At 32.5% G+C, this 113,184-nt stretch overlaps 4 protein-coding genes across 5 annotated transcripts; all 4 read right to left on the bottom strand.

The window, feature by feature from the left end:
- Window positions 1-846: 846 nt before the first annotated feature.
- LOC139524564 (protein starmaker-like) lies at window positions 847-24,455 on the bottom strand. Of its 2 annotated transcripts, XM_071319417.1 has the most exons (5): window positions 24,316-24,455; window positions 23,445-23,597; window positions 22,428-22,868; window positions 6,536-6,589; window positions 847-3,924 (listed from the first exon to the last, which is right to left on the bottom strand). In XM_071319417.1, the coding sequence occupies exons 1-5, from the start codon at window positions 24,371-24,373 to the stop codon at window positions 1,454-1,456; spliced, it is 3,177 nt and encodes a 1,058-aa protein (XP_071175518.1). In that variant the 5' UTR covers window positions 24,374-24,455; the 3' UTR covers window positions 847-1,453. The 2 variants fall into 2 exon arrangements, with proteins under 2 accessions (XP_071175518.1, XP_071175519.1); XM_071319418.1 differs by lacking the exons at window positions 22,428-22,868; window positions 23,445-23,597; window positions 24,316-24,455 and adding an exon at window positions 15,271-15,346.
- A 22,465-nt stretch (window positions 24,456-46,920) lies between these two features.
- On the bottom strand, window positions 46,921-58,327 carry LOC139524565 (uncharacterized PE-PGRS family protein PE_PGRS46-like). The gene is made up of 2 exons (XM_071319419.1): window positions 56,407-58,327; window positions 46,921-50,300 (listed from the first exon to the last, which is right to left on the bottom strand). Exons 1-2 carry the CDS (start codon window positions 56,462-56,464, stop codon window positions 47,386-47,388), a joined length of 2,973 nt encoding a protein of 990 aa, XP_071175520.1. The 5' UTR covers window positions 56,465-58,327; the 3' UTR covers window positions 46,921-47,385.
- Window positions 58,328-58,484: 157 nt separating this feature from the next.
- On the bottom strand, window positions 58,485-60,558 carry LOC139524566 (homeobox protein 2-like). The gene is made up of 2 exons (XM_071319420.1): window positions 60,402-60,558; window positions 58,485-60,028 (listed from the first exon to the last, which is right to left on the bottom strand). Exons 1-2 carry the CDS (start codon window positions 60,457-60,459, stop codon window positions 58,533-58,535), a joined length of 1,554 nt encoding a protein of 517 aa, XP_071175521.1. The 5' UTR covers window positions 60,460-60,558; the 3' UTR covers window positions 58,485-58,532.
- An 11,930-nt stretch (window positions 60,559-72,488) lies between these two features.
- Window positions 72,489-89,701, bottom strand: LOC139524567 (23 kDa integral membrane protein-like). Its single transcript, XM_071319422.1, has 8 exons — window positions 89,577-89,701; window positions 88,614-88,687; window positions 86,091-86,363; window positions 81,663-81,737; window positions 80,276-80,380; window positions 77,232-77,417; window positions 76,278-76,361; window positions 72,489-73,827 (listed from the first exon to the last, which is right to left on the bottom strand). Exons 2-8 carry the CDS (start codon window positions 88,668-88,670, stop codon window positions 73,699-73,701), a joined length of 909 nt encoding a protein of 302 aa, XP_071175523.1. The 5' UTR covers window positions 88,671-88,687; window positions 89,577-89,701; the 3' UTR covers window positions 72,489-73,698.
- Window positions 89,702-113,184: the final 23,483 nt, after the last annotated feature.

Consider the following 113,184-nt stretch of genomic DNA (forward strand, 5'->3'; position numbering starts at 1 on the left):
GGTATCACTAGTCCAGTAGTCAGCACTTCTGTGCTGACATGAATTATCATTGATATGGTCATATTTATAAATTAACTGTTTAAAAAACTTTTAAATTTTTGAAGTACTAAGGAATTCTACTCAAGGAATACATTACTTAAGTTGTATTTGGCAAAAGTTTTAGGAAGAGAATCTTATTCCTCAATGCTCTTTAACTTCGTACTTTCTTTGGCTTTTTCAACTTTTTTGGATTCAAGCGTCACTGATGAGTCTTGTGTAGACGAAACGCGCGTCAGACGTAAATACAAAATTTATTCCTGGTATCTTTGATGAGTTTATTTTTGTTTATAAAATGATGCTAAGGGTTTTCAATCCAATATATATTGTTTTCCCTTAGCCGTAATTGACAAAAGTTTCGAAAATTTCTACCATTTTATTTTTGAGTCTGCCCTACAACTGTTTGATTTGAGCGACATTTATGATTGTTATGTAGACAAAACGTGTGTCTTTCGTACCAAGCTTTGTATCTTTGAAGAGTTGTCGGCGGCTGTTTTTTTTATTAACGTTTGAACATCAATGCCGAAAATCCTTTTACTTAAATCCAACTAAGACCACTTCCAATATATGATATAATAATATCATTTACATGTAGCATCGTTTTGATATTAACGGTGTAATTTCATTTCTTACTATTTTTTTTCATCGTTTATAGGACTTCATATTTCTGGATTTGAATCAGGAATACCAAATATACCGACACGTCGAATCAAGACAAATGGAAGAATTTCAATTGAGCAAATTAGCAATAATAAGAGGAATAGGAATAGTTAGGTGCTAGTATATTCGAAGAAAACAAAAAACTGTTCAAAAATAAATGATTTATTCTACTTCAGTAAAATGATGTAAAGTAAGATGATCAAGCAAAACTAAATATGAATTGTTAACATTTAGCTTCTATATTAAAAGCATTGCATTTCACACATGCTATCATATAATACATTGAATACCAGTGTGTATTCAATAACATCAAGTACGTCATACGAAGAACAATTTACTTATAAGTTGGTCCCATTGGCACGCATACCACATCTTCTTATTACTACTTAATGGTTATGTTTTACATAATATTTTTTTTTCTACAAACAAACACATTTATATTGTAAGTTTCAATTTCATTGAATATACTTCGAATTGTATAAAATATGTTTCAAACCATTGTTCTTACAGATTAAATATTGCATAACTTACATTAGGTAGCACTACAAGTCAATCTTGATGAAGTGTTAATTAACATACTTGTTTGCATATTATTAAATACTTAATAAATGTTTATATGGATGAGACATCATTGCAACGTTTTAAATGATACAATTGATAATCATACAGCTTAAAGTAAAATATAAGGCAAAGATAACAAAAGGTGAATTCCATACATTAAAAAGTATGCAATATTATCCAATACAATGATATCTTTTTATTTTGTTGTGTCTAAGAGAAACAATTCATTTCTACTAGATTTCCTACTGGATTTCCTTCTTGATTTTTTTAATGGTCGAACATATTCCGATTCGTTTTCGCTGGATTCATAATCGTCAAATAGATCGTTTGTTTTCCTATTTGGTCTATTTAAAAGTACACGACCTGACAATTTAAAATGAAGTCTTCTTTTGCTATCTGAACGAGTAGGTTCATCGGGAACTCGATTACTCCTTCTGACTGTTTGAAATCTAAGTCTCATATTACCGTTGTCTGAATCATCATCATATTGTTTTACAAACGATTGCTTTCTCCGAATCTCATTTCTACCAACAGGTGCACCAGTGACTGCCGGTTCCAGCTGTGTCTTGGCTTTACTTTCATACTCATCTGGATCATCATAGTATTCCCAATCATCGTTTTCCCAGGAAGAATCACTCTCCCAGCTAAAATCATTGTCACCACGTCTTAACCTATTAGTGTTAAAATCTTTTCTTTCATTATCGGTTTTAACATTAGGCGAAGAATTATCAGTTAATCTCGGTTTGATGACTCTAACATTATTTGATGTACGACGAGGTTCACTGCTATCTTCCCAGCTGTCGCTATACCAGCTGTCATCATTGTCAGACCTACGATCATATATAACATTAGATTTTGGTTTTGATTGAACTATCGCCGGTTTGTTAAATCTTTTCTGACCACTTTCTGAATCTTCCCAGTATCCGCTATCAGAATCGTCCCAGCTGTCACTATCGTCATACATAACCCCCCATTCCTGAAATTTTGATTGTTTTATCTGAGCATTATCTTTATAACTAGTTACCCCATCAGAAAAATCAGACTCTGTACTATCGCTAGGATGTTCCTTTCTGCTCCTTCTAACTGGTTTCCGCAAACCAGTCGGTTGTTCATCGTTAGTTTGTTTCTCGTCTATCAATTTAGTTTTAACTGGTTTACTCAACTTGTCTGCGCTATCACTGTCACTGTCCTCGAAGGAATCCCAAAACGAATCATCGCTGCTTGATTCATAATTTACTCTTTTCTTCATTCTTATATTTCTTTTTTCTCCTTCTTCTTTCAAAACCTGGTTTTTGCGTGTGTCATAATTATCGGTATTTGTGTCTTCCTTGGAATATATTTCACTATCCCAATCGCTGCTATCACTTTCATCTGACCGTTTAAGTTTGTTTTCTCTCGTTAAAGTAAAATACGGCCTAAAGGGTTGAACTGCGTTCACTATCCTTTGTCTATCTCCTGACAGAACATTTCTTTCCGATGAATCACTATCCCAGCTGTTGACCTCCCAACTGTCGCTTTCCCATCTGTCGCTATCCCATATGTCGCTATCCCATCTGTCGCTATCCCACCAGTCATCACCTTCATCCCTTGCAAATGTTCTTCTACCGTCATGACGTTTTTTGAAACTTTTTTTCGATTCCCTAGAATCAACTTCCCTTCCTCCTTCTTCTTCTACTTCTCTTTCTCCCCCTCTATGTTGTCTAGGTCTTCTAGTTTTACCTACCTTTGTTTCGTCTTGAGGTGTGGTTGTTACGTCCACTCCATCAATTGGAGTAACACGTGTTTCCTCTTGTTCCTGTTCACCGGTTACAGGCATAAACGTAGTTTTCACATCTGTTGGAACTGCTGGGGTAGTTGGAGGTGTTGTTGGTATTGTTTCTCCTTCACCTCCATCTCCTCCCTCTCTAAACTCAGTAGAAAAAGTAGAAGGTTCCGTACTAGTTTCGTCAGTACCCTGTTGCTCATCATTTGGATTTAAATTTCCCTGTGGACTTGTTTGAATAGTTTCTGTGCTTGTAGCGAACTGATCAATACCATTTTCTGATCCAGTTTGTTCATTTTCATTTTGTGAACCAGTTTGGCCATTTCCATTCTGTGGTCCAAATTGATCATTTCCGACTTGTGCACCGTTTTGGCCATTTCCACTGTTGTCAGATTGCATACTGTTTTTACCGTCTTGACCATTTCCACTGTTAACGTTGTCAAATTGCATACCGTTTTGACCGTCTTGACCATTTCCACTGTTGACGTTGTCAAATTGCATACCGTTTTGACCGTCTTGACCATTTCCACGGTTAACGTTGTCAAATTGCATACCGTTTTGACCGTCTTGACCATTTCCACTGTTAACGTTGTCAAATTGCATACCGTTTTGACCGTCTTGACCATTTCCACCATTAACGTTGTCAAATTGCATACCGTTTTGGCCATTTCCGCTGTTCACGTTTTCAAATTGCATACCATTTTGATCTTGATTTTGGGCAGGCGTTGTTACAGCCATTTGGCCATTTTCACCATCATTTATGTTTTGGCCCTGATTCTGCGCTTTGAGACCGATTAAAGAAACTCGTCCATCACTTCCCCCTATCATTTGTTCCCTAAGTTGACTTCCCATATCTGTGTTACCATTTGCCTGACCATTTCTGTTGGATAATCGTCGACCATTGTCTAAAATAATAGTGATTAATGCTATTACATTATATGAATTTTGCTTTTTTTAAAAGTTTTTATAGTGAATATATATATACTCTTATTTTAGACATTTTACCTATATTACCTATTTATGTCAGATTGTTTACTCTCAGATTGCTGCCAATACAAGTGACATATTTAGCTAGCTAAAAAACCAGGTTTAATACAATAAATTAGTTGTATTTGGAAATGCTAGAATTTTATTCAATAATAATTAAATTCAGTTATTGTAATTATATAACTTGGTATGCCTATTATTGATTTAAATTGACGGTGTGTTCGATTCATTTTATACTGGTCACTTTAATATGCTAATTAGTTTAGCCCGCGAAATGTTAGTCCGTGCTATTTACCTCGTGTGGTCTGGTCATTTGGATTCAAACCTTACACGGAGCTTGACCAAAGCTATAGAATTTACCCGCCCTCCCTTTTCCCCATTATGAATATTTTCTGCTGCTTTTCATTTATCGTTTCAGTTTTGGAAGAATGATTATAGAACCACTGCAGCGTCATGGCATATATAATAGACTGAGTTTGGACCTTTTTTGTATTGTGAATGGACAGGCGTAATTTACTTTAAGCTGCTATGGACTACCCAGTGGCTCCTGATATAACTTTGTTACTGCTGGATCGCCCTTCAGTAATTCAATCGTCATCAAATTTTGATTGACAAGTTGATTGTGTTTCTTTCTTGCAATAAATGCCATGACAAATTTACAGCCAAATAAAACATAATTTCTTTAGTGATTTTGATTGATAGTTTATTTGTTGGATTCATTAATTACATCATGAGGTCAAACAATGATAATACAGATTTAAACAATACAAGTACACTTACATTTTATCTAGGCCCCCCTTTCAATCTATGTGTGTATATATATTTATATACAATAACTCTAGCAAGTCAGGATTATGATAAATGCTTTCCATTTTATTGTATTTTCTTTCGTTTGATTTTGCCATATTATGAGGATCTTTCCGTTTTGATTTTCCTTAGAGTTCCTGGTTTATTTTTGTTATTCTACTTTTTAAGTCCTTTTAGTACATGAAGCATCTCACGTTTTATCTTGGTTTTCAATTATTTTGTTCTAAGCATTCCAAAGAAAATGTAAAACAACGTTTTGAAAGAATCAAATCATAAGTTGGTATTTTCATGCACTAAAAATCTTTAAAAACAACTATTAAAAATCAAGTGATTTTAAATAAGCTGTTTATTTTGCAGCGTATCGCTTCCTTTATATTATACGATCTCTGACAATACATTTCTGACTTCTTGCAATAAAAAAAACTAAAATGTCCATCATTGCTCATTATTTATCCAAATGTCTAAGAAAGAATAACTGAGTTAATGAATTCATCATGATTTTATTTATAAGGAAATTCATACACAACTCTAAACCTTATTAATATATATAAGTTTCTTATTGTCAAGCGTCTGTCATTTGCATATAGTTACTTAAACTGTTAATGACACTTGAATTAATTTCGTGATTAAAAGGTGTATCTCCTGCTGTATGTTTTGGTTGTTGAAATAAACACGAGACCTGTTGAGCGTCTTTATCGAAATTCTGCCAAAAAATGGAAATCAATACAAAAATAATATGATACAAATTTAGCAAACCCATATAAAACATTTCGATTTCCGATTGTTCAGTTAAAAGATTTATAGAACACAAGAACTGAATTGCATGTATGTCTACAAATACCTGTGAAGGGTAGATTGTCGCCCATAATTAAATGATTCAGTATTTAACTATCTAATCAATTGGTACCGTAATAGAAATTTTTTTTTTCAGAATAGCGTCATAATGACAGATATATGTTTTGTAACTTTGTAATGGAAAAACAGCAATAAAGCGCTGACTTTTTGTCTTTTGTTTTTGGTGTGTCATTGTGACATGGATTGATACCGCATATCATTTCTTTTCTATTTCATTATCATACGTTTAAATTCTGTCTCAACACATAAGCGATATGCTTTTGCAGTTTTAGATCTTTAGATACCAGTATTGACGAATGATCGACAATTTTACCGATTGTATAATGCTGTGGACTCAATATAATTGTAAAATACCAATTTTCGTGGATTTCGTGGGTACAAGAAAATTACGAAATTAATTGTTGAACGAATTACAAATTTGCTGTATGTTTATATGCAGACTTTTAAAAAACCAAGAAATCAAATTTCCACAAAAATGCAATTTTCCTAAATCCTCGAAAATTGAGAATAAATGATTCCACAGTATTTCCGAATGAGACATTGTGTCTGAAAGTGGATTTGAATGACAGTTGATACATACATAGAAAGAGAAGCTTACTATGATGACTGATGACTTTTCAATTAATCATAAGTTTTACATGTATATATTTATATATGTACAACCAAGTCTTGAATGAAAACACAGTTCAAATCTATGATTGCGTTGGATAAAACCGCAATTATTAAACGTGCTTATGCAAAACGAATTTCTTGGAAGAAGGGTCTAAATACAGCACAAGCAACATTTTCCAAAAGACCAAAAAAAGTAAAAAAAGTATATTTTAACAAAACGCATTTGACTAGCATTTATGTATGTATATATATTACCTTTCCTACTGATAAGGACATCCCCTTGTTCTACTCTGGACTTAATATCTATAACTGAAAGAAAAAATGCATCGAATTTATTCCCATGTGATATGATAAGAAGACAAATTTCAAGCATTGATAATATAAAAAAAACATTTGCATTAAGTTGATTTTCTATTTAATATATTGATATTTATATTAAAGTATTTCATGAAACAGTGTACTGAGTTATAGTGCATGATCAAATTATATGTGGTGCATGGAATACTTATGTATGTCATAGTTGGAAATTTGACACCATCCAAGGACCGTACATCAACAATGATTTTTTTATTTGGACAAAACATAACTAGTTATATCGTTATTAGAGCAACACGCATACATTGACAGGTCTGTGTTTTCCGCAAGCACTTATTTATTTTATATTCTTTGACGGTACACGGAAGTAAGTAAATAGAATGCATCGCAAAATTTCCCCAACTTTCTTATTTATAGTTTTAGTCCTTCCCCTTGACGATTACAAACGATGTTCAGAAACAGGCATACAAGATACTGTATGTTAATGGCCAAACATATAGAGACCATAAGGTAATGTATGTAAATTCTCCGCGTAAATTCAAAGTACATCACAGTTTGCTTTTTTTTTTAAATTCATATATACGCGACAGAAACTACAATTATTTATTGAGCGTAAAAACCAAATAATCACATGACGAGGTAAAATCTTAACATAAACATCACAATTTACTTTTAATATTTATAAACAACAGCGCAGTTCTATAGATAAAATAATAACGAATTCATCTCAAGGTTCTCTAGGGTAAAATCAGTGAACTCTCCAATGATCTGTTATAAAATATTCGATTGCACTTTACTAGTAACTGCTATTAAGCTGACTTTATCATTTTGCTTCATACAATTTACTTATAACGCTGTTGTATCTTAAGTTTAGGGAGTAAAATTAATAAAATATTCATAAGAGCTGCAGTTTATGCAAATAACAAATGAATATTGTATAACATGAATATTTAGTTGCACAAATGCCGTACAGCATTATGAAAATAAATGCTCGTCGATGTTAAGTCAATAAACCAAAAATTTATTTTACAAAGGCATTTTTAGAAACGTATTAAACCGCTGACTTTGACACTGATGAAAATGATTTAATCAGTTTTCTATCCAATGTAAAATTTGTCACATCCGAATTATTTTCGTGGTCATGATAATTGAAAAAAGAGAATATTTCACTTGGATGATAATATCCTGTGCTTAAATATCATGTCAAATGCCAAGTATGATAGATTCGGAAAATGTAATATATTGAGTGATCTATCGCTGTATTTTCTTTACAATCATTTCATTTTAACTAACAAAAAGAACTCGTTTCTTTGAAATGTAATAATAAAACACCTCCTTGGTATACAACATAAATATCTAAGATGTATAAGACAATTTAATTTATATTTGTTTTACAAATTTAAATAAGTATATCATCTTTAAGAAAACTTCTATATTTTTTATAACCCTTTAAAATAGAATTAATCGTAAACAGATGTGGTATGATTGACAACAAGACAACTATCCATAAGAGACAGATAATTTAACAACTATAGGTCATTGTACGGACTGATCAATTACTGAAATGTATTTCATGCATGTAAGAAAAAAATGTCGATCTTTTGAATTTTTTTTGGTGTACAGTGTACAATAGACGAAACATAATTAACGATTTACATTTAAGAGTGCAAAATGGGCCAATATTATTTCCTTGATAAAAAAGGTTATATAACAATTGGAATTTAAACGATATTTGAATATATTCAAATTCAGGTATTTCACATCCAATTTTTTATGGAAATATTCTTTATAAAGCACAAAGGTGTCAGTATTCACCTCAGAAACTTACAAAACCTTTGAATAGACTTATTAAGAAGGGATATAATTACGATACTGTTGTCAAGTCATTAAAGATTGCATATTTTGGCGTTAATATTGAGTCACTGATAAGGTCTTTGCATCGAAACACATTTATTCTAAAAACAGTTGTTGGCATGACACGGGTTATGTTCTTCTCATATATGTTATGATGGTATGATACTAAACCCCTAACGGGAAGGATTGTGCCTGATGTTCATATGATGAAATCATAATCTTTCAGTCAGTTTAATTGAAGTCTGGAGCTGTCATGTCAGTTAACTGCTAGTAGTCTGTTGTTATTTATGTATTATTGTCATTTTGTTTATTTTCTTTGGTTACATCTTCTGACATCAGACTCGGACTTCTCTTGAACTGAATTTTAATGTGCGTATTGTTATGCGTTTACTTTTCTACATTGGTTAGAGGTATAGGGGGAGGGTTGAGATCTCACAAACATGTTTAACCCCGCCGCATTTTTGCGCCTGTCCCAAGTCAGGAGCCCTTGGCCTTTGTTAGTCTTGTGTTATTTTAATTTTAGTTTCTTGTGTACAATTTGGAAATTAGTATGGCGTTCATTATCACTGGACTAGTATATATTTGTTTAGGGGCCAGCTGAAGGACGCCCCGGGTGCGGGAATTTCTCGCTACATTGAAGACCTGTTGGTGACCTTCTGTTGTTTTTTATTTGGTCGAGTTGTTGTCTCTTTGACACATTCCCCATTTCCATTCTCAATTTTAAATGTTATCCGTTCCTATTAATTTGATTTAAATAGTTTTAATAAAAAATCTGATTAACAATAAATTTCGATAACACACTGAATAGCCGTATGATTGGTCAGCTGTCTTGAAAATAAGTAATCTCTTGATACCTAAAAAACACACAAACTATCTCTATTATAATGATTATAGAAATTGACCTTTCTAAAAAGCTATTGAGAACTTCGCAGTAGCACAATTCAGGAAAGGGAATTCGGTACAGGTGTTCGACTGTTTTAAAAGCCTACTTGAAAGCAATTATTGATTTTGTTTTGAAAATCACTACTCATACAGATCATATGAAAATGATCACACATTTATGTATTACAGAGCTATTTAATATACAATTGACATCTTAATTAGATGTAAACAACACGAATCATTACACTATCTATGTAAAAGTATAATTACATAGTGTTTAAATAAACTTAACAGAAGTATGATATGACCCATTGACATACATATTTCAGTCCATTTTATTACAGTGAAAGTACAATTTATTCATATAAAGTTTTCTTTAACATAATAGCGGCACGTATAAGTATGCCTTTATATTAGAAAAGACCCATCACCTAGTATGTATTCATTGACATTCTATAGCAATTTAATTTAGCATTCTTTTAGGACCCCCCCCCCCCTGGTAAAAAGGTAAAATAGATTGGCATAGGGTTGAAAAATCGAATCTTGATTTAGGCATCAGTAAATTACCCATGTTCAAATATAGTTCATCGAATGAGAGTACATACCTAAGTTAAAAACAAAAACTGGTGAAATAACATGAACTCACTAAGGAGCGAACACAGTGCGTTAACAGGGTATGTGCTTCCTGAATTATAAAGACCTCAATGCGAATCCACATTCAGTCAAAATTTAACAATCAGAAATAGGACGCAATCAGTACAAGAACATACTATACAACTGTTCTGGTATCTTAAGATTCAAAATTATGAACACATGTCGCCGTAATGAGTTTGGAAAAATATAAACCGTATCAGCTAACCAGTTCACGATGCTAACTATAACATATATGATGAGTCAATTTTAGTCATTCGTCCTCATAACTGTGAATTAGTTTTCGTATATGGAAAATACCTCGACTCTTGCAATGTCATACATTACAACATCTTTGTCATTTGGTCGAGATCTGTCTCATTGGTAATCAAACCATATCTGTTTTATGTTTTATCGACTTCTGAGGTCCGATAAGTGTACAAAATCGAGTGTGTAACGTATCCATTGGCATACGTGAACGCCATATGACAGGCCATAGCGTATGAAACTGCTTAGAAATGAGAATCTGACAATTGAAAAGTTGAAAAATTGTGGTATCAAGCCGCCTATCTGTGTCAATATCGAGGAAAATATCAGGCATATTTTACATCTTGATAATATTGTTAGTATTTCTAATCGTAAGTCTCTAGGATTCACTCAATATACTGCAAAGAAGACAAGTTTACATATCCCATAAAAATGTCTAGTTTTTGAGGTTGAAGTTCCTCATGCATCGTAAATGACACATACATTTCATAACTTGTGCGGTTTGTGTAAAGTTATTATAATGAAGCTGACTTTTAAGACAAAATACATTCATCCTAAAAGAGGGACGAAAGATACAAGAGGGACAGTCAAACTCATAAATCGAAAATAAACTAACAACGCCATGGCTAAAAATGAAAAAAAAACCAGACAAACAATAGTACACATGACACAACATAAAAAACTTAAGAATAAACAACACGAACCCCACCAAAAACCAGGGGTGATCTCAGGTGCTCCGGAAAGCTACTTTTTACAAGGTAACACATATTTCAGATTTTGAACACTATCATAGTTTTGTTTTCAATCAGTAGCTCATCTGTAAATATCATATTTTCGTCAAATTATTATATTGCATGACATTAAAATGAAGTCATATTAAACATTTATATTAAAGTAGATGGGGTGGCTAAATTATAATCCATAGAATCTTTTAATAATTTGCCAAAATGTAGTTCATATCCTGCTTGTTTAAAAACATTAATAAAAAGAATGGGTCACCGGAATTATTTTCACACTACAGGTTGTGCAAAATTGTCAAGATTTTGTATAGATTATGCATGGAAAACCCAATTTTCCGCCATAAAATTCAAACCGCACCATAGAATTTTGAGATAAAATATGAGAAGATAGCTCCAATATTATGCTTTCAGATAGGAAAAAGAAAAAATGGGGTCACCGGACTCGTTTTCTTGCTACATGTAAAAATGGGTAAATTCCTAACACATTCTATTGTAAAAGTAACACTATCTGAATTATCTGCCCTTGCATTTGAGTTGCCTCCCCTTATTTTACAAAGTTGGAAAAAAATGAATCAAACAAAAGAAATCTTTTTTTTGTAAAATACAATCATAAATATGATCAAACATGGCATTTTCTATATTATCATGACCTTGTTTTCTTGTATTTCAAAATCCAAGATGGAGGAAGACACCCTATCTACCTTAAATAAAATCCGTTTGTCCAAATGTTCAAGCGTTTAAAGGTTCACAACGACCAGTTATCGTATAGATTTTAATGTTTAAGGTTAAATCTATTTTTCTGAATTCAAGGATAAGTATTGCAGTCTCACATCTAACGCAAACTGGTGGAAAGGAAGTTTTTCTACTTCTTTGGTACTCTTTCTATTATATTCATTGTTATATAATTATGTGATAGTCATTAACTCTCATATGGTGTATGCAGTTAATTGAAAATATTTTCAATATGATACTATCTAATGCTTATCTATATGATAGCTTAAATCAATTTGCAACAGTCGTTCCAAAGAATACAAGTCATGTTCATTGTCAAAAATGTTTTTACAACAAAGTTTCGGTTGTATTGAAGGAGTTCACCTATTTCTTAAATGAAATATTGTTTCATCGAAAATGAGTTTTAACTTTTAACTTTTAATGTTTTGTTCTTATGCATAAATGCTTAATAGACTAGCTATTTCAATTGAAAAATAGAGTCAAAAGTAGTATACTCCTGTTCAATAGTCATAAAATCGATTAAGTGCAAAACAAATCCGGGTCACAGACATTAACCGAAGAAAAAATATTAACTATAAGAAGAAACAGATGTAACAACATTAACATTGTTAATTTGTGTGAAATTCTGACGATTTTAGACATTCATTTGCCTTTTAAAAATAATGCCGATGGCAATTGGATGTATGAAAAGACTTCATGGAAGTTATAACGAGTGATATGTCTGATTTTTTCTAGATAGGCAACATAAAAAGAGACAGTTTGACCTAAATTATCATATTGTGTAGCATATTTTCCCCCTTATTGCTGTGCAGGTTTCCTGATGTGTTTTAGATTTTATTTTTACGACACATTGTTTGGATTGGCAAAGGGTTGGTTTGTGCGCGCGTAAAACATGTTTAATCTATCACAATATGTGAATGTACCAAATCAGGTTACCTAGACTTTGAGTTTATCTTTACTCTTTGTCACTGTTTGTAGGTCTGGCTATTTTAGACGTCAGGTGTTGGTTACTGATGTTGTCTATAGTGCTTTAAAATAATTTTAGCGAATTCATTTCCCCATGAAAACATCGTATAATAACTCAAGAAGAAATGATAACAAGTAAAGATAATTGAAAGCAGCAGTCTTCAAATTGTAAGCCAGTTTGATTCTCCTTTGTGAGAAAATGTTGGAATTATTGTAAGGTGATAAAACAATCGACACTTGAGGGACAAAGGATAGAAAGAGGTGCGATGGATAGAAATCGACCTTATGCAAGTTCACGTGTAAATGTACATGTATAAGACTGTGATTGATTTTCAAACATGCAATAACGATATAAGAAATCATCTTTTTTCTCTTTCGTAAGGTTTTTATATCTACTTAATTTTTAAACAGATACAGACTGTGCCAAGAGATTTTTTCAACCCAAAATACAGATTTTTTTATATTTTCAGATCTATTGCTATCCGACGTAGCTCATGTGTTATGTGTTAAGTACTACTGAGTAAAATTACAATTAAAGTTTATGTACACGTCTTCAAACATGAGAATTTGGTTAAAGATAAAAAATAAAAATAAAAAATGGTTTCTGACATAAGAATATACATGAATTTACATTTCTGTCTTAAAAAACCTCAGCCAACCCCTTTATTGGTATACTCAACAGAAGTGATCGTTCGTTGACACATTGGCACCTTGTCGTTTGTGATATATTTTTCAAATTGTTGTAAGAATACTAGAAATATACATCCTGCAATTCATGTTTGTCTTTGGATTTTAAAACGATTTAATGCAAAAATCCAAAAAAGAAAAATCCAATACTTCCAATAAACAACCTAACGTTTGAATAAAAAAGATATGAAATAAATCTCTTAAATTTGTTCAATGCTGTTCAACTATGCAGTTATTTGTAATAAACTGTCGTTAAATATAAGTCCCTTATATAAATCAGTTCAATAACAAAAAGACAAATATAAAGACAAAAGTGAAATAGTGTTAAGAAATTTTTAAGTAGTATCAAACCTCTAGATCGCACTAAAACACATTAGGTACCATGGTTTCTCATTAAAAAAAAAGTGTAAAAGATAAAACTTCAATCCTAAATTTCTCTTGAGTACCAGTATGGAATTGAATTTTTTACATATTTAATTCATTTGGATATGAATTTTACATACATTTGGATATCCAAATAAGCACAACATATACATGTCTTCACATCATGTAGACGTTATAAATCATAAGTAAACAACGGTGTTTTTTTAATTATAAAATTATAGTTGATAAATGTATGCTTCTTATAGGGACATAAAAAACATGTGTTCAGTATGGTATGCATGTATACTATCATTAGTTCGTTATATACGATGGCACACATAATGAACATCCTCATTTTTAAGAATAAGGAATAATTTAACAATTTATAGGCTATTTGTTCCTACAGAATTTATCTGCAGAAACTGTAAATTGTTTGTTTTAAAAGTTACCGTGTAAACAGAACGGTTGTAAGTACCCTGATAGCTTGATAATAATACAATAATATTGCGGTCTTTTTGTCACTTTCTTAAGTGACTTTCTAAAAGTGCGCTATCATGTTTGTACGATGTACTTTTTAAATCCATGTATCCTTTTTGATTACTTCTGTAAATGGTTTCTAAGTATTTTTAGGGGGGGGGGGGAGTGGAGGGGGGGGGGGGTAATGTAAATTTAGTGTGATAGGGGTGATTTTTTTAATTTGATTAGCTGTCTACTTTCGTACTTTTATGATTTATGAAACAATATGGCCGATGCTAATGCTATTGCACCTCATACGAATTTAATATTTCTTATGTAATCTTTGCTTAGTTTGCACGTAGCTCTGCAAAGCATAATAAGTATAAGAGACATTTTACCTTTAACTTTATTTAGAATTTTAATCCAATAACAAGTTTATAAACGAAAATGTCACGATTGCTTTGATCTTCATAACGGTAATTATTTAAGCAGTCCAATCGGAACAACATACAAGCCGACATTCAAACATAACAAAATTTTGGTTTAATTGTTTTTAACAATTTAGTTTATTCTCTTACAATTACTCGTTTCTTGAAAATCGCAAACCACAGTTTAATTCAGAAAGGTTGTAATTTCAAAAACGATTCCACAAATTGCTAAGTGCATATGTTATCAGATACCGCTATTACATTTAGTTATGGACTAAATCCAATATTTAGTTACCCTCTACATATAATAATGTACGTGTTATCAACCTTTTTAATTCTGGAGAGATAACTTAAACAGAAAGATATATGGCGGGATTGGCAGGGTCGATTTCAAATAGTTTATGTTTTCCCAATGCTTAACATCTAACACCGAAGATAAAAAGAAATTGCTTGAGAAACGTTTCCAGAGGTGATAGAAAATAATCATTTCTGAAGATAATAATCATAAGAAATACAAAAATGATTTGAATTCTTATATTCTAATAAGTGATTGTATGTTAAATATGATTTATGTTTTCTATAATTTTGATGATTGTTTAAATCACAATTATAAAATAGAACTTTTCATTCATGCCTATTCATTAGCATATAAAACATAATCAGTACTCACTTGAAGCAGAAACGCAGAAGCATGAGAATAATAAGTGAAGGAAAAACGCATGCGTTCCCATGTTTGAGGAAGTTCATTATGTTACCGTAATGTTGTTTATATAACTTTCCACATTGAAGGATTCATGTCTATATTTACATCTAAACGTATACAGTTTGAATATCACGTTGTATCATGACGACAAATAGACAAGAAAAATCATCTTTGCTTACAATGAAGGCATTAATAAGATTCAAATTAAAAATAGTTACTAAGGGATGCATGAAATAATTTAAGAAACACAGAAAACGTAATTAGAAAGATATAAAACAAATACATCGATAAGTGTCGGTTGATGGCAAAGTTTGAATCGATCATCCAAACAGGATTTTTTATATAACTGCTTTGGACTATTTTAAATTGTAGTAAGAAGTATTTACACCAACACTATTATAAACACTGAATGAATGAATCACAATCAGTAAATAACTTGAAAACCCAATCACTCACACTACTTCAAGCTATGTCATGTTTCTTTTGTCAGAAAAATGTTTATGTTTTTTTATGTTGCACTGTTGTTCAAGAATATGGAGCCCGTAATCATTTTGAACCCTGCCAAAATTCTCTTTGTGCCATTCCCTTATTTTGTAAATAAATAAGATCTTTATAATTTTGCTTTGAATGTTTAACATTTGTCATGTCGGTCCCTTTTTTTAACTGGGTTAGCGGTATCGTGGAGTGAGGTATCGGATAGCTGGAAAATTATTACATTGGCAATCATACCAAATCTAAATATTTAACGTAACACATCAATTTAGCAAAAAGGACAAATAAGCACTATGTATATTCTGTGTACGGTCCCCTTTGAATTTATATTTTTACAACATTTTAAAGTATTTAAACTCGAACAATTGTATCTTCAAGCATTCAACAAGGTCTAGTTATAAAGTCTGTACACCAAGACTGTCGCCGTTATTTTTGCTTGACATAATAAGGCTGCGAAAAATGTTTAGTCGTCGAAACTGGGATATGAAAGGCTTCTGTAAAGTCAAGTACTCTTCGACGCATACACTGTCATTTGCTTTAACTTTTGTTTATTATTGTTGTGCCTTGTACCGACTAAATGACCCAATGTCTTACTATTACGGTAAATTATTTTGTGGTGTTAACCTACAATACCAGGCTACATAGAAGGTTGAAAAAGGGGGAGCGAAAGATAGCAGAGACAGTCAAACTCGTAGATCGAAAATAAACTGACAATGCCATGGCTAAAAAAGAAAAGACAAACAGACCAATAAAAGTATAAAAGAGCTATTGAAAATGAAAAACTCAGCAACACGAACCCCACCAAAACTGGGGGTGATATCAGATTCCGGCAGTGTAAGTAGTTCCTGCTACACATGTGGCACCTGTCGTGCTGTTCATGTGATTCCAAACCCGGTAAATAGTCTAATTCGGTAGGTCACAATCGTGAAAAGGGAACGGGATTGTAGTTACGACATAAGGAACATATCCGGTATCAACTGTGAAAAGGATATCTCATAACGGCCAACAAACTTGTGATGGCGTCCGCACAATTTACGAAGAGGTGATTTTAATTTTACCAAGATAAATGAGTGAATACAAATAATATGTTTAGCTTCATTGCTAAATACGTTGAACTTAATAATGGGAATACTTATATTTTAAGTTGTCTTTCTTTTCACAATACGTTGTATTCAATATCTTTAAAACAGTAATAACGTTTTGTATACACATTTTTTACATTTCAAAAGCTTGTAATTATTTGGCATAATTGTTTTTAATTCGGACGTTCTCAGCTCGAATTACAAGCAAGCCTGCTCATTCGAGCTGTATGCATGCTGCTGAAGTCATTATGAAAATTACCATTGACGTTTGTATTAAAAAATATAAATTGCCTAATAAAGTAAGTTGTTGATGAGAATATGATCAGAGATTCATGTCTTGCTATTTGAAATTCTACAAAATCATGAAGATCACATTTTCTTGAAAACTATTTCCATATGAAGGCTGTTTTTGATCATGACGAATGTTGTGACCATTGCAGAGAAGGCCGGCTGTCATCAGCACTACCAACAATATGTCTGTTATGTTGTGTGAACTTTATCCCCAATTGATAGCCATACTTTTTTTATTATCAAATATTGTATTCTATTTATTATGATATATTCCGTTTGTCTTGTATAAATTTATAAAACTATTCTCGACTTTTACTTAATTCATTACCATTCTATTGTCAATTTCCGATCCTACTCAACAAAAGATCTGAACTGTACTCTAATATTCATGTATCCTACTCGACAAGTTATTTACTACTGTTGCCTTTATTTATTTATATTACATTAATCTTGATTTTATGACTCACTGTAATTGTTCTTGTCAGTGTAAAACAAATATGATTAAGAGTTGTATTAATTTTAATGATGTTGACTACAAAAAAAATACGAGGTTTAAACCACCATTTTGTACATAAGGAAATGCTTGTACCATGTCAAGAATAATGAGTTGTTTTCCATTCTTTTTAAATGTGTTTGATCTTTAGATTTTACCGTTTGTTAACTTAAAGGGACTTTCCGTTTTGAATTTACCTTTAAATTAGGTACTTTGTTACTAGTATTTTACTTTGCCATTTGCTTTGTCATTTAATAAAAATTTAAACTAAATATTGCACATTAGATGTTAAACCTTTCTGCAAAGGTATGGAGTGCTTCACAGTATCAAAATTGCGCCAGTTTTTGTGTTTTGAGGGGGAACCAATTGTTTTTAAGAACATCAAATATTGATTCATCTAAAAGTCCCTTCTAATAAACACATTGCATATGAAAATCATTACCAATTGATATGTTTCTCAGCTATCTGACAACCATTGCTTTACTAAAAAGATCGGCAGATATACTTATTAAAGAAGATGTTGTTTTAGATAAACTCATCATATACCAGGATCAAAATTTTATATTTACGCCAGGCGCGCGTTTCGTCTTAAAAAGACTCATCAGTGACGCTCGAATAAAATAATGTTTAAAAGGCCAAATAAAGTACAAAGTTAAGACCCATTGATGCATTTATTTCTAAATTAACTACATTTTCTGTTTAATTTCAGCCCTTTGATATATTTGATGATTTAAAAAAGTTATCCTATACTTGTATAGTGCGGATTCATTTAATTTCGTGGGTACCAATTGTCTTGGTTTGAGGAAACATTGTACTTTGGGAATATTGAGTATTTGATTTCGTGGTTTTTCCAAAGTTTGCTTTCAAAACAATAGAAATTTTGTGCTTTGTTAAAAATGTAAAGGAGTAGGTTCAGTAAGACCCCTTTTTGGCCCCACAATTAAGCAGTTTTGCAAAATTGTGAAAATGTAATCTTTTAGCTATTTTTTGGAAAGTAGAATGCTTCTGCTACACAAATATGTGCTGTTTTTGACAATACAATGCACATACATCCTGTACTATCATCATAAAGTCATGCTAAATTACTGAAATCTTCACAATTATAGCATTTTAGTTAAATTTTAGACGGTTTTCGTCTTAAATGAAAGTGGCCGCATTCGTGTTCATTCATAATATTGAAATGCAAGTTGTATTTGATGATAATACATAACATATATAAAGGTTGAGGATGAACACGGATGCGGCCACTTTCATTTTTGACGAAAACCATCTGAAAAGTGACGTTTTTTGGCATATTTGATAGGTTTTTCATATTTAAGCTTCAATCGGAGCGTTTTTAATGACTGAATCAGTTAAAATCTTCAGCATAAACTAATCGAATCAATTAAAATAGACACTTAAGTGTTTAAAAAGTGTCCTAAATATCTCGTTAGATAAAACTGAAATTTGGGCCAAAATCGGCCCTTACCGGACCTTCTTTTTTGGAGTTCATATGATACCACGAAATCCCCACAAATTGGGTCCCACGAACATTAATGAATCCACAGTATACCTGCATATAGAACGATTCCTCCTCTTCCCCAAAAGCGTATCATCCAACAATGTGTATCCACCTAGATCTGGAAGCATTATAATTGTAAATAGCGTACATCGAATGTCCATATTGTTAATAACATTAACGGTACCAATTTTTCTGCACCAGATGCGCATTTCGACAAATAATGTCTCTTCAGTGATGCTCGTGGCCAAAATATGTAAAATCCAAAGCTTATATAAAAGATGTAGAGCTATAATCCAAAAGTTCCAAAAAAAGTATAGCCAAATCCGTGAAAGGAATCAGAGCTTAAACTTCCCTATATATTTTGTTTTCTTTTCCGTAAGTCCTTTTTAATTCTATAATCTATTTCAGAAAATAGAACCTTAGTGATCAACCAGAACTTACTTCTGTTGCGTAACATTTTTAAGATAGATTATAGAATTGTGAGCTTCTTATATATAGGAGATTTTTTTTTTATTATCGGTGATTTATGTGATCAACGATCAACAGAATCGACTTTATTGAGGGCGTTATAGGTTTAGTAGATTAATTTGATTGAGATTATTTGATTGGAACTTCGAAAGTTATTGTATATCTTTAAAAGCATCGTGGATAAATAGATACGTAAATAATAAACTTGCAATTAAAAGGCCTATACCGTTTTAAAGAGAGGTAAAAAAAAGTAAAAGGACATTTAATCTCATAAGTTGAAAATAAATTTACAGCGCCATAACAAACAAAAAGTAAAAGAACAAACAACAGCCAACTGCACACAAAAAACACACAAAAAAATAAATACCGAACAACATAAAGCCATTAAAACTGGAGTTGATTTCAGGTGTGCTGAACGGGTTAGCAGATCATGCCGCAAATGGCACCATCGTGTTTCTGATATACGAATAATCCAAGTCAAAGTCTAATTCGGTAGGCCACCTTCAGGAGTGGGCATGATTGCGGTTACGATAATTGTAATACATCCGTTGTCATATTTTATCAAATTACTACTTTTTATCATTTAAAGGAGTAGGTCCGGTAAGGGCCGATCTTGGCCTCAAATTTCAGGTTCATCTAACGAAAGTTTTTGGACACTTTTTAAACACTTAAGTGTCTATTTCAATTGATTCAAATAGTTTATGTGAAATATTTTAACTGATGTAGTCATTTAAAACGCTCGGATTCAAGCTTAAATATAAAAAAAATTATCAAATGTGCAAAAAAAACGTCACTTTTCAGATGGTTTTTGTCAATAATGAAAGTGGCCGCATCCGTGTTCATCATCAACCTTTATATATGTTTTGTATTATCATCAAATACAACTTACATTACAATATTATGAACGAACATGAATGCGGCCACTTTCATTTTAGACGGACACCGTCTAAAATTAACCAAAATGCTAAAATTTTGAAGATTTCAGTAATTTAGCATGATTTAATGATGCTAGAGCGCGACATTTGTGCTTTGTATAGTCAAAAACAGCTCATATTTATGTAGCAGAAGCATTTTACATTCCAAAATAAAGCTTAAGGATTACATTTTCACAATTTTCTAAAACTGTTATATTTTGGGGCCAAAAAGGGGTCTTACTGAACCTACTCCTTTATTATAGATACACGGATTAAACTTTTTTTAACTCAAGACGTGCGTTTCGTTAAAAAAAACCAAGCAGTTAACAAAATCAACATGAAAGACTGAACAAAAGAAAAACCACCTAAATCTAAGAGTGATACTTGATTTCTGGATGGTTAAATAAGGCGAACTAATTGTTCCATCTTTTCGTTGATTTAAGTAAGCAAAATAAAACATTAGTACTGAAAGTTTAAATCTGACAGGTTTTACAAAGGATAACTAATTAACTACATTTATAGAAAATAACCTATATGAACTTGTCAGTATTTGATGTTATCATACTGTTTTATTCTAATCATCACTGTACTAGTTGTATTAAATTCATATATTAGGCAACATTAGTAAACCGATTTTCAAGTGTTATTAATAGAAGAAGAATATACAAAGGAAACAAAAACTAAAGGTACAAATTTATCTCCATAAGAAGTATAACCGAACTTGTCGACAGAGTATAAGTCTCCTGCTATGGTATAACCTGCATAAATACGATAGTTGGGGGATTGTATGATTTATATCAATTGTTTGGTGAGTCTTTTGTTCTTTTTGTTTTTATTCTTGTATCTACGATGATTCTAAGTAAAGCATGTTAAGTACTGCATTCTATTTTTATACCAACAAAGGCTATGAATTTTCAATCCACGACACAAAATCAGTGCATGCACAGCTAACACCACAAAATAGCAATGAAACAGTGAGGCCTTCTAAACGGAACAAAACAACTCTCACCGTAAGTTTAAGACGTCACCTGTTTCTTTTGATTATTATATTTATAAAATCATTCAGATTTATCAAATATCTAATTTTTATTTATATTTGAGTGATAGCTGTCATGTTGGTGATTACTTTACATCTTGAAAACATATTACAATTCCATATCAAAATTGCAAATGAATGATTTTAAGACACCTGTCATACAAATCGACGTTGACCTTTGACACAACACGTTATGTTAACAAGTTGATCAATAGTTCATACATTGTCTGTCTTAAAAGTGACACAAGCTTTTACAAAAAGTAAACATAGTTAGTTATGACGGTAAATGGACATTCAGGGCAAAATGTTTCCTCGTTGTAAAAAGTGTTTAATATAATGCTAGTAACGATAACTTGTAAAATATTCACCAATATTTCATTATTTTTATATATAAATAAGTTTCGTTTTTTACCCTTGTGAAATATGCACCAGGACATTGTGGTAACTACCACAGTACAAGATTGACCGCAATTATTTACCAACAACAAGATGTACTTGGGACTAGTGTTTAACAATTATATCCCCGTCAATGATGTTGACTAAGTGACATTTCAAATATTTAAGTTTTAACCAAAATGAAATGAGACCATAATAGGAACTAAAAACTGATCACATGATATAGAATTACCAGATGAGACTGGCTGTTGAAAAAAACATGCAACATATTGTGTTACGGACAGCCGAAAATATGAACATACAGGCGAACGAATGTTAACAGGAGAATAACTGTAGTTATTGCAAAGGTTTTAAAAGTATGAATGAATACGGAATTTCTATCCATTGATCCAAATGCATAGATATATATATATATATATTCATTTAATTTACGAGTTTAAAGACCCCTTACCTGGTTGTTTAATCTTAATTTGAAGTCCATTATCCGTTCCACCATTTGAAACTGACTGTTCGTTGACAGAACTGCCATCAAAAGTAGACTGGCTAACGATATCATTAATATTAGCCGCCTGATGGCCGTTGACAATACCATTTTTAAGAGCAGACTGAATTACGTTACTTTCACCATTTGCGACATTATTAGAACCCAACTGGTCATCTACTACAGGCTGTTCAATGTCACTTCTCCCTTTATTATTAGTTTTCCTTTTGATAAAGTCGTCATTTGAAACGATTTGAACATCCATGTTTCTGTCATTTGGGATGGGTTGTTCGTTCCTATTTCCCCCATTTAACCTTCGTTGATTATAGGTACCTATACTTCCATCTCCTGAGAGGGCAACTTTTGTGACATCTGTTTTTCCAGCTGCAGAAAGAGAAGGTCTTAGCCCGTCTAGAAAATAAAAAAGAATAAAACCAATCAATGAAAGCAATTGGCACAGGAAAATGAAACATTCCACCGAAATATTCAGCGAATATTGGCTTTTTCCCCTTTCACTGATTTTTTAATTCAATTTTAATGTTACAATTCATTAATCACAAAGTTATAACGCGATGTTGGTTTTTAAAATTTTATTTTTCCTAAATTTGATAGTTGCATGAACATAGTTTTACTTGTTTTACTTTTCATTTTGAACCTTGTTATGAATTTTCTCTTCTAATGATAATATTCATTTAAGTGATCAATTGTTTCTCTTTGAATTGAAAAATTGTATCAATTATCCACTCTGCATAGCATGATGTTTTATCTGATGTTATCTAATCAGACTACAATCAGTAATTGCTACCGTTTGAAAAAAGGGCTAATCGAATCTCATATATTTAAATATGTATACAAAACACAATGATAAATAGGAAGGTAATGAAGAGAATAATACGCCAAAAAAGTAATGATAATAATACATAAAAGATTTGCATCGATCTTGATATGAATATGCAACAACCGTCATTATAGTTGAATATAACATACCTGGTGTTAATCTTCTCCTGACTTTGTATCTATCTCCATCATGGTGAATTCTAATGTTGGCCCTATTGCTGACAATGTATACATCGCTCTGTATACCTCGTCTGGTGTTAGGATCAACTATGAAGTCCCTAGCATTTCGATCAACTACGAATCCTTTTAATTAAAAATTTAGCTGATTTGTATTTAAATGTGTATGTTATAAATTCCGTGATTAACTAACACTCATACAGTAAAACTTATCTTTAAGACACCCTGTTCCGAAATTACTAATATATCAAAGTACATTGTTCGTGAAAGATGTAGCTATAAGCTTAATGTTATAGCTTTAGATTAGTAACTAAGTTAAAACAAAAAAAAATAATGATATGAACTTCGAAAACGATACAAAATAGAAGCGAAAGATACAAAAGGGACGTTCATAAAAAATCCTACTTCAAATATGAACAGACAACATTTTTCTATAACTGTGGATTCATTTATTTTCGTAGTTTTCACTTTTCGTGGGTTAAGGGACAGATATAATTCCGTTAATATTTGATTTCGAAGTTTAATTAAGGCTGCATTAATACCTATGGAAAATGTGTATACCTTGTGACGAGAATATTCGTTGGTTGTTTAACTTTATAACCAAATTTAGAAATATTGGTATCAAAAGAATAAAATGAATCCACATTATTGATTAAGCAATGCTGTTAAGATTTGACAAATAACACAGAAATACTATTGAAATAGACAAAACAAAAATCAAAACTATAAAAATACTAAAAAAATAATAAAAAGATAATAATTCTTATAGTTCGTTTGAAATGGACATAGTTTGTCTACAAATAAAATAACCATTAAAAAAATATAAAAGTAAAAAAATACATACGAGTCCATGTCGGATTAAACAAAAAGCACAGGAGAAGGAAATCACTCCAACCTGTCATCGTGGCCTTCTCTGTTCTAACTTTTAACTGGTATTATACAATACAATACTTACTAAGGGGCCACATACATCAATTGTTTTCATTGAAATGATTATATTAATTTATTCTGACAATTGTTTGTTTGTTTTTGTTCGGAACATGAATCCATTATTAGGAAATTAGAGTTTTTTGTTTAATAAGCTATCTATATATTCTTTTTACAAGACTTTAAGTGACAAGGTACATTATTTACATCATTATCAGTTTAAACAAAAAATAGATTCACTGTGTTATTAATATAGCCTTTGAAGAATCAAAGTGTTTGTCATCTGTGTATAAGAAGGAAGCCGACAGCATTAAGGATTGCGTAATACCTTTCGTGCCGGATGCAGAACGGTCTAATTGTGCAACGTGCACTCTTATGTCTATTTAAAGTCTAATTTATCATTAGTGAAATAACATCTGCCACACCACAGGTTGTTTAAATATCTCATTTATAACATAACGATTGTGCATGATAAGACTTTAAGGACAGATTAATATTCAAAAGGGGGGCAAAGATACTAAAGGGACAGTCAAACTCATGATAGAAAATTAACTAACAAAGCCATGGCTAAAAAAAAAGACTAACAGACAATTAAAGTACACACGACATAACATACAAAACTAACAACTAAGCAACACAAATCCTTAAAAAAGGGGGCGATCTGAGGTGATCCTGAAAAAGGGAGAAGGTTTGGTACCATTAAATCGTTTAATCCCGCTGCAAATGTTTGCACCTGTCCTAAGCCAGGAATCTGATATACAGTAGTTGTCGTCCGTTTATGTAATTTATAAGCGTTTCTCGTTTCTCGTTTTTTTATATAGATTAGACCGTTGGTTTTCCCGTTTGAAAGGTTTTACACTAGTAATTTTGGAGCCCTTTACAGCTTGTGCCAAGGCTCCGTGTTGAAGGCCGTACATTGACCTCTAATGGTTTACTTTTTTAAAATTTTTATTTGGATGGAGAGTTGTCTAATTGGCACTCACACCACAACTTCCTATATCTATTGATAGTTATACATTTGTTGTACTATTTCTACCACTCTACCACCTAGGCCTCAGTGTTTCACAGATGACCCCGGATATGTTTCAATTGTTGTCTTCTTTTTCCCAAATATGACCTACTGATTAAAACTTATCACCAAGTTTGTACTTGCATGAACAAACAATAGGTGCCATATGTAGAGCAAGATTTTCTTACTCTTCTGGACCATCTGAGATCATAGTCGATTCTTGACGAAATTCATGTTTTTTGGTTTTCCGCATTTTCTTTATGAAATAGTCTGTTTGTTCTCGCCTATAAGTTATGAATATTTATTTGATATCTTTCACCTCTATTTTATGTTATTACTATCACTGGGTCGATATCTCTGCTAGTGGACTGATAGTCCCCTAGGGTATCACAAGCCCAGAAGCCAGTACTATGGTTTTGACATGAAAATACTAATTATGTGTTATTGAAATTTTCTATAACAAAAGTTTTGGAAATTATTTAGAATTAAGGAATATATCTTCCTCATGACAAGCTCTGATTTCTTCAAACACATTAAACGAATTTCGTATTTTCCTGACTTGGTGCAGGCATATTTTGTTGAAGAAAAGGGTGGATTAAACCTATTTAGCAAGATATGATCAAAACGAAATTTTGCTACAAACTATACTTTATAAATATGGAAATGTGTGTAATTGTTTTGTTTTGTAATGATACTGTTCATTTCCAAAAACTTTAAACGTGGAATATCTATTTTAGGTGAAATATGTCAATTTTGACATGTATATGACGTCAAAAGTTACCATTTCCTACAAAATTTCAGATTTAAGTACATAGTTCATTTTTACATATTTTATATTAATTTTTATAAGTTTTTAATACTTATTATAAATGTGAGAGGCTTGCACTAGTTTATATCTTTATTTCTCTATATGTTATAAGTTTTTAATTCTTATTATAAATGTGAGAGGCTTGCACTAGTTTATATTTCTATTTCTCCATATTTTATAAGTTTTTTATTCTTTTTATAAATGTGAGAGGCTTGCACTAGTTTATATTTTTATCTCTCCATTTCATGGGCAAAATCGTTTTCTTATGCCGTAAACATTAAACTATTATATAAAAGTATTCTCATTCCGTTCTTCTCTAAGTGATACCCATCCTTCTCCAATATCTGGAAGTATCGCTATGCATAAGCAACATACTTCAGACATGCAGGACTTACATACTGCAACATCTAAGCACATCTGACTAGATATGATTGAATTAGTTTCGATTATAGTTTTGAAGACCTATTTTTAAAACCACATTACTAAGTAAGAGCAGTTTGATTATTTTAGTATTTCAAACACGAAAAAAAAACCAATTGTATATTTCGCAAACTTCGCTAAACTAATAGAGTACAGAAAAATAGTTCCGAAAATGAAACGATCCCTGCACGGAGTTAGTCATAAACCTTGAAGCTGTTGTCGCACTCAGTCGAAAAGGGAAAAATGATACAAGAGAATTTATCAATATAAATCCTGTGTAAAATATTCGGTTTCCAAACTTTGATTTAGAATGTATGTGATGAATAGCACGTACAATGCACATTTAAATTGATATTATATTTATTAATAGTATTGCTTTTTATGTAACATGTTTTTAATGTCATATAACATGTAAACCATGTAAAATCAACGGTCGGAAATAATAAGTCAATACCTTTTCAACTCGTTTTTATGAGTTGTTCTTCTTATGTTATTTTTTACCATTGACACTGTTGCGTAGAGAGTTAAGCGCCTGTAATAATGTTTACCCCCTCTACATTATGTATGAGTCTGTCTCAGTTTTTCAGTGTTTGTCGTTTGATACTGTATATCATATTTGTTTTTCGTTTGTTGTTTTGGACTTAATAGATATAGTTATATATATGTTGTTTGAGTGCAAATAAGACAGATCTCTATCCGAGTCACAATTTTTGAAAGTTAACCATTTTAGGTCAAGGTACGGTCTTCAACACGTAGCCTTGGCTCACACCGAACAGCAAGCGGCAAAGGGCTAAAAAAATACTAGTGTAAAAGCATTCAAACGGGAAAAACAACGGTCTTATCTATATTAAAAAAAGAAACGAGAAACACTGATGAACCACATCAACAAACGAAAACTAATGCACATCAGAATGACTTAAGACAGGTGCAAACAATTGCAGCGGGGTTTAACGTTTTCCCAAACCGCCTCCTTATATCTGGAACAATAGTGTAACAACATGAACGGTACCAATTTTCCTGCACCAGATGCACATTTCGAAAATACATGTCTCTTCAGTGATGCTCGTGGCCAAAACATTTGAAATCAAAAGCTTATATAAAAGATGAAGAGCTATAATCCAAAAAGTCCAAAAAGTATAGCCAAATCCGTGAAAGGGATCAGAGCTTTGTATGAAGAAGATACATTCCTTAATTTATAATAATTTCTAACAATTTGTAACAGCAAATTTTAATAACACAAAAAATCAGTATTTTCATACCAATACCGAAGTACTGGCTACTGGGCTCGTGATACCCTCGGGGACTAACAGTCCACCAGCAGAGGCATCGACCCAGTAGTAGTAGTAACATGAAAGGTACCAATTTTACTGCACCAGATGCGCATTTCGACAATACATGTCTCTAAAGTGATGCTCGTGGCCAAAATAATTGAAATCCAAAGCTTATATAAAAGATGAAGAGCTATAATCTAAAAGGTCAAAAAAGTATAGCCAGTGTAGGTTCACCTGCAAGTTACCTGTCCAGTAAACTTTTGTAAATTCTTTTGTCACATCAAACAAATAAAATAGCTATTGTCCCTGTGTAGTTTATTTACTGGGACCCTTAAATTTCTTCCAAGAGAAATCTATCACCTATCCCAATACTAAATAAGGACTCACAAAACTGTACGTGGTGTTGTAATTATTCAATTTTAATATCAATAATACATTTTTAATGTGATAATATATCATGAGTATAAATGTTCCAGACCGTACGAGTATTTGGACCGTACGCGTACGGTCTGAACCGTATGAGTACTTTTTAAAAATACTTAGGTTGGACCGTACGCATACGGTCTGACTAATACTAATAAGTTGATCAAGTTTATTAGATACAAATGCATATTACAGATCAACATAACTTTACCCTCAAACTAATATAAAAAAGTTAAGTTTTAATTAATATAAAAACTTTATATTCTTACTATTTTACAAAAATCACGCTAATCAACTGTTAATCTCTTGTATTGCATGTTGATCAGTGATACATTAATTCAAATATGATCACTGAAATTGAAGATATCTGAATTAAACACAATATGGGAGGACAGTTGTGTTAGAATGTTTAGCAACTTTACAAAAAATACAAATGCAAAGTAACATACATGAACTACAAACAAGTACATTTTTAAATACGCTACTTGTTGTAGCAAGTGTCACGTTGGGCGAGTGTACCAAAATAGGATTCAGATATACAAGTAAACAAATGTTTATTTCAATTATTCGTTTTTTCCGTTTGTCCAATTGTAATAATAACAATTTGTAAAACTGAAAATAAAGATTGTGATAAATTGTTTAGAAATAACCCATATATGATCCAATCACATGTATAGTCAGCTCGTACTGAACCATACGCGTATACTCATACGGTCCGACCGTACGCGTATGGTCGTACCATGCGAGTATACGTATACGGTCCGGACCGTACGCGTCAGTACAAATACTCATATGGTCTGGAACATAAACACTGATTCATAAATAAAAAGTTGATTTCTGATCAAATATTCATTTGTTTTTTTTGTGTATTACAAACCAAAACTTGAATATTATTTAAATTAAGGTCTTCATAAATGTATTCCACAATTGAACAACAACAAAAACATGCAAATTCATTTGAAAAATGTGTCAGAAATAAACTTTTTATTATTTATCAGATATTATATTGAAGAGATTAGAAATATTGAAATAATATTGAATAAATACAATATTGCCTGCAGTTTATGTAAGTTTATAGAAGTATTTCAATAAAAAAGAAGACAATTTTTTGGTCAGGTAAATTAATCAATGAGAGATAGATTTCTCTTAGAAGAAATTTAAAAATTCCAGTGAATACAGTACACAGAGAACAACAGCTATTGTATTTGTTCAATGGGACAAATGAACTGCCCAAAGTTTAAAATGACAGGTAAATTGCAGGTGAGTCTGTGGAAAAGTATGGTTGGGTTCGCAATAATTATAAGTAATATATTTATTTTTAGAATAATTCAGAACGATTTGACAAACGCGCCCTCTGTCTACATAAGATACATTATGGACGCTCGAAAAAACAAATTAAAAGTCCAAATAAAAAACGAAGTTGGCGAAAATTAAGGACAAAAACTGTATGCATGTCTTATTTGGTAACTTGCTGAGAAATGAGTCGTCATATTGGTAGAGTCTTAATCTACACAACTAAGGTAATAAAGTTTAAGGCAATTTATATCCCTATCTGGAGTTATTTTCTTTTAGAACGATAGGTATTCATTTTAAAGAATCAACCGGATAATAGGTTCCTATGAAATTAGCTTCAATGCGTTAATAATGACTTATGTAAGGTCATTGTTTAACTTGATTTACATTCTTAATATGATTCACTTACACATTTAATTTCTTATATCGGTATCATATGTTGTTGCCACTTATATTCATTTCTATTTTGCATCAATTGATAGTTTTAATGTAGAAACAACCCCTTTTTCCATTTAATAGACCAAAATGTCTACTATTGTCGTTTCCGCTAATACGAACTTTCGGGCCGGTTTGTGAATTAAATAATTTTAAACATCTTACGACACTTTTAAACTATCTAGAGTTAAATTTAGCGTGTAAAGAGTTTATTTTATAACCGGAGAGCATGACTCTATATACAAAATCACTTTGTCTCCTCCGGGACCCAAACCCGGGACCTCTTTTTTGTAAAGGCAGGGCTTTAACCGTCTGACCTTATGAAGTTCTTCTTTAGCTAAACCGCTTACGGCTGAATACATATTTACTATACAAGGGAAACAATCCCGCCACACTTTCTCACCGCATAGACATTATTCTATAATGATGATATCTCTAATTTCACTAGCTAGGTAATTCTTCTATCTGGGTTTTTATTCTTATGCACCAAATGAATCCGGAGAGAAAGATTCTTAAAACAAATTTACGTTGTCATCTCCGTCAATGAACCATGGACATTTGTGTTACAATATATCGCTCCAACCGACTGAGCTAAAAAAAACTATGCCATAAGCTCAACCGCTTATGACTGACTAAGTATTACTATTCAAGGCAAACAACCCAGTCACATATTCACATTTTAATGGAAACCCCAATTTGACCTATGGATATTCGCTTTTTTAGCTTAAGATACACATATCACAATTTAAAGCTCTCGCTTCGTGCTAGTTCTTAACTTTTTACATCTGCATGTACCTTTTACTCTAACACATGTTGAAATACGAATTCATTTTTTATGAAAACAACTTACATGTATTTGTAAGAAGCAATACCAGCATAATCAATTGATAGTTTGGCCATATTTATAAATAAACACTATTTTTCACACGTTTCAGGTTCTAAGTGCAAACAGTGCAGGTAAAATCAGTCCCAATTTAATTAATATGAAAAAAAAGATTGACAATTTGGATAAATGACCTATGAATGATCGATAGAAATATGTAACAATAAATTATCATCCCATGACATATTGTTAAATAAATAATCAAATTTGACAGACATTTTCCTAGCAATCTAATTAAAAACCGACATCTTCATTTAACAAATTTTGGCTGTATGAATCATAATTGACATGTAGTACATACCATTTTTTTCTTTCCCATAACTGACGAGTTAAAATTATAATAACAAATGTTCTTTTTGTTTTTATCTTATTCCTAAATGTAAATACAAGAAACCAGAACTAACTAAAAGCTGAGTTTTTATATGAGTAGACAAAAGCAATTGACGATCTTCTCTTTTGCAAGAGGGGTTTTCATCCTGCATACAAAATGCCAAAAAAAAAAAAAACCACGAACTAACTGAGATAGCAATTAAAACCACTCTAATCATAAGTATATATATTCTCGGGACACTATACCGTCCTCCTTAAGTACAAATTGCCTTTACAATATAGATATGAAAGATTGAGTCCAATTTTTTATTGTTATAGTCCTTTTTGGGGTATTAATCATTGAACCAGATGATTATGGTCGAGAACAATTCTTTCAAATGGCAAATGTATATACTCCTTTATCATGCCCTTGTATCAGAGGTACATTTACCTTATGTTTACAATTATAACATCGAAAAATATCTTCATTTAAGTTTTAGTTCTTGACTTTGACTAAAAGCTTCAACTAAAACAACAATAGTTTACCATCGTTCAAATATCAAAAATCGCATAAAATAATAAATCTATGTAGTGAACAAAAATGATTGTATCACATGGTTGATGATGCTAAGCTGGGTGAGCCGATAAAGTGAACATTCCCTATTCCCATTCTGCATGTTTTCATGTAGAACATGTACCATCAGTTTGTGGGCCCCACTCAGTAAAAAAGTTCATTCATAAAACCGTTTACAATCTTGGATTAAAGAAATGGAACTTGGCACTTTTAAAATTGAAATGACAAAGTTTGTTAGAGATTCTAGTCTGAAGTTGTCAATCTGTGTCAATTTCGAGAAAAAGGTCGAGATATAAATCAAAATTTATGGTTGAGTAGCATCCTAAGGCTAATGTTCACAGCGGGGATATACGAGTTTCAAGCACTCAATGAAATATGGGTCATTAATTGATTTTTCGTGAAGTTTTATAGTTCCAAAATTAAAAAGAAAGTGTATAGAAAATGTATATATATCATTTTATCATATATTTAGTACAGATAAATTATGTGTTTAATACGGTCAACGAAAAGCTACATCTTTTACTTCAGCATCACAAGAGATTAAACAACTGTATGAATTCCAGAAGATGGCGTCGAGTGGAAATTTATCCCTAGCCGAGCCCCGTCGTTCGGGGGATGATAGGAAATACTTATCGCATGAACTAAAACGAATTTAAAGAAAATACTTAGATGTGCATGACTAACATGGAGACACTGCAAACGTTCATTGCCGAAATTAAAAAGATTTAAAATGATCGACCATTGACTGATGTATCTACAGACATTGATGAAAGTGAACCCTTAACACCAGCCTACCTACTATATATGGTCGTCGTATTACATCTGTACCATATCCGAGAATTAATATAGATAATATTGATGAATCTTACGTTATGAACACGTCTGATGCTTCAAAACGTGTACAAATACTTTCGTTTATAATTTCATAATTTTGGAACCGTTGGAAGTCCGAATATTTAACAGCACTTAGAGAGTTTCCCAAAAAGAGTGGAGACAACAAAATCAACATCCGGGTCAGAGATATTGTACAAGTCAATGACGACAAACCTCGAAGAAATCGTTGGAAAATAGCAATTGTTGAAGAAATAGGAAATGATGGTTTAATTTGATCTGCAACTATCAGAACTTACAGTGGCTGTACGACTCGCCCGATCGTCAAACTTTATCCGCTAGAGATCAACGAACAGGTACAACCAATAAGAGCAGATGAGACGAATGAAGTTGATACCAGAAGAACAGTGTCTATGCGAAAGGCAGCTATGCGTGCAAAGCAGAACATTAAAAATTCTTAGATATTAATTTTAAAATCGTTATAGAGACTGCTAATTCTTAATAACAATGGGTTATGCAAGCATAAGTCGTGTTCAGTTAAATCAGGGAACAGAATATCAACATATATGAGATAATGAAATTATTGTCGAGAAGACCGCAGGACCATCTCGGAAGTCATATTGTATCCAAGTTCGACGTTACCCGATACATCGTATTCAACTCTTTTCGCCGGTGCGAAATCACATAGTTAACACAACGCAAGTACTAGAAATGCAAATCAGCATTTAACAGCTAAGCCGTGCATTTTCTGCAAAGATATTTATTCGCCTGCCAACTGCCAGAAAATACGCGATTTCGATGAACGTCTCACTATTGTTAAACGTAATAATTCTGTTTCAACTGCTTTGGAACACATCACATAAAGGAATGCAAATCGAAAAAAGCTCATAAATGCGGTAAACGACACCACACTAGTTTATGTAATGAAGCAGAACACACCGCGAACCTCGACCAGAGAAGTGTAAACCGTTTCACTGACATGAATGATTCTAATCATAGTTGTACGAACGAAAGTACGACATCTACATCAACTGTAGTAAACCTTGTAAAGGATACCAAGATACAAGAAGACTCATCAATATTACACTCGTCAGCACAATCTCACTCAAAAGTATTGTTGAATAATGCCGTGGCCCCAGTTTGGTCAAATATCCATTGCACTGATACAAATATTTTGTTAGATGAAGGCGCTCAAAGGTCTTTTGTAACGGAGAGTCTTGCGCGTGCATAACACCTGCAGAAAGAAGGAACCGAAAATATTCAAGTTTCGTCATTCGGAGAAACCAACATTAATACTAGGCGACTTGATAAATCCTCAGTTTATGTTGAAACTGAATTCCAATACATGTTTTAATCGTTCCTATGATAGCTACACCGTTACAGACCCACATTCGTCACAATGACAGGAACAGTAACTATTTACAAGGAAATTATACTATTAATTGGAGCCAATTTTTAGTGGGAAATAGTTGAAGATACAGTTTTACGTGGAAATAAACCCACCGCTGTCAAATCAAAATTAGGGTTCTTACTTTCTAGACTGTTACAATCAGAAACACCACAGTTATCAACAGCGTCAAGTATTTTCAATGTACTTATTTCACATAAAACAAAGTAGCACGACTTAGAAGCGTTTAGGAAGCTTGAAGCTTGAAGCTTGAGAAATGGAATCTCAAGAAGTACACGAAAAAGAAAATTATAAAGAGTTTTATGAGAACAAAGATTATGCAAAGTTACCATGGAAACACGACAACGATTAAAGAGAACATTATAAACTTATGTATGGACGTTCGAAGTAAATGATTTTGTTTTGTGAACTACGTTAGTTCTACTGTGAAAGAACTGTGAACCAATTTGTTTTCATTTGAGAGACTTTAATTGTAATTGAATGTAACTTATATATTGTATTTCAATTTTCTTTTCTACGTAAAGTATTTTTTGAGGCCCCGAGAATGTCGAGAAGACCGCGGGACCGGCAACGTCTTGGAAGTAACATTGTATCCAAGGTCGATGTTACCCGGCGACGTCATCGTATATTTGTTAGTAATTAGTATAAACGTTAAACTGCAAAGCTGTTAATTGTTTATTTATTTAGAGTTACTTGATCAGAAATCGTCCCACCCCCAATTATGATGTTGAGGAATGTCAGAATAAATTACTTTAATATAGTAATGTTAAAGTGTTGGTCTCCTGTAAATTGTACTTTTTTTATATTTCAGAAATGTTGTGGCTATTTGAAATGTATTAAAATGTAGAGGACTGAACAGGAAACAATTGCAGATGAATATTTGCATCAGTGAAGGTGTAACTTGCTGAACACATAAATCAGTGAATTTAAAGACATGTAGGTGTATGGTAGAATAGAACATATTTGTTCAAAACAAGTTTGACTGATTTGATGAATTCATGACAAATTAATAATAAATAATAGAATTCATTTTAATATATGGGCTTTAAACTATAATGTTTAAAAATGATTTCCACTAGTACATGTACTGTATATGCATATTATTTGGTTCTCAATCAATGTCTATATATTATTTATAAAATAATTAACATATACCAATTTACATTTGATTAATCTTTATTTCAATTGTTTCCCTTGGACTAATAATTTGAATATGTTATTGTCATCAAACATGCTATCCCCATGTATACCTTATAAACATAAGACATGTTGATGTCAAATGATGATAAATGTATCTATTCAGTTAAACCATTTCTTAGAATTAAATGATATATACAATGTATTAAACGACCTCACCAATAATGTTGAATTTGACATAACCTTAGTTATTGTAATAACTAATTTAAATGATTTCAATAACTGAATATGTGTTAATTAAAGTTTGGTTTCAATCCAAAATAACTCAGTTTTTAAAGCAAGTTATTTAACGAAAAAAATATACAGAAACTTAATGTTTATACCTATGTTTACATTTGGACTTACAATTAAGTTGACGATAAACAAGGTTTATCTCAAAATACATTATAAGATTAAACAGATATATAGATAAAGAACGAAATGATTTTGAGATTGAAAAATAATGCATTGACCACACAAAATACAACATATTTTGTTTATATTAAATTAAATATACACAATAAATATATCTATAAGCACTTTTCTTAGCCTGACTATCAAACAGTTTCTATAAAAATCATGATTGTAGAAAATGGTACTTTTAACAAATAGTTCTATATTAAGTCCACCATATCGATTATAAGATGATATCTACATCATTCACGAAGGAGGAAATTTTAGAAAATCACAATTTCATACATGTTTTCATTAATATAAACATGAACCAAAATATATTGAAAGAGAGTTGCTGATTACAAAGAAGATGGTGAACCAAATGTCTAAATTGTTAAAATTTAAACAATCAATTCCAAAATCGTACGGATACCATCATTATTTTGTTTACCGTTATGAAATATCTGTTTCATAGATTCTACTGGTATGATCTTTACATCTTTATCCAAATTCTGTCCTCTTTTCCTTGAAGTGAACTCATTGAATTAAACTTTAAACCGAATTTTTCTTACATAAGCAACACAACGAATGCCAATTATGGCTCAGGATCTACCTACCCTTCCTGAATATATGAATTAAATCCTAAGTTAATTGCGGTTTGTGTTTAGTATTTAGTGATCTATGTTGTGTTTCGTAGACTGCATTTTTTGTCTTTTGCCATAGTGATGTCAGTTTGTCTTTTCTGTGTCTTAATATTACTTTGGTGCCTTCCACGTTTCTTTAACATGTTGTATCCTTTTTAATGGAACAAAACTAAAGATACAATTTGCAACTAAACTATGATTAAAAAATATTCATTTGCCGCACAAGTTCGTCGGTTTGTCATTTATCCGGTTGATTAACTCTAAGCGAATGGTATCCGTCGCCATGGATAAACTCAAATATAATAAAACACACGACGTACAATTTTTGCTGTTGGGGCTTCTACATTTTTTAGTTTATTCAGCATAGCTGTCTTTTACAAGCATATTAAAACCTCATTCAACATGTCGATACTACATGGAAAATTTATAAATTTTAATGTTTATTTGCCTTTGGTATTCAAAACATCATATGTTAATCTTGGTGAGTATGTTACTGATAAGCTTTCATTACGAAAATGACCGATTTGACCGATTAATGGATACGTGTGTTTACAAATTGATTACTCACTTATACCAGAGATATGAATATGATAAATATTGATTCGTTCAAAACTGAAAAATTGCTATAACTCTTCATCCTGCATGATCACTATTAAAAATAAATCAATTAACTTTTTACATATCATGTTTATTGTTCTTTGTCAGCATTTTCATACATTGTTTTAAAATTGACTCATGAACGAAACTTTATTTATGATAAAATAATAAATGTAAATTTACAGAATTCAAATTCATTTCATTAGCTATTACGTGTTAAACATATTAGAAACATTGTGTTTATTATAGATTTTGCTTGTAAATGAATATGCATTTGATGCACATTAAACATGATGGATGTATAACTATAAAATATAAAACTATTATATTTAGTTTGGTTAGCAGTAAAACCAGGTTCAACCCATATCTTTTCTTAAAATGTTCATAAAAAGTCAGGAATATGGCAGTTGTTATTTAATAGTTTGTTTTTATTTACATTGCATTGGCGTTTGTCTTTGTTGCACTTCAGTGTTTCTGTTATTTCGTGGTTTCTCTCTCATAATTTTGTTTTTTTTCTGGGTTTTAGTTTGATACTGGGATGTGCTTTATTTCCTCGATTGATTTAAGATTTTTGATCAGTATACCTGAGGTATACTACTTTTGCCTTTATTTAATATTATTTCTTTCAATGTTGATTTATAAAAAAAACACAGTTTATGTTTTTTTGGTTTTATTAATTTTTTTCGAAATCAATTGGGGTGCACCAGAAGGATGTGCAGATTTCATTTGCTAACTCCGAAACTTGACCGAATTAGAAGTTTTAAAAATAAAACACGATTTTCATGACAAAACATACATTTACATTTATGGTAAAAAATATAAATATTTATGTTATGTAGAAATATAAAGTGGTTAACCAAAAGACACTGAATATTTATATATCATACTAATTCATAATTTCTTAATTTCAGTTGGACTGTTTTTCAACATATGTTCTTGAGACAAAATATTAAATGATTTTACAAAACAGTGTTACATACCACATCTTCTAATAGCCTCTATAACAAATGCAAGTATCATCCATGGTCCAATATTTTGAAAAAAATAGAAATTGTCAACATTATACCAGACTAACAACAAAAATCTCCCCTACCCTTAAACTTCTAAAGTTATGGAAATTGAACTGAATGTTGTTTAGGTCATACGATGCCTCATATACTTCTATTTTGAAAAAATAAAATTTCCCAAGTGTTTTAAGTAGCATAGAAAAATATTTCCGTAAATTATGTAAATAAACTCATCGTAGATACTAGGATTGCAATTTTATATTTACACTAGACGCACGTTTCGTCTACAAAAGATTCATCAGTGACTCTCGAATCAAAAAATGTTAAAAAGGCCAAATTAAGTACGAAGTTGAAGAGCAAAAATTCCTAAATGTTTGGCCAAATACAGCTAAGGTAATCTATTCCTAAGAAAGAAAAGCCTTAGTATTTAAAAAATTCAAAGTTTAAACCGTACAACCTGTGTATATTATTTTATTTGGTGGCATTTTTTATTAGGTTATGTTTGTCTTTTTGATATTGTTTTCCATCTAACCACCTTAGTTGATTAATTTTGTATTTACATTGTGTCATCGATCACATTTGTTCGTTCAGTGTATGTTCAGTTGGTTTTATTAATATAAGACGGACGAAAAATACCAGAGGGACATTCAAACTCGTAGATCTAAAATAATAGTATGTCTGTTGATTGAGCTAAGCCATTTCAATTGATAAAGTAAAGTGTGTGTTTCTAAGCTGCGATTTTACACTATTGTTTTAGGGTTGAGTGAAGGTTGGCGCTTATTGTCTATCAGCATGTAAAATCGTGTTTATTATAAATATAATGCTTTTATCATAATGTCATCGATTGTTTAAGGAGGTAGACCTAGGTTAGGAGAAATAACTCTTAAAATCTTCATTACGTTTGTGTCAGCCATTTTCATAAATATGTTCTAAGCTTCTTAGATACATAGTTCATTTCCAATCTGTTTCAGGTAAATGCTTCAAATTCATTGACGAAACCTAACTTTTACAAAAGCATAACTGATTTAAAGAGTTTTCTCCCTGAACCAAGGTCTACCCCTTAACCGCATGTACTTGGTTGTTTTGTTTGAATTGTCCTCAATACTCTTCAACTTAGTTTTGATTTCTAACTAGTTTGATCTGAGCGTCACAGTAGTCTTATGTGGACAAAATGCGCGTCTTGTGTATTTTATAATAAAACTTGTACCTTTGATAACTATGTATATGCTGTACTCACCACAATAACCGAAATCAATAACTGTTCTGTAAAAAATTGACATACCTAAAATATATTGATTTTTGTCATTTTATGACATTGTTTTTTTCCGTTTGGAACCACCCAACGTCGATTTTGTTTAAAAATAATGTAATAAAACAAAAACACGTTAATGTGCAATGATAAAATTGAGATGGTTTCAACAGATAATGTATGTATGAACACTATCTTTTCTTTTGTTTCTCTTATGATTATGTTCTAGATTTTACTTTCAATCCTTTTTTTATAACAAAAAGTTTAGTTATTGAGATTGTCGCGAGAACATAATGTCTGTACAATTTTTACCTGTACATTGTCAATGTCGTATTGTCAGTGACATCGCATTGAACGAAATTACGTTAGTTGTATATTAAATGCAATGGCCGAACAGTTGTTTATCAGTTAAACGATTTATCAATGGACAAGAAAAAATATTTCGAAAATGTAATAATTTACACTTTTAGCGGCCCCAGTATGTTTAAATTGTCGCGGTAACATAACATCCGTACTATTGTACTTGTCCATTTTCGACGTTGCCTATTTTTGAAGTTGTATTGTCAGTGATCTGGATTTGGATGGAAATACGTTAGTTGTAGTTTAAATGTAATGACTGAACAGTTGTCGTAATGGACATTTCATTAACTATCATCTACATGTATGTTAGTAATACCTATAAGTCACACAGAGTGATATCTGCCTATATGGTTTGGTTATCGCATTTTACTAAAATCTTGGACTGTTCGTAGACGCAGAGATTTGCTAGGTAGTTTATGAAACAAAGAAAACTCATTGATTGAACAACTGCTCTAACGCGAATTTGTGAATCCGTTCTTACGCATTCATATCATGTGTGCTTTTTATGTTTTCTGCTTTAGCGTGATGTATTAAAATGTGTTTTCAATTCTTTAGCATAGTGTATATTGTTTTTGTTCTTTAGTCTTATTCACGAATACTTTTGCATATTGCTTTACTTTGAACTCTTCAAAAATTGAAATGACAGGTATATGTCATTTATTTATGGACATGTTTGTTTAAAAATGGTTATGATGTATCTATATCTGGCTTGTTGTGTCTAATGTGTATTAATGCATATGTCGGTTTTAAAAGCTTTCACAACCTTACATCAGTATGTTATATATATAACATTGTATTGTCAGTGTTAATGAATTGGTACTGGTAGCAAGGAAAGTTATACTATCCTAATTACGAAGATGAAAATGTTTGATTTATTTGGGAATATTTTTCTAAGAACTTAAGTTAATGAATATTGAAAAATTACAAAATATGATAAAAAAAGAAAAACAAATTCTTTATATTGTGTACTTGCCGATCCGGATAGAATGGATGAAATACATTCGAAAATACAACGAAGTACCAAGTTGTACCATTTTAAGTGTAAGTCTTAACGGTAATTTGCTTCTGGACAAATTGGCATTTCAGTTGCGCCCATAACAATCTATCATTTGCGCCACAAACCCCGACTCAATCGTGCCAAGTTATTAATGATATTTACCTCAATGATATAAGTAAAAGATTTCTTTTGAAAAGAGACTTTTAGTATCAATGTTTCAACATAGTTTTGAAGCATTATTTTACATATTCATCAATAAACAAAATGAAAACAGTACAGATAGCACTGATTTTGTTTTATCGATGCTTAAATTGTACGTTTTGCTGAGCAAATATTGACCGACTGTATCTTTCATTGTTTAATAATAATAATGCTGTCCACATCTGTTGTGATTCTCGCTTGGTAAGTCTTTATGTCAACCTATACAATTTGCCTTAATTTTTTTCAAAATATAATATATAGGTATCCCAAATGTGAGGTCTCAAAAAACTAAAGGAATATGTTCTTCTCTGTTGTAACCGAATACATTGTGTTAATGGTGGAATTTTGGGTCTTCAATGCTCTTCAACGTTGTATTTGTTTGGCTTTATAACCTTTTTGATCTGAGCGTTACTGATGAGTCTTATGTAAACGAAACGTGCGTCTGGCGTACTGAATTATAATCCTGGTACCTTGGATAACTACTGTTATCTCAAAAATGCAAAAACTATACAATTTTTAGCCTTAGAGTGACTCAGTTGTGTTTTAACAATAAGAAAGATAATAAAATTGAAATTGGAAAAGAAAATAAATCAAAGAGACAACAACCATACCAAACAGAAGACAATAACTAAAGGCCACTTTAATCACTTATATACCACATGGAGGGAAAATCTGTCCCATATATTGAACGAGATGATTCGTATTCAGTTTGCATTATTTAATAAAACGTTTCCGTCATGACCCTACAGAACAGTAACTATTAATCATCACGCCAATGTACATGTATTTCATTACGATTATAACATGTCCGTGTATCTGTGTTTATTCAATTATTGATTATGATATTACTTACTTGATTAGGACATACAGTGCAAATAACTCATAGGACCAAAGTAGAATTATTTTTAAACGAAGGTTTAAGCTACCACTGTATTAAAAAGAGAGATTACACTTATGGTGTCCTGTAATTTTACTCTAAAAGAAGGACGAAAGATACTGTTATCAAATTCGTAGATCGAAAATATAGCTGACAACGCCATGACAAAAAAAAGAGACAAACAGACAAATAATAGTACACAAAACGCAATATAGAAAACTAAAGACTAAGCAGCACGAACCCCTACCAAAAACTGTATGTGTAATCAGTGCTCAGGAAGGGTAGACAGACCTTGCTCCACATGTAGTGCCCGTCTTGTTGCTCATGTTATTACAAACCCAGTAAAAGTCTCATCCAGTTGGTCACATTCGTGGTAAAAAGAGAAATTAATTGTAGATACGACACAAGTAACATATCCGATATCATTTGTGAAACGTTTTTCTATAAAGGTCAACTAACTCGTGCTGGCGTCTGTAAAATTTAAGGAGAGATGCCTTCAACTTCACCATTTGGAACTTTTGGTTTAATAGCTTCCTTGTGAGCAGAAACCCTTTATCAAGGCAATAATGATTGGATATACAATATTGTATCAATTAGGAGATATATACTTCGTATGAAATACACATAACGGTTTTACATGATTTTTGTTACCTAACGAATAGATAAATAAATATTTTATTCCTTAATAATAGTGCCTTAAAAAATTAGACAGCAGTAGTTTATCGTCGAAATGCGCATCTGGTGCAAGACAACTGGTACCGTTAATTTTATTACGACCACTGGGTCGATGCCTCTGCTGGTGGACTATTAGTCTCCGAGGGTATCACCAGCCAAGTAGCCAGTACTTTGGTATTGGCATGAAAATACGGATGTTTTGTGTTATTAAAATTTGCTGTTACAAAATGATAGAAATTATTTTAAAATTAAGGAATGTATCTCCCTCATGCAAAACTCTGATTCCTTCTACGGATTTGGTTATACTTTTTGGACCTTTTGGACTTTAGCTCTTCATCATTTGTATAAACTTTGGATTTCAAATATTTTGGCTACAAGCATCACTGAAGAGACATGTATTGTCGAAATGCGCATCTGGTGCAAGAAAAGTGGTACTGTAAAATCTCATAAATCTATTTAGACGATACAAATCCATGAAAACATTACATTGATGAATCTTAAAAATCACAAAAAGTTCAAAAGCAGAAAAACAGTAATGAATTACGGTAACTAATTCCTTTTTCAACAACATAACATTTATTTCTTGATTCAGTTTCTTAATGAATCAACCATTAATCAACAATAAAACCGAACTTTCGATATAAGTTTAAAAAGGAGAAGTCCCTAAAACATGTAAATCCAAACACTCGCCTATAACAACCATTTTGTCGGTAGTACATTGACTTTCCTAATTTCAGATCAATATTCAGCACTTGAATTGTGCACAGTACATTTAAGCCTACATACTAAATATACATGAAATACATCTTGTTGAAAAATTGCATTTTATTTTTGGTGAGGGATAACTTGGTTTTTCGTGTTATCTTTTTGTATTTTATGAACAAACCATCATACAACTCTCATTCAGTTTCTGTAGGTTTGCTCATACGTATTTTGAACTTCAATTATTTACTGAAAGAATAAAACTAGCGTGTTTACAAGATGATGATTGGAATTGCTCTTAAGGTCTTCCAAATTTTTGCACACCAGATCGAGTACGTCAGAGGCTCATTTTGTCAATATAAGAATTCCTAATGACGCATTACGTTATACAGATAACGGCACAAAATACGTAAAACGTCCTATTTCATGTTGCAATAATGTAGTACAAATACAGATTCATGATGTCACAGAATTTACATCATTTAAGTTGTCCAATAGCAGCATATTAAAAATTTTCTTGTCGTAGTTTTTAGACGTTATTATGTAAAACCAATTGTGTAATAATTGTCTCGTTATGATTTATTGTATGTTACACTACACTATGTGTCACCATTTGAATTTATGAATAAGTAATGATAATTCTAAATCTAAAATACATACTTTTCAAACTGTATATTTGTGATATATATACATATCATCATTAATTGACATAGTGTCTCGATTTTATAAATACATACTTTCTACCAACTGTAATTAAGACTTGAAGTCCAACAAACCTCTTTTGTTAATCAAGTTATGTAAAGTACTTGATAAATGACTTAGAAATTACCACTGCACTTAACAAACAATATCATATGTTTAACCACACCGAAAACCACAAACGGGATTTCTTCACTTTACTTAATTACTATAACAAACAAATTGTCATCACAGGTTTAGAACCCACATTTCAAATAATTGAATTATATGATATAATGGAATTTGATGCGACTTTCATATAAGTGGGAGGTTTAGCGCTATAAACCAGGTTCAATCCACCATTTTTAACATTTGAAAATGCCTATACCAAGTCAGGAATATGAGAGTTGTTGTGTTTTATCATTTGATTTTGCCATTTAAGTAGGGACTTTCCGTTTTGGATTTTCCTCGGATTTCAGTATTTTTATGATTTTACTTTTTACCAGTACTGCAACTGATCTCGACAAAGATGTATTCTACCTGACTTTAATGAAACGGAATAACTCACGGCTTGAAATCGTCAGACCTGTAACGTTTTAGCATTTGGAACAACTGATTGAATAATTTTGGTCTGGTAGTACAACTATTTGAGATCTCACAAACATGTTTAACCCCGCCGCATTTTTGCGCCTGTCCCAAGTCAGGAGCCTCTGGCCTTTGTTAGTCTTGTATTATTTTAATTTTAGTTTCTTGTGTACAATTTGGAAATTAGTATGGCGTTCATTATCACTGTACTAGTATATATTTGTTTAGGGGCCAGCTGAGGGACGCCTCCGGGTGCGGGAATTTCTCGCTATATTGAAGACCTGTTGGTGACCCTCTGCTGTTGTTTTTTATTTGGTCGGGTTGTTGTCTCTTTGACACATTCCCCATTTCCATTCTCAATTTTATTTCGTCTTTTTTTTTTTGTATTTTAGTACGTTTACGAAAGACCTAAAACCATGGATTTTGAAAGTCTGTTTCGAATTTAAAGACAGAATAATTTTGTACATTTTTAGACTATCTTAGTTAATATTTTCGAAGTAACAATTGAAAAAAAAGAAGTTCAAGTCAGATGTTCGTCTTTTTAACAGAAGAAACTAACTAAAATGACTACTATGATACCACACATTAACAAAGACTTACTCGAAGTTATTACCATGCCAGCTCCAGATTTTAATACCTGATCGAAAAATTATGTCTTAACTGTATAGAAATAACACACAAACCGTTATTGGTTTAGTATCATCTAATCATAAATTATACGAAAAGAATTTACCCTGTAGCATCCAAACAAATGGTTTTCGAATGAATGTGTTTTCATTTACAAAACAAACCCCTGATGAGTTCCTCAGCATCAATTCCAGAAAATGACATCTTATACTGGCCTGACAATAACGTCGTAACTATATCTCTTGTGAATAAGTTTTTGTAAAGGTTTGGTTAGCTTTTGAGTTGAATGAGATAACGTAAACAACCGAACTTTAAGAACTTGATATAACTAAAGAGAATCCAAATGTTTACCTAGATATAATAAAAAAAACATTTTAATTCACGAAACGAAAAACACAGAATTGCAAAAACTTGTCGAGACCAGAAAGCAAGTTATCAGGGTTAAATAAGTATAGATTTTTTAATTCCAAAACAAGCATCTCATTATGCATAATTGGATACACAGATATTTCATTTATTTTAATGATATTATCGACGACAATTGAAAAATTGTCCACGAAAAAATATTTAAAAAAATCTGCGAAACATCAGAAACTTCGAGAATAGTAGTCCTGAACGCAATACCAACCTCATGGCTAAAAGATTTAACTAAAGAATCCATCAATTTAAAGGTAAATTTTAACAGATTATTTGAATAAAAACAAGGAACCTATCTAAAAAAACGTTTAAACCCGCTGCATTTGTTTTCACATGTCCTAATCCAGGAACCTGATGTTAAATAGTTGTCGTTTGTTCATAAGTGTTTCTAGTTGTTCCTCGTATTTTGTATAGATTGTTTTGTAAACTCGATCGCTTGAAGTCACGTAAAGTTGCTTGATACCGTTTCAGAGCCATCTTTGATTTGATTTAATTTACTACCGCATGGATATCAGTAAAGATTGTTTACTAAAGTATATAACATCTTCATTTCATTGTATCTTCAGCATGGCCGTGTATTCGGAGGTTGGTTTAGAAAATTCAAACATGGATACCTTACCTTGTTCCATTTTTAATATCTGAAATGTTGTCAATATCGCAAGTACATATCATGATAATATTGAATATAGTGAAAAAAAGGTCTTTCAGATTGACGTTCACCGATATTTACACTAGAAAGTTTTTTCAATGGCACTCATACCATATATTTTAATATCTATAAATCCCTGCAAAAAATATTTGGTTAGTTTTCTCAATTGAATTTTTCATATGTTACATGTCTGGACCTTTCCGATCACAAGGTATGGGTTTTCCACATTGTTGAAGGCCGAACGATTGTCTATAATTCCTCACATCAACTTCAATTAAACTTTGGTGAATGGTTGTCTCATTGACAATAATACCACATCTACTTTTTTCTATATAGCAGAAGGTTTGACAGCAAACATTTTAACCCCGTCAAACGGTTTTTTGTATGCTGTCCAAAACCAGGAGTCTGTAAATCAGTGGTAAAAATGTAGTTGTTGCTGTAATCCATATCTTTTGTTTATGTTGTCTTACATTAAGCCATCAAGTTTCTTTTTTTTTTAACTGTTTTACATTTTATTATTTTATCACCTTTTATAGCTGACAATTCTGTACGCATTTTACCCATTGTTTAACGACGTACGATGAGCTAAATTTGTTTACTTCTTCGTCATTTGGCCTGTGCTACATGAATGTTTCATTTGCAATCATACCTCATCGTTTAATTATCAAATCAACTGTTTACAAAACTTTGAATCGTTTGAAAACTATGAATGGTCTACCCCTTTAAGAGATTATCTTAACTTGACTTGACATAACCTTGTCTGGTGTACGTATTATGAGCCTAGTAGCATGGGTGAGTGTTTTTACAATATTCACTAACCTTAATTTTGCTGTTTAACTTTAACTGATAAGCGGACAATGTAACTCCTATAATTACATGGCAATATTTATAACATACACAGTATTGTGTGTTCACCCTCTGAACAAGTTGGAATGGTGGAATCATGTCGCTTTGATTGTGTGCTTGAAAATAACGTAATATTAAATTTTTCACTAAATTTTTATTTTGTTTTTGACCTGACAGAATACATAGGCCTTCATTACTAGATGTTTTTTTTTTATTTCAATATCATAGCTCCTCGCAGGTGACGTAAAGCCAAGCCGATTTGTTTGATCACTACCTATTAAACCTCAATTACAATTTCTGAAAATAAAACAACTCAAGATGCAATTGAATAACACATTAGAAAATTTTATACAAAATTTGTATTGTTTGATCTCTTATATAACATGGTATTTAAAAAATGTATTTAACCTTATATGAAAATCGAACGTATCAATTCTTGTGTCTAATTCGTCTCTTATTTTGTTAAGTCAGATTAACAAAATAAGTTTTCATATATCTTTCCCAAATGGACGGTCGATGGAATTGTAATTTTATAATTGTCTAGTTGCCGTCTCGTCCTAAGAATCTAAGTCAATTTATGGATTTTTCATCTTTGTCTTCGTCATCGTTGTCTAAATCTAAAGCTCTAGACAATGACTGCCTTTTAAGCAGTACGACTTCTTAATTTTGGAGTATTCAACCGTCTAACGATGCTTGATGGTCTTCCCTTATCCTCCCACCAGTCATCCATATCTGAATCATCATCTTCCCATCCTTCGGAAAGAACCGTTTTCGGTATTACTACTTTTCCATTCCCCGGAACTTTGGTTGGATTTGCAGTTTTCGGATTAAAATTTCGTTCGGAACTATCACTTTCCCATAAATCATTGTCATCGTTGTACCAATCGTCGCCGTTATCATCATTTCTGTCGTCTCTGTCATCGCTGTACCAATCGTCGCTGTACCATTCACTATCGGAGCCACCAACATGAGCCCTCTTCTTTACTTCCGACTTGATATTATTGTTGTTTTTATTATTTCCATTCTTCTTTATTAGTTTGTCGTCCCATTCCTCGCTAGTACTACTATACCAATCACTGTCAGAATCACTAAAATGAGCCCTCGATTTTTCTTCAGCCCTGATATTATTACTGTTTTTATTATTTCCATTTGTGTTATCCTTTTGGGATTCCCATTCTTCACTGCTATACCAATCACTGTCGGAATCACTAAAATGAGCCCTTGACTTTTTTCCCGCCTTGATATTATTATTATTATTATTATTGTGATTATTATTATTATTATTATTTCCATTTGTTTTAATCCTTTTGTCTTCCCATTCTTCACTGCTATACCAATCACTGTCGGAATCACTGAAATGACCCCTCGGCCTTAATACTGCCTTATTAATGTTATTCTGTTTATTACTTCCTTTCTTGTATCTTTTTTTACCGTCCCATTCTTCACTAGTAGTACTATACAAATCATCTGATATGTCACTGGAATCATCACTATACCATTCCGAGTCACTGCCTAGAGCATTGTTTTGAACTCCAACAGGACTTTTAGGTGCTGTAGTTATCATCGCTGATTTTCTTATTGTCAACCTGCCGTCCGAGTCACTATCCCAACGATCACTATACCAATCACTATTAGAATCATATCTAAATCTTGATGCCACTTTGTTCCTGTTATTTCTAGCTGGATGATATCTGTCACTATCACTATCCCAACCATTGTCACTTCCCCAGCTACCAGAGCTCCGACCGCCACGTACTGTGTTTGACCTCCATGCACCATCAGAGCTATCTGAACTGAACTCCCAACTGTCAGACTCACGAACCCATCTTCTACCAGATCTCGATCTCCATTTCATATGTGCCTTACCACCTCTGTTTCGTTTTACTGGATGATCTCCTTCAGTTGGTTGCGGTGGTTCAATACCTCCATTTATCATCATACCATCTCCGTTTATCATATCATCTCCATTTGACACACCACCTCCATTTGTCATACCACCTCTATTTGGCATACGACCTCCATTGGTCATACCAACTCCCTTTGACATAACACCTCCATTTGTCATACCACCTCTATTTGGCATACGACCTCCATTGGTCATACCAATTCCCTTTGACATAACACCTCCATTTGTCATACCACCTGCGTTTGTCAAACCCCCTCCATTTGTCATACCACCCCCGTTTGTCATACCATCTCCATTTGTCATACCACCTTCACCACCTCCATTTGTCATACCACCTCCACCACCTCCATTTGTCAAACCACCTCCACCATCTCCATTTGTCATACCATCTCCATTTGTCATACCACCTCCACCACCTCCATTTTGAAAACCACCTCCATTTGTCATACCACCTCCATTTATCATACCACCTCCATTTGTCATACCTACTCCACTTGTCATACCACCTCCATTTGTCCTACCACCTCCATTTGTCATACCATCTCCATTTGGAAAACCACCTCCATTTGTCATACCACCTCCATTCGTCTTACCATCTCCCTTTGACATAACACCTCCATTTGTCATACCTACTCCATTTGTCATATCATCTCCATTTGTCTTACCATCTCCATTTGGCATACCACCTCCATTTGTCATACCACCTCCATTCGTCATACCACCTCCTTTTGGCATACCACCGCCATTTGGCATACCACCTCTATTTGTCATACCACCTCCATTCGTCATACCACCTCCATTTGACATAACACCTCCATTTGTCATACCACCTCCATTCGTCATACCACCTCCATTTGTCATACCACCTCCATTCGTCATACCACTTCCATTTGACATACCACCTCCATTTGTCATACTATCTTCATTTGGCAAACCACCTCCATTTGTCATACCACCTCCATTTGTCATACCACCTCCATTCGTCATACCACCTCCATTTGTCATACCACCTCCATTTGTCATGCCATCTCCATTTATCATACCACCTCCACCACCTCCATTTGGAAAACCACGTATATTTGTCATACCCCTTCCATTTGTCATACCACCTCCATTTATCATACCACCTCCACCCCCTCCATTTGGCATACCAGCTCCATTTGTCATATCCCCTCCATTAATCAAACCACCTCCATTTGGCATACCACCTTCATTTGTCATACCACCTCCATTTGTCATTCCACCTCCATTCGTCATAACACCTCCAAATGACATACCACCTCCATTGATCATACCACCTTCATTTGTCATACCCCCTCCATTTGTCATACCACCTCCATTTGGCATACCACCTCCATTGATCATACCACCTCCATTTGTCATACCACCTCCACCACCACCATTTGGCATACCACTTCCATTTGTCATACCACCTCCACCACCACCATTTGGCATACCACCTCCATTAATCATACCACCTCCATTTGGCATACCACCTCCATTTGTCATGCCATCTCGATTTGATATACCACCTCCATTTGTCATACCACCTCCGTTTTGCATACCACCTCCTCCTTTAAATTCACCATTCCCATTACGTTCCCCATTTTCATTGCCGTTTCTACTGTTTGATCCATTATCCCCGGTGCCTCCTGTAGATAGAGGTACATTTAGATTAAAAGTACAAAATAAGTTTGAAAATAGTAAAATAAACACTTATGTTTATATTTCAAGCCAAAGACAATACTAGTAGATTGGTTGATTGATGACTAATAAATGGCCATAACAAAAACATGCATATAAGAAAGGAATTTCAAGCATTTATGTGATCTGTTTTAGAATGGAAATTTCTTAGCCTTTTGTAGCTTGCTATGTTGTATAGGTTTTGCTCATTGTCAATGGCCGTGCGGTTACAGATAGGACTTTCCAGAAACACACTTCCGGAAGCCCGAAACTTATTTAAATACTAGTATATATTTAAATATAGATTATTGTCTTTGTTTTGAAGTATACTGAAGTGCAGAGTACCCACGTGAAGTAAAACAAAGCAATGTGTACATTTAGTTTACAATCATTTTCAGCTTTATAATCGTGTTTGCTAACGAGTATATTAGAAGACAAAATACCATTACTATTTTTTTGTCTTTATATACACCTAAAAGTATTTTTAAAATCAATATTAGATTAATATAAAGATCCATTTTGTTACATTTTTTTATCAATTTATTTGGCAATCGCCAATGGCAGTCAGAAGGGTTTAAGAACATCAGCTGTTTGACCTGTTAGTTAAATGGGTTTTGTTAAGATATACTTTTTCACTTTTTTGGTCTTTTGGAAAATGTTGTTTGTGCTATTTTTATATCCCTCTACTACAACATTTGTTTTTTACACACTCACGTTTAAAAATTGCGGTTTTTATCCAACACACTCATAGGTTTGAGCGTTGTTTTCAATTCTGACTTGTTTATAAATTTTCGTTTGGGCTTGTTTTATATTCTCCCTCCAGTTTATATAATCCGTTCATCCTATTTCAACTCTTTAAGATTCAAGAGTATATCCTAACTTGAGGTAAATTATGTGGCCGTCCAAAAACCATTACTATCCCTAACATCAACGAAGAGACATTAATTGTCGAAATCCGTATATGGTGTACTAATTTGTGTACCTAATGTGTGTGGTATAACATCTTTGCCACAAGTTTATTGTTTTCTGTTTGGTATTAAATAAATATAAAGATCCATTTTATTACATATTATATAAAGTTCGTCTAAACAACTGCCCAACAATGTTAGATTTGTAAATTTGAGGAAGCAATTTTTTTTATCTTCCCTGTCCAGGATTCGAACGCATGCTACTCAGGCGGAAACCCAGTTGAAATAGAACAAAAGAATCAAAGCTCTTTGTTAGAAAAAGCGATAAATTCTTACTGTAATGTTTATTAAAGTAACAAAATCTTAAAAAAAACTATTAGAAACAAATAAAAAAGACAGTTTTAGGCTAAATAACAAAGTATTTTATCATAAAACATCATTTGCACAAGTTTTCCAGTTATCTTTTACATAATTAAGCAGAACAATGGATATCAAGTAGAAAACATTAGTGTTTATTCAGTTGGTTCTAAAAAAAAGAATGCATAACCTCCGATTAAAACAACTTACCACGGACGGAGAACATAGCAATCTATTTCTTCCTTAATTTTTGCTTCTAACCTTCCATCATGTGACTCAAGAAAAAATTCGAAAAACCGGTTAACAATTGCATCAAAAAGAGAAAATAGAGTGCACCTTTTCATGTTAGGGCGTGTTTGAGTTGAATATTTTGTCTTGAAAATGTATTAAGCAAGAGTATTTGATACATCATCTCGCTTCAGATTCTATAATTTTTATACATCCAGGCTACAGGTTGCTGTATAACATCAAAAATTCACAGTACTAAAAGATTAGATATATTTGTCAAGTGAAATACATTCCTATTGAATCACAAAAACAGAGAAGGTGTGTTCGACTAGCAGTTTTCTTACTAAAAGTGCTTGACGACAGACTTTTAAGTTGGATCTTAAAAATGCATATCTGCGAGAAAAAAAAATGATTTTATGGGTGTGATAACTAGGGCTTATAGTCTTCAATCTTTCCTTGTCAGATTTAATCTAGCGTCGTAATACAGTACATATATAAGGCATAAAGATCGAATTGTAACAGATCAGCTGAATTGTCTATTGTAAAGGATCCTAAAAATCAAAGTAAGACGCAGTCACAGAAATAATTATATTATAAGTACGTCTGAACCAGTGACGACTCTACAACAGATTTAATCCATCGTATCACCAGCAGTGATGGTGCTACAAGGCTGAAAATACATTATGTATATATAATTCGTCTATGGAACAGCCCAACAATGTTAGATCTGTAAATTTGAGGTATCAAATGTTTTTTTCTTCCCTGGCCGGGAGTCACACTCATGCTACTGAGGTATATTGGCATCAAATCGTCTTGCACTATGTCCGACGCGCTAGACCACCCGACCACCAAGGCTTTATAATAACTAAGCTTTCGGTGGGTTGGTGTTACCTTTACTCGTCAGTTTTTATTTAGCATTGTTGCATAGTACATGATATAAAAGGCATGATGACGGAATTGTAGCATATCAGCTTAATTATCTGTTGCAAAGAATCCTACAAATGAATGTAAGATGCAGTTACAAAACTAATTATATTTAAAGTACGTCCGAACCAATGACGACTATGCAACATATTTTATTCATCGGATCATCAGCAGTGATGGTGATATAAGGCTGAACATTCATTATGTATATATAATTCGTCTAAATAACTGCACAATACTGTTAGATCTGTAAATTTGAGGTAGGAACTTTTTTGGTTCTTCCATGGCCGGGATTCGAACTCATGCTAATTGGATATCGTGGCACGAAATCGCCTTGCACTTTGCCTGACGCGCTAGATCACTCAACCACCTAGGCTCTAGACAACAAAGCATTCGGTGGCTAAAAATTAGCAACAATCAACATTCAATCTAATTAGGCGTGGATCAGTTTGATAATAAACTGATGCAGTTACTAAATTAGATTATATAAAATTGAGAATGGAAATGGGGAATGTGCCAATGAGACAACAACCCGACCATAGAAAAAAACAACAGCAGAAGGTCACCAACAGGTCTTCAATGTAGCGAGAAATTCCCGCACCCGGAGGCGTCCTTCAGCTGTCCCCTAAACAAATATATACTAGTCCAGTGATAATGAACGCCATACTAATTTCCAAATTGTACACAAGAAACTAAAATTAAAATAATACAAGACTAACAAAGGCCAGATGCTCCTGACTTGGGACAGGCGCAAAAATGCGGCGGGGTTAAACATGTTTGTGAGATCTCAACCCTCCCCCTATACCTCTAACCAATGTAGAAAAGTAAACGCATAACAATACGCACATTAAAATTCAGTTCAAGAGAAGTCCGAGTCTGATGTCAGAAGATGTAACCAAAGAAAATAAACAAAATGACAATAATACATAAATAACAACAGACTACTAGCAGTTAACTGACATGCCAGCTCCAGACTTCAATTAAACTGACTGAAAGATTATGATTTCATCATATGAACATCAGGCACAATCCTTCCCGTTAGGGGTTTAGTATCATACCATCATAACATATATGAGAAGAACATACATGCCTAAGAATGTAACCTTAACACACGAATGAGTGTTAGGAATAGTTGTCATATTCTATATATATTCACGCAGTATATCGCTAAAGAAATTAGCTTCCTAAGGCATTTGCAGCCATCAAGGTGAAAATCGGATAACGGACCACCAATAGACAGAGAAAAAGTAGGATTTCTGATTATTTATTTGTTATTTTTATGAAATTGAAGAATACATATAGACATAACTGTTTTCGATTGTGAGATGTAAGATTTTCTTCAACCGATCTAGATTAACGGAGAAATAAGTAAACAAGCTCGTCAAAATGATAAATTGAGTGAACCTTGCCTCGATTTTTTTTTAACTTTTATCTTTGAATTGTGCACATTGTACGGTATTTAAGGTACAGAAAGAAACATATTAAAACGGAGAGTGCAACACTAGTCACTTTGAGCAATATCAATGTTTGTATATGTGCATGGAACGAAATATGATATAAAGCAACAAAGATCAACCACTAACTTACATGCTTTTGGATTCGGGACTTGCATATTTAAAGAATAGTGGGTTTAAATGCATTGGCGCTAACCCCTCACCTCCCACCTTTCACAGTGGTGTAACGGCATGTAACATAAGAACACTCAAACTACAAAAATCAGTTGTAAAGGGCCTAACTTGTTCGATTACAGAGTCTGGATAGTAAATGTTCCATTTGTGCTTAAAATTATATCTTTGTTATGATTATACCTCTTACTATAATACATAATGAGGCCGTTAGTATTCTCAATTGAATTGTTTTATAATTTTTAATGTCGGAGCTTTTTATGGCCGACTATACGCTATGGGTAGTTCTTGCTTGAGGCCGTACAGTTGCCTTTGATATGTACATCAACTTTATTTGAACTTTGTTGGATAGTTATCCCATTGGCAATCATACCACATCTCATTATTTTTTAAAATGAAAGGAAAGAAATGTTGGATTTCGATGATTGTTTTAGTATTATTGTTTTTTTTTTTGGGGGGGGGTCTAAAACTCAACTTGCATATACTATTATGATTCCCAAAAAATGTATAAACTTAGTAATCAAATACCCATACATCCTATTTGGCGTTTTTGTTTCTGATTTCTCTTTTCTTATAAAAGTTTAAGATGATATACACTATACATGTAGTTATATTATATCATTATTGGCGGACGCCCAATTTTTAGCAATAAAAACTAAAATTATTATGTCATGTTTTCCACGGTTTTATAAATGGGATTATTTTTTAGCTTAAAATTATTTAAAATGTGTTTTCATTGACACACATGACCAATACGTCCGGCTCTTGAAACTGACCTTGTATATCGACAATCATTAACTTGACCAACGTCAATAAATTGTAAAACAAATGTCAATGTACGATAATCATTACACAATGGAGAGAAAAAAAAACCATTTTCTTTTATAAAATTATAACAAATTGTAAGAAAATCCTTGTTGGATTTGTTGATGGCCAGAGCAATTTACTAATTAAGACTTATACAAAGTATAATAGTTACAAGGAGGGGTTTAACTAGATTTTTAACGCATGATTATTTGAATCACTGCGCCGTATAAAAATGCATGCATAAATATTTGTCTTATTCTCTTTATTATGAATATTTGTGTTTAGAAATGTTTGTTTTCAGACGACAGTAGGAAAGATTACACACTCAATTAGAGTATTTATTAAAATAACCATTCTGTTGTCCAAAAATATCTCATATCAAATATCTGTCTTTCAAATATTAAGGCCACACAAATATACACTATCCAAATTTGAACACTTTAATTTACATAATTCATATAACTCAAATTGCGCAACAAGCTTCATTTCTTTGTATTTCGCCGTAAGATATTTGTTTTTATACAAATCAAAATTAAAGTTTTTCCGGAATCAAATAAATAATAAGTTGTCATCTGAATGACGAATTTTTAATTTACTTCTAATGATTATGCAATAATTTTCTATGACAAAAGCGGGTCCTGATTTGTGACACTTTAGGACGAAACTGGGTCGTACAAATTTACAAAACCGGGTCCTTCACATTTGACATGACCCATTTCTTTCGTTCCATGCACATTAATACAAATATTGATGTACTTAACGTGACTAATCTTGCAATCACTGTGTTTATATCTTTCATTCCGTACATTACTTTCCGTACAATGTCCACAATTTAATGAGAAATTTAACAAATTCGTAGCAAGGTTTACTCAATCCATCATTTTGACGTTCCTGTTTACTTATTTCGCCGTTGATCATAATTGTTTGTACAAAAACTTACATTTCAACGAAAATAGTTATATGCGTATAAATAGTCTTCAATATCATTAAAATAACAAAATAATATCCAGAAATTCCTTCTTTTTTCTGTCTACTGGTAGTTCGTCACCATACCAGATATTAGATACTTTTGAGTCCAAACATTCTTTGCCGTGATAGTTTAGACACAGTGAAATTCTCCTATCGCGTCTCCACATTTTTTTTATATTTACTTTAGATATGTTTTGTGTGTGTAAAAACTATACATGTACATATAATACATACTACAACAATATTTGTATACATACCTGCATCAATATAAGCTATAAATAAAATAAGAATCCATATCACAGCCAACTTTCCCATTTTGAAAGATTTGCGTTACACTATAAGCTTCGTAACGTCTTTGTATAATAGTTATCTGACACTAATTGTCATTTTGTAATTTATTAGAGATATGTGTATACTTAATTAAACTCAAAATATATCATATGCGTGTACAAAATTAATTACTATTTTTTTCCATTAAAATCTGTACATTTACCTAGTAATTATAACTTCTTAACTTAGCTGTATTTGTCAAAACTTTTAGAATTTTTGGTCTTCTATGCTCTTAAACATCGTACTTTATTTTGCCTTTTTAACTTTTTTGAATTCAAGCGTCACTGATGAGTCTTTAGTAGACGAAACGCGCGTCTGGCGTAAATACAAAATTTAATCATGGTACCTATGATGAGTTTGTTTATTCCGAAAGTGTGAAAATCTTTATCAAATGATGATGCAATACAAATAGACTTCTAAAAACTGATCTACCAGATTCATTTTAAATATTTTGTGAAAGCCTCCACAAAAGAAGCATCAATTTCAACTTGAATATGAAATATGTTATAGCTTTCAGATAACAAATAGCTAATGTTATTTTAAAGGATGTTGTCATGTTTTGGAATATTTATCCGATTTTCAGCATCCTCTGGTTTTATCCATTTGAATTCCTTAAAACATTTTGCCAATTGAAACACATTTTTCTTTTTATAAATCATTTATATGTAAAATTAAAAGCTATCAGTAAAAGTCCTATAAAATCTTTGTTATTTTTTGATAGTTTTTGAGAACCTAAACTTGTCAATGATAAAGATATAAAAATCAAGAGAGAACATATTCCATCCAAAATTTCAATGGTTTATATCTCGAAAACAAGCACATTGACTTATATTTTATTTTTGCTATTTAGGTTCCTTTATGAATCCCCTATCAATCTATACTAGTACTTTGAAAAGCTTGTTACTTTGAACAATTTATTCAGTTCTATAAAGCAACTACATTATAATCTTTACATCCTTACCCTTTGGTTGTTAGTGTAAAATTTTCTTATTGTTAATTCTACCACATATTTTAATATTACTGAAAGAATTTATCATTCTAATATTGAAAATGATCATATTAGAATAGAGAATGAGATCTTGATGTAGGATGAGAAATATTACCACTTATCAAATATGAATACTGTACAGCTTCTAAATATCAATTCTTCACTATGCATTGTTAGGTTAAAGAAAATTTAAACAGAATTGGAGATCAACTGCTTACTGTATACACATCCAAGATTGACTTGAGTATAGAAATATGGTTACCAGGAACTCTCAAGTCCGATCGAAAAAACACTGATTGTAATATTTTTTTGAAACAAAGTCACATCCGAACAGCAGACAGACTCAAAGGTGTCATGTAGTTTCTCACGAAAAAGAACTTTTCGATTAGGTCTTCTGTTCTATTTAGCAACGCAAAATGTCTGACGTTAAAGCTAATGCATTCCGTTACATAAATGTCTTTCTGGACCTTAACTGCGGGCAGAATCGAGTAATTCATTTTATTTCCTACTAATCAAACATAGTGTCGATAATTTTTTGTCTTACATTGGACTCTCTTACAAAACTGATTGCAATATGAAAATATAAATTATATTTAAATCTTAAAATAAAACTATTTTAATGATGTTACAATAAGGACCAAAAAACTGTTATATAAGTTTTGAGATGTTCCTGAGACTCAAACGCTAAACTAAATGAATATTTATAGTAATGAAGGTACGGTGTAATTTTATACATCCTTGATAACCATCGATAAAACTTCAGTCACACTTTCTTGAAGGGAAACAATTTAAGATGCAAGCAATTATCAAATAAAAACCTTTATACAATGATTTTATCGATTGATGTATATATCATGGTAATATAAAAATATATATATATATAGTCTCATATAAAATTCGCAGGTATTATCATTTTTTTTTTAACGTTTTGTAAAATCACCAAGATAGAAATAATTTCAAATCATCTTTTTCTAATTCTCATTTTTGTTTAGTCAGGAAAATAAACGAGGCAGCAAATATCATTACAACCAGGATGGTCGATGGGATTTTAATCTAAACATTTGGCTAGTCGTCGTCTCGTCCTAAAAACTTAAGTCCAGGTATTGGTTTTTCATCTGTGTCATCGTCGTCTAAACCTAAAGCTCTAGACAACTGTCGTCTTTTAGCAGTACGACTTCTTAATTTTGGAGTATTCAACCGTCTTACGATGTTTGATGCTCTTCCTTTATCTTCCCACCATTCATCCATATCTGAATCATCATCTTCCCATCCCTCGGAAAGAACTGTTTTCGGTATTACTACTTTTCCTTTTCCCAGAACTTTGGTGGGATTTGCAGTTTTCCGTTTAAAATTTCGTTCTGAACTATCACTTTCCCATAAATCATTGTCATCGCTGTACCAATCGTCGCCGTTATCATCATTCCTGTCGTCTTTGTCATCACTGTACCAATCGTCGCTGTACCAGTCACTGTCGGAGCCACCAAAATGAGCCCTCTTCCTTACTTCCGCCTTGATATTATTATTTTTATTATTTCCATTTTTCTTAATTTGTTTGTCGTCCCATTCCTCACTAGTACTGCTATACCAATCACTGTCGTCGGAATCACTAAAATAAGCCCTCACCTTTTTTCCCGCCTTGATATTATTATTAATTTTGTTATTTCCTACTTTGTTTATCCTTTTGTCGTTCCATTCTTCACTGCTATACCACTCACTGTCGGAATCACTAAACTGACCCCTCGGTCTTCCTACTGCCTTATTAATGAGTTTCTGTTTATTATTACCAATCTTGTTCATTATTTTACCGTCCAATTCTTCAGTACTATACCAATCATCTGATTTGTCACTGGAATCATCACTATACCATCCCGAGTCACTGTCTAGAACATTGTTTTGAACTCCAAATCGACGTTTAGGTGCTACAGTTTTTATCGCTGATTTCCTTATTGTGAATCTATCGTCCGAATCACTATCCCATCGTTCACTATACCAATCATCGCTATCAGAATCGTCTCCAAATCTTGGTGCCAATCTGTTCTTCATGTTATTTATAGCTGGTTGAATTTCATAACTATCACTATCCCAACTGTTGTCACTTCCCCAGCTACTAGAACTCTGTCCACCGTGTACTGTTTTTGACCTCCATGCACCATCAGAACTCTCCGAACTGAAATCCCAACTGTCAGGATCACGAACCCATCTTTTAAGCGATCTTAATCTCAATTTCCTATTTGGCTTACCACCTCTAATTGGTGGCGTTGTGTTACTACCTGTACTCGGTGGCGTTGGGTTACCACCTGTTATTGGTGGCGTTGGGTTACCAATTTCAGTTGGTGGTGATGTCACAGCAGGTTCATTTGGTTGCATTGAAGGTGTTGTATTATCATCTCCATTTGGTGTCATTGGAGTTGATGTATCATCACCTCTTCGCAACACAACAACACCATTATTTCCATTACTTCCGCCATTTCCATTATTTCCATTATTTCCATTATTTCCATTATTTCCGCCATTTCCATCACCGTTTCTACCGTTTGGTGCATCATCTACAGGGAGTCCTCCTGTAAATAAAACTTATTTTATTACTTTGTGGCGTATATTATATATTTATCTAATAATTTGAATTAAAACTTCGACAATTTGACAGTTTTTTGTCTTTTTCATTTATATACTTCGAATACCTTGGTACATGTGAACCGAAAAATATATTATTTATCCCTGTTTCACTGGTTAACGGACTATCACTGATGTCATTCTTCTTTGTAAATTCACAAAATCATCGTATCGCGTATTCATATTTTTTATATCTACAAAAATGTTGTTTTTCTTTATTCACATTTAATGCCTTTTTTTTATATACATAATGAATGTTTTTTATGTATGAAAAATCTATAAGTAAATGTTAAAAATATATATCACTATGTGTTCACATACCTGCATTAATATAAACTATAAATAAAGTAAATATCCATATCACAGCCAACTTTCTCATTTTGAAAGATTTGCTGTTCACTCTATTAGTCTTTGAAACGTCCTCATGTAAATGTTACCTGACACTAAATGTCCTTTTATAACTCATTAGAGATATGTGTATACTTAATTATACAAAAAATATATCATATGCATGTACAATATTAATTACTATTTATTACATTAATATCTGTACGTTTACCTACTAGTGATAACTTATTCAGAAAGTGTGAAAATCGTGATCAAATGATGTAATACAAATAAATTTCTCAAAACTCATCTCACAGATTTTTTTTAATATTTTTTGAAAGCGTCCACTGAAGGTGCATCCATTTCACACCGAATATGGAAAATATATTACTTTTTTATGATCGAATGCCATTAACGTGTCTGGCTTTTTAAATAGTTTCTGTGCCAATAACTAATTAACTTAAGCGAACCTAAAGATGTTTATCACCAACCCAGTAGTCAGCACTTCTGTGTTGACATGAATCATCATTGATATGGTCATAATTATAAACTATCTGTAATAGAAACTCAGGAATTCATTACCTTAGCTGTATTTGGCAAACTTTTTAGGAATGTTTGGTCCTCAATGCTTTTCAACTTCGTACTTTGTTTGGATTTTTAACTTTTTTAGACGAAATGCGCGTCTGGCGCAAACACAAAACTTAAATTCTGGTATCTATAATGAGTTATATATTAACTCTGCAGGTAATACAATTTATTCAGTTCTATTACATATAGAATAACCATACATTGTCTCGAAATATCAATGTTATTTGTACAAGGCTTAGAAACAAGTAGAAAGCGAGGCTGTGCCGAGCATTTCTACCTGTTTCGATCCGAGTACAAATAACATTGATATTTCGAGACAATGTATGGTTATTCTTTATATACTGCAACTCTTATAACTGTTCTAAATGAAGTATTTAGGGAAAAAACCATCATTTCTCAATTTTGAGCGGAAGACGTAAAATTTCCGCGAACCTGTATGTTTTATTGACGTCTAAATAAAACTCTACAGAAACACATTGTCAACGTCATAAACAAGGTGATATACGGTCAGTGACTGTATATCACATATGAATATACGGTCATTGCAATTTGACTGCTCAAATAGCACAGCTGCAGTATATAACATTATAATCATCACATCCTTGCATTTTTGTCTTAGGTGTATAGTTTTCTAATTGGCATTGATACCATACGATATTATTTTAATGTTAATGAATGAATTTATCATTCTGATATTGAAACATTATCAGATTCAAATAGAAGATGAGATTTTGATATAATACTAGTATAAGAAGTATTAGCAGTGAATAAAGATAAACACCAGACTTCGTTTGAATATGAAGTCTCCACAGTGCATTTTAAGATAAAATGAAAGTTAAACAAAGATGGAGAACAACCATATACTTTACACGCCCTAAATGTAGACTTGAACGGAACTATGGTCACCCGGACCTCTCCAGTTCGATCGAAAAACACTGATTGTTGAATAGTTTTAAAGTTAAAAATTTCTAAAATATATTTTTTTATCTGATTTTTGGGTTTATAAGACTGTAACACAATTATTGGTGAAGAAAAAAAAATATGGTGGTGCACTCCTGGTTTTGCTACGACCCTTTGAAAATGCCCAATTTTGATGATTTTCCAATTTTTCATCGATTTTTACCTATTTTTTGGCTATTATCGTGAAAAAAATCACAGTTCCATAATTAAACTTTTTCTTATACTTTCTATAACGATGAAGTGGACCAATCTGAAAAAATTTTACGTAAAAAAACTATAATTAGATGTTGATATAAGAAAGTGTTATCATGTGTTGACGCTTTTTTGTGTAAAATTCACCATGCTGTCAATTTTGTCAATTTGTGATTTTTCTCAGTTTTAAGAACAAAATGCATGTTATTTCAACTTTTTTGTTATAAATGATTAAAAAAATACATATCTAAGTAATTAAAAAAGACCAAAATGATATTGGATACACATGATTCTTGTTAAATCACTTTTTGTATCCCTCGCGCATTTTCCCAAAATTTTAGCTAAAAATACTGACTTGATTGGTCGTAAAATTTGAAAACTGGATTATTCAAAATCTATTCATTGCAAATACACAATTTTTTTACAGAGTAATATTTGATTATAAAATTTTTAAAATTCATTCAGATTTTCCACTTGTATCACATGTTTTGGAAATAATTCAAGAACGAGATTTCAACGAGACTGAAACGTCGGAAGAATACATCCTTAAATGTGCCATCCAAACGCATGTGTTATAAAGATGCCATGTTCTTTGGCAAGTAATTCAAAATATGCATATTTGCTGCTTATCAAAAAATGTTATGTAACGTTAAATGTTGATAATCGTTGTCCTATAATGAACTTCTTTTTACAAAATCAGTTTGCAATGTTAAAATATAACTGATTTTCAAATCTGGCAATAAAACTACCTCTTTGTTGCATTGAGAACTTCAAGATACTGTCATAAAAGTTTTGAGATGTTCCCTGAGGCTCAAACGCTTAGCCTTAAGATTATTAATTGTAATGAAGGTACACTGTCATTTCTACATCCTTGTCAATAAATAATATGTTCACCTGCTGTCTGTTTTAATGTTTGTAATGTTTTACAGTGAACTATTTACTTTATAAAAAAGAAAAAACAAACTTTCGAGACTTAAAAACGTGTGGTTTTAAAAAAGTAGTAAAAAAAACTACGGTGAAAAGTATGTTTAAATTTAACCAGAACAATAATTCTGTCGTTACATATCTTATTGATTTGATTATTTAGAGCAGTTTGTGTTGAATGAGGTAAATTGAAAGTGTTGAGAATTAGTTGGAGAATAAGGTTGGTCACGTCCTCCGCATGATGAGTTAACAAAAGGAAAAGGATGTAAAAATTGAATAAGTGAACTAAGGAAGGGAGGGATTCGACAGGGCGAACCATTTTTCATTGACGTATTTCGCCCTTTTATTGATTATTAAATTTTATTCCTATAAATGTGAAAACAAATACCACAAGCGTTTTAATCTATGACATGAAATTACATGCTGATGAAGATTTATTTCCCCGAGGGTATCACCAGCCCAGTATTCAGCACTTCTGTGTTGACTTGAGTTATCTTTGATATGTTAATATTTATAAATCAACTGTTTTCAAAATTTTTTAATTTTTGAAATTCAAAGGCTTTTCTACCTCAGGAATTGATTACCTTAGCTGTATTTGGCAAAACTTTTAGGAATTTTTGGTCCTCAATGCTCTTCAACTTCGTACTTTATTTGACCTTTTAACATTTTTTGATTCGGGCGTCACTGATGAGTCTTTTGTAGACGAAACTAGCGTCTGGCGTATATATAAAATTTTAATTCGGGTATCTATGATCAGTTTATTTACAACCGCTAGGTCGATGCCACTGCTGGTGGAGATTTATTTCCCCGAGGGCTTCACCAGCCTAGTAGTAGCACTTCTGTGTTGACTTGAGTTATCATTGATATGTTCATATTTATAAATTAACTGTTAACAAAATTTTGAAATTTTGAAATACTAAGGCTCTTTCTACCTCAGGAATATATATATATAGAGATTAACTTAGCTATATTTGGCAAGACTTTTAGAAATGTTTTGTATTCAATGCTTTTCAACTTCGTACTTTATTTGGCCTTATAACATTTTTTGATTTGAGCTTCACTGATGAATCTTTTGTAGACGAAACGCTCGTCTGGCATATATATGAAATTTTAATCCTGGTATCTATGATCAGGTTATTAATAGTCATTGTACTTTTGTACGTTCATATCTTTCTATTTCTATTTTAATTTTTTGTTTTCATATCGGGTCATGTGACCATCAGCTGTCTTAGACTTCCCGATGTAGTTTTGTATTGCGTCTAGTCAAACATATGTTTCTACATATATAGGTGCATTTGCTGCCAAATTCACTCATACATGTCTAAGATGAAACAGGATGTCGATATCGACGATATCGACAATGTCGACACGATATCGACTCAATATCGACAAATGAATTTACCGTGACAAAACACACTGTCGATATCGACAATTTCGGTACGATATCGACGAATGAAGATAGCATGAAAATATATATTGTCGATATCGTCGATATCGACAATAACAACACGATATCGAATCGATATAGAAAATTTCTGAATTAAAAAATGTATGAACAAACAAGACGTCGATATCGTCGAAATCGACAACAGCGATACGATATCGATTAGATATTGACTCAGAAAATTTTAAACCTTTCCCCGATGATATATGGTATATGGATATACATTAAAGGAGAAAAAAACATAATCTTCAAAAGAAGTGTTGACAACCCAGGACTATATAAGAAGAAGGGCAAACAGAGGACAAAAGACAAACCCGGTAACAAATACGACATTCAAGGACAAACAACAACATTTGACATTGAAACTAAAAACAATTGAAAAACGCAGACCCCGAAATGTATGGATGAATGTCAAGTTAAGATATTTAACATGATCTTTTAAATGCATTGCCAACATTGACAAAAATCGTATGTAAACTGGATTTAAAAAGAAAATATACGGATTAACTTCAACCGGAGGGGAAAAAAATATAAACGCACATAGTCCTACTTTAGAATGATACAATCAATAATCAAATTACCTTCATTTGTTGTCAAATTTAAGTTTACCAATTTCAAAGCAATGAATGAAGACTGGTGTAAAATATATTCCGTTGGCATTCCTTGATCTGTTTGACTGTTTTGCCATTGGAAATCTCTTTCTCTTTCAACTTCTATTATCTTCTCCCTCAGTCTTGCCATTTCTGTCTGATTAGTATACATGGTGCTACTAGGTGGGTAGATATGTGTGTCGCTGCGTGGTACCATTCTTGGTGGATTAACAGTCTGGTCATAAGTCATGTCAATACTTGCTTTATTTTGAGTGTTCAGTACACTTTGAGGAATGTTCATTGCACTCGGGGCGCAATGATATGGATAAATTGTGCTCAGTGCACTATTTATTTGTGAAAAAGTGTTCTTTACACTTAGATTACAAATTTGTGCTCAGTGCACTATAATTTGACATGTAAGTGCTCGGTGCACTTTGAACAGGGGCATGTGTGCTCTGCGTACCATACGGAAAAAACTATAAGTACTTTGAATAGGTGGACTAGTTGTATATGGATGTGAACTTTGACTATTTATTGAAACACTGCCTAATGAATTACTACTACTACCCATGTTTAATGAAGATGGACCAGCTTGAACTAAGGATGTATGTAAACTTTGCGTCATACTAGAATTTCCCTCACTACTTGAAAATATCGGCAATGGTAGCCCTCTATTCCGTAAATACATACTGACTTTGGACAAATGCAAGGTTTTAATCTTATAATATACTATGTGTGTAATGCTTTAAGAAATCTGTGCTCTACTGAGGATTTTTTTTTATCTTGCCCAAGTTTGTTTGTTTGTTTTGTTTTTTGTTGTTGTGTTTTTTTTACTGCTCAGTATCAGTGACTCTTATTAAGAAAATGATTATTACACTTTAAAATATCAGAAATCTTTCTAGTGTTCACCTTTATGGGTTTTTTTTAAATGGAAAAAAAAACGATACACCTTTGAGTGTCAGTCACTCTTTTGTGCTCACTTATATATACTCAAATTATACACCTTTGAGTGTCAGTCACTCTATAGTGTTCACTAAATAGTACTTAAATAAAACACCTTTGAGTGTCAGTCACTCTTTAGTGCTCACTTATTTATACTCAAATAATACACCTTTGAGTGTCAGTCACTCTTTAGTGTTCACTAAAATATGCTTTTTTTTAAATAACACTTTAAGTCTTAAATTAACTTTTTGTGTTTCTTAATTTATACTTTTAAAAATTTATATTTATTTTTCTCCCCCTATTTGTTAAAACTCTTTGTGTATCAAGTTACAATTTGAGTATCAATAATTTTAAATCAAAAGAATTTCAGTGGCAATTTGATAAAAATTAAATTCGTCCACCGCTGCCACCAATTTGTAGCGCCGACCGTTTATTAAGTTTACCAATTTCAAAGCAATGAATGAAGACTGGTGTAAAATATATTCCGTTTATTATAACAGAAATAAATGTGAAATGTATTGCAATTTACAATAAATAGTAGTTAAATATTCTCTATGTGTTCATTTACCTATAAAATAACTAATCTGTGAAGTTATATATATTTTGAAGTTCGTTTCTGAAAGCAGCTGAACGTTGGCAATCCAAAATTGAAACTGCCCTAGTCCACCTTGTTTACAAAGTGAATACACAAAAATAGATATTCCCTACTTCCGGTTAACGGTTACAATGTAAACATGGGCGTTGTGTAGCAAAAGACTACAATTATGAAAAATTATAGTTATAAATGAATGTGTAAAAAGTAATTCCATACAAATTTAACAACATAAAATGTATACGATATCGACAACCAAGACAGAAGTTTAAGGCCGTTGTTCCAGATATAGAATGTTTGTCGATATCGATTCGATATCGACAACCAAGACAGAGGTTTTAGGCCGTTGTTTAAGTTATGGGATGTTTGATGATATCGATTCAATATCGTCGATGTCGACAAAAAAGACAGAGGTTTCGGGATATGGAATGCTTGTCGATATCAATTCGATATCAACATTCAAGACAGAGGATTCAAGCCATAGGAACATAATAACATACATACAAAAAGTCGTGTATCAATATCGAACCGATATCGTCGATATCGACACAACATTGTGTCTTGGACATACCTCAATTCACTAAGACCAAAAGATGGAGACTCTTTAGATTGAATCATACAGTACTAAAATTTTGACATGAATTACACAAGATGCGTAGGAAATAACAAATAATGCACGAAATCTTAATAAAGAATCGATTTCCTTGTGTATTTTAGTACAAGACACTATTTAATGCTTCTTAAGCCTGCCAAGTCTGTCGATGGTCATGTGTCCCGCGATATAATCACAGTATTTAATATAAATAGAAAGACAATCACGTACAATAATAGTATAACGACAATGTTTCTATGTCTGTTTGATTTCATGCAATGGATTAAAATACATCTGATCATTGTTTTACATAAATAAGACTATTTTTTGTGGGCTGAATTACGAAATGGTCAACGAAAAATATCTTCCTGGTGAATCTGTTCAATATTTCTTTTTATTTTATTTTTCTTGCTAAGCACATAATGAACCAATCTCCAACTTATTGTCAGAAATAAAAGTTGCTTGAACATGACCAATTATGGGGTCAAGCTGTTATATAATGTCAATGATATCTCTGATCTTATTTTTACTAAATTGAACCAAACTGGCTGTTAAACGCGATATCTTTCCACATTCCGCCTTTATTATAATTGTTTGATACATAAAATAATCGTTATTATTTCAGACACCGGCCATTCATATTTGTGTGTATCTGTGTGCGTTTAACGTCATGTATTTTTAATATGACTCTTAAATAACTTTTAACTAAAATTTGTTTTCTCTGAAAAATGATTTTAAAAGAATAGGGTATCAGCAATGACTTAACAATACTAATTTAGTGTTCCTATATGTTGTTTAAGAACATAATTTTATTTTTAATCATACCTTAGGGAAACATTTAACGTGATCCACTCCTCCACCAACAACATATGAATGATCGGTGGTTAAATCGATTAGTAACACAATTATACATGCTTAAGAGTACCATTGAAACAATCAGAGACAGTGTGAATCAGATGTTAATTCTAAGAAAAAATTTCACTACACACAATCAAAGTTGTTCATCATATCTAGTACCATCAATAAATTTATCTTACCTCCTATACATTTCTAAGAATATGATAGATTAAGAGAAACCTCGTGGATAACGTGTATATTCCATATTAGGTTAGTAAGGTTCCATATTCGGTTAGTAGTGGAGTTGTGTTCCTTTATACAAACAAAACGGCGGTGAGAAAAAAATCTTAAAGGTTTCAACAGACGATTAATGGACAATGAACGATTGAAATTAATTCAATACAACTAATTTAAAGCTAACAAGTTGTTATTGTTGGCATTTGTTTTTGAATAGACCTATGGTAGTTGGTTCATAATACTAACAGTATTGAAGACTTGATCACTTTTATAGGCCACTAGTCTAAATATCACATATTTTAAAAAATAGTCGGTAAGATAAATTCGTTACATAGTATGCTAGTGACCTAATACGATATATATGGGGTCAGTAAATTCTATATGGTGGTGAGAGCGAAGCTAGCACACTTTGTAACTAATAGTATTCATGGCATGTATTGGTATTGATATTTATTAACTCATAGTTTGTTTTATGCATAAAAAATAAACACGTTAATTTTAGAACCAGTTTTGGCATGAAAGGGGTTGTGTTCTATTCGTATGTTTTATGACAGTATGATACTTTACACTTAACGGGAGGGATTGAACTTGATTTTCGTATGATGAAGAAATAATCATTCAATCAGTTTAATTAGGGTCTGGGGCTGGCATGTCAGTAGCTGCTAGTCCTTTTTTTCATTTATGTATCATTGTCATATTGGTATGTTTCTTTTTTAATCTATTCTGACATCGGATTCAGTCTTTCCGTGCGTATTGATGTGTATTTGTTTTTTTACCTTGCCTACAGAAATCAGATATATACCCAAAATGCTTAATAACCAGATTGTCCGTCATTTTAGACAAAGAGGTGTGGCATGAATGTCAATGTTACAACTAAGCAACTATGGGCCACTCGACAATGAGAAAAAAATCATATAGAAAGGTCGGTTTTAAAAATAGAAATGACACCCTAAAAACGTGATATCTGCACATTGACAATATCTGCAAAAAGCTTCAAGTATATATATCGTTTTTTTTAAAGTAGAATCTAAGACAATACCATAAAAAAAACATCGTTGTCCTTATAATGGAATATGATGCGACTGTCATACAAGTGAGATGTTTAGCTAGCCAGCTATAAAACCAGATTCAATCCATCATTGTTTACATAAGAAATGGATTTACCAAGTTAGGAAAATCAATGTTGTTATCCATTCGTTTGATGTGTTTGAGCTTTTGATTTTGCCATTTGATTATGGACTTTACGTTTTGAATTTTCCTCGGAGTTTTTGTGATTTTACTTGTAAACCAAACTCTATTTCGGCCGAAAGTGGAATATACAATTCCTATTTGGCACCCATAACTGAAATCCCAGATCAAACAGATACAGCGGAATGCTGTCAGCTGTGTAATGCACCAACTATACAACGAATAGAAGTCAACGAGTTTAAATACAACGGTTTAAAACTAGAACACGCGTGAACATAGAAGACCAATGGTAGATGCCAACATCATGTGCAAAAAAGTCCATCAACTAACACCTATACTAGTATTCTACATTCCAATACAAGCTACTGTTGTTAAGACAAGAAACATATACAGACAGAATTCTGTGGAATAACACTGCAAAATCAACATGTAACAACATTTATATATCCCAAGAACAGGTACTGTCCGAAACACTCCGTCAGAAGCAATTATGCTAGGTCCGTCACTAAAATGTACAACTTTGTTAATCACTTGATTCTACATTTTCCATCGGATGGTATTGTCGTTCACCACACCACTCTCATGTACACAGTTCCTCGTGATTAGATTCCAGTATGAGTTTTAACAAATAACGAAGTTAATGTTTGGAGTTGTAGTAAGTGTACAACATTTGAAAAACATACTTAAATCAGACAGTTAAAGGCATATTACTCCGGAATGACTCACAAGAATATATTCAAAATAAAAAGGCAGTAAAAATCTTCATTATTGGGTACGGTTGTAAGAAAATCAATATCAAGTAAGTGCATGTTATATATGCATTTTTGTAAAACCCATCTTCCTTCAGTATAACTGTTATAATTTTTATTTGTATATACAGTGTCTTGTAAGTCTTTATAGGCTTGGTGTTGATTCTTTTGTTATGATGTTGTTTTATAATTTTATTGTAGATCAATATGTGACACTTTAATAGACAATTATTTATCTTATCTATATATAAAAAAATCTAAAATTTGAACGTTGAAAGTCCCAAAACTCTACAACAACACAAAAAATAAAAAACACAAAGAAAACATTCATTTATATATCCAAGTATTATCTGTAAAAGCAATTAATAAAGCAAATCCCTGAGTAGGTGTGCGATATTTTAAACCTGGTTGTATAGCTAGTGAAAACTCCCACTTGTATGGCAATTGTTTATAGTTCTGTTGATAAAATGAACTTATATATTGATAGAGACTTTGACACTATTGATCTTTTGTTTTCTTTTACCCTATGAGCAAGATATTATGTGTTGTCTACAACGCAATCAAATATTAAATGAAACATACCAGCAAATGCTTATCAGTCATAACAATTGTTAGTGAAGAGTTGTCTTTCATTGCCTATGAAAAATAAGTAATCCAACCTTTTAATACAAAATTCCAGTGTCTCCATTTGAGCAACCGACAGTACAAAACTATGTACACAACATATTCATATACATTTAAAAAAAATCACATGTTTCTAGAAATGACACTTAATACTACGATGTTGTCCATAAAGGCGTAAAGATTTCAACTATGTGATGCTTTTATATTAAAAAAAAAACCCTACTTTTTAACAAATTATTCATGTGAAAAAAACTTCAATAATACCAGACTTAACTATGTGCACCAGATATGCGTTTTTTCTATAAAAGACTCTCGATTGAAACTCGAATAAACAAAACAATACAAATGTACTGCAAAATTGAAAAAAGAGCATTGAGGACCTAAAAACTCAGCTAAGGTAAGATATACTTGGGCGTTAAAAATCTTAAGTATATTGAACAATATTTTGTTGTTGTAAAAAGTACAATTTTAAATATGACCATATTTATGGTATTTTATGTTAACACAGAAGTGCTGATTACTGGGCTGGTTATAACTCAGGAAAGAAGCCTTCCATCAGCAGAGGCATGGGCACTTTGTTTGTTAAAAACTATTCAACGAAACAAAGCTGATAGCTGTAGACACCAGACGAACGATCTGTCTATGTAAAAGATATTTAGCTAACTAATGGACAAAGTTATAGAGTAATTAAAACGGACATTTCCAAGAAGTTTTTGCCAAATACAGCTGCGGTATTCGATTTATGGGAGAAGAAAATCATAAAAACTTCGAACAAAAAAAATATGTGTTCTCTCCACCAGCACTGGCTCAATGGTAAATGATACCGAGATTTTTAATTATTTATTTTTTTCAACACACAAGACTCGTCAGTGACGCTTACATGAAACCAAAGAAAAGCCAAATAACATACATACTTGAAAAGAATTGCGGACCCAAGTTACTGAACGGTTTTGCCAAATACAGCTAACTGAAAAGTTATATATTCCTAGACGTAGAAATTCCTTAGTATGTATAACCTTATCATTGATAATGCATGGCAACACATTAATGCAGACTACTGAGGTATATATATATATATATCTATGAATCGTTCAACTTGATATTTCGCTATCTTTCATCAATCGTAGAACAAATTCCTATAAGAGGAACTAAAATTTATAATCATCCAAATAACACACATTGGTGTATTTGCAGCTTCTCTCAATTGACCAGTTCAATATCTTCTCCAAGCGTACACAATGACAATAGAACAACACTGAAAATATTAGACGCAGAAAGCAAAAATCCGAAATAAACATATAGAAGTAAGTAACTGAATTCAGGGACTGAAGTTTCGGTTCTCTCTTGACACCAATTGCGAGTATGATCTTGAGTAAACGATGATAGTCCGTCAGAAGGGGACGATAAATGGCTGAATCATGTTAAGAGAGAGGCATATCTCTTATAGGTAAAAGACACCCTTGTAGATTTCGAAAAGAGTAGGCTAATGTCGCTACAAGGCAGCACCCGCACCCGTAAAGTGGAAATGGATTAATATAAGTTGCAATAACGTGTTTCCCAATCCACAATAAATACATATGTTTGAATTAGAAGTAAGTACAAACAATTCCTATGGCCAACTATGTCGAAATATACATTTATCTACCACTGACAATTATGTTCCTTGTGAGGAAATCACATGTTTTTGAAGCAATACACAAATAGACAAAACCATTACATTACCTTTTTTTTTACTGTTAACTCATTTAAATAAATATAACATCGACGAAACCATTAAACATGAATCAGTGTTAGCTTATTTATTAATGATACTATAACATGATGTGAAAAAAAAATGTTTAATATATGTAATGCAAGAATTTATAATCATCTGGTACACATGAAATACAATTAATCTTCATTCATATTCAAATGAGCCTCTACTAATGTCTCAAGTTCACATGCATTGATTTTTCTCAATAAAGTTATGAATTCATCGGAAAAGGGCAATTTTTCGATAGAAGAATGTAAATAAAAATAATTACTTTAACCCATGGTATTTCGGATATTCAATTGATTATTTCTTCATGATTTTGGAAGATGCCAAAAATGACGGTAGAAAAAAAAGGAATAGGCAAATCTTAATAATATAGAGTGTACATCCAAAACAATCATGAAAAAAACCAATCACATAATATGTAGTTATATATATAATATATGCATGTGTGAAAAATTGATATATAAAAAAAGGATAACACAACATGCATTTATTGAATTGCCTGTTTATCATTTTGTATAAATCTATCGTAAGCAGGTCTTCTGTGCAAATTCCATGAACAGATTTCAGCTGTAGATATCACGTTTATGGTACCAATTTTACTGGATATACAATCATACTTCGATAATTGACGAATTTCAGTGATGCTCGAGCACAAAATATTTTTAAAGTCCAAACCTATGCTATAGAGTAACATTAACTGATAAGGATCAAAATAGTAGTAAAACTCGGACGAAGGACTAGAATTATACACGATGAACATACATAAATGTATCAAAACGAAATTTTAAATTTGGTAAAACAAAATGTTATATAAAGTTGCTGAGTTATCTCGTTTAACCCAAACCAATACATGGTTATTTATAACAAATTATTTTTAACTATTTTATCCCTCAAGGTAATCATTTTAAAACACAAGTCTGTTTGTTACATTAATGTAATTTTGACTGGAAAAAACACATGGTCAATGCAAGCTCGTCGAAATCTTCCTTCAACCAAGTAATACAAATAGAATAATATAGCTTAGAAAGTCCTATACTCTGTTATAAAGCAAATTAGAAATATCTTGATACAAATCATTGACAGTGTTCCATTAACCAAAGGAAACAATCCGAGAATATTCTAATCCATTTACAAGCTCCCGCCAATTTGCTCTTACCCTTATTTCCGGCGATCAAAATGCACGAAAATATAATCAGCAGCAGCTACAAAATATAAAACGATACTTTCATATATCATGTATACATGTATATATATATATTCCTATCTAATACCAGAAACTTTTTTTTTCGTTTGACATAGATCCAAGTTTAAATTCTCCATCTGGGAAAATATAAGATCAAGATGTGAAAACACCTTTGAGCGTCTGTAGTATCAGTATATTCAAGACAAATATGATACAAGCGAAGCAATGTTGTTAAATTAGTGACAGTTAGGACACTAATACTACGTTTTTAAATTTAAATAAATTAAAACTTTTTAAGAAGATTCTATATGAATTATGATTCCTATGTGGAAAAAATCAATGAAGTCAGTATAGTGCTATCCCAATTATAACTAACTATCTGTTGACATATCAAAAACTTCTGAATTATGTTGATAGTGTCTTTTCTGTTTTTGTAGTTTGAATCTGCTTGGTCTTGACATATGCAAATTTTACAAAACCTTAAACCTGCCACTAATGATTATTGTGTATAAAAAACGCAATTTCTGCATTCAACGGGGAACTTTGATGAGTTTGTATTTAAAACCAATTTTTTAGCATAGTATTTGACGTACAAAATGAAGTACGGGTTATAGACTATAAAACATAAGTTTCTTTTGGTGTCGTTCGCGAGATATATGCTGTGTCTTGTGTACTTTTATTTGTCTGTTTGTCTTTATTTTTTTAGTAATGGGGTTGTCAGTTCATTTTCGATCTATGAGTCCCTCTGGTATCTCTTATATATTATTGATTCAACATATAGCAGTTAGCACTGCAGACGGTAAACCAAATTAAGGCTCTACATATCTATATATCTGTACATTATATATAATAATGCGTCTAAACATTAGCCCAACAATGTTAGATCTGTAAATTTGATTTCGGAAATTTGTTGTTCTTCCCTCGCCGGGTTTCGAACTCTGCTACTGAGATTTGGTGGCACCAAATCGCCTGCACTGTATCCGACGCGTGTTATATACAATAATATATAGATATAAGAAGGTGTGGTATGAGTGCCAACTCCTCCATCCAAGTCACAGCTTGTAAAAGTAAACCATTATAGTTTAAGTTAAGTACGGTCTCCAACACAGAGCCTTGGCTGACACCGAGCAACAAGCTATAACGAACCCCAAAAATGACTAGTGTAAAACCAATCAAACGAAAAAACCAACGCTCTAACCTATACAATGCTATATAAATAACGAGAAATGAGAAACACTTTTGAACAACATCAACAAACGACATCTACTAAACATCAGATTCCTGATTTAGGAAAGGGGCAAACAAATGCAGCTGGTTTAAACGTTTTAATAGATACAAATCTTCACCCTTACCTGAAACAATAGAGTAACATCACAAAATAGAAAGACACAATATAAATGGAAATATTTTGATCCAATTGCTATAAAGAGTAGGTTTTTTTTGTTTTGGAGACCTTAAACCGATCATTGTATACTGAATTGTACATTTGTTTTATATATATTATAGTTTTCAAGATAAATGGCATTGGTGAACCATCAAATTACTCACCAGTTAAAGGCAATAAATCTTTTAAGTATTCGTAACACAGTTTTGATTTAAAATAACTTACAGTAGTTAGATCTCAACACATTATTAGTTTACCCCTGTGAGATGTTCTCTATCAATATAAGTTTTCAGTTATAACAGAGAAAAACATTATTTTACCCCTATGTTATATATTTCGGTCCCTGTTGGTTGTCAATCGGAATCATCTTGCGAATCCTAGATAAATTTACCTTAACGATGAATGGTGTCAAGTTTGGCTCTTTAATATTTGTCCAGTTATTTCAGAGATGTTTTTTTGTAAAAAAAATAACGGACGATGGATGATGGTTAAGACGATGGACGGATGGTGATAGGTGATGATGATGACGACGACGGACGATCATGAGGTACGATAAGGATTGAAAACAAACATGGAATAGCTCACATGTGGTCAACATATCGCGACGAATCTGTTAATCTTTTTACTCATTTTTGCCTATATATTTTCACGATCACAGCCATAGTCATACAATAATTTAAATTTCTTTAAAACAAATTAATAACTTTATCAAAATAAGTACGAAGATCTTGCGTAAAAAAATACTATACTCATAAAAAACACCTAAAAAAGTGCTACAAGAAAAAAATTAGCATTTAAACATTCAACAACAAACACATATGTATAATAGCCCACTAGTCACTATGAAACAACAGTAATATTCCGGTCTTATATTCAACAGTATCATTTTCTTCATATGAAAATGCCTGTACCAAGTCAAGAATATGACAGTTGTTGTCCATTCGTTTGATGTGTTTTTTTTGCCATTTGATTAGAGACTTTTTGTTTTGAATTTTCCTCGGAGTTCAGTAATTTTGTGATTTTACTTTTTATGAATCATACATGCGAAAAAAAACTTTGAATTACAGATTTTTTTTAACTAATACCTGGAAAACAAATGCCACAGAAAATACTATTCCGGTATACAATGAGTTGCCCATTATAACGTCCCATACTGCACTAAAACATCCCTGAAATGATCAAAGTTTAAACTCGTTACGATTGCATGTATTTATCATAGCATCGGAACAAGGTGTGATAGATGACGCAATCAGTATCAGTATACTAATATTTCAATAAACTGTAGAGTGCTATATTATTCATATGCATTTGTGTATCATAGGTTAATTTGGTCTTTTAAGAACCAGCAGTTAGAGACTTTAGTTTTTGGATTACTATATCACGTGCTATATGCAACAACCAGGAAAATGATTCAACTCATAAAAGACTTAGTGGTGATATTTTCAATACATGTTATATTAAATCTTTGGGTTGGTTTTTATCTTTTGTTTTCTTTATATTATAAATGTTGAATGCATTTTACTCGTATTGATTGCGACGTCATGTACAATGACAGGGGGCGGACGGTTAAAATTACTGACCGGAAATCAAAATACCACGTTTTTTATGAAGGCGGGACACGAAAAATATAACCACAACTTATCAGAATTGGACTGCTCTATATTTAATAATATATTAAAAATTCCGTCTGTAAAATAATGGTTAAAAAATCATTTGTTTTATATATAAAATAAAATTGAGAATGGAAATGGAGAATATGTTGAAGAAACATAAACCCAACCAAAGGACAGATAAAAGCAGAAGGCCTCTAATGTGTCTTCAATGCAGCGAGAAAATTCCGCATCCAGAGGTGGTCCTCAGTTGGTCCCAAAATTAAAAAAAAAGTGTACTAGTTCAATGAAAGTGGATATCATACTAAATACAAAACATAAAAAATGATTAAATTTAACACCTGGATTTTCAATAAATGTGTTTATTTCCGATGCAATGACCGTATGAGTGAATCAATAACAATCCCGAATATGCAAAATGTATATTACCTGTGTATGAATATCAAAGGTTTCTTCGCGTGCACAACTTGTATCAGCTCTAGAAGGGCTTAGTGGTTCTTTAACACAGCATATGATGGGTGCATCTAGTTTAGTGCTCACTAATCCAGGTTTTCTCCAATTATCGGTGTGTGTCATACTGAAATCCCAATACCCATAAACACCACAACAATTCATCTGAAAATATTCATATTTACTTTCTCCTAGCGGTTTAAAATTAGAGTTTTATTATAATAAAAAAAGCTACGACAAAAATCACTCGATATGTTGATAATTGTTATACAAAATGTCTTATTTCAAAAAATCCTAAATTTAATAGAATTCCTGAAATACTCACATTATTTAATTAGTCGCTATGAATAGTAGATTTGTGGATTAATTGTATTTTGAGCAATGTAAACCAATGATTAAGGAAAAATTCGTGTTTTCGTGTACACCTTGTTTCAATGTTTTAAAACAATCAACGTTGATAATAGTTTGTGGCTTTACACTCTAATTTATGGCTCATCACTTCATATGCAATCCATGATAATTCGTAGATCATCATTTCCAGAGCCATTCTTTCCTTTTCAATGACGAGTTTTTAAACTTGAAATACTAAAAAAAAAAAACTGCAGAAGAAACAACTTGTCGTCCTGCATTTGAGTAACCAAAGCTCTCCACAGGTATGTTTAAAATTCTCAAGATTTCAAAAACAATTGTTAATTTATTTCACAAAGAAGCGAGGGAATACACCACATGGAGAAATCCTAATGTTCACCAGAAACTATTGACATTAAAAATATAATGTATATGGTTTAGAAAGTTTACTTAAAGTTCCACAGTATCAATCCAATTTTTAAATCAAAGATAATGGTAAGGCGTTACGCAGCGTATGTAAATATAGATTTTTCAATGTTGACACGTGTGTGTAGTGGCATCAAGGAACCAGTATTTTGTATAGTTACATTTCCAGTTCCTAGTGCATGTCAAAACATGGAATTAAATAAAGTAGTCTATTTTTGTCTGATTTGTTTTCTGGGCTCAATTTTTTTTCTGTTTGATTAAAAGTTTATGCTGTATTGAAACATATATAACATGTATATAGATTTTTAAAAATCTTGGATCTTTTTTGGGATGTCAATTTTGGATAGTGGGTAGATATCATGTTTACTGGAAGTGGTATGGCCTAGTAAATACAGCAATAGAAAGTAGGAAAAAAAGTTGTGACTTCAGGCTAGGGTTACATAGCTGTTTATTCTTCATGGATTTCTATGTAGCATTTTTCAAAGATCAGCTGTTTTGCATGTAAGCCTATGAAGCAGTCAATTTCAAGAGTGCAACCTTAAGTAGGTTAGGATTGACAATTCTCACAGGTAACATAATTCCTGTCATGTTATTTATTACTCCACAGTAATTAGGCACAGTTATCTGGGGTTGGCAACACCAAGTTAGCATTATGATAACTTTTCATTAGGTCAGCTAAAAATACTAACTGGAAACTATACCAACAATAATGATAAAAGGAAAGCATCTGTCAAAAGCTTCAAAAGCTATAAATTGAGCTGTTATGACAATTTGCAATAAATTGTTATAGAAAAATTATCCCCTTTACTTACCATTCGTGTACTTCTTATTTAAGCTACTTGTTTTATTTCATACTCCGTATAAAAGAAGTAAATCATAATGAATACCTTATCTACATTTAGTGACGAAAAATGACACAACAATTTTTTTTTTACAGAAAGAATCGAAAAACAAATTGAATATAAGTATGTACAAAATGACTGTACGTATACTCCCTCCATTATTTGGAGTACCCCTCGAAAGCTGCGAATGTGCGCGTGTACACTGCTTATCTTGATTAAGGGAAATTTGTCAGTAACGTGTTCACAACAATATTTACAAGGGCAAGAATCCCCACTACAACACAAATGGAATGCTAGGACATAGAGCAGTCAATTATTATAGTGGAGGAAGCTAAAGTACTGGAAAAAAATCACGGGGCTTATCGGCGGGAACAGACAAACCAGAGCGATATCAGAAGATTGATCTCCAGTTCATTGTAGGGGGAAACTTTGACTTGCAGAGGCCTCCAAAATACGCATTCTAGTTTAGTTCAAACATATTTATTTATAGTGGATTTGGAAACAAGTAATTGCAACTCATATTAATCCCTTTCTACTTTGCGGGTGCGAGTGTTGCCTTGTAGTGGCATTAGCCTGCTTTTTTTTCGAAATCTACAAGTGTGTCTTTTCGTGCAAGAGATATGACTCTCTCTTAACACGGGTCAACCATTTATCGTCCCCTTCCGACAGACTAACATCGTTTTCTCAAGACCATACTGGAAAATGGTGTCACCCTTGTGTTAATAGTCCGATGCACTTACAACTACACCACGGCTCTTTTTTCTAGTTTAGACTCCGTCTGAGTACCGGAAACTAATTAGATATTACCTAGCTACTTAATGGATCTAGATTCAGGGGCGGATGCATTCAATTTTAAAAGGGGGTTCAAACCTACGATTAATAGGAGGGTTCCAATCATATATCCCCATTCAAAAGCATTGATCGTCAAAAAGGGAGTTCAAACCCCTGCACCACCTACGATCCATATCGTTATTACATGGTATGTATTGCGATGTGAACGATGTAAACAATATTTAAAAGAGTTCTTAACGATGTTGACACGATATCGTGTTAGCATAGTTAATATCACGATGTCGACAGCATTGATTTTACATTGTGTACTAGACATTGATGAATTTTAGATTTTCATTTTGATGAATTAAACGTCCAGATAGAATTTATTTTTGAGTAAGTCAATACTTTCTATATATATACAAGTGTGTTTTAGATCAAATGCAGTTGCCTTTATATTTTAATATTAGTTCTGTGTATTCATACCCACGTAATTACATTATTTTTTTTATTACATTAAGAAATCGTCACCCTATAGACCATTGACCTTTAGATTTTAAATACAAATAACTTCAACTAAATATATGATTAAAAGTAAATGTCGCTGTAGCGGAATGAGATTAAGAATGCATTTACCTCTTTCATGAAAAACATCCACCCAAGTGTTGTAGTATCAAAGTTTCCAAGCCCATTGTAGTTTTTCAATGATTCATATAAAACGTCCAATATCGCATCTTGAATCTGTAATATATAATAGACACCTCTTAGGACGAAAATACATTTCTATTTGTATGTGAACCTTGGGTCTAAACTAAGAACTAGTACAATAATAACCATCACAAATAATCTGCAGAGATCTATGTTGGAATTGTTTGTATCAGACTTTTATGTTTTCATTAGGATCGACCCTGTGTTACTGATCTCCAGATCTAATACGACGTCTATTATACACATGAATCTCTGCAAAGTGACTCAGAACTTCTCACTTCTGGTAAAGGTTATGCGACTGTTATATGAATTAGAAGTTTAGCTAGCTATAAAACCAGGTTTAAGCCACCATTTTTGAATTAGGAAATGGCTGTACTAGCTATATAGTTAAGGAATATGCTAGTTGCTTCCCATAAGTTAGATGTGTTGGAGCTTTTGATTTAGTCATATTATAAAGGACTTTCCGTTTTGTACTTTCCTTGAAGTTCTTTTTTTTTTTTTTTTTTTTATTTTACTTGGTTCCATCTACATAAATCTACATATATCATATAACAAAATTCAGTTTTGTTTGTGCGTTTGTTTGTGTTTTGAAAAGCCGAACATAAACTTTTAAATATGAGTCAACGAGTTGCAACAACGCTATTGTCACATGAACAAAACTATATATCGAAAATATGAATACGTCTAAAACACACAGTGTAGATTGGCTAGTTATAAAATCAGGTATAATTCAGGAACTGATTTATGTCAAAATGAAAGAGAAAATGTCAAGTTTGATAAAATCATGAGCAATATGAATAATCGAATGTCAATTCCGGTTATTCGTAGTTGCACGATGAATAAGTGTTTTATACATGTTCGAAAATGACAATATGCAAGTTTATATAATCTTCAGATTTCAGCTGGAGAAAACATTAAAAGTCATCTTTTGGGTTCCGTGATGAAAGTATTTGGATATTACTAGAAAGTAAGCTTGACATATAATGTACGGTTATGAAGTGACCTCTGAATGTTGTATATAACTTGTAATATCATAAGCAACACGACGGGAGCAGAATCTGCTTACTCTTCCGGAGCACCTGAGATCACCCATAGTTTTTGGTGGGGTCTGTGTTGTTTATTATTTAGTTTTCTATGTTGTGCCATGTGCCATGTGTACTATTGTTTGTCTGTTTGTCCTTTTCATTTTTAGCCATGGCGTTGTCAGTTTATTTTCGATATAAGAGTTTGACTGTCCTTCTGGTATCTTTTGTCCCTCTTTTATGTTTGCTGTTCCAGTCTGAATACAAAAAAATTACAGTCAAATGTTACTAACCGTGTTTGGAGCAGTATACAGTAAAATTACCACAACAATTTCTGCAATGAACATAACTGTTATGATCATGGCGTACTGTTAAAAATAAAACATGTAAATAATAAGAAATAAATTTCTACTGTTTCTAAATACGCAAAATGATTAATTGAGAACGGTAAAATATCCGTTTTAGGTAGACTAGTCTAATTTAAAAACAATAGAATGATTCTATACTTTTATATAAAATGTAGTTTATGTTATTTTATAAATATGATAAAAGTTTGGGTCGGGGAACTTTTGGTCTAACTACAGATGTGCAGCATTGTGTGTACAGCATACCCAGGGATCGAATTTAAGCTTTTTTGTGAACTGGCAAGCCGGACCAGTGGACTGAAAACTCTACTGGTCCGGCTCCAAATCTACTGATCCTGCAAAAATTACATTCATTTGACAAACACTGATATAAATGATAGATTTAAATTCCGATCTACTATATAATTCAACCATTCGTGATCTTTTTCCCATGATTTTTGGTATTTGCGTTTCCTTTTTTCAATTCAGATACTTTATTTCGATCTTCCTTTTGATTTTCACTTATATTAATTTTTTTGTCGGGCGGTTTAACTCCGTCCAAAAATTGCTGCATACCGTATGAATTTTTCCATTTTATTGAAGGCCGTATGGTTGCCTATAATTGCTTACATTCTTTGAAGGATAGTTGTCAAATTGGCAATCATACCACATCTTCCTATTTTTATATTCGCTTTACAGTTGATATCTAATTACCTCATACATTTGTTAGTAGGATACAAACAAATTCTGGTACTCTAATCCGGCCTTGTAAAACATTAATAGAATATAATTTTAAAAAACTTGTTAGAAAAGCTTTGTTCCTATGCAGACCTATCTGTATCTGCAGTATGCTTTATTTTAAGTTCATTGTGATATGAAGGCAATAACGTGACTAATCTTTGAAGTATACATTTAACCCCATTTGTGAAACGACGATATTAGGTTTTTCAAAATATTTCAGAGTAGGAACAGAATTTACAAAAAACATCACTTGAAATAATTATGATTATCATTGATTGATAACTTGTACAATAAATAAAGTTATATACCGCAACAACAACAAAAAAACAAATAGGAACTATGAATAAAAAAGTTATAAATGTTATCTGTAAGTAGAAAAAGCAAAAAAATAGAGGAGCTTAAACCAGTGTTCTTACTTCCATCAAAGAAGTTATTGTATCACTTTATATCTCCGCCTCCTTGCCAGGTCTAGTAAACAATGAAATGAATGACCATAAAATGTTCTTATAGAGTTTAACAAAATACATACATAACGATAAATAAAAAAATAGATAAAATCGGGAAGTTGGGTAGGCTTAATCGAACACTAGCCATACTTATAAACCTAAACATGAATCCAAACTGGTTACAGAAACAAATGAATGCACGAGGAAAGGCTGAGCTGCTACATAGAATTACATGGTCTATAAACAAAGAGGCAATATTGTTTTAAAAGCATGCAGAATAGCTTACATCTTAGTTTTTGCATTTATCCCCTTATATCTCAGTAGCATGGGTTCGAATCCCGGTGAGGGAAGAACAAAAAATTTGCGAAAGCAAATTTACAGATCTAACATTGTTGGGTTGATGCTTAGACGAGTTGTATACATATTTTTTGGTCTTTTTTGTTTGCGCTGTATTTAGACCCTTCTACAACGAAATTTGTTGTACATGCGCACGTATAATAATTGTGGTTTTTATCAAACGCAATCATAGGTTTGAACGTAGTTTTCAATTTAGACTCGTTTATATATATATAACTCGTCATATATAGACTAATTTATATATACAACTCGTTTATATATACAACTCGTCTAAACATCAACCCAACATTGTAAGATCTTCAAATCTTCAAATGACACCAAATCGCCTTCACTGTATCCGTGCGCTAGACCACACGACCACCTTGGCTTCACAATAATAAAGCTTTCGATGGCCGGGTGTTACCTTTCCTCGTCAGTTTTAATCTAGCGTCGTAATACAGTACATGATACAAAAGGCATGGAGATGTTGTTGTTAAACATCAGCTCAATTATCTATCGTAAAGGATCCTACAAATTAATGCAAGATACAGTCACAGAAAATAATTATATTTATAAGTACGTATGAGTCAGTGACAACTCTACAACATATTTATCCATCGGATCACCAGCAATGATGGTGATACATGGCTGTGTTCATTATGTATATACAACTCGTCTAAACATCAACCCATCAATGTTAGATCTTTAAATTTGCTTTCGCAAATTGTTTGTTCTTCCCTCGCCGGGATTCGAACCCATGCTACTGAGATATCGTGACACCAAATCGCCTGCACTGTATCCGGTGCGCTAGACATATATATATATATATACATCTTCATGGTTTATATATCATGTACTGTAGTACGACGCTAGATTAAAAATGACTTGGAAAGGAAACCCCCGGCCACCGAAAGCTTCATTTTATGAAGCCCAGGTGGTCGTGTGGTCTAGCGGGACCGCTACAGTGCAGGCGATTTGGTGTGACGATATTTCAGTAGCATGCGTTCGAATCCCGGCGAGGGAAAAACAAAAAAATTGCTAAAGCAAATTTACAGATCTAACATTGTTGGGTTGATGTTTAGACGAGTTGTATATATACATATATAAAATGACTGAATAAATAGTCAACGATAAATCTTGCGGGGCGATGGATCATATAATTATGATTTAGTATACTGCAAAATATAATATATAACAAGTCTAAAAGGGTACAACATCACCAAAAACACATATATATATATATATATATTTCTAACGACAAAGCATTTTCATATGATTAATTTATGTTCTAAAGAAAAATATTTTTATCAGTATTCATTGAAGCAAGGACGAAAACTATTGCCTCGTTCACACGTACATTTAATTCGAATTGAATTCGAATCGACTTCGCTAATCGCGTTCACACACTTTTCTTTTTTAATTCGAATTGATTCGAATTGGCTAATTCGAATTAACTAATTCGCAATAGAAATACGTTTTTGTTAATACGAATTAAAAGTTAACGCCGTAAGGACAGTAAAGCAGTTTGACGTGTTATTGTAATTCGAATTAAAATTGACGTAAGGACGTAAAACATTTCCTATGCGAATTAAACTAGATCGAAAAAAAAAAGCCGTGGTGTAGTGGTTAGTGCATTGGACTACTAACACAAAGGTTCCTGGTTCGATTCCCGTTCAGGATGAAAACTTCAGACATTGAATTTTCGGCACTCCCTTGACACCATTTGCGAGTATGGTCTTGAGGAAACGATGATAGTCCGTCGGAAGGGGACGATAATAAAATTAACGGTACCAATTTTCTTGCACCAGATGCGCATTTCGACAATACATGTCTCTTCAGTGATGCTCGTGGCCAAAATATTTGAAATCCAAAGCTTATATAAAAGATGAAGAGCTATAATTCAAAAGGTCCAAAAAGTGTAGCCAAATCCGTGAAAGGAATCAGAGCTTTGCACGAGGGAGATACATTCCTTAATTTATATTAATTTCTAATATTTTGAAACAGTAAATTTTAATAACACAAACAATCCGTATTTTCATGCCAGTACCGAAGTACTGGTTACTGGGCTGGTGATACCCTCGGGGACTAATAGTCCACCAGCAGAGGCATCGACCCAGTGGTAGTAATAAAATTAACGGTACCAATTTTCTTGCACCAGATGCGCATTTCGACAATACATGTCTCTTCAGTGATGCTCGTGGCCAAAATATTTGAAATCCAAAGCTTATATAAAAGATGATAAATGGCTTATATAAAAGATGATAAATGGCTGACCGGTGTTAAGAGAGAGCCATATCACTTGCACGTTAAAGACACACTTATAGATATCGAAAAAGAGTAGGCTAATGTCACTACAAGGCAGCATTCGCACCAGCAAAGTGGAAAGGGATTAATGTAAGTTGCAAAAACTTGTTTCCAAATCCAATATAAATAAATATGTTTAAACTAAACTTAACTAAACTATTTCAAATTGGTTAATGCGAATCAAATTCGATGGCACTTGTTAATATCCGCGTATTTATCATGTTTATAGATCGGTTAGAACCCCTAAGCGAAAGTAACGTGTGCAAATCTAGGCGATAGTAATACATCGGAATGTCCTCACGGTCATCTGGATGTAAAAACGACCAAAAGACAGCCCATGAAGCAAAAATAGTGGCTTTGAAAAAAAGAACAGAAAAATGATATGTGCAAGATATAAGAGAAAGCTTTAATACTTTCATAAGTAGGATGGTTATCTCCTTTACAAGATACGGGTATCTGATTCACACTGTGTCATTTCTATGTTATATCTGACAGAACCAAGCAGATAATAGACAGAGAACCAGTCTATTTTGGTAAATAGAATACTCACAATAGTCATTGATGTTTTATTATTGCACAAGGCTCCACAACAACCACAAAATGACAAGAAAAACAAAACGCAACCAGAAATAATGAATATTAAGGCCATCCCATCTAAATGCTCAGCAACGGACAAATCGTTGATTCCGTTGTTTGAAGTTCCAATATTTGCAGTCGTAGAATTTAAATATTCTTTAACTTGATCTTCAAGTCCATTTATAAAACCAATATCCGATGCTAGTTTGGCAACTACACCTGCAGCTACCAAGGAAAGGCTACAGAACTGAAAAATAAAAGGTTTTTACACAAATGACGGGATTTATTGAGGAAATATGATCATACAAAAAGAAAATTAGTTATATAGCTTTTTGGGAACTTTAGAGGTCGGCTCTGTATATTGTTGATGTCTGTACGTTGACCTCTAAATGTGATCTTGCTTCAGTGTGGTTTGGTTGCTGTTTCTGTATGTTGAATACAAGTTCTTTCCAAAAATTGACTAATATATTGGTAGGTTCAGGAGTGTCAAACTAAAATCTTACTTGTATGATGCCATTATGTGTTTACATGCCAATGTGTAAGGCCAGAAGATCCGGATAAATTACTCTACCGAAACCGAACTCAAATTTGATTTGTTACTTTCATGATATATGACTATTAACAAAAAAATCTTCTTCCTATAATGTAACATTTTCTTAATTGCACATTTGCAGTACCAATTTACTTTTTTTTTTACTTTTAACTTAGTATCCCTTTGGTTAGTATATCTTGTAACTAAGGGAAAAACTATTTGGTGACTCTTAACCTATTTTTTTTTATGTTCTATTAAAATACATGAAAAATTAAATCTTTAAAATATTTTATCGACTGATCAAGGTTCTTTTAGAAAATGACATAACTGATATATAAGATTGCAAAACCGGAACGAACGTCACGTCTAAAGAATTGATTCTTTTTTCCAAGTAGGTTTAACTTATATTATCAAGTAGATCGCCTTTATCTAAAGCCACAACTTGTGAAATGTCATGCGCCTTTTGGCGTTGTTAACTAATCAAAACATTCTCGTGCACATTTGGAAAATATTACACAGTTTCTTTAATGATTGCTCTTTTCCACATTTCTTGGTCGGTGTGACAAAAATATTTTTATCCTGTAATTAGCTAACTATTGTACAAATAACAGGTATATATACAAATAGAATTTTGCTTTAAGTACAGTCTCCTTTTACCCCACTTCCGCGTTCAGCAAGCGGTAATATGAATATTTCGGTTTCCTAACCAGTTCATTTTGGTGTCTTCTTCTCGGTCCGCGTTTCAACGATGTCGATTACTTTGAGAAATAAGAGACAATGATTTTGATTTTAAAAACTAAAGCTTCAAGTGTTCGAAGTAAGTTCAGGATAAAGACAATATATGTACATTGTCGGAAAATATAAAATGTTTTTGTACTCGCTACGAAACAAGAGAAAAGCTCGGCGGAGCCTCGCTTTTTGTCCTGTTTCTAAAGCTCATACAAATATTTTTTTATTTTCCCGACAACATACATATATTGTATATTTCCTCACTAGTGAAAAATCTTGGCATATGATTGGTGGAAGTTTAATTGTGACTTTAAATGTTCATGGATTATTCTTGATATTCCTATTGTTACGTCATGAAAAAGGCGACCATATCTGATGACATCACACAAAAAGTACACAATTTCTTCAAAAGGAAGGATACAAATCATTAGAAAAACAGATTCCATCGCTATAACTCGTGAATTACGATATTTCTCAACTCTGAACAGTTAAATTTTGATTATTTAAAAAGCTCAACAAGCCTCGCGATTTAAATATTAATACGTAACTGTCTCGAGTGAAGAAATATCTTCTTACTTGTTACAGTTGTGGAATCTATATTTCTCTATAGACCAAAACACGGATTACAAATATGTTCATACAATTGCGCCTATTCAGAAACTAATGAAAACTCATTCTGAGTAATATTAGCAAAAACGGACACCAATACGTTGTGATTGGTTCAAAATGTTCTAAACAATGGAAATTCAACCAATGACGTAACGTTATTTTCATTTTGGTGTACGAACAATGAAATTACCCATAGTCTTTAGATTCTGAAAAGGCGATAATAACTTTCTAAACTAGAACGAAACATAAAATTATTGTAAATATTATATATATTATGATCAAAACCAAACAGAACAAAAAATTGAAGTATTACAGAAAATAAAAAGGAACACTTTTAATATTACGGACCGACGGCCAACCGAACAGATTCACCGGCTTTCGAACAGGTGGTTTATGATTCATGAATATGATTCTTTAATGCGAAGACGATACAAAAATCTGTTTTGTAGTCTCTGCTATTTACGACAGTAAAACTACCGATAATTAAGAGTCCGCAATACAATGAAGTTATCAGATACTCAAAATTACGGATTCTAATGAAACATACATGCAATACAAATATTTAAAAGAGAAAATATTTAAAATTAATAATTGCAATGAAGAAGTGTAAACAAAAATCAAACTTACCATGAAAATTGAATTGATAAAAGTCACACAAGTACGTCCCAGGCATATTAATCTCATCCTGATGTGAATAATTGCTGAAGAAAACAAAATCAAAATTTCCAAAAGAAAAGAATTATACGGGATTTGTTTTAATTTATTATTTCTAAAAGTTTGGAATTGTCATTTTTAAATAATTATGCCTTAAAAATTTGACAATTTATAATTATTACATTTATGAATTAAGCAACCATGATAATATTCATTAAAAGATAAAAGTTCTACAAATGTTAACTGTAACAACCATAATTAGCCGATTGTCACCATATCAGTGTTTTTCATTCATCGTAGATAGATTTCTTTTGAGATTTTTATTTTTAAAATGTTTTATTCATAATCGTTTTTATTCTTTAGCAACACTGTAGGTCTTCCTATCTTTGCATTCGATGTCATTTCTAGTTTCTCTGAATGTATACATCTCTCAACAAGCCCATAGGCCAGCACTTTTGTGTAGATATGACATATTGAAATGCTTTTTTTTTCTGCCGATGCACTGAATATGGTTTTCTGAATAATTCGAATAGCTCAGATTTTTCTGTTCACATAGAGATTGTCGTAGCCGTTTTTTGGAACATCTTTCGGAATTTTCGGCTTTTGATCTTCATCTGCGTATTTGATTTGGCCTTCGGACTATTTTGTTTCTAGCGCCACTAGTGAGTCGTAGTGAGACAAAACACTCGTCTAGATTATCTAATTACAAGGCTGATACTTTTATGTGTTTTCACAGTACACATCTGTTTAGTTGTTTTTATTTACTTGTATTTCATATTAAAAACTCAACTAACTTTGCATCCTTTGCTTAAAATTATAAATAGTATTTTTGTTGTTATATTATTTCGCATCTTAGCACTTTAACATTGTTTCATATTCATAATAAATATTTACAGGTTTTAAAACTTTCCTTCAAACAGTTTACGCAAATTTTACCTTTCTTCTTCTTCACTTCTTGTCATTAATGAAGTTTTCCTAATGACTTCAATCTTTTAAATTTTGCAATTAAAGCACAAACTTAGCCTGAACGCTTCGATAGTTTCATTTTCAGAAAACCAAACACTGTAATTCAAATAGTTGATACAAGGGAATGGTCATTTAATAGGGTCGGTATTGCTAAATATAGATCACGGAATATCTGTGCATTGGAAAAACCTGGCCGTGTGGGTTAAAATCAATAAATTCCAAAGTAAATGTCATAAAATATCCACCAAATAATGTTAATAACTGCTCAACAAACTCACTGTCAAATAACGAAACATGCCAAACATAATGGAAAAGCAGGGTACATAATGGTATATGTTAGACGCTATGTTATAGGTTTGATGAGCAAAATAATTTGTATTGAATGCATTATCTAAATGAAAAAAATTAACCGTAAGCGAGAAAAATAAGTAACACACAATATATTCGTTGCCTTAGGAATATAGCAATAATTCACTACAACTAAATACAGCGAAACGATTACTGGTTTCAAAGATACAATGCGTTCGTTAACATAGACTATTGTTTTTTTTTTTAATTCATTTACTAGTATTTATGATGCAGCTTATGTGACTTTAGCTTTCCGGTATATAAAGAGTCTTTCTGCATAGTTCATCCTGTGTGATTTTTCCATGGAGTCAGTGGTAAGCTCCCAATAATTAAAAAAAAAAAACTCATCAGTGTACATGTTTTGTTTAGAGGCTAGCTGAAGCACACAATCGGGTTCAGGATTTTATTGCTGTATTGAACACCCATGGGTGGCCTTCGGCTGTTGTCCGCTATTTAGTCGGGATGTTGTCTCTGTTAGACATTCCCGTATTTCCAGCATTCTCAATTTACGTATTTGAAATGGTTGGCAGGAATTACAAAACACATTTGACAATACAATAGACCAAAAATTACTCTCACCATAGTTCTTCCATCACTGTTCCTTTATTTCATCTATACCTGTACATGTTATTCAACCAATTTCGATCGAGTAATAATATGATAGCCGAATGCAAATGTTCTATAACAAAAAAAAAAAACGAACGATATAATATAAGATGCATTGCTTATTACAAACAACGCAAAGAGGTTACGTATTGTGACATTTTTTGCCCATTCGTCCGACAGTTCAACAAATGGAAATTTTTAACGACCTTGACTGGTTATACAGCCCTTTAACGGTCGGCTAGATAATAAAGACATATGTATATGTCCGTTTCGCAAAGAAATTATTATTTAATAATTTTCTAGTTGATTTGCCCAATTGAAGTTAAGATTTTGTCATCGCAAATCCTCTGAAGGTACACACCATAATGTTTGGAAACTTTGAAGCATATGGACAGGAATTTGTGATTCGTCTTTTTTCAACGAATCATACCCCTTTGAACTTAGAATTTAGATAGAAAGAAACTACTGCAAGACTTTGTCGTCGCAACTCGTTTGAAACCACACAACTGAATTTCGTGAAACTTTGTAGTAAATGGGAAAATTATATGTAGATGGCATATACAGAAGATTTTTTTTTTCGAGTTGGGCTTTTAAGCCCCAGTCACACTAGACAACGATCGCACTACGCTGACCGCGCGATCTGAAACAAATTCAGATCGTGGTAAGGTCGCGGTAAAAGCGGCATAAAAATGTAAATTTTCGTTGCTTTCACGATGCTACTACGTCCTTATTACGCTTTGACAACGACCCCGCTACGATAATACCACGTTATCACCGAGCTTATTCTGCGATCTCACTATGCTTATCAAGATATTTCTACGGTCATCACGTTCTCACTACGACCATACCACGAGTTATCCAATTGCAACACGATCCTACCAACTTCTACTGCGATTATAGCACGTTCTTACCACGATTATACTACGTTCATACCGCGATCTTACTACGTTCTCAGCAATAACGTCAACATCGTTCGATATTAATACGAATCAATTGCTTCTATTTCTGATTAATACGTAGATTTCTCGGAAACAACATGGAATGCTACCAAAATATACAAGAACATTTAGGAGTGGTGGAAGGGGTAAATGAAGAGGCAGAGGATATTTGATAGTAACGAATCCTAATCCAGCAGCGATGTCGGACCGACCGATCCAATTTGAATCCCAACCTAATGCTGTACTATTAAGCTCAAAAGACGATGTGTGAATGAACGATAGCAGGGTTGACACAGCTGTGTCAAGCATGGTCGAGCCGTTGGAGAAAAAGGACAAGAGGTCCAAATTACATACATTGTACAGACAAAAAATATCTGGAGAGCTTTTATACCGTATAGCGCGTTATTTTCGCGGGTCTAAAATTTCGCGATTTTCATTGATTAAGATATACGAAATATATTGGCGGTTATTATTTTGACGGATTAAAAATGTTATCAATACCTCAGCATGTGCTCTTTTAAATTGGCGGAACTTATTTTTGGCGATTTTGTTCTATCCGCGAATATAAGCGAAAGTTAACACCTCGCAAAAATAAAGCGCTATACGGCATATTTTATGTGACAATGAGAAAGAGCATGATGGTCGTAGTACCAACGTAGTCAGGTCGTAAGAAGAGCGTGATCAGGACGGCATGAGCGTGCTAGAATCATACTATAATCTCAAACAGCATGATGGAAACGTGGCATAGTCTTAGTGGAAGCGTAATTGGGTCGTAGTGAGAACGTGATGGTCGTAGTGAGGTCGTAATAATATCGCTGTGAGATAATAATAATAATAATATTAATAATAATATCTTTATTTAGAGAGAGTTACTCATTTGGATTACACCAATTTTCAATAAGGCTTTCTTAATACAATAATAATTACATTAAAAATAATCAATGCATCAATAATAGTGATGAATAAAGATAATATACAAATTGAAATACAAGAAACAATTATGATATAGCATTACAGTACAAATATGATGGTAATGTTAAAAGGACATAGATTTAAATTTATGTTTAAATTCTGATACTGTATTTGATTTTTTGATTGAATTAGGAAGAGCATTCCACACGTTTGGTCCAGTGTACGAGAAACTAGACTTATACATCTCTGTATTTGGTTTTGGAATTATAAAAATTATCTGCAGATGAAAATCTCGTATTATATTTTTGGTTTGCAGAAGCTGATAAAATAAGACTGGACATACATTCTGGAGCTAAACTATGTTTTGCCTTATACATTAGTATTGACTTGTGATAAAGTACCTTTGTGTGATTGGCACAATGTCACATTCGTGAAATAACTCTCTTGAAGGTTTGGTGTAATCATGTTCGTCTAAAATCATTCTTACTGCCCTTTTTTGCAGTTTTTGTAAACTATCTAATAGAAATATAATACCGCAGTCCCACTAGGCCACGATCGCACTACGATCTGTGAGAAAAAGCAAATTTTGACGATCGAAGTGCGATCAAACTTTGAACGTGTTCAAAACATTCGTTGTGCGGTCGTGGTGAAGTCAGGTAGTAGCAGAAGCGTAGTGAGAGCGCACTAAGGTCGAAGTTAGATCACAAAGATCACTGTACCATCGTAGCTAGAGCGTAGCGAAAGCGTAGCGAAAGCGTGATTCTATTCAAAGAGTCTGCACTACGATCTCACATCGACGTTATTACGACCTCACTACGACCATCACGTTATCACCGCGACTCAAATACGCTTCTACTACGACTTTACCACGTTTACACCATTATTTTCATTGTCATTTTCACATAAAATATATTATATATCTCCAGGTTTTGTTTGTCTGTATGTACTTCTTGTCCATTTTCTCTAACTTATCAACCATGCTTCCCGTTTATATAGATAAGACCGTTGGTTTTCCGGTTTGAATGGTTTTACACTAGTTATTTTTTTTATCACTTGCTGTTCGGTGTGTGCCCAGGCTCCGTGTTGAAGGCCATACCTTGACCTATAATGTTTTACTTTTATAAATTGATACTTGGATGGAGAGTTGTCTTATTGGCACTCATACCACAACTCTTATATCTATTGACACATCAGTGTCATCTCTGCTACCGTTCACTAAAATATCGTCATTTAAGCTTTATGGACCAGCAAAAGGTTGTAATTTGGGTTGGATTGGTCGGTCCAAAATCTCTGCTTGATCAGTATTCGTTACTATCAGAGCTCCCTCTGCCTCTACATAAACCCCTACCACCACGCCCACCCGTTCTTGAAAATTTTGGTGGCATGACTGTATTGTTTCCGAGAAATCTATGTATTAATCAGAAAAAGAAAGGAATAGAATTGTATTGATATGGAACACGATGTGTGACGTTATAACTGATAAGGAAGTAAGATCGCGGTATGAACGTAGTATAATCATGGTAAGAACGTGCTATAATCGCGGTAAAAGCGTGGTGAGATCGTGTTGCAATCGGATAACTCGTGTTATGGTAGTAGTGAGAACGTGATGAGCGTAGAAAGATCTTGATAAGCGTAGAGAGGTCGCAGAATAAGCGTGGTGAAAACGTGGTATAATCGTAGTGGAACGTTGTAGAAGTGAATGAGGACGCAGTAGCATTGTCAAAGCAACGAAAATTTACATTTTCATGCCGCTCATACCGCGACCTCACCACGATCTGAATTTATTTAAGATCGCGGTGAATGTAGTGCGATCTTGGTCTAGTGTAATTGGGGCTTAATTGGGTACTTATGTTTAAATCTATGAATTTGATGAGATTTTGTTTATCCAGTGACAATGTGAACCTTTACAACATTGTGCAAGAAATTAACTTGTTTTGTTAATTTGATAAATTCAACCTCATGCAAATTAAATATTTTGATATTTCTGACGTAAAAGTCGACATTTATTAAGGCCGTAGCTAGGCATCTTATTTTAGTGAGGCAAAATAATTAAGCCAAGCGAGTTGAGACGAAATTTTTTTTTGAGGGGTATGAAATGAATGGTGCAAAATCCTGCATTCTAGGCATTTTTAGACAGTTTGATAATGTTTTGAATATGCCGGACACTTTTTATATAAATTTTTCATTTTTTAAGACTTTTACTAACACCAAATTTTTAACAATTTTATTTTAATTTATATGTAAGAGAATCATCCAAATATCACTGATTTGAGTCTGCTGCCAGAACATAGAACAAACATCGATTCAGCAGAGTTTTCCAAATTTTTCTATGGCCGGTTCAGTCAAATCGTTTCAGAATCATAATTTGGTCTGCTGATATCCTTATCGCATGGCAAGACCGCACAATCTCGCGCCACTCATGCATGCTCTTTTCCAAGTTTTCAGTTGTTTCAGGCCAGTCTGTGTTTCTAAAGGTAGCACATCATCATCAACACAATGATCAATGTCTTCTTCCAATTCCTTCTCTATCAGCAATTCGGTAGCAGTATCGGTAGTAGCAGTTTTGTTTGCAAAAGGGAATTAAGCTTTCCTGTAAGCACCATCATACAGTCGCAGTTACAAAATATTAAACTCGCTTTTATGCTGACAAAGAGTAGACAAACTAGGGATAGAATGAGATAAGATACATGTATATGATTCTATCTATAGAGTAAGGATATATGGGTACAGGGGAATTGGAATGGAGTTTTTGACGTTTGTACATGTAGTTCCGTAATTTCAAATTATTTCTGGAAATAGTTGGTGGTATTTTAGTTCCAGAATCTATAAAATTAGGGGTTAGGGTTTTGGAGTGTCCGATTCCTAAACCCCGAATATAAATAACGAAATTATGTAGTCCCAAATAAGTAAAGACAAAATCCTGTGTTAAAGGTTCAACCATTCCTCAATAATATCAAATTGGAATATGGGATATGCTTTCAATTTTTAAGGTTAAAGAAACATGGATAAAAACTAATCCATGCATTCATGTTTCATATTATTTATATTTCATTTATCTGTAAAGAGAAAGTTTGAAGTTCGTGAAATGAATACGCAGACAGGACTGCTCCCTTGCGATGCCCAGTACTTGATTTGTCAAAAGTTGGTGAAACGGAGAAATGAATACGTAGACAGGACTGCCCCCTTCCGAAGACCAGTACTTTATTTGTCAGTCTACTTATCGTTTTTTTTTATTGTTCTAATGAAGTTATATGCAATACTCAGACTCTGTTAAAAAAATAGTTTACTAGAATTATTCCTTCTTTACCTTCAGTGTCGCTTTTCCTTTTTCTGCAAGAGCCTGTTTTTAACTAAAGATCCAAGATAATTATCGTTACTAGGTTAATGTAATCGAGAAACATCGCCCGTTGAGATGCTGAGTTATATCCAGGAAGAATAGTGTAAAAGGAATGATGACAAGTTATAGAAATTAAGGTTGAGACAGAACAACAAATCGGACTATTATATTTATATATATGTATAAAAAAAATAATCAGTGTCGAAATTTTAGTGAGGCAATTGCCTCACCTGCCTCAAGGGTAGCTACGGCCTTCAATATATTACCGATTGATATAAATTAACGATAAGGATTCAAACAAAAAGCCAACAGCAAGCTTTTTATGTATTTAATATGAATATCACAACTGATATTTTTTAAAATATTTAATCCGATTTTGTGTGATATACGTGATTACACCATGTTAAATACACAAAGGCGGATCTTATTATAAAGGGAATCACTGGAGCATGACTGGAGCCCCCCCCCCCCTTCTAGGTCAGTCAGCGCCCCCCTTTATGAACAATTCTTGATCCGCCACTTATACAGATTTCGACCTCATTTTCAGAAATACTATTAAAAACCATGATGAAAGTATGTAACCTATTTTTTGAATTAGTACAAGCGTTCTTGTCTTCCATACGTTGTGTACAATTTTTAAAATACTTCATATAAATACCTGCCAAGTCATTCATATAACATAACATGTTTAATGAATGAAGCTAATATTTGTATGAGCCCATTATATTAAAGTCTTAAGCATTGTTGTTAAATGCAATATCAGTATTTAGTTCAAATATAATCTTAAATCAATCCTTATTTAATGAATGGCTATTATTTATTTTGATTTTATTGAACCATAAAACTAATTTTTGACTCTTCACATTGAAAAATCCGCGAAGCAGATTATGTAAAATGTGAAAAGTCAAAAATTAGTTTTATGGTTCAATAAAATCAAAATAAATTATTGCCATTCATTATAAATAAATTTCTATCAAAAATAAGGCTCAAAGAACTTTTTATATTATTTATATTAACAATAACAACGTACACACATGTTGGCGTATGAAGACTAAACGTCAGAGTGGGCGTGTCGCCATCAAAATTGACAACATTGAAAATAAAACTAATAATTTTAACCAATCAGAAGACAGTAAAAACACTAAATTTATTTATTCTATCTTATTCATTCAAATGTCACGTCATTTTTCATTTTTTTATGATCTGTTTTACAAATTCAAATGTAACGTAATATGTTTTTCATTTTTTATAATTTTAAATATGACGTCACTTGGCGTTGAGGTTTAAACTTATTCGGATGTGCTGCATTTCGTCGGGTTATGTAGTGTATTTCGGTCGTTTTCTGTAATTAGTTAATACTTCAGTTTTATCATATATATCTTTTGTATAGTCATTTTATAAAATTTACTGTTTGCAAAAGTATAAATTATCCTAAATAATAGGGATGTTCTGGTACCTAACAGAAAATCCTGGCCGTTTTTGGCACAACAGTTTTTTGAACTTTTGGTCCTCGATGCTGTTCAACTTTGTACTCGTTTCGGCTTTCAAAATTTTGTATCTGGGCGTCATAAGTAAGTTTTGTGTGGAAAAAATGCACTTCTGGCGTATTGTAATTTTAAACTTGTTGCCTTTTGTTAGCTATTATTCGTGTTTTTCTTTGTCAATTATGTTATCCTATTAATTTATATTGTAGTCCTGTAATGTTGTGTTGTCATTTTAATGTTATATTTCACATGGCCATAAAAGAGGGAGGTTTGGCATGTAGGCTGTTTCCCGGCCGTTATTGAAATTCTTGTTAATATTTGTATATTCCGAAGGCATACTGAATGTTTTACGGAGGGGACCAACCTATTTGGCATGCCACAAAACCAGGTTCAACCCACCATTTTTTCCTTTAAAAATGTCATGTACCAAGTCAGGAATATGGCCATTGTTATATTATAATAGTTCGTTTCTGTGTGTGTTACATTTTAACGTTGTGTTTCCGTTGTGTCGTTTGTTTTCTCTTATTTTTGAGTGTGAATTCACATTACTATAAGACGTGTCACGGTACTTATCTATCCAAAATTAAAGTATTTGGTTTTGATGTTATATTTGTTATTCTCATAGGATTTTGTCTAATGCTTAGTCCGTTTCTGTGTGTGTTACATTTTAATGTTGTGTCGTTGTTCTCCTCTTATATTTAATGCGTTTCCCTCAGTTTGTTACCCCGATTTTGTTTTTTGTCCATGGATTTATGAGTTTTGTACAGCGGTATACTACTGTTGTCTTTATTTATAGGTCATCTATAATCAGTTCAGCACGAATTTATTAATTAAGTGTGTTATTTGCATAGAATGTTAAACATGTAAACAGATTTTAAAATGTCAGCCTGCTTACAAAATTATCGCATGCTTAGTGAATCCATATAAATGTGGAATAATAATATGTAAGGAAGTAATATTTTCCCGAAATTCTTTGCGCTTTTGTATATATTCTCTTGTAGCTCTGCACGAATACTAAATAACACATATATTCATTTAGTTATAAATATCAGCAGTCTGCATATACAGTTAAATTTTGCAACACATGATAACATTCTCTAAAATTCTTTTGAAATATACTTGAAATGGATACTATCAACAAGCCTTATTTGGATGTCGTGATTTGAATTTTATTTCCCACACATGATTTTTTGTCTTATTACAAGAATTATCAGATCCTGAAAATTTGAGTAGCACATTCATTATCTTATGTAGAAAATGGTATTAAACCTCGTCTTTTAGCTAGCTAAACCTCTGACCATCGGTTAATTTGATTTAAACATCATATGAAAAATGAAATACTAAAAACGTTATTCATTACTTTTCAAACGTTTTGCTTTCAATCAATCCAGACGTACTGATGTAATAATAGATCAAGAGTAACAGTATGTTAGCGTACAGCTTCCAGAATCTGTAGTTTTCTGTTCATCAGAGTGTTGAAAATAAGAACAATGAGTTTCGACTTTCATTTTTTTCATATCACATGCAGGAAACGTCATAACTATAGTCTTCTATACTACATGTATAAATAATTCATAAAAAATCTCATTTCATATTTACATTTATCCGGCTCAGCCTGTCGGGTTAATACAAAGCAGGGTCAAAATTAATATGTTCTAGTTCTGAATATGCATTAAACTTGCCACTGGACGTAAATTATGTTTGAAGTGCTATTTGAAATCGTTATTTACTTCACATGTGGCGACCGAAATAATCAAAGTGTCATCCATCTTTCTCAAATGTTCCTTTGACATCTTACGCCTCTTACTTTTTTGTAGTTTTTTTGGGGGGGGAGGGGGAGCATGGAAATGAGTGATTCGTATCTAGTCATCATGTCTATTGAAATATTAAACGTTAATAAAATAATGCTAGTTGAAAATCATCCAAAACTTTACATCGGTTGCTGGCTGTCGAACTCAAAGAAAATCTAGCACCATATTATATTGTACATGTTGCTCAATCTTTCTTTAATGCTAAAAGCTTGTTCAGGCTAACATAATTTTGGCACAAAAATAAATCATATTTTGTTGTATTTCTTCAATCTGTCGTTAACGCACTGTAGGACCAGGAAGTTGAAAATAAGGCCGCTATATACGTCAAATAATCTGGGAATATCAAACACTATGCCTAGTTTTATATTTTGGTACTATTGATTAACTACAACAACAACAATAAAATGCTTCGCTGAGAGCAGCCTGATACGGTCGCAGGTGTTGAACCATGAACAGTTGGGGCACGTTTGGAAACAATATTTAAGCTTGATACTGTCTAAGTTTTGATTGTGATCATCAAACTTGTGACATAATATAGGTTTCTGACACAAAATATATGTGGTCGAAGGTCTTAAAAAACTATTGTGCAAAATATGACACCCCCCCCTTTCCACCCCTCTTAGAGTATTTACCCCAAAACTCAATCCCAGCCTTCCCTTTGTGGTATGGAACCTTGTAGTGCATTTTTAGATAAATCCATACACTTAAACACAAGTTATTGTCAAATAGTAAAACTAGTAAAATGCTTGTTTTTGGCCCCTAATTCCTGAACGTTTGGAACAATTACGTGTACCCCAAACTCAATTTTAAGCCTTTCATTTGTGATATGAACCTTGTGGTACAATTTCAGAGAGATTCATTACTTCTCAATGTCATATTAGAAATTTATGAAAATCAAAACGGAATTTACATCAACAGATATAACTAATTCATCAAAGTTGTATGATAGTTTGTGAAAGCAATTTAGAGTTAACGTACAAAAACTTGAAAATCCCCCCTTTTTTAATGAATAAAACCCCATATCTCGGAAACGTAAAATCAAAAATCTATAAAATTCTAAAGGGAGCTTACATCAACAGATATGAACAAATCCCCAAAGTTTCATGAGAACTGCGGAAAGTAATATTTAGTTGTTGTCCGAAAACGGAAAAATCCCCCTTTCATAATGAATAAAACTCTATAACTCGAAAACATAAAATCTAAAATTCATAAAAAACGAAAGGGAGCTCACGTCAATATATACAAACAATTCACCAAAGTTTTATGTCAATTGGTTAAAGCGTTCGACATGATGACGACGGACGGACAGACGGGCAACGATATAACATAATACGTCCCGTAAACGAGCATATACAAATTTAACACGTACTATACATTTGGCTTTAAAAGTCTACATCAATAGAGATATTTAACACACACACACATGTATTTATGTAGAGTTACATGTCTTAAGAGTACTGCTAAATAGTAACCAACACATTAATGGTCCGTCTGGTGAAAGAATATTCCACTCATATAGACAAATGTTTTGTGCTGATGTTTATGTAATATTTGCCACTGAAAGTTTTGCAAAAATAAAAAAAAAACAATGGAAAAAAAAAACCAAAAACAAGTAATAATAGTTCAGATGTAGGTTCGTGTTCAGAGCACTCAATGTGATCACTTGGCTGTAGACAGTGATACAGTGAGATTGTCGGATTCCGACCATGACTGAAAAGGTCAACCAGTTTTTTTTAATACAAAGGTAGCTGATTAGCTCTTGATTCTTTGGTTCTTTTGAGAAAAAAAATGGCCAACATGATATAGCAGAGAGTGCTTAAATTGGCACACAGATTCAATCAGTTATTTTCAAATTAACTATCATTAATAAGTATTGGCAAAAAAAGTACATATTTAAGAATTGAATGCTTCTTTTTGTAAAATCATTGGGGTGTAAAAGCGTTGACCGAAGTACATTTTGTATGAAGCGCGGAAGCGCTTCATTCTAAAAATGTGCGCACGGTCAACGCTTTTAAAACCCTATGAAGTTACAAAAAGAAGCATTCAATACTTATAATTACATTGTTTAGCTATGATCAAGAAAAAACGAATTTTATATTGTTTTTATTTAATTCACCTGTGCACTTTATTGTGGGACCACGTGTTATCATGAATGAAAAGTTTTATTGAGTGATACAATTGCTTACGGAATAACACGTGATGTGCTGTTTGCCAATCAGAATAAAGTATTATAATGAAGCATACATCTAATGTAATTATACCGTAATAAAAGATAAAAGTAATAAAAGAATATTCATTTAAAGAAAAAGAGGTGCACCCACAGAAAATAGAAACTGCAATCTTACTCTTAATTTCATTGGATCTCAAAATTTTAACTCTTACCAGAATTTTTACTCTATCTAACAGTATAACTCGAAAGTTTCTAAGTGTAACTCGAGCTTTGACTAGAACTTTTACTGGAATAAATGTTCGAAATCAAAATAAAACTCGAACTTTAAGTCAAAATTTCACTGAAAGTCGAACTTACGTTGGTGCGATTATTGAGCGTTATGTAATTACGGGAATGTTAACCAATTTTAAAATTTCTTCCGAAAATGGTGTCGTTAAGAGCTTTTTTAAAAGTGCCGAGTTTGTGGCTTTTTAATACGGCATTTTAGGTTTTATCTTCTCGGTGTGAATGGACAAGTTAGTGAATTTATTCTGTTTGTAGTCTAAATGGAACGTGTTACTTTTCAGCCCGGATACCCTCAGTATTCCGAGTTGAAGATTCTAAATCTGTAAATCCGGATCCGTAAATTATGTTTAATACGGCATGCGGCAGATATACGTTTTCCCTATACAACAAATGCAATTAAAAAATTCAGATGACTTTAACTTGGACAATTACTAAAGAATTGAATGCTTCTTTTTGTAAATTTATTGGGGTGTAAAAGCGTTGACCGAAGTACATTTTGTATGAAGCGCGGAAGAATTCTAAAATGTACGCACGGTCAACTCTTATACAACCCTATAAAGTTACAAAAAGAAGCATTCAATACTTATAATTACATTTTTTAGCTATGATCATGAAATCACGAATTTTATATATTTTATTATTTAATTCACCTGTGCACTTTATTGTTGGAGCACGTGTTATCATGAGTGAAAAGTTGTATTGAGCAATGCAACTGCTTACGGAATACCACGTGATGTGCAGTTAGCCAATCAGAATAAAATATCATAATGAAACATACATCTAATGTAATTATTTTATAATAAACTGTTACTGTATGTAATGTTAAAACGTTTCTATAGATTGATAAAAATATCAATTAATAATCGAAATACCTTGAAAAAATGTTATTATATTTTGAAGTGAAAAGGTTTAAGTCAACCCAATAGTTCCAAGCATTGCAAGAAATGCTCCTATGTTAGTAACGTCGTTCTCTGAGCGTTAGTTATAGTACCCGCCAAAAATCGATAATAAGATTATTTCCGTTTTAGCGGATTTAAAACATCGGTGACCCCCCTTTTTTATTTATGCTTCTAAAATCTCCCCTGAAGCTGCAACTTATGCAGAAGTTTGAAGGAAAAAACATTAGTAGATTTTTTTTATTTCAAGAAAAATCTATAATAAATAGAAATTAAAAATGGCGGGAAATGTTCAAAGGCCTTGCAAAAATAAGGAAACTGAGAAAAATAAATGTGTACATGTATAAGGTAAAAGTTACAATTAAATGTTTTAGTTTTACCAGTTAAAGATCGTTTTTCAATAATTTCGCCTTCAATTAGCAACTTAAAGCGCTATTTCTATATTTCGGTATAACGCGATTCTTTACTTTTTGATGACGTCATATCTCGAAAACAACATTGGTGACCCCAATTTTTTTCCCGCCTAAAATGTTGTAATAAGTATGATCTGTCTGCATGCAAAATTTCAATGAATTATTATTAGTAGTATAAATAATGTGATTTCCCTTTAAACAGGTAAATTACAGCAACTAAACTGTCTGAACAGATCGTATTTGACTAAATGCAAATTGTATAACCACAGTGATTTTATCAACAAGTTTGTACACCATTGGTGACATTGGATGCGCATGCACTCAAAGGTGTTTCCTAAACGAACTAGAGACATGATCGGCTCATAATGGCATCGCCACAAGGTTAAGTTATTAACCATTTCTAAAAAAATAAAATGTAGTTTTTTTTTAATCTTTTTATGGGAAAGGGTACACCATCTCGCCATTTTCACAAGGAAACTATAAGCATGCACCGACTTTAGGTTATTTGATGTATTTGGTTTATAGTTTGTTATATCTTGCCACAATATAAAGAAAAGCTATTCTGGCAGACTAAATTAACAAAATATGTAATTGTTTTTACAACAAGGGAATACTGATGCGTCTTAGTACCATAGGTTATCGTTAGCTCAGTAGTTAATCTGAGCCACCAGCATGTTTCAAAACATAAACTACTTCAATTTCTGGTTGATAAGTTAAATTTTTAAAATAATGTTAACGGTACCAATTATTTTTGCAACAGATGCGCATTTCGCCGATTTTGAGTGTCTCGTCAGTGAATCTTGAGGTTTAAATATCTATTAATCTAATACCTAATACAAGCATTGAGAAGCTGATTAAAGCGTCCCGTAAAAATAGCCAAATTCGTACAAGTCTTTTTATCAGAACTTTGAATGTGGAAGAAAAAACTATACTTTAAATTCTTAGGTAAACTTCATCTTTAAAATTAACGAGATATAGTATTAGTAGTAAATTGATAGTGAAATAAGTAAATTCCGAGGGAAATTATAAACGGACAATCCCTAATCAAAAGGCATAATAAAAAGTTCAAAAACAACAAATGAATGGATAACAACGGATATATTCCTGACTCGGTACAGGTATTTTCTTACGTAAAAAATGAAGGATAAGACCTGGTTTAAGATCTAGCTAAACCTCTCACTTTTATGACAGACGCATAGAATTCAGTTATATTAATACCAATGTGTGAGCAAAACAAAGAGACATAGAAGGTAAAAATGTCAAAAAATTAGGGTACATCAGTCAACATTGCCTATTATTCAGCTAGAAATTACCCCAATGTAGCAATTACCAAACATCTTCTTTGAGACCATTTGACGTGATGAATGAAATCGTAATTGCCTTCAAGACCTTCAACAGTGACGAGCAAAACCCATATCGTACAGTAAGAATCCGAAATGACAAAGTGTGAAACATAAAAAAAAACACCAAAAAAACACCAACGGATTGATTAACGAACAGCAAAATTCAGATATGATAGCTAAATATCCATGACATCATTGTAACGTCATAAAAATGGCTAAATGACGTCATGAAAAATGAAAAAATGAAACGAGAATCAAATGGCATTGACAGAACATCATTCAATTATGCTTTTATTGCTAAAATCAATATTTATTTTATTAACCTTAACCATCGGCCATATCGGCCCATTGGCAGTTGAAGAACAACTAAATCGGCCCAATCGGCCCTTTGGCAGTTAAAGACAACGTCAATCGGCCAGATCGGCCCATTGGCAGTTAAAGGTAACGTCAATCGGCCAAGATCGGCCCGCTGGCAGTAAAAGGGTTAAAAGATGGTACAAAGCGTTAGTACCTAGAATCTATACTCCAAGACCATCATCTATTATTTGTAAAGTTGATACGGAATATTTATCAACAAGGTCATTGTATCCAATGAACTTTTTAGAAAAAGGCTGAGACTTATAAACGTTGTTTGACATATCCCTGGTTCATCAACTTTCTGCTAAGACACTGGTGACGTTTTACAAAAGGTGTGTAGCAGCTGCAAGCTCTTGAATACCGAATGAGTCTGCAAATCATGCATATACCATATGCCGGTGAAGTTGGTGTAATGCTACTAAATACACTGCAATACAGGACCCTTACTTTGGGACAAGCACAACAAAATGTAGTTGAGTTTACATGTATGTGAGTCTTAAAGTTCCGCTGCAATTTAACCTGAAACAGTGATCTTACAGCACAACATAAACACACCATATCAAATCAGTTGCAACGGACGTATGGCTATCCCATGCATAGATTACCGTAGCCGTATTTGGCACATTTGTTTTGGAATTTTAGGTCCTCAATGCTTTTGAACTTTGAACATATTTGACTTTCTAACTATTTTGATCTAAGCGTCACTGATGATTCTTATATAGACTAAGCACACGTCGGACGTATCAGATAATAAACCTTGTACCTTTGATATCTATTGTTTTGGTCTTAAAGCATCGTAATAAGTCAACTTACTGTGTTTTTTTCTAGCAGTTCTGATAAAAGTTAATCCAGAAAAGCACACACAAAAATGGATGTTATTCGACAACTTTTGATATCGAAAATTACCAGTGAGACCTGATAATAAATATTCTATCTACTTTGATGATGATACTAAAATTTTGTAAGTCGAATCGATCTGTCCAACAACAGAAATTATTATAGACATGAGAAGACGTATACTGAAAAAATTTTTTTTTAGTTTACCTGTGTGTAATTTTGATATTACAAATGATGTAATTTTCTTCAAAGTTGGTGTCTTTCTGAAATTGTTTAGCATTTTACAACGGTATAATGCTTTTACTTTCATTATTCATCCTTTTATTTTATCAACTTTGTATTTACATTGTTTTATGGATCAACTTTATTTGTTCAGTGTATGTTCATTTGTGTTACTTCGTCTTTTAGTTGAGTTTAGCCATTCCAATTGATATTTTATTATGTGTCTTTCTTTGTTGTGATGTTACACTATTGATTCAGATAAGGGAGAAGGTTTGATACCATTAATATGATTAAAACGTTTAATCCCGGTGCAATTGTTTGCACCTGTCCTAATTCCGAAATCTGTATTCAGTAGTTGTTGTTTTTTTATGTGATTCATCAGTATTTCTCGTTTCTCGTATTTTTATATAGATTAGACCGTTTGTTTTCCCGTTTTGGTGGTTTTACATCAGTAAATTTTTGGGCCCTTTATAGCTTGCTGTTCGGTGTGACTCAATGCTCCTTGTTGAAAGCCTACCGTGGCTTATACTGGTTTACTTTTATAAATTGTGACTTGGTTTCATAACAGATCTTCCTATATGTACGTCATGGCTGCATGAAATACACGTAGTTACAGGTTAAAACATAAATAATGTTGCATGACACCCATTTGTTTAATGGAATAATAAAACAAGTAACAAATAATGTTGTATGAAATTGTTTTTTGAAGGCATCAAAAAGATAACAAATTGTGCATTGCTTTACCTCGAATGCCATCTCCTCAATACAAAAAAACTGTTTTCTTTTCTCGTTATCAAAAGATTATAATTTTCAGACATTTAATAGTTAAAACATGTTTGTTTTATTATTTCCTAATATACAAGAAAAACGTTTTACACGCTGCTTTAACTCGGCAATTGATGCGTTATCCATCTCCTAAATATGAATATATACATAAGCGTGAAAATTACCCCCAACAATGCTAGAATCAGATTGTTATGCTGACAAAATAAATATATTAATGCAATTTTAAAATATAAATGAGAGAAAGGAAAATGTGTCCATGGGACACAAATACCCCCGCCTTAAAATATGCGAGGCGAAGTACTTGTTCAGACCTGATGATGTTTTGTGACAATTTGAAAAAAATAATATTTCTGAATGTTGTCAACAGAGATTAGTAGCAGTGATAACATTGTTCAATATTTATTATCAATGGGATGACTCGGGAACGGTAGAAATGACGCCACAATTTGAACTTGATCTGTGTTTGGTTGTTATGACATCAATGTATAAGTTCAATGACGTTTAGTTGAGTCATTTTTTTTAAACATAATTTAAAAACGGTGACGGTGTATGTGCATTTTGCAGAAATAAGAATTTTGCAATATTGTCAGAAAGTTTCAAACTAAAGTTAAAGTGAGTAAACGACAAATTCAGCAACGATTTCCTTGATAATAGACATAACTCGAGAACAGAAAAAAATTACACTAGCAACATTCGAACCTGATCTGTGTTAGGTTTAGATCAACTCTGTGTATGAGTTTAATGTAATTTAGTATTGGCTTACTGAAGTATTAAAGAACATAGACCAATTTCGGTAGGTACGAACGGACGAACAGATAAATAAGGAAAGTCTTTATTCCTACTTCTCTTAGCAAAGGAGGTGTAGAAATCGATACAAGAAAAAAACAGTCACTGATCATCTAAGGTTAGACGTCATTACAGAACATATTATAAACCACAACACTTTAATCTATACACACCAATTAAGGAGTATGTTTGAGGAGTTTCTGGCCAATCATTATGTTATTGTTGGGCTCGAGACTATAAGAACGAGCAATCAACGATGACTTTTATATATTGTAGACTCCTGACTTCAGACAAATAAATAAGGAACTATTTGGGTTAATCAACTTGTTTGTGAGTTCATAATCCTCCAACATTGCGAATAATAAAAACAAACAAAACACAAAAAAACAACCGAAAATTGCTTCTTAAATTGACTCATGATTGGAAGTAAACATTATAATTATTAACATAAAAAACCCACATAGTACCAAATTAAAAATACTAACAGTGTTACTAAAACTTAGTTCAATGCCAATATTAGCTAATAGATAAATCGTGTTTTCCATCATTTAAGTATCAAGTTTTACAACAGATTTAGTGAAAAGACGACTAAAATAGTTGACAAACAATCAAAAAGATCATTGCACGCTTGACTGCCAAAACATACGTACACACTAGTAGTATTACTACAATGTAGAATGTAAGACCATATTCGCTTCTTTATACACATAATTTAAGGTTTATTTAAAAAAAATTAAAAACCATTTCGACATTTTTTTCTGAAAATGATTTTTTTTTAAGAATGTGTTTAGGTTAAAAAGAAATGCTGCAGTTATATATGGTATTGTAAATACATATTAAAGAGAAAGAGATCACAAATTCACAAATATTTACCAGAGAAGGAAATTATAAATATATTGTTTACATTAATTCCAAATAAGACAACCTTATATATTTGAGAGTAAAAATCATATGTTTATGTTTTGTTTAGTAATAATGATAAATCATCACAGTGCCAACCACACACAAACAAATTTCAATTCCCTTCTTTCCATGAGGACTGATGTTCCTCCGAAGTCTACTTTTATGCTAAGCTCTAGAATGCACTTTGTTTCCTTTCTTTTCACCATCGATATACATCAAGTATGAAAATATTATCAGCAATACCTTAAAAAAGTAGAGAGAATTTGATATATTCGTTACTAAGCATATAAGAGATAATCAAATTTACGTTTTCTATTTCCTTTAAATGCTGTCAATACGATAAAAGAGAGACGAAAGCTACCAAAAAATATATTCACACTCATAAGTAGAAAACAAAATAACAATACCACAAAATAAAAAATACATTGTCTCGAAAATGAGCAAAAATAAAAAACAGTATGGTTGGTTTTAAAACTGCAGCGACATCTTCTGCATATGGACAACATCTGCAAAAAGCTTCAAGTATATTAATGTTTTAAGTAGAACCTTAGATAATATCCTCGCAATTAAAAGAAAGATCCTACAAAATTCTATTCTGGCCTAAAAGTGGTATAAAACTCCTATTTGAAACCCACAACTGTAGAGATAGAACAGGTACAGCGTAATGCTGTCAGATTTGTAAACCATACAACCAAGAGAAGCCATTCAGTGTAAAATCAACGGTTAAAAATTTCAACTGGAACACCCTGAAACAAAGAAGAACTATGGGAGATGTCAAGCGCATGTACAAAGTAATCCACCAACTTATAGCTATACCAGTATTCTACATTCCAATACCAGCTAGTGTTATAAAAAAAAAAAACCAGACACAGTTTGAAATCCCTGTCATACAACTGCAAAATCAACATATAACAACATTTGTATTTCCCAAGAAAAGTTACTGTCTGAAAAATTCTGCCAGAGCAGTTGTGCTAGCTCCGTCTCTAAAACATTTCAAGTCATCGATTTTTTTGTAAGGGTACAAACTTGTTAATCACCCTGTGAAACATTAATTTTTCATCGGATTGTATTGTCGCCCATCACATCACTCACATTTACACAGGTCCTCGTGGTTAGATTCCAGTATGAGTTTTAACGAGTAAAGAAGTTAAACTTTTTTTTTTTGAAGTTGTAGTAAGTGAACAAATAAAGTACTTTTACTCAAGAATGACAAACAAGAACATTTTCAAAATAAAAGGGTAGTAAAAAGCGTCATAAAAGGGTTAGGTTGTGAGAAAATCAATAGTTAGTAAGTGCACGCTATATAAAACAATAAAATAAGTTAACCGGTTAAAATACCATAACTCTTCAAACACATACTTATAAAAACAAACCCAAAAGATATATACCCAAACATTATATGTAAAAAAAAATTGATAAAGCAAATCCCTGAGTAAGTGTGTGATATGTTAAACCCGGTTGTATAGCTAGCTTAACTTCCCACTTGTATGAAAGTTGTCTATAGTTCTGTCATATTGATTAAATGGACTTATTGGTGACCTTCTGTTGTTGTCTGTTCTATGGTCGGGTTGTCTCTATGACACATTCTCCATTTTCATTTTTAATTTTATTATATATTGATAGATAATGGCGAATGGAAATGGGGAATGTGTCAAAGAGACAACAACCCGACCATAGAGACTATTACACTATCGTCTTTCCGATTTTTTTTAACCTTATGATCTTGGTATAATGTGTTGTCCATAAAACAATCAAACATTAAGCGCATGCTTATCAGTCATAACAATTGTTAGTGAAGAGTTGTATTTTATTGACTATGAAAAATGGGTAATCCAACCTTTTTAATACAAAATTCAGTGTCTCTATTTGCGCAACTAACAGTACAAAGCTTTGTACACAATATATGCACATTTAAAAAAAAAAATCACATGTTTCTAGAAATGACACTGAATTCTATGATTTTGTCTCATAAGAGCGCAACAATTTCAACCATGTGATGCTTTTATATTAAAAAAAAAACAAACTTTTTAACAAATTATTCAAGTGTAAAAAACTCTTCAATAATACCAGACTTAATCATGTACACAAGATATGCGTTTGGTCTACAAAATACTCACCAGTGAAGCCCGAATAAACAAAAAAAAGACAAATGTACTACGAAATTGAAGAATGAGCACTGAGTACCTATAACTCGGAAAGTTTTTGCCAAATACAGCTAAGGTAACATATTCTTAGACGTAGAAATCTTTAGTATATTGAACAACTTTTTTTTTTGTAAAGGTTGTTAAAAACTAATCGGTGATTTCAAGCTTAAAGCGGGCGTTTCATCTACAAAAAAAAAAGTATTTAGTAAAATAAGTGACAAAGTGGAAGATTATCGAGAACAGGCATTTCAGAGAGTTTTGTTTTACAGTTACGGTATTCGATTTTTTAGGCATAAAATCCTTAGCAGTTCGAACAATTAAAGTGTGTGTACTCTCCACTAGCATTGACTCAAGCTTTTTATTTTTTTTTGTCAACACACAAGACTCATCAGCTACGCTTAAATAAAACCCAATAAAAGCCAAATAACGTACAAAGTTGAAAAAAAATTGCGGACCCAAATTTCTAAATGGTTTTGCCAAATACAGCTACCTTTAGGTTATCTATTTCTGAACTATAAATATGAATCGTTCAACTCGATATTTCGCTTACTTTCATCAATCGTAGAACAAATTCATATAAGAGGCAATCAAAATTTAAAAACATGCAAATAGCACATGTAAGTCTGTTTGCAGCTTCTCTTAATTGCCCTGTTCAATTACTTCTCCGCCTTTCTTAACGCACACAATGACATAGAAAAACACTCAAAATATTTTACACGAAATACAAAAATCCTAAATAATCACACAAAATTAGTTCATTCAATTTCTACGGCTAACTATGTCTGGAGTGTTTGATAAGTAAAATCTTCAACCTATGGCAATTTTGTTCTTCTGCTTAAAAAGGCATAATACACAAATAAACAAATCAACACCAGTACATTTTGTTTACTGTTAACTCAGTCATTTCAAATTATAACGACGAAACCATAGAACATGAATCATATTTGCCTTATTTAGTAAAGGTACTACTTCATGATGTGAAACAATATGTTTAATATATGCATTGCATGGAATTATAATCAACCTGTACACATGAAAAAGAGGGGTAAAAGATACTAGAATGACAGTCAAAATCATAGATAGGAAATAAACGGACAACGCCATGGCTAAAAAAATTAAGACAAACAGACAAATAAGATTACACAAGACACAACATAGAGAACTAAAGAATAAGCAACACGAACCCCATCAAAAACTGGGGGTGATTTGTGATATGAACGTGTAAAATGTGAGATTGATATATTAAAAAAGGGAAAACACAACATGCATTTAATTAATTGCCTTTTTGTCATTTTGAATAAATCTATCGCAATTATATGTATAGATATTACGTTTACGGTACCTATTTTACTGAACATAGAACCATATTCCGATAATTGACCTATCTTCAGTGATGCTCCAGGACGAAATATGTTATAAAGTCCAAACCTACACTATAGAGTTGCTTCAATTGAAAAGGGTCAAAATTATAGCAAAACTCGGACGAATGACTAGAATTACACACGAGGAAGATACATAAACGAAATTTCAAATTTTGTAACACAAAATGTTATATAAAAGAGGGACGATAGATACCAGAGGAACAGTCAAACTCATAAATCGATAATAAACTGACAACGACATGCCATTATTGGTTAAAAATGAAAAAGACAAACAGACAAACAATAGTACACATAACAAAACATAGAAAACTAAAGATTTAGCAATACGAACCCCTCCAAAACAAGGGCTAATCTCAGGTGTTCCGGAAGGGTAAGCAGATCCTGCTCCACATGTGGCACCCGTCGTGTTGCTTATGTGATAACAGATCCGGTAAATAGTCTAATTCAGTAGGTCACATTCATGAATGGGAAGGGGATATCGTTCATGAAACGTTTATACCATAACGGTCATCCAACTTGTGATGGCGTCCGTAAAACTTATGTGACCTACCGAATTAGACTATTTACCGGATTTGTAATCACATAAGCAACACGACGGGTGCCACATGTGGAGCAGGATCTGCTTACCCTTCCGGAGCACCTGAGATCACCCCTAGTTTTTGGTGGGGTTCGTGTTGTTTATTCTTTAGTTTTCTATGTTGTGTCATGTGTACTATTGTTTTTCTGTTTGTCTTTTTCATTTTTAGCCATGGCGTTGTCAGTTTGTTTTAGATTTATGAGTTTGACTGTCCCTTTGGAATCATTCGTCCCTCTTTTATGGAGGGATGATTTCAACTTCACAATTTGGAACTCTTGGTTTAATAGTTTCCTTGTGAGCAGCAACCCTCTATCAAAAAAATCATGATAGGAAATGCAAGCACGGGAATATTGTATCAATTGGGAGATATATACCTCGTATGAAGGTGCTGCTGGACTGTTGCTACTTAGAAATGGAAAGTTCACAATATGAAAGCTGAAATCATCTCTTTTGTCGTAAAATTTTGTTTTCAACCGACCCTCATTGTCAATTTCTAGATTTAAGTCAAGATATGAGGCCGACTTGACTGTATCTGTAGTATCCTTTATCTCTAGTTCGATGGGATAGATGCGTGCAACATAGTCACCAAATTTTGAATTATTTAGTGAAAGAACATCATCTATATAGCGTAAAGTAGAGTTACCGGTAAAGGATATTACTTACTTCTTATCTTTCCTCCTAAGAAGTTCCTGTATGAAATCAGCCTCATAATGATAAAGAAACAAGTCGGCAAGAAAAGGGACACAATTTGTTCCCATTGGAATGCCGACAGTCTGTTGAAAAACACGTCCTCCGAACGTAACAAATATGTTGTCAATCAAGAAATCAAGCATCTTGATGATGTCAGTTTCAGAGAATGTTTGTTTGAATCAGAGTGATCCTTTACAAATTAGGATGTATCCCTCCCTAAGACAAGATACTATAATCTACGTTGGCCATTTTTTTATGAAGCAAGGCAATACCAACTCTTTCAATTTGCCTTTAGTTTGGAATGTGGAACACTTGTGTAAAGTGTAGACAAGTCAAATGTTTTATTACTAT

Source organism: Mytilus edulis, chromosome 5 (assembly GCF_963676685.1).
Source record: "Mytilus edulis chromosome 5, xbMytEdul2.2, whole genome shotgun sequence".
NCBI classification, from domain to species: Eukaryota; Metazoa; Mollusca; class Bivalvia; order Mytilida; family Mytilidae; genus Mytilus; species Mytilus edulis.

What these genes read in the sequence shown, in the direction of transcription:
- LOC139524564 (XM_071319417.1), bottom strand. Translation starts at nt 24,373, where the DNA reads ATGACAGGTTGGAGTGATTTCCTTCTCCTGTGCTTTTTGTTTAATCCG. An exon ending in GTTTAATCCGACATGGACTC is followed by an intron (nt 23,598 to 24,315) that starts GTATGTATTTTT and finishes TTTAATTAAAAG; the next exon opens with GATTCGTAGTTGATCGAAAT. An exon ending in TGTCCTTATCAGTAGGAAAG is followed by an intron (nt 3,925 to 6,535) that starts GTAATATATATA and finishes CTATTATTTTAG; the next exon opens with ACAATGGTCGACGATTATCC.
- LOC139524565 (XM_071319419.1), bottom strand. Translation starts at nt 56,464, where the DNA reads ATGGGAAAGTTGGCTGTGATATGGATTCTTATTTTATTTATAGCTTAT. An exon ending in TATAGCTTATATTGATGCAG is followed by an intron (nt 50,301 to 56,406) that starts GTATGTATACAA and finishes CTCTATCTACAG; the next exon opens with GAGGCACCGGGGATAATGGA.
- LOC139524566 (XM_071319420.1), bottom strand. Translation starts at nt 60,459, where the DNA reads ATGAGAAAGTTGGCTGTGATATGGATATTTACTTTATTTATAGTTTAT. An exon ending in TATAGTTTATATTAATGCAG is followed by an intron (nt 60,029 to 60,401) that starts GTATGTGAACAC and finishes TTTTATTTACAG; the next exon opens with GAGGACTCCCTGTAGATGAT.
- LOC139524567 (XM_071319422.1), bottom strand. Translation starts at nt 88,670, where the DNA reads ATGAGATTAATATGCCTGGGACGTACTTGTGTGACTTTTATCAATTCA. An exon ending in TGTATACTGCTCCAAACACG is followed by an intron (nt 80,381 to 81,662) that starts GTTAGTAACATT and finishes TATATATTACAG; the next exon opens with ATTCAAGATGCGATATTGGA. An exon ending in GGATGTTTTTCATGAAAGAG is followed by an intron (nt 77,418 to 80,275) that starts GTAAATGCATTC and finishes GAATATTTTCAG; the next exon opens with ATGAATTGTTGTGGTGTTTA.